At 41.5% G+C, this 144,179-nt stretch overlaps 1 protein-coding gene across 1 annotated transcript; it reads left to right on the top strand.

Moving 5' to 3' along the window:
* Positions 1-30,028: 30,028 nt before the first annotated feature.
* LOC113253922 (collagen alpha-4(VI) chain-like) lies at positions 30,029-143,601 on the top strand. Its single transcript, XM_057316023.1, has 38 exons — positions 30,029-30,121; positions 40,929-41,017; positions 50,859-51,461; positions 53,858-54,445; positions 55,143-55,748; positions 59,489-60,118; positions 65,738-66,283; positions 66,629-67,183; positions 70,785-71,119; positions 72,086-72,164; positions 73,695-73,840; positions 73,996-74,088; positions 75,904-75,957; positions 83,909-83,980; positions 85,043-85,069; positions 86,658-86,702; positions 88,517-88,570; positions 90,991-91,053; positions 91,385-91,450; positions 97,418-97,471; positions 97,589-97,624; positions 108,383-108,445; positions 110,206-110,268; positions 111,330-111,392; positions 111,935-111,997; positions 114,462-114,512; positions 118,882-118,917; positions 119,022-119,084; positions 120,328-120,390; positions 121,575-121,610; positions 122,590-122,626; positions 125,099-125,110; positions 125,200-125,693; positions 133,194-133,284; positions 134,596-135,279; positions 136,583-136,679; positions 137,178-137,407; positions 142,927-143,601. Exons 2-38 carry the CDS (start codon positions 40,942-40,944, stop codon positions 143,100-143,102), a joined length of 7,050 nt encoding a protein of 2,349 aa, XP_057172006.1. The 5' UTR covers positions 30,029-30,121; positions 40,929-40,941; the 3' UTR covers positions 143,103-143,601.
* The last annotated feature ends 578 nt before the right edge of the window (positions 143,602-144,179 follow it).

The following is a 144,179-nucleotide window of genomic DNA, read 5'->3' as shown; positions in this document are numbered from 1 at the left end:
ATTTGACACAGAGAGAGAGACAACCAGAGACAGAGGGAACACAAGCAGGGGGAGTGGGAGAGGAGGAAACAGGCTCCCAACAGAGCAGGGAGCCCGATGCGGGGCTCAATCCCAGGACCCTGGGATCATGACCTGAGCCGAAGGCAGACGCTTAACGACTGAGCCACCCAGGCGCCCCAACAATTCCCTCTTTATGTGTCAGTCTCCACTACTCAGAAAACTCTTTGAAAGGCACACAGTCATGTTTGCCAGTGCCTCATAGATGCTTGCCACATAATAGTACTACAGTACTTATTGAATGAGAGCAGAAACTTAATTGTAAGATTTTTATAATTTATTTATAGTATTTATAGTTTATTACTAACATAATTAGGGTTAAAATCCAGCTCATCACCAGAGAATGAAAAGAAAAGCCACACACTGGGAGAAAATATTTGCAAAAGACACATCTGATAAAGGACTGTTATCCAAATACACAAAGAGCACTTAAAACCCAATAAGGAGAAAACAAACAACCTGATTAAAAAGTGGACAAAAGATCTGAACAGAAACCTCACCAAAGAAGAGGTACAGATACCAAATAAGCATATGGAAAGATGGTCAACATCATGTCATTAGGGAATGGCAAAATAAACAACAGAGAGACCGCACTACACCTATTAGAATGGCAAAGGCCCAGAACACCAACGACACCAAATGCTGGCTATACGGGTACAGAGCAACAAGAACTCTCCGCATTCATCACTGGTGGGAATGGAAAATGGGTACAGCCACTTTGGAAGACAGTGTGGAAGTTTGTTATAAAACTAGACGTACTATCACCTATGATCCAGCAATCATGATCCTTGGTATTGACCCAAGTGATCTAAAAACTTAAATCTTCACAAAAATCTGCATATAGATGTTTATAGCAGCTTTATTGACAATTGCCAAAACTTGGGAGCAACCAATGCCCTTCAGCAGGTGAATGGATAAATTGGGCTACATCCAGGCAATGGAATATTATTCAGCACTGCAAATAAATGAGCTATCAAGCCAGAAATGACACGGGGAAACTGAATTGCATATTACTAAGCGAAAAAAACCTATCTGAAAAGACTTCATACTACACGACCCAACTGTGTCACATTCTGGAAAAGGCAAAACTATGGAGTCAGTAAAAAGATCAGTGGTTGCCAGGGGTTAGGGGGAAGAAGAGATGAACAGGTAGAGCATAGAGGATTTTTAGGACAAACTACTCTGCATGACACTATAATGGTGGATACGTGTCTATTGTGCATTTTTCCAAACCTGTAGAATATACAACACCAAGCCTGACCCCTAATTAAACTTTGGAATTTGGGTGGTAATGGTGTGTCAATGTCGATTCATAGATTGTAACAAATGTACCGCTTTGGGATATTGACAATGGGGAAGGCTGTGCAGATGGAAGCAGAAGACATACAGAAACTCTGTATTTTCTTGTTTAATTTTGCTGTGAACCTAAAACAGCTCTAAAAAATAAAGTTTCTTTGAAAATCCAGTTCATCTGACTCCAGTGCTTTTACTATGAGACTCCCATCCTTTCCTTCCCAACTCCAAGAAGGTATACAAACACATGGCAGGTATGTGTTTAGCCAGGTGGTAACTGTTGTGAGATTTTAATTAGCCAAAAAAATTTTGGTCTGGAATAACCGGAAATGCTGACATTAGCTGGTGTGTAGATTTTGCGGAGATAGATATGAGACATGTGGACTATTTTCTGTAGCTGAAGGGAACCGATTAGACCTGGGCTAGAGCAATCTTGCTCAATGACCTACAGGAGTGTAGTAACGGTGGCATAGAGGTGATGATGATGGTGATGGTGGTATGAGGGGTGGCATGGATGAGGATGACGGTGATATTCATGGTGGATGTGGAAGTGCTACAGGTGACAGTGGGAGTGATGGTGATGGTGATGACCATGGTCTTGGTGCTGCTTATAGTGAAGGTATATGGTCTGGGGTGTGGAGGTGATAACGGTGGGAGTGGTGGTGGTGAGGCATGTGATGCTGGTAGTGACGGCCCAGTTTGAAGAAGAAATGGCCCCACCAAGAAGTTAGCAGGTAGCAGGGAGAGCCCCCAGGAAATGGGGCTCTGTTATGGATCAGACATTGTAAAAGTGTTCTTCCTACAGGAATTCACTTACTTTTTACAATGTCCTTGTGAAGGTCTTGCATCTTGCAATAATCTCATACTGCAACTGAGAAAACCCAGGCCTGCAGAGGATAAATAAATCGCCTCAAGTTATCCTTTGTCTTAGTCTGAGTTCCCTGAGACAGCAGAATGTGAGGCCAGGCTTGTGTGCAGGCAGTTTATTTTGGCAAGTGATCTCAGGGAATATGAATGCAAGGAGGAGACACTAATACAAGGGTGGATGGTCTTGACTGGGTCATCACTCTGGGCCACGGGGGGTCCCGACTGCTTTCTCAGGGAACCTTCTGAGAGGCTGGGTAGAAGGTACTCAGAATTGTCTGCATGAGCAAGAAAAGTGAAGACTTTGTCATGGGCTCTGGGTCCCACTGGTTAAGGTTGTTACAGGGGTGGCGCCTCTGTGTAAAGGACTGAGAGGCTCCCACAGTTGTCTCAAGCATCCTCTGCCTTAGAGAAGCCTTGGGCAAGACCCAAGGAGATAATCAGTGCAGACAAGGCAAGCTGCCATCACTTTACCCCTGCACGAAGCTGGTGAGCCAACATGTGAAGTCAGGCACAAAATGTAGACATGGCTTCTAGGTGACGAGGCAGGGATTTAAACCAAGTCTGTCAAATTCGGGAGTCCATGTTCTTTCTATTCTCTCAAGCGGTCAAGGAAGGACACATGTAAATTCTCACAGTTATTTACGACTAAAAAGTCAAACTCAAATCATTGGCCATTCCCAAGTTCAGTTTCTTATTTGCTGCGGTCACTACGACCGTCACACTGTGACATCCGCAGGAGGACGCGATGCTCATAGTGACCTTTAGGTGGCGCTAGCACATCTGAGCTGCCCTGAGGTGGGGAAGGTGTGTGGGCTGTTAGACAAGCCAGAGTGGAGGATGTGACTTGGCAACAGCAAGATCTTTATTAATAGAGCAAGTAACATTTATGAACCTTCAATAAATAGAATTTTAAAATAACCTTTAGAATATCATGCTAAAATAAATAGCAGGTTTTTATTTCCACTGCTGCCTTTCTATAAAGATATTCTTTGATGTTCCCTCAATTAAATAACCTACAGCCACCAGCTTTTGCAGACAGGGTAGATTTGGGAGTTTGCAAGTCGTTCATGTGGACTAAGGGCCACCTATGTGAGAATGATTTGGGGTGTTAGTTGAAACACAGATTCCCAGGAGTCTTTCCAGACCTGCTATGCCAGGGTCATGAGGGAAATGTGTGTGTTTACCGCACACTGGGGGGTTTTTATGCAGCCCAATTTCTGAGTCTAGATTCTATTTCTCATCTTGCTCTGAAGGGCCAGCTTGTCAGGAATCTGTCCTGAGTTGTCTCCCTTAACTAATTGGTATGAAACCCACCTGAAATGAATTACACGTTCTAAAATTTACAAGGCTGCGGTTTGACCTCCGCTCCTCTTCTATTCAGCATCTTTGCTAAGAACCGGCTGTGAGTCAGGGTTGGTCACCAGCATGGCCTTCTCGTTCTTGTGCTTCGAACCTCTCTGAGCTGGAGCAAGGAGGCTCGTCTTCAGGAGATTCTGCCTCCTGGCCACACTGCCTGGTGATGTGGTGGGTTTGTATGGGGTCAACTCGTCTAAGTCGGAACTACATTTTCCAGAGTTTTCTTTTCTGCCTCGTGTAGACTGCATGAGACACTTGGTGTGTAACTTGGAAGTCAGAAATGAATCAGTGGCTATATTGTCTTTAATGCTCGGAAGGTTGGGTTGGGATGCCCGTTGCGGGGGCAGCTGGTGCTCCGGGCTGGGGCAGCAGCCCTGCCCACCGCCCCTCGGCTTCTGCCAAGTCTCCTTTACGGCTTCTCCAAGTCTCCTTTACGGCTTTTTCAACTCCTGTGCCAGTGCGTGTTTAGCTCTCTGACAAAGGGCGCCAACCTGGCCTGCAGGTCCCTTGCATCACCGAAGACCGAGGTTGGGAGGCCATGAGAGACCCACCCGGTTCCGTCCATCTGTGTGCTCTCCTGCTCTGCCTGAATATTCCAGCTTGTCCTGTTTTCTCCCACTTCACATCCATCTTTACTTTTGCCGACCGGCCCTGCTGATTAAGGCCCCAGGACCAGATGTGGACGCCACAGCCCTGTGTAAACTGTTTAACCGGCTCTCATGATTGCGTAAGTCCACAGTCCTTTAAAAAAGCCATTATTATTTATGTTTCTCCTAGCAGTTCTCTGAGTCAGCCCTGACACAGGTATGGAAAAAAAATAACGCTATCAGGCAAAGATGAAGCCTATCTGCGTACTGGTTTCTTATGACTAATAGTTTCTTGAGTTTATCACAGCCATCATATAGCAGCAGTGTCATAACAGATTAAAAAAACTGTCAACAGATAACAGGATTGCCCAGGATTCTGCAAGCTTGGGGCTTTTCGGATATCCTTGCCAACAAAGGTAGTCAGAGCTGGTCTTGTCATTATAAATTATTCCCGAAGCTTCAAATTCTGCTCTTTTTGTTTTTTCTAATGAAGAACCAAGAGAAGACAATTTGGGACAAACTCTAGGATATTCTGCTTTTTGTCACGGTTACTAGAATTTACAGTAAAGTGCAAGCTTAGCTATTTAATTGAAATTTGAATGAATCACAGGTGTTTAGCTTTGAGAGGGGTCCGATAAACATGGGAAATGTTATTCTCAATTGCCCTTCCTGGATAAAGATTTATATCAGTGGATGAGTAAAATTGGTGTAGCTCCTTTTCAGGCCCTGGCAAGGGATGTGGCAGCCGTGCCAATAAGCCTGCCACCCAGAGCTTTGTTAAGGCACAGCCTGGCTGCTGCCTTTGTCATATAGGTAATCCCCAGGAAGTTTGTCTTTTTTCTGCTAGAAATAATAGCTTCCCTGTATTGAGCTCTTTCTATGCACTAGGACTGTACTAAACATTTAAAATATATTATTTCAGTTCTTTCCATAGTTTTTTGAAGTGATACCGTAGATGAAAAACATCTCCGACATTTGCCCAGGTTCAAGTAGCTAGCAAGCCACGTGCTCTTTCCCTCCATCAGTAACTCCCATAGTTCCCAGAGCAGCGGTGGCAGCAGAACCTGGGAACTTGTTAGAAATGCACATTCTTGGGCCCCATCCATAACCTACTGAATTAGAAACCCTGGCAGTGGAGCCCAGCAATCTGTGTAAAACTTCCAGGTGACTCTTATGCACACCAACAATTGGGGACCACTGAATTAAAAGAGTTTACAAGGTCATAGACAATCAACTAATAAGTTGAATTCCAAAGGTCCTAAATACTATAGGCCACTGGCCAAAGGAGAGGTATAATGGGTTAGGGTACTACAAGATGGTTCTTGGGGAGTAGATTTGGTTTCTGTAGAATTATCAGAGCCTGGACTTAGTATAGCAGAAAGGGAGAAAGTTGGGAAAGAGTGAGTTATGTTTCATACATTTTTTACAATCCTTTTTTCAGATTTTAAAAATTAACGTATGATTAACATACAATGTTATATTAGTTTCAGGTGTGAAACATATTGATTCAACAATTCTATATATTACTCAGTGCTCACCATGATAAGTATAGTTACCATACAATGTTATTACAATATTATTGTTTATATTCCCTATGTTGTACTTTTTATCCCTGTGACTTATTTATTTTATAATTGGAAGTTCATACTTCTTAATCCCCTTTATCTGTTTTGCCCATCTTCCCAGCCACTACTCTGGCGACTCCAAGTTTGTTCTCTCTGTATTTAAGAGTCTGTTTGGGAGCACCTGGGTGGCTCAGTGGGTTGGGTGTCTGACTCTTAATTTTGGTTCAGGTCATGATCTTGGGGTTGTGAGGTTGAGCCCCACATGGGGCTCTGTGCTGGGCATAGAGCCTGCTTGGGATTCTCTCTCTCCCTCTTCCTCTCCTCTCCTCTAAAAACAAAGAGTCTGGATTTTTTTGGTTTGTTTATTTGCTAGATTCTACATATAAGTGAAATCATATGGTATTTATCTTTCTCTGACTTATTTCACTTAGCATGATATCCTCTAGTTCCATCCATGTTGGTGCATATAGCAAGATACTCTTTTTTATGGCTGAGTAATATGTATCTATTTCATATATCCTTTATCTATTCATCTATGGATGGGCACTTGAGTTGCTTCCATATCTTGGCTATTGTAAACAATGTTGCAATAAATGTAAGGATATATATTTTTTGAATTAGTGTTTCATTTTCTTCAGGTAAATACCCAGTAGTAGAACAACTGAATCATATGGTAATTTTATTTTTAATTTTTTGAGGAACCTCCATACTATTTTCCACAATGGTTGCACTAATTTACAGTCCCACCAATACTACATGAAGATTCACTTTTCTCCACATCCTTGCCAACTTATTATATCTTGTCTTTTTGATATGAGTCATTCTGACCGGTGGAGGTGATATCTCATTGTGCTTTTGATTTTCATTTCCCTGATGATTAGTGACATTGAGTATCTTTTCATGTGTCTGTCGGCCATCTGTATGTTTTCTTTGGCAAAATATCTTTCAGGTCCTTTGGCTATTTTTTAATTGGATTGTTTGGGTTTTTTTGTTTTTGGTGTTGAGTTGTACAAATTCTTTATATTTTTTGGATATTAACCCTTTATCAGGTATATCATTTGCAAATATCTTCTCCTAGTCAGTAGGTCACCTTTTTGTTTTGTTGATGGTTTCCTTCGCTGTGCAAAGGCTTTTTATTTTGGTGTAGTCCCAATGGTTTATTTTTGCTTCCCCCACCTTTTTTTTTTTAATAGGACAAAACTAAATTTAATTATATGTATACAGAAGCCCATAAGAACATGAGACCCAAGGACAATTTGGGTAATTGAGGTTGATATGCCATCCTGAGCTAAGGAATGGGATAGGGTCTTGGGGCTTCAAAGTGTAGGAGGGTAATTCACAGGACAATAAGAAGAACAGTTGTTTGGTATTAGATGTTTGTCTTGACATACATATAGGTCATTCAGAAAAGAAGTTATCTCTGGTAGTAGATTTCTTTTTGGGCCAGGCACCTTATCTAAATTCATTTAGGCAGTTAAGGAAGAGGTAAAAGGTTTTGAGTCTATATGGTCTTTTTCTTTCTTTTTTTTAAAGCTCTCATTTATTTATCTGAGAGAGAGAAGGAGCACACAAGCAAGGGGTAGGGGCAGAGACAGAGGGAGAAGCAGACTCCCGAGCAGGGAGCTGAACAGGGAGCCCGATGTGGGGCTTGATCCCAGGACCCCGAGACTATGACCTCAGCCAAAGGCAGACACTTAACTGAGCCACCCCAGTGCCCCACATCTGCCGGGTCTTGACTGCCCTCAGCTCAAAGTAACCCACATGCCAAAGTGGCCTATTTTGGGTGAGATATTTTGCTCTTCCTCAGTCATACCTTTGAAACATCCCCAAGCAGTTTCAGTCCATAAATTGAGTTGGTAGATTGCTTCATCTTATTGAACCGGTCTCAGTCCTGAGAACAGGTCAGTTCAGTTAAACAGGGTATCTCATTTCAGGAGGTGGTTATGCAGATGTGTTTCCAGAGTAGACTAAGTTTCTAAATTCTGGAGGGATCGGATCAGGTTGTTTCATCTTTGTTCACAAAGATATATCTAGCAAGTTGTTGAGAGCTTAAGAGAAAAGAGATTTCCTTGAATCCAGCCCAGTTTCATAATCTTGAAGTTATCAGAAACCTGAACTTGTCAAAAGGCCTTTCCTTGAATCTCCTTGAAGGTGAAGTACTTTTGCAGGAACACTTTCACAAAGCACCAGTGTAAAGCAATAACTGTATCCGTTTAATTTATCTGGTCTTAACAATCATACCTATGCTCTGAAAGATTTTGTTACAGGATTTCTTTTCCTTTAGTGTCTTCAGTTCTTGGTCATGCTGCTTTGAAGAATGAAGAGGTAGACCAGACCAAGAGTAGTGGGCAGCAAAGCAAAGTTTATTGACTGATAGTACAAAGCTCCCAAAGAGAGAGGGGACCTGAGAGGGTTGCCCTGCTTTTTCCTTTTGTCTGAAGAGACATATCCATCAATATGTTGCTATAGGTGATGACCAAGAGATTACTGCCGATGTTTTCTTCTAGGAGTTTTATGGTTTCAGGTCTGACATTTAGGTCTTTAATCCATTTTGAGTTTATTTTTGTGTATGGTGTAAGAAAGTGGTCCAGTTTCATTCTTTTGCATGTAGCTATTCAGTTTTTCCAAGACCATTTATTGGAAAGACTGTGTTTTCCCCATTGTGTATTCTAGCCTCTTTTGTTGTAGATTAATTGACCATATAGGTGTGGATTCATTTCTGGGCTCTCTGTTCTATTCCATTGATCCATGTGTCTATTTTTGTGCCAGTACCTTACTATTTTGATTATTGTGCCTTGATAGTATACTTTGAAATCTGTGATTGTGATACCTACAGCTTTGTTCTCCTTTCTCAAGATTGCTTTGGCTACTTAAGGTATTTTGTGGTTCCATACTAATTTTAGGATTATTTGTTCTAGTTCTGTGAAAAATGCTATTGCTATTCTGAGAGGAATTGCATTGAATCTTCAGATTGTTTTGGGAAGTATGGACATTTTAACAATATTAGTTCTTCCAATCCCTGAGCATGGTATATCTTTCCATTTGATGGTATCATCTTCAATTTCTTTCACTGATGTCTTACAGTTTTCATAGTATAGGTCTTTCACCTCCTTGGTTAAATTCATTCCTACGTAGTTTATTCTTTTTAGTGCAATTGTAAGTGGAATTGTTTTCTTAATTTCTTTTCCTTCTACTCTGTTATTAGTGTATAAAATGCAACAGGTTTCTGTATATTAATTTTGTGTACTGCAACTGTACTGAATTCATTTATCAGTTGTAATAGTTATTTGGTGGAGTCTTTAGGGTTTTCTATATATAGTATCATGTCCTCTGCGAATAGTGACAGTTTTATATCTTCCTTATTACTTTGGATGCCTTTTATTTCTTTCTCTTATCTGATTGCTACAGCTAGGACTTCCAGTACTATGTTTAATAAAAGTGGTGAGAGTGGAGATGCTTATCTTGTTCCTAATCTTAGAGGAAAAGCTTTCAGTTTTTCCCCATCGAGTATGATGTTGCTGAGGGATTTTCATATATGAACTTTAATATTTTGAGGTATGTTCCCTCTAAACCCACTTTGTTGAGAGTTTTTATCATGACTGGATGTTGTATTTTGTCAAGTGCTTTTTTCTGTATCTGTTCAGATTCTCATAAGGTTTTTATCCTCCCTTTTATTAATGTAATATGTCACATTGATTGATTTGTGATTGAACCACTGTTGCATCCCTGGAATAAATCTCATTTGATTGTGGTGACTAATTTTTTTCTTTTTAAAGATTTTATTTATTCATTTGACAGAGAGAGAGACAGCCAGCGAGAGAGGGAACACAAGCAGGGGGAGTGGGAGAGGAAGAAGCAGGCTCCCAGCCGAAGAGCCTGATGTGGGGCTCGATCCCAGAACTCTAGGATCACGCCCTGAGCCTAAGGCAGACGCTTAACGACTGCGCCACCCAGGCGCCCCTGTGGTGACTAATTTTTATAATGTATTGTTGAATTTGGCTTCCTAATATTTTGTTGAGGGTTTTTGCGTCTGTGTTTATTAGAGATATTGTCATGTAGCTCCGTTCTTCTCCTTCGTCTCCTTCTCCTTCTTCTGTAGTGTCTTTGTCTGGTCTTAGTATCAGAGTAATGCTGGCCTTGTAGGAGGACTTTAGAAGTTTTCCTTCCTTCTCTATTTTTTGGAATACAGTACTTTTTAAATTTGCTGATGAAAGGAGTGTGGATTTAATTGCAATGAGCAATATGGAACTGTTCTTTTTTTTTATTAAAGATTTTATTTATTTATTTGACAGAGAGACGGTGAGAGAGCGAACACAAGCAAGGGGAGTGGGAGAGGGAGAAGCAGGCTTCCCGCCAAACAGGAAGCCTGACGCGTGGCTTGATCCCAGGACCCCAGGATCATGACCCAAGCCGAAGGCAGACATTTAAGGGCTGAGCCACCCAGGCACCCCTATGGAGCTATTCTAAATGTCTGAGCAAGGGAGTGACCCACTTAGCTCAGAAAACTAGGAAAGTTTACTAAGTTGGAGAATTTTTTGTGCATTTATATTTCAGTGAAAAACAAGGGGAAATTTCAGGTGCAAAATGTGTAGATGTGTGCATTTGTGTATGTATATGAGTGTGTGTAAAATGCTGGGAGGAGGCAGCCCCTTCCCTGGACAGCTCCTTTCAGTGACCCTTGTGAGGAGTCGGGGAATGGTGAAGATGTTGGCCAACTTACTAAGGCAAAGCATTTTTGCTCATTGTCTGTGCCTGCTCTTTAGTTTGGGCAACAAACAGCCATTATTGATTCCCATTAACCTCTGTTCTTCTCAAATCTTCAGCTGTCCTCACACAATGTTGGCAAAAGTAGAGAAGAGAGAAAACTGTGCTAAGATTCAATTTCTGGGAATTTCTTAACAAGATATGCAAACTGACACTTTTTCTACTTGTATACTGCAATCATAATTTCCATTTCTAAGGAAAAATTTTTAGTACAAACATTAATCTCATAGTCTTTCTCCTTCAAAGAATTAGATGGAATTATCTTTATATGTTACTTCTGACAGCAAACAACTGTATTGAAATATTCTTATATTGTGTAGTGGTTTGGGAACACAAAAAGACTAGAGTCTCTCAAATGAAAGCATGTACTTTAAAGACTGAATTATGCTACTGTGAGCTGGAGATTGGGATATGGAACCAGGCAGAACTGGATCTGAATTTTACGTCCCTTGCTTAACCAGCTGTGTGGTCTTGGGCCAGTCACATTTTTCCAAACCTCCAGAGAAATAGAAATAATTAACCTTTGAGAGTTGTACAAAGGATTAGAAATAATGGATAGAAAGCAGGAAGCATGCTGGTCACATTGGAGGCCAAGTAATAATTAGGATTATCTAATATACTTAATAATGTTGTAGTTGCCTTAAATGGAGAAAATGCACCCAGATTTTTATTTTTTATAGTGGAAACCCTGGCCCTACATCTTTAATAATCCTGAAATACTGAAGATGACTTGTAGTGATTTGAGTTGGCCGCATCTGGAAAATAAATTCCCGGAAGTGTAATTGCTCAAAGAGCATATGCATTTGTAATTTCGATAAATATTTCCAAATTAGTTTTTATGGGACTTCTAGCGATTTGCTTTCCCACCAGCCAAGTATATGAGTTAGGTGGATGTTTTTTGCATGCCACCAGATGACATCTTTGTGGAAGTTTTACATGTCCGCACATTCTTTGATGCACCCTCCCATTCAGCAGTATCCCCTCCCTCTGAATCTGGAGAGGTTGTGATTGCTCCGTGATGGTATGTGATTTCCAAGGCGATGTCATAAAAGGCCACGTAGCTTCTACACAGTTCACTTGGGAGGCTCACATTATGGAAAGCAGCCATTGTGAAAGAAGTCTGACCACCCTGACCACCAGTCTGGACCCTGATGACTCACCCCTCAAGCGTGTGCCCCTGCACCTTCCCTCTCTCTAATGCAGGGCTTTCTCTGCTAAGGCGCGGGGGTGGGGGCATGGGGCCTTTTAGTGAGCTCGGTTGACGTTGACAGCCTTGGGCACAACCCCCAGCTGACAGGAAACAGAGGCATTCAGCGTGGTTTGCTTCCCAGGAGGCTGCAGCAGGAGCAAGCCCTCGCCTGGTTCAATAACACAGCCTCTGGTCTGCCTATCCTTCCTCCCTGCCTTCCTCTTTCCTGCTTCCTGGCCTCGCCTTCCAAATTAATCGCCTGCCTCCAAGTTGCTGTGTGAAAGGCTCTGCTTTAACTAAGATACTTACCTCTCTCCAGATTAGAAAAAAGGAAACCACTCAGGCAGAACACAGACCCCAGGTGCACGTCTCTGCCAGGAGTGTGTCTGGACCATTGTCCATGGGCTGTAAACGTGCCTGGCAGCCTGACTTCTGGTCTAAGCCCTGATCAGATAGATGGGGAAGCAGATTTTTCCTCTTTCCTCTGGCAGTCAACTCCTTCATTCCTGCTTTTAAATGAGCTTTGTGGAGTAACTGACATCTCTAGCATTGTGTTCAGAAGCTGGAGCCAGAGGCTAAATTTTGCTGAAGTTCAGCTTTTATCCTTTGGATTCAGAAAGACCTGACAAGAACATGCTGCCCGTGGCCTATGTCGTGTAGATCAGAGAGATGAGCTCAGCTGCTGGTGGTCACATGATCAACCCGTGTCTTCTATGCCCACTGAGCAGGAGTTCTTTTTCTTTCTCTGGGGAGCACCGAGCTCATCTCACACCACTTCCAAACACAAGAAGGAAAACAACCTTCAAAGGACAAAGCAAGGCACATTTTCCTTTTTAGAAAGGATCCCTGAGGTTATTTCTGAGCAATGGGTTGTGTTATAGATGATGTTTATTTTTTCTTTAGGCTTGTCTGTATTTTTTTTTTTTAAGATTTTATTTATTTGAGGGGGAGAGAAAGAGAGTACACAAGTGGGGGTGGGGGGAGACACAGAGGGAGAGGGAGAAGCAGGCTCCTGGCTGAGCAGGGAGCTCAATGCCAAGCCCAATGCCAACTCGGGGCTAGATCCCAGGACCCTGAGATCATGACCCGAGCCGAAGGCAGATGCTTAACCAACTGAGCCACCCAGGCACCCCAAGCTTGTCTGTTTTTCAGATTTTTAAAAAGATTTAATTAATTAATTCTTTTGAAAGAGAGAGGGAGTGGGGGTGGGGGGAGGGGAGAGTAACAGAGAGTGGGACAGACTCCACAGCTGAGCACAGAGCCCAATGCGGGGCTCCATCTCACAACCCTGTATGGGCCCTCATCTATTGGTGCTCAGTGGGCATGCGGGCCCAGGGTCTGTCCTGCGTGGGGACCCTAAACCCCACTCCAAGGGCCCAGTATCAAGGGCATTTCTCCCTCCTTTCTCAGCCCAAATAATGGCCTCTGTCATATCTTCCTGTAAACACCCATCTGAATCTTCTGTTGTGCTGAAACAAAGGATTTTTGATGAGTTTTCGAGGTTGCATGGAGGAGGGAGCAAAGAATCTTAGCGCAGATCTCTCCTACCAAGGTGGAAGGTGGGGAAGCACAGACTAACAGCCCGTATACATTTGTAAATCATTTATCCTCCTGCAAATCCCCATGAGCCAACAGGGGAAGTAAATGAATTAGCAGAGAAGCAGAGGTGGGAAGTGGAAAGGCGAGAGTCACTTGAGGATGATTGTTAAAAATACCTGAACTGCACTCCGAGTTAATGGGATCAGAAACCCCCAGAGGATTTTATAATTATTCAAGTTTGAAAGCCTTTGGGCTGCAGGGTCTGGAAACTTTTTGCTTCACCCATGAACTGGCATTCTACTGTTGATCAAGGAAAGGTGATATAAAAGGTCCATCAGGACAGCTAGAGCCAACCTCATGGCTCTGCCCCAGCTGTAATGGGTGCCAAGGTCATGGGCACGAGTGCAAGTGGGAGGGTGGGGGTTGCTTCTGGTAGTGCCCTCAGAGGGAGAACAGGCCACTTGTTGATCGACATTAAGGAAAAAGAATGTGTTCAGGAGAGTTATCCAAAACTTGGGAATAAAGTGAAAAAGGTGATTGCTTGACATTCTAATTGCCACACTAGAGCATTTTCTAAGCCTGCCTCAGGGTCTTCTGAATCTCAGGAAATATAACTTTGTTTGATTTGCTATTCACAAATTGACTAGATCCCATTTATTTTACAGTTTGGAAAAGTTAGAGATTAAGTTGCATTAAACTAGGAAGGGACTTTTTTTTCTTGTCCAGTAGAGAAGATAACTCAGACATTAAGGTTTTATCACCTCAGGGGGCATGAATCAGCATTGTATCTGACTCAGCACTCTTATTTTAGCATTGATTTTCTCTGCTGACTATATAAACAAAATTTCTCATACCTTCGTGGAACTGGCTTTGTCTTTCTGCTAGTTTGCACGTTAATGAATTGAATAAAACGCGGAGTGTGCTTGTTATCTATTCATGGGAGGATTATGATAACCTTCAAATTATGTTTTGGCAAAGCATACTGAGCGTTTTTAGTTCTGAGGAGTAAGCCGAGGCAGTAAATAGGAAATAAGTCGAAGGGCTAAGAGTTACATTTATCAGATGCCAAGTGGGAGGACGAGCCCTAGAAGAGCTGAGGTGAACAATTCAGGATGAAGGTCATGAACATGACAAGGCTCATGGTGTCATACTGTTTGGAGCATCACTCCAAACTGGGGACCAGGATTGTTTTGAGGCACCGTTCCAGACCAGTCACGCAACTCTTGCCCTGTTAGGAAGCTCAGTGCTAAGTCCTGTGCTCAATTGTTTTTCCTTTCTTCAGCCCAGAGTTTGTGGTTCATTTTCTTCCTTTCTTATTTTTTTGTACTTGGTCTCCTTCTGTTTGTTTTCTGTTTGTTATTTGAGATACCATCTTATTATAAGCTCTTTAAATTCCTGTTAGAGCTAAGCAGAGAAAAACCGATCAACAAAATAAAGGTAGATGCCTCAGTATTACAACTTGACTTGAGTGCACATGGTTGTTCACAATTATGAGGCCCTTTGTTTTTACTTTGTTTTAGTTTTTGGTTAATATCTGTAGTGTCCAATAGTTCGAAGCTGGAGCTGTAATTCTAGATACAGGTCTTTATATTAAGTCAGAAGAGAGCAAGTTTCAGGTTACATTTATCCAGTTAGACATTTATATTTAAGCAGAAACAAACAGGCAGAGTAGGGTTAGGATTAGAATTAGAATTACAGACCACCTGTTTGGCAGATCGAGAAAGTGCTGGTTCTTTCTTTTGCAGGAGCTCATGATAGCACCTCGCATGAAAGAAAGTCTCTCCAATGTGACAGTGTTCCAGGGGCACAGTTTGGCTCATCGTTTAGGTAAGCAAGGGAACCAAGAATCCTTTCAAATCAGGGGCTGGAGACCAGGACTTTTGAGAATCAAGTCTCAGGCAACATTTCCAAAAATATACTGGGCTTGTTAAATTCTTATATCCTGTTTGTATAATGATGGGGAGCATCCATAGTATAAGCGGACAATGTACGTATCTAGAACATCACTAATTTTACCAAAGAATCCATTTCCAGTGGTCATGCTAATTAACGAAATAGCTGGTGTTGGCTGGAGACAAGGATGGCTAAAGAGCTGATTGTAGCCATCTCCGGGGTGTGGCCTTTTGATTAAATGCTACTGACCATCCAGATTAGGGCAATCCACTTTTCTTAGGGCATTGATGAAAACCAAAATCTACGTGCCACATGGGGAAGCATTTTAAAGATTTACCAACCACATCACACTCAGGATATGGGAAAACTTACTGTGCTTTATCTGGCTTGTGTAGGAATTAAGCCAGAATATCTTTGAATCAGTATTTTTTTTTCCTTTTTTTTATTATGTTCAGTCATCCACTGTATAGTAGTACATCATTAGTTTTTGATGTAGTGATCGATTCATTAGTTGTGTATAACATCCAGTGCCCATCACAACATGTGCCTTCTTTAATACCCATCACCCTGTTTCCCCATTCCCCACCCCCTGCCCTCTGAAACCCTCAGTTTGTTTCCTGGGGTCCATAGTCTCTCATGGTTCATCTCTGTCTCTGATTTCTCCCCCATCAGAATTCCTTCCCTTCCCCTATGGTCCTCTGTGCTACTGCTTATGTTCCACGTATGAGTGAAACCATATGATAATTGCCTTTCTCTGCTTGACTTACTTGAATCAGTCTTGATTAAAATTAAGTTTGATAATTTCCATAGCAGTAAATTTGAAAGAATAGTAAGTGCTTTGAAAATGCAAAGCACTGCTTTACATAGATGATGAAGATTAGAGAAGATTTATACAGAAGTTGCAACAAAATGGGGTTCAACATGTTTTTAACCTGTATCATGTCATCATAAAGTTGATTTTCAGGCTAAGCCAGTTTTCTTGAGAGGGAGAGTTTCCTGTAATAGTCAAAAGTTTACTTAATATAAACCTTGGAAAGACCATTGATTAGTAACCTTGAGATCATTAGTTTGTGTTATGAGGAACTACATTTGTTAAAGTATTTATTATAGACAACAGTATTTATCCCTTAAAGTTGAAAGCTAGGTTTGTCATTGGAGATTGAATTTATGGCTAACTTTGGGATCATTGATCTTCTTACTATGATCTCTTGATCTTGTAATGAACTAGGCATAAGATGAAAATTGAACTTTTTTTTTTGAGGAAGTTCTTGCACAAGTTCTATCTAAATAAACATTAAATATATGACTTTAGCAGATAAAGACACAAAGGAAATTCTCTTTCTCCTACAGTGGGTTTGGGTCTCTTGTCCTGTAGCCTGATGAAATTGTGTAACAGAATTACTGAATATTCTGGATATAGTTTTAAAAATGATGATATTACATGAATGACCAAAAGTCCAGGCTTTGACTATACGAAGTTTGGTTATTTTTTTATGTTTGGTTTCTCAGTCCTTTCCTGTCTGCTCTTTGTTATGGGTGCAGAGATCTTATTTCTCCAAGGAACTTAGCTTTTGGGATTAGTTTGGATTCCAAGAAGCCAGTGAAGTGCTATCCCCACTGTGAATACTCAGCCAACATTTTGGTGATAATTGGGACTCTCCAGTTCTCTGGGAATCCAAAAATTCTGATGCCTTTCTCTATGGCCCAAAATGAAGAAGGCTTTTATGTCTCTGTTTGTAGGGAGTGGGTTTGGGGAACAAAACTGTGGTCCTGCCTATCCCTTCCAGCTTCCAGATGAAGAGGAATTTGAGGGGAACATGGGTGGCTCAGTCAGTTGTGTCTGTCTTCTGCTCAGGTCATGATCCCAGGGTCCTGGGATTGAGTCCTGCATTGGGCTCCCTGCTCAGTGGGGAGTCTGCTTCTCCCTATCCATCTACCCCACCCCTCCACTCATGCTCTCTCTCTCAAATAAATAAATAAATAAATAAATAAATAAATAAATAAATCTATCTTTAAAAAAATTTAAAAGAGGAATTTGAGAGGGAGACAAGTCTGATGTTACCAATGGAAGCTAATTTATACACCAATACATACATGTTCTTCTAAATAGGGTCTCATATTGGCTCACTGAGTTGACAATCATCCCCTCTTCTTGGTTGCTAACATCTTTCTTCTAAAGACTTCACAAAGGCATTATGAATCACAGATGACATTTCTTGAATAATTTCCCCTCTTGCTCTTTCTTACCCATGAAGGGCTTGTGAGGGGTGGCTTACATCTGAGATTCTGCCACAGGCTGGATGTTATACACTTCTTTTTTTTTTTAATTAGCATATAATGTATTATTTGTTTCAAGGGTACAGGTCTGTGATTCATCAGTCTTACACAATACACAGTGTTCCCTACAACACATACCCTCCCCAGTGTTCATCACCCAGCCACCCCAACCCTCCCACCCCCCTCCACTCCAGCAACCCTCAGTTTATTTCCTATGATTAAGAGATTCTTATGGTTTGTCTCCCTCTCTGGTTTCATCTTGCTTCATTTTTTCCTCTCTTCCTCTATGATCCTCTGCCTTGTTTCTCAAATTCCACATATCAGTAAGATCATATGATAATTATCTTTCTCTGATTGACTTATTTCCCTTAGCATAATGCCCTGTAGTTCCATCCACGTCATTGCAAATGGCAAGATTTCATTTTTCATTGATGGCTGCATAATATTCCATTGTATATATATACCACATCTTTTTTTTAAATAATAATTTTTTATTATGTTATGTTACTCACCATACAGTTTATCCTTAGTTTTTGATGTAGTGTTCCATGATTCATTATTTGCGTATAACACCCAGTGTACCATGCAATTTGTGCCCTCCTTAATACTCATCACCGGCCTATCCCAGTCCCCCTACCCCCTCCCCTCTGAAGCCCTCAGTTTGTTTCCCAGAGTCCATAGTCTCTCGTGGTTCATTCCCCCTTCTGTTTACCCCACCTTCATTCTTCCCTTCCTTCTCCTACCGATCTTCCTGCTATTTCTTATGTTCCATAAATGAGTGAAACCATATGATAATTGTCTTTCTCTGCTTGACTTACTTCACTTAGCATAATCTCCTCCAGTCCCATCCATGTTGCTACAAATGTTGAGAACTCGTTCTTTCTGATGGCTGAGTAATATTCCATTGTATATATGGACCACATCTTCTTAATCCAGTCATCTGTTGAAGGCCATCTCGGCTCCTTCCACAATTTAGCTATTGTGGGCAATGCTGCTATGAACATTGGGGTGCATATGGCCCTTCTCTTCACTACGTCTTATATACTACATCTTTATCCATTCATCTGTCAGTGGACATCTGGGCTCTTTCCATAGTTTGGCTATTGTGGACATTGCTGCTATAAACATTGGGGTACAGGTCCTCCTTTGGATTACTACATTTGTATCTTTGGGGTAAATACCCAGTAGTGCAATTGATGGGTCATAGGGTAGCTCTATTTTCAACTTTTTGAGGAACCTCCATACTGTTTTCCAGAGTGGCTGCACCAGCTTACATTCCCGCCAATAGTGTAGAAGGGTTCCCCTTTCTCTGAATCCTCACCAATATCTGTCATTTCCTGATTTGTTAATTTTAGCCATTCTGACTGGTGTGAGATGGTATCTCATTGTGGTTTTGATTTGTATTTCCCTCATGCCGAGTGATGTTGAGCACTTTTGCATGTGTCTGTTGGCCATTTGGATGTCTTCTTTGCAGAAATGTCTCTTCATGTCTTTTGCCCATTTCTTGACTGGATTATTTATTCCTTGGGTGTTGAGTTTGATAAATTCTTTATAGATTTTGGATACAAGCCCTTTATCTGATATGTCATTTGCAAATATCATCTCCCATTCTGTTGGTTGTCTTTTGGTTTTGTTGACTGTTTCCTTTGCTGTGCAAAACCTTTTTATCTTGATGAAGTCCCAATAGTTCATTTTTGCCCTTGTTTCCCTTGTCTTTGGCAATATATCTAGGAAGAAGTTGCTGTGGCTGAGGTCAAAGAGGTTGCAGCCTGTGTTCTCCTCAAGGATTTTGATGGATTCCTGTCTCACATTGAGGTCTTTCATTCATTTTGAGTCTATTTTTGTATATGGTGCAAGAAAATGGTCCAGTTTGATTCTTCTGCATGTGGCTGTCCAATTTTCCCAAAACCATTTATTGAAGAGACTGTCTTTTTTCCATTGGATATTCTTTCCTGCTTTGTTGAAGATTAGTTGATCATAACAGTTGAAAGTCCATTTCTGAGTTCTCTACTCTGTTCCAATGTTCTATGTGTGTTTTTGTGCCAGTACCATACTGTCTTGATGATTACAGCTTTGTAATAGAGCTTGAAGTCTAGAATTGTGATGCCACCAGTTTCGGTTTTGTTTTTCAACATTCCTTTGGCTATCCAGGGTCTTTTCTGGTTCAGTACAAATTTTAGGATTATTTGACCCATTTCTGTGAAAAAATATTGATGGTATTTTGATAGGGATTGCAGTGAATTATAGATTGCTCTAGGTAGCATAGACATTTTCACAATATTTGTTCTTCTAATCCATGAGCCTGGAATGTTTTTCCATTTCTTTGTGTCTTCCTCAATTTCTTTCATGAATGTTCTATAGTTTTCTGAGTACAGATGCTTTGCCTCCTTGCTTAGATTTATTCCTAGGTATCTTATGGTTTTTGGTGCAATTGTAAATGGGATCGACTCCTTAATTTCTCTATCTTCTGTCTCATTGTTGGTGTATAGAAATCCAACTGATTTCTGTGCATCGATTTTATATCCTGCCACTCTGCTGAATTCCTGTATAAGTTCTAGCAGTTTTGGGGTGAAGTCTTTTGGCTTTTCCACATAGAGTATCATGTCTGCAAAGAGTGAGAGTTTGGTTTCTTTGCCAACTCAGATGCCTTTTATTTCTTTTTGTCGTCTGATTGCTGAGGCTAGGACTTCTAGTACTATGTTGAACAGCAGTGGTGATGGTGGACATCCCTGCTGTGTTCCTGACCTTAGGGGGAAAGCTCTGTTTTTCCCCATTGAGAATGGTATTCACTGTGGGTTTTTCATAGATGGCTTTTATGATATTGAGGTATGTTCCCTGTATCCCTACACTGTGAAGAATTTTAATCAAGAAGGGATGCTGTACTTTGTCAAATGCTTTTTCTGCATCTATTGAGAGGATTATATGGTTCTTGTCCTTTGTTTTATTTATGTAGTGTATCACATTGATTGGTTTGTGGATCTTGACCCATCCTTGCAGCCCAGGAATAAATCTCACTTGGTTGTGGTGAATAATCCTTTTAATGTACTGTTGGATCCTATCAGCTCGTATTTTGGTGAGAATTTTAGCATCCATGTTCATCAGAGATATTGGTCTGTAATTCTCCTTTTTGGTGGGGTCTTTGTCTGGTTTGGGGATCAAGGTAATGCTGGCCTCATAGAAAGAGTTTGGAAGTTTTCCTTCCATTTCTAGTTTTTGAAACAGCTTCAGAAGAATAGGTATTAGTGCTTCTTTAAATGTTTGGTAGAATTCCCCTGGGAAGCCATCTGGCCCTGGGCTCTTGTTTGTTGGGAGATGTTTGATTACTGCTTCAGTTTCCTTGCTGGTTATGGGTCTGTTCAGGTTTTCTATTCTTCCTGTTTCAGTTTTGGTAATTTATACGTTTCTAGGAATGCATCCATCTCTACCAGGTTGTCTAATTTGTTGGCATATAGTTGCTCATAATATGTTCTTATACTTGTTTGTATTTCTTTGGTGTTGGTTGTGATCTCTCGTCTTTCATTCATGATTTTATTTATTTGGGTCCTTTCTTTTTTCTTTTGGATAAGTCTCTCCAGGGATTTATCGGTCTTATGAATTCTTTCAAAGAAACAGCTCCTAGTTTTGTTGATCTGTTCTACTGTTCTTTTGGTTTCTAACTCATTGATTTCTGTTCTAATCTTTATTATTTCTCTTCTCCTGCTGGGTTACGTTTTATTTGCTGTTCTTTTTCCAGCTCCTTCAGGTTTAAGGTTAAGTTTTGAGACCTTTATTGTTTCTTGAGAAAGGCTTGTAGTGGTATATACTTCCCTCTTAGGACCACTTTTGCTGCAACCCAAAGATTTTGAACCCAAAGATTTCATTTTCATTTGTTTCCATGAATTTTTAAAAATCTTCTTTAATTTCCTGGTTGACCCATTCATTCTTTGGTAGGATGCCCTTTAACCTCTATGTATATGAGTTCTTTCCAAATTTCGTCTTGTGATTGGGTTCAAGTTTCAAAGCATTGTGGTCCAAAAATATGCAGGGAATGATCCCAATCTTTTGGTACCGGTTGAGACCTGATTTGTGACCCAGGATGTGATCTATTCTGGAGAAAGTTCCATGTGCACTAGAGAAGAATGTGTATTCTGTTGCTCCGGGATGGAATGTTCTGAATATATCTGTGAAGTCCATCTGGTCCACTGTGTCATTAAAGTCCTTTATTCCTTGTTGATCTTTTGCTTAGATGATCTGTCCATTGCAGTGAGGGTGGTGTTAAAGTCCCCTAGTATTATTGTATTATTATTGGTGTGTTTCTTTGATTTTGTTATTAATTGGCTTATATAATTGGGTGCTCCCATGTTAGGGGCTTAAATATTTACAATTGTTAGATCTTCTTGTTGGATAAGCCCTTTAATTATGATAGAGTGTCCTTCTTCATGTCTTATTACAGTCTTTGGTTTAAAATCTAATTTGTCTGACATAAGGATTTCCACCCCAGCTTTCTTTTGATGTCCATTAGCATGATAAATGGTTTTCCACCCCCTCATTTTCAATCTGGAGGTGTCTTTGGGTCTAAAATGAGTCTCTTGCAGACAGCATATCTATGAGTCTTGCTTTTTTTATCCAATCTGATACCCTGTGTCTTTTGATTGGGGCATTTAGCCCATTTACATTCAGAGTGACGATTTAAAGGTATGAACTTAGTGCCATTGTCTTGCCTGTAAGGTGACTGTGACTGTATATTGTCTCTGTTTCTTTCTGGCCTATGTTACTTCTGGGCCTTAGAGGACCCCTTTCAATATTTCTTGTAGGGCTGGTTTGTTAATCACACATTCTTTTAGTTTCTGTTTGTCCTGGAAGCTTTTTATCTCTCCCTCTATTTTGAATGACATCCTAGCAGGATAAAGTATTCTTGGATGCATATTTTTCTTGTTTAGTACCCTGAATATTTTTTGCCAGTCCTTTCTGGCCTGCCAGGTCTCTGTGGATAGGTCTTCTGCCAATCTAATGTTTCTGCCATTGTAGCGTACAGACTTTTTGTCTCAAGCGGCTTTCAGGATTTTCTCTTTGTCTCTGAGATTTGTAAGTTTCACTATTATATGCCAGGGTGTTGACCTATTTTTATTGATTTTGAGGGGGGTTCTCCGAGCCTCCTGGATTTTGATGCCTGTTTCCTTCCCGAATTAGGGAAGTTCTCCACTATAATTTGCTCCAAATACCTTCTGGCCCCCTCTCTCTTTCTTCTTCTTCTGGGATCCCAATTCTAATATTGTTCTGCTTTATGGTATCACTTATCTCTCGGATTCTCCCCCTCGTGTTCCAGTAGTTGTTTATCTCTCTTTTTCTCAGCTTCCTTATTCTCCATCATTTGGTCTTCTATATCACTAATTCTCTCTTCTGCCTCATTTATCCTAGCACTTAGAGCCTCCAGTTTTTATTGCACCTCATTAATAGTCTTTTTGATTTTGACTTGGTTAGATTTTATTTCTCCAGAAAGGGAATCTCTAGTGTCTTCTATGCTTTTTTCAAGCCCAGCTAGTATCTTTATAATCATTATTCTGAACTGTAGTTCTGACATCTTACTATGTTCCGTATCGATTAGGTCCCTGGCAGTCAGTACTGCCTCTTGTTCTATTTTTTTGAGGTCATTTTTTCAATTTTGTTATTTTTTCGAGAGAAGAATGGATGAATGAGAGAACAAAATGCTGAACAGGTAACAATGACTGCAGAGAAATATACACTAAAGACATCAGAAGAGACCTGAAACCAAGAGGAAAAGAAAAAAAAAGAGAGAGAGAGAATATGATCAGGCTGGTGAATGGAACAGAGCTATCCACTAGATTTTGGGTGTATTTTGGTCTCTTAGAAGAAAATGCACCCCAAGATTTTAAAGAAGGAAAAACTTACATACATACAAAAATAAGGTTAAATACAATGAGGGGATGGAATATAACTGTAAAAATGAAAACTGAAGAAAGACTTTAAAAAAGGAATTGATGGGGCGCCTGGGTGGCACAGCGGTTAAGCATCTGCCTTCAGCTCAGGGCATGATCCCGGCATTATGGGATCGAGCCCCACGTCAGGCTCCTCCGCTATGAGCCTGCTACTTCCTCTCCCACTCCCCCTGCTTGTGTTCCCTCTCTCGTTGGCTGTCTCTATCTCTGTCAAATAAATAAATACAATCTTTAAAAAAAAATAAAATAAAAAAGGAATTGATAAGAATTTGGTTGAAAAATGAAAGAACAACAATTAAAAAAAAAAAAAAGAATGTGATCAGGTGGGTGAAATAGAACAGGTCCATACACTAGATTTTGGGTATATTTTGGTCTGTTAGAAGAAATTGCATCCCAAAATTTTAAAGAAAAAAAAACTTACATGTATATACACACACAAAAAATAAGGTTAAATACAATGAATGAATAGAATATGACTGTACAAAATGAAAAAAAATTTTTAAAGATTTTATTTATTTGACAGAGATAGAGACAGCCAGCGAGAGAGGGAACACAAGCAGGGGGAGTGGGAGAGGAAGAAGCAGGCTCATAGTGGAAGAGCCTGATGTGGGGCTCGATCCCACAACGCTGGGATCATGTCCTGAGCTGAAGGCAGACGCTTAACCGCTGTGCCACCCAGGCGCCCCACAAAATGAAAATTTAAAAAGATTTTAAAAATGGAATTGATAAGAAGTTGGTTGAAAAAGGAAAGAAGAATAGTTAAAAAAAAAAGAAAAAGAAAAAAATTAAAAAAATTAAAGTTGAAAGACTAAAGAACCATGGGGGAAAAGCCATGAATTCTATGTGTTGTATTCCCCTAGTACTGGAGTTTTGCTATTCTCATTGATTGGTAAACTTGGTCTTGGCTGGATGTTCTTGTTGATCTTCTGGGGGAGGGGCCTGTTGTAGTGATTCTCAATTGTCTTTGCCCCATGCAGAATTGCACCACTCTTGCCAAGGGCCAGGCTAAGTAATCTGCTCTGGTTTGCTCTCTGTGGCTCTCGTTCCTTGAAGGCCTTTCTGCACAGCTTTAGAGGATGAGAATGAAAATGGTGCCTCCCAGTATCTGGTACCACTCCTCAGTGTGCCCTTAGGGAAAAGATGTCAATCACTTCTGTCTCCCTGGTCTCTGTCTACACTCTGTGCTCACCTGGCCTGTGACCAGGGTTTCTATCTCTGGCACACAGCCCTGTTTGGAGTCTCTAAACCCAGCAGATTCCTGCAGCACGCTCCTGTGCCAGTCCTCCTGGGGGGGAGGAAGGGGAGTCTCCCTGGTTCTGCTGCTTGTTGGGACCCTGCTTGAAGAGCGGTGGCCCAACTGTGCTGCGGATCACAGTTTATGGCAACCCTGAGCTGAGCTCCCGCTCCTTGGCTCACTCTTTGCAGCTGGCTTCCCTGCTCAGATACCTGGGAGCTCTGCTGCACTCAGGCACCCCCAGTCTTTCTGTGACCCTGAGGGTCCTGAGACCACACTGTCCCAGCGAGGGTTCTACCTCCTGCTTAGCCACTGGAGCGACGTCCCTCACCGGAGCAGACATCTGAAAGTTCTGATTTTGTGCTCCGCTGCTCTATCAACTTGCTGATATCCGGCTGACGGAGGCTCCTTCCCCGCCCACAGTCTATCTTCCCGTATATCACCTCTGAGTCACTTCTCCACACCTCCTAACTTGCAGAAAGTGGATGCTTTTCTGTTCATAGAGTTGCTGCTGTTCTTTTCTTCGATCTCCAGTCGAGTTTGTAGGCATTCAGAATGGTTTGATAGCTATTAGCTGAATTCCTGGGACCAGGTGGAATTTAGGTCTCCTGCTCCTCCGCCGTCTTGGCCTCTGGTCTGCTGTATACTTCTAATGGAATACAATAAGTTACAAATTTGTGACTAGCATTGCATAATTCATTCCATTAGTTATGAGGAAATGTCTTTCAATTTTTAGAGCACTATAGCTGTAACCAGTTTTTTTTAAGGAATTCCTACGTATAGCACCAACCCTCAGTCTTCTCTTGACAGCCTTAAAACTCCCCTCCTTAGCCCCTCAATAGTCTCGTCCCTTTCTGGAATCACTGTGAACTCCATCTCTTGGGTAAATGTCCAGGTTTTGTCGAGTCTGAATAGTATTAATTCCTTGGTTAAATCCCATTATCTCTGCCCTTTTCCCTCCCTAATTTCTGAGAATCATCTCTTCATCCTCTGCCATTTGCCCTCCTATCAGTAAGGAGGAAAACGGAGATGCCTATTTAAGGCAGTTTTCAGATAAAAGAACAGAGAAAATCTAAAGACAGTAGAGTGAGTAGATGTGATCAGTTATGAAGAAAGTGGTTGTTAATTGCTTATGTGTCTCTTGGGCAAATTGTATCACTTTTTATGACCTCATGTTTTCTCTGAAAAATTATGATGTTTGACTAGCTGATCTGTAAGATCCCTTCCAGGGCTAAATTTTGTAAAATGTACAAACATTTGCTACTGCTGGTTATCATAATCAGCTCTAGGATTCCTGGTAGCAAAAGAAAATAGGAAGAGATATTGAATTATCCAGTGTTCATTGATGAAAAGAAGTGCAGGCTTGCATCTGTAGAGATGGAATAAAATGCCAGTAAGAAAGTATAATTTAGGACCCTCGCAAAAGTTTTAGATTGTGTTTATGTAAAAGTCATAATGATTCTCAGTTATAAATGAGAAAACAAAATTCAAAACAAAAACAAAAACAATCCCAAAACAAGAAAACAAACAAACAAACAAACAAACAAACAAAAACAGTGGAAGGGCAGGTACTTGAATGTCCTCAGAGTTTCATCTCTGCTTTCCTCTGTGTTTTGAGAGGCTGGCTGCCCCACAAAGCTGAAGCCATGGCAACAGACAAATTCAGCATTATATCTTTAAAGCTTCATAACCAGAAATGTTGGGGGAAAAAAATCTAAGGAAGGATTTTGATTGGCCAGGCTTGGGTCACATGCTGATTCCTGGACCAATCATAGTGTGGAGACTGCAGCTGTCACTGGAGCAGAGGGTGGAATGGAAGTTTCTTATAAAGAGGATATTATTCCAGGTAGGCAAAGAGTAAACGACTGTTTCATCTTGTCCTGGTTGTTTTCTGTATCCCTTTGACTCTAGGTTTGGGTCTACCATATTAATTTGCCCTTCTCCATAGTCCATTATACCATCAAAGCACCTAGATCTTAAAAAGAAAATATGTCTTAGTTCCTGACCGAAGTTTGCCTGCCCAGTCTTCTCAGTGTCTATCTCTAAGTACTTTTGATGGTAAGGACTAGTAACCTTGATGTATTTGTCTGTGCTACAAACAAATTGGCCAGAGGTGGTAAAGTCCATCTGATAAAAGCCACCAAGGAGACACTTCCCATCCAATAAGGTTAATTTGCTGAGTAAGGGGACCACACACCAAAGGGGCACCTCACCAAAGGAAGACTCAGGCTTGTTGTAGTGTTTAGGGGAGTGGTGGGGTTTAAGTAAAATTGCAACAAAGCAGTGTTATGCTCTTTCAAAGTGAAGCAGGGTGGGGGGTGTATAAAGGAGTTGACATCATGCCTGGGCTGAGATGAGAACTCAGGGTCCTGTTTCCTTGGGAACTACGAAGTTAAGATAAATGTGGAATGTTGTGTTCAAAACCCTTATCTGAAGCTCTGCACCTGGGTTGGAAATTGAGGCTGTTTTTCTGTGTTAAAATGATTTAGATCCTCTAGGCAAAAAAGGGGTGTTTCATTCTTACTAAATGTGATTTCAAACATCAGTTTCTGACAGTCTATAATTTTAGAGAACAAGTTTTCTCATGTCCTTTTGTTAATTAACAAAAACATTTTTCCCCCAAAGCTTTGCAGAAGAGATTCTCTTCCATTCATCAGATATACACTTGATCAGGGTCTCTCTTGAAATAACAACATGGTTTTTGTAATCAAACATCAAGGAGTGAGTTAAGGTGAAAATGTCATATCAGTCAAAAGGAAAAGTTGAAGGTCCTTTGAAGTTTACATATATTATTGAGGCAATTATTTGCCATTTATTCACTCTGCAAATATTTGTGGAGCTCCTACTATGTGCTAAGCTTTGCAAAGGCATAGAATTTCTATCCTTGAGCAGCTCACAATTTGGTAATGGAAACATTGCAGAAGGAAACAAGCCCAGTACGCAGGGATGAAGACAACAATGGACTTTGGCATAGACGTTTTTGAGAGCAAAGAAGTTGTGAACTCTGAGCTTAGGAATTTGGTCCAACTCATGGGGAGAATAGTCAGGGGGAGGCAGAATCTGAAGTTTTGAGGTGAGGAAACCTCAAGTTGAAGAAGTTGGCACGTGTAGCAGATGCTGTTGATGCCACGCCCCACATCCACTCAGTGCATCTCTGAGCTCTCCTGCAGCTGTAGACAGTTTCTTAACATATATATAGCTTCCCACTGTAGACTTCCACTTGAGAATTTTCTCAATTGCCAAGAGAGCTTGCTTACTCAGCTTGTTCACAGGGCAGCTTGAAAGTGACAAGGATTTCACATCTGCCCCCTTTCAGTTCTCAACTGCTGAGGGCTGGCATTCAGTGACTAAATACCAACTCTATCTCCCTGGGATGGTTCTGAGGGCCATTCTGAGTTTCTCGGAGGGTTCCCAGCAAGACTAAACCTCAGCTGCCTACCACAGTAACATACACATTAAGGCAAGCTTTTTGGCTTTTATTCTTTCAGGTCTAACTTCCCACATTCCCTGTCTTCCTTCCTTGGATGGCTTTCCAAATAAATTGCCTACACCCAAGTCCTTGTTTCAGGGTCTGCTTTTGGGGGAACCCAAATGAAGATGGCAAGCTTCTCTCCTATGGGAGAACAGCAGACAAGGAGAAGTAGGAATACTGCTTGAAGATCAAGGAGAGGATCCAGAACAGAACAGAATGGTGAATGCTCTGAAGTAACAGAAAAAATAAGGACCTTGCTATTTAACCAGGGTCTGTGTTAGAGAGTTTAAGATCTTGAGCCTAAAGTTATCTTGGAGTCTAAGCTACTGCTTTAGGGAATGAAAGGGGGACAGAAGAGGGGGATTCTGTAAGGTGAGTGAGTCGGAGGGGGAAAATATGACTTCCTGAGCAGGAGGGAACAAAAGACTGAAAGTGCTGGTTGGTATTGGATATCTGAACTTCACTGTTTTTACTGAAGAATTTTACATATGATGGCTTGATTATTTCCCTCAGGGAATCAAGAATATTTTGTGAGCACTTACAGCTTCTTAGCTATATATGAAATTATTCTATTTCCAGTAGAGCAAAGCTCTGCTCCTGTTATCCCCACATCAGGGATAATTAAGGGACAATTGATGAAGAGTGAACTAACATATCATTTCAGAAGTTATCCTCTGTGTAGGAGGCTCTCTAGGCTTTATGTCAAATTTAACAATTCTGGAAAAAATGCAGAGAAACCTGAATTCAACTCTGTTAATGATACACTGTCCTATTAACAATTTATTTTGGGAAACTGCACTTGACCCCATTTCCTTGAATACTTATGCCAGAAATGAAACAACACTCCATTCCAATTATGGGTCTTCAGATTTTGAGTAATGGTGAACCATGTGTACACAAAATGTGATGGAGATGGTAGCTCCCCCTCCTCCACCTCCGTTCTCCCTCTCCTTTTATGGTAACAGAGTTGAGCAGGGCACATGGTTGCTTGGTGGGAATTCAACCCTCAAGTGCACCTGCTGCTGGATGTGGCAGTGTCACTAAGCTCCGACCAGTGGAATGTGAGTGGAAGGAATGTGAGCAGCCTCTGCCTTACTCTTTTAGGAGGAAGTCTGTAGGGTTGGCTCTTTCACCCTTCCCACTGGCTACTGTGGGGATACTTGCAGAAACCTCAGATGCCACATGTTGAATATTAGCCTGGATCCCTGAATGACCGTGTGGAGGAAAGCTGCTTGCTAACCTGGAATACCCACCTTGGACTGAACTATGTGAGAAGGAAATGACCTTTGTTGTAAGGTATCATGTTATAGCTGCTTAATTCTTAGTTTAACTTATGTATATACACATATAAATACTTATGTATTTCCTTTGGCTCCATCCGGATCTCCAATCTGGTTGGTGTGGCTGGTTTAGAACATCCGAGATAAGTACAGACACTTGAGCTTTATCCTGCTTGGTAACTGTTATCAACGCGGAGAGTGTTGGTCATCGTCCAGGTCATTAAGTTATCCACCCATCCACACACCTATCCATCTGTCCCTTATACCTACTATTTTGAGACCTAGTATATACAAGACCCTTGGCTGGGGGATATCCAGGGGACATGAGTGACCCCAAGATGAATTATACCCAGTTCCTGCTTTCAAGGGCTTACAGTCTAGAGACTTTAGGTGGAGACTAAATAATTAAAATAAGGATAATTAGGATTTATTTGTATTCTAGGAATTTTTAATTAAATTGGAAAAAGGCTAGTTTTATTTATTTTATTATATTATTATTATTACTACTATTTTTTTGTAAGTTTTTGTATGCATTTTTGAGACCATTGTTTACAGAAGGACCCTTTTTATTTAATGGCTCTAAAGCACGCATGAGAAAAAACAACGCATCAGTCACCATAAACACCGTTTTTTGCTCCTCCCCTCACCCCCCTTCCTTTCCCACAGGAGAGGATTAAATACTGGAAAAGCTGATGTGTCATTGTACCCTTGAGCCTTCCTGAACTCTAGGGAATTCCCAAGGCTCAACAGCTTCTTAAGGGATGAAGGCCAGAAGGAGGAATTAGAAGAACAAGTCCGAAAGGTTTTGCCAGGTAGGAGGAAATGTCTTTTCCCAGGGAGAGTTTGGTAGGTGGGAACTCTAGTTTGTTTCCATGTGTTTTTGCAAATGCCCTGCTTCTCTTTCACTCCCAGGCAGAGAGAGACAGGGACACATAGACAGGCCAACAGAAGAGAAAGTGATAGAGAGAGACCTCGCATAGCAAAGAGGTGGAGAGGAAATGAGACAGGGATGAAGATGTGGAGGAAAAGCCCCGGAGTATCTCTGTTAGATTTACAGAGGAAGAGTCACCTTTAAGACTTAAAGTGTGATGAAGGGAGATCTGTAACTCTGAACTTTTGTGGAGCAGGAAGATGTGAAGTATTTTAAGACTGGGCCCAGAATTTACCATCTGTGTGGAGAGGGGAAACCAATTTATGGGGACTCATGCATGTCTCATGAATTATTTCACTGATGCAGATCTTTGGGAGAGTTTAAACATGGAGATTAGTGTTAGAATTAAGGCCAAAGGAAGAAAGAAAACACTAAAGACTCAGGGAATAAACAAGGCTTTAGTACAGATATAAAACTCAAGTAAAAATGACTCTCTCACAACAATCCCAGGGACAATTTTGAGTTAGAAATAGAGTTTTCTTCCAACCAGTTTGCCAGGATTCATATAATTAAACTCTCATTTTCCTTTCCATTTGACTACCATACACAATTTTAAGAAATAAGTTAGGTGATTATTTAAAATTTTAATGAAAAATTTCAAACATACAGCAAAAGTTACAGAATTCACAGGGAATAAACGTATACTTACCACTTAGATTCACCATGAACATTTTAATATAGTTGTTTTTTCACATATCCATCCCTCTAACCATCTGTTAATCCATCTTATTTTTAAATGCATTTTAAAGTAAATTATAAACATCAGTAAATTCCCTAAATACATCAGCATGCATATCATTTACTAGAGCTCAAGAAAATGGTGATTTTTATAAAGAACTTCAAGAAAAGTTAATGTAAAATTGATCAGGTTCAGATTAAATGGGCAATTTTTTGATGACTGGGGTTGATACTTATACATTTAAATTCGCTGGACAAACATAGGAATGGTGACAGCTATTAAGGATGACTGCAGTGAGATGAAAGGATCAAATATTGACGGAATTATTCCACAGGACTACAGGAGAAAATTCTAGCACCTTTTTGTTCTCTTTTGTATTGATCTACAGAAGCTAAGAACTATTTCTTAGGGCATCGCAACTGCAGAAGGGTCCGTTTTATTTTAGCCCCTGAGTGTGTATGCCACAGGCCTTTGAAAGTAGTCTGCCATCACATATATTCTGTCTGGTAGTTTCTGACTCATAGGAATGGGCTGTGAAAAGTCTGTGGATGCATTTATTCCATCACTGACCAAGAGTAATGAAGCTTCATCTACATTTTTGCAGAAATAGCAAATACGGTACGTTAGAGTCACTGGGAAGTGAAGTAATGAATGTTCTCTATATGATATTTTGGCTGGAAATAAAAGCACCAGGAGTCTTTTTTAAAAAGATCATATAAGAAATTGTTTTGCCCAAACATTCCAACCTAATCTTATGTCTTATGTTTGAGCAACTCACTGGGTAAGTGAATTTTTATGGCTGTGAGTTTTAAAAGATTCACCTCTGGCTGCATTTCTCCCCTGCCTCCTTGGGCGTGGGTGTAGTCGTAGACTGGCCCCATTTCAGGTTTCTCAGAGTCCTTAAACCAGGTCCCTTCTAATGCTATGCCTGTGATCTGGTTTGACTTATTCTACAAATTTGCCAAATATTTAGTTTTATGCTGTTTGTTCTGATTATATTTTTTAATACACATGAATTAAAAATAAAACTAAAATATAAAAGTGAACCCAGTTGACTCTGAGTCCTCCATTTACCAAAAAATAATGGCCTAGGGGGCACCAGTCTTCCCAAGAATGTCTCTAACTGTTTGTATAGAACATCCTGTCTTAAGAGCAGGAAATCTTTTTTTTTTTTTCCTGAACAAATGAATTTATGCGACAAGTCTTTTCTGAGCACCTACTGTGTGTCAGGCACTGGGGATATATCACGGAAAACAAGATTCCTTGTAGCACTTGTAGTTGAAGGTGGGGCATGACAACAGGTCATTCATAAAAACCATGATGAATATTACATAGCATGTTAGAAGGTGATAAGAAAAGAAGGAGGGTAAGTGGGGTAAATGGGGTTGGGTGTCCTGGGAGTACAATGGTGGGTAGCAATTTTAAGTAGAATGGCTGGGGTGGACCTTACTGAGATGACATTTGAGCAAAGACTTGAGGGAAGCGAGGGAATCAGCCATGTGGATATGGAGATATATATGATATATGGGACCATATAGGGATGTGTGTGGATATATGGAGACATAGACGGACATATAGGATATATGTGGATATTTGTGGATTTACGTAGATATATGTGGATTTGTGTAGAGGTGTGTGGCTATATAGGGATATATGTGAGTATATGGTGATATATGGAGAAGAGCATTTCAGATGAAGGAAACAGTAAGTACAAAGACCCTAAACAGGGAGTATAACTGGCTTATTTGAAGAATAGCCAGTAGGCCAAAGCGATCAAGGTCTAATGTGCAAGGGTGAGAGGTGAGTTAGAGAAAACTGGGGCCCAGATTACATAGGACCTTGTAGCCTATTTTGTTTTTTCACTCTGAATGAAACAGGGAGCCACTGAAGGGCTTTGAGCAGAAGTGACTTAGGTATTAAAAGGATTTCACTGGATATATGTTGAGAATAGACTTCAGAGAGAAAGGTTCAAAGCAGGGAAAGCCATGGAGATTGTTGTAATAATCAAGCAAGAGAGATGATGGTGGCTCGAACCAGCCTGTTTGCAGTAGAAATGATGAGAGGACCAGTTTCTGTGTAAACAGCTTTAAACGTTGATCCAGCATGATTTCCTGGCAGGTTGGATGTAGGGTGTGTGTGAGAGAAGAGTTCGTGGTAACTCCGTGGTTTTTTGGTCTGTGCTATGGGAAGGTTGCAGTTGTCAGGAACTGAGAGAAATGAACAGAGGGAGGGAAGAAGGAAGGGAAACAGGGAAAAAAAAAAAAAAGGAGAGCAGAGAAGGGAACTGTTCTAGGTGCTGAGCATATATTAATGGTAAAGACACAGTCTTAATAAATCCCAGTTATCCTTTGAAATAAATGTACAACTTTCAGAGGAAGAACAGAACAGGAGTGATTTGCCATCCGGCTTGGGTTAAGAAGGTGACATGTGAGCTGGGTTTTGAAAGGTGAATAGAGCCTATCAGGTGTGTGTATATGTGTGGGTGTGTGCACGTGTGCGTGTGTACTGGGGCCAAGGAGTAGTATGCAGCCTTCTAAGTAGAGGGAAGGAATAAGTGACATGTTCTGAATCATCAAAGTCTGAGTAGACTTGGCAAACCACACTGACTTATAATTCTATAAACGCCAGAAAGATTTTTTTAGCCTGGTCAACGCATCTTGTAATCTGTAAAGAAATATCATTACCTTTCCGAGGCCTAATAGGTTTGTGTTGCTGAATTTAGTGGGTATTTTTTCAGTTTGTCTTTAAAAATTTTATTGTACACTATTAAGATATGCAAAAAAGATACAAAGAACAGTTCAATGGCACTTGAGTTATTTTTAAGCTGAGGCCCTGCAGACAAAAGTGAAAGATTCATTCCAAAGAACATAGACAGCTAAGATTTCATAACATAAGATTTCAAAGAGCTTATCTCATCCAGGTTACCGCCAGCTTGCTGTCACACCTGGTACCCCGCTTCTCTGATTTAGGGAATTTTCTCTCACTGCTGTAAAATGTCCGTTCCTACACAAAATCTCACTTTCATTATAGTGTGATTATTTCCTAGACAGAAGCAGAAATGTAGCCAAAGCTCTTTGATTTAAGCAATGCATTTTTTTCTCTTGGAATAAAAAAAAATTTTGAGGTTTGGTTCTATCAGTGAGAAAGGATTAAATTTGTCGGAATCATGTTTTGTAGACGATTTGCTTGACAAAGGTAATGGTAACCTCTCAAGTTTTATAGCTTTCTGCAAAGTCTTTCCTACCCCATCAGCATATGCTGTCTTTACAGTAACCCTGCCATGTAGAGATGGCACAGTATCATTACCTCTATTTTATGCTGACGGAGCTGAGGTTTAGTGAATTCAAGAGACTTCCAAGAAGCTACATAACAAGAATGTGGCAAGGTTGACACTTGAACCAGAAAATTCAAAGTCAAGTTCTCCACAATTTTTACTGCTCCACACTACATTTTCTTTCCAGATTCTGGAGCAACTTTCTTAAAGGACATAAAAGAAATAACGGACAGGGTGTATTATGCCCTAGACAATTGCAGGGGCCATCTTGCCCTTATTTACTACCATGACTTGCTCTTTCTATGCTTCTTGGCGATAGGAAGTAGGGAGTGACAGAGTGTCCTGACCTGCCCCAGGTCTTTAGAGGGGCCTGATCTATTTAGTGGATTGTAGGCATTCTTCCTGAATGAAACACTTGAGAAAGATAGGGTAGTTATTCCCATCTGTGGCAAAACCAAGCTCATGAAAGCTGGGGTGATGGAGTTTATAAGCTACACATAACTTGAAAGAGTTTGAGTATTCTTTTTCCCTTGGATTAAATCACACAGCAGTTCAAACATTTATATATATAATGATCACAAAAGGGAAAGATTTATTAGTTTCTTTTTTTTTTTTTAAAGATTTTATTTATTTATTTGACAGAGAGAGAGACAGCCAGTGAGAGAGGGAACAGAAGAAGGGGGAGTGGGAGAGGAAGAAGCAGACTCCCAAAGAAGTAGGGAGCCTGATGTGGGGCTCGATCTCAGGACCCCGGGATCACGCCCTGAGCCGAAGGCAGATGCTTGATGACTGAGTCACCCAGGTGCCTCAGATTTATTAGTTTCAACAACGTATGCAGCACTGCAAAGATTTTTCGGATCATGGCTCCTCCCTCTGTGTGTTCAGAGCCCAGTAAGGTAGATAAATGATTAAGCAATGTCAATGCAATAAGGCAAAGGGAGTAGGTGACTTATGAACCAGGCACAGTGGGAAACTAGGTGAATCAGGATATGAAGAGGGTCTAGGATAGTTAAAAACTGCCCAAGAGCTGAGATTCTATTCAGTTCCAAAATTGTCAACACCTCACAAATTGTGTGCTAGTCTTCATATGACCACAGCCGATGGGAGCGTCATGGCCATCAGCACCCATTTCCTGCTTCGCACACTGCCCTGATGAACTCTGGCATTGCAATCCTTATCCCTCCCTGGAGGAATGCTCCAGGATTCTGCATCTTGTTATTTTTTTTCTGAGGCTCATGACACATTAATTGTCATTGAAATGTTTGACACAGCCTCCCTCAAATATGTTACAACAAAGTTGTGTATATATCCAAGCAGTCATATAATTTGTGAATGGGCACAGAAAGCAAATGCTAATGTTTATGCAATAGGTCGAGGCTAACCTTCGTTTTTCTTAACTGTTAAACATGCCGTGTGTATTCTAACGTGATGTGTATGGAAGAATCCGTTTATGTCCCCCAACTGTTTGCCTTCCAGAGCTTCCTGTGGCCCAGATATGGTAGACTCCAAGCCTGTCTTGTAAGAAAGCCAAATAATACAGTGCTTCAAATAATCATGTTTAAGTGACCAGAAAAAAAATTGGAAAAAAAAGAGAGAGAGAGAACATAGCTCTTTATTATTTCAGGGAATAGAATATAATTAGAAAGCAAATTGAAAAAAATGTGTTTAAGTTAATTTTGCACATTTGCATTGGGTTTTTCATCTAAATACTTTGAAGCTTCTGCTTACCTCTCAGTCAGGTATGTATAAAGAAAACATTTTTAATTGATTGCCTCTTCCCTTTCTCCACTTAATTGATAATAGACACTTGCTTTTCTCCACGTGGAGCTGAAGATACTGTTGAAAGTAAGTGGAGCAGACATCTGTCTGGTTGGGAACCACTACATGTTAAATGCATAGAAGAGTGGTTTTCAAAGTGTGGTCCCTTGGATCTGCTCCACATGCAAGTTCTCACCAATCAGAAACTCTGGAGATGGGGGTGCAGGAAACTGGGTTTTAACAGGTCCTCTTGGTGATTCTGATACAATGTTCAATCTAAGAACCACTGGCATAGAGTATCAGAAATGGCATCTTCTTATTTTATTTTTGAGGGGTCAATGGAGGGAGAACAGGAAACTTGGAGACTGTTATATAAAGCACAGCTGGTTTAATTAAATGAGGTGAAGGTCGTTAATGGTTGAAGACTGAGAAACTCTACTCAGGTCCCCTCTTCTATCCCACCTTCTGAGTTCATGCATGTCAGAAAACCAAAGGTCTCCATTAGATGTATGCCCTCAGAGCTTATGCAGTACAGGTGTGTGAGCTCCCAGAAGGCTTACCCAGGGTCCCTGCACTCCAAAACCTTAGCTCCCAAGGCCTTGGATGAGCTCTATTTGGCGTGGTCCAATACCTCTTCTGAGTCCTTGCACGCACTGTTCCGTACCTGGAATTGCCTTTCTCCACTTGCTCGCTTGTAAATCTTTATTCCTCCTTTAAATCTCAACTCCAGCGTCATCTGCTCTTTGAAGCCTTCACCAAGTGAAGAGAAATGCTCACCCACTGTGTTCCTCAGAACCTTGTACAGATTTCTATATTATTTTGCTCATCCCACAATATTACAATTTATCCATCTCTTTCTCTCCACTAGAGTTCCAAGTCTTCTCAAGAGAAGAACTATTTCTTTAATCTTATTTCTAGTGTCTGACATATTATCTGGGCAACAGTAAACACTCAATAAAAAAGTTGCAAGAGTATTGCAATACTTTTTCCTTCTCTCTATGAATTATTATAATTCTGATGAACCTTTGAGAGTAAGTGGGTGACCTCAAGACCCTCTGCCTCATATTATGTATATTTCTTAAGAACAAGGACATTCTCTTCCATGACTATAACATAATGATCAAACTCAGGAAATGTAACATGGATGCAGAATTATTATATAACATTCAGTCCATATTAAATTTTTATGTATTGTCTCCCTTTACGTCCTTTATAGCCATTTTTTTTTCCAACCCAAGATCATTCGTTGCCTTTAGTTTCCACTTCTCCTTAGACTGTCTTAACTTCAGTTGGTTCCTCACCTTTGCTTTGTTTTTCATGACACTGGTATTTTTGAGGAGCCCAGGTCAGTTGTTTTTAGACTGTCTCTGAGTTTTGGTTTGTATGATTGTTTCCTCATTATTAGATTTAAGTCATGGGATTGGAGGAGGACTACCATATAATTGATGTAGTTTTCTCACGCATCACATCAGGAAGTAATGTGATATTGGTGTACCCTACCATTTTTGGTTGCATCGTGTCCACCGTGTTTCTCCCTTGTAAAGGTAATTTTTTGCCCTTTGTAACTTATAAGTAATTTGTTAGGAGATACTTTGAGATTGTGGTAAAACCTTGTTCTGCAACATGCTTCTGCCCAATGGTTTTAGCTTCATTTGATGATTCTTCCCTGAATCAATTATTACTATGGTGGTAGCTTGCAAGGTAATTTTTTTTTTTTAAGATTTTATTTATTATCTGACAGAGAGAGAGACAGCCAGCGAGAGAGGGAACACAAGCAGGGGGAGTGGGAGAGGAAGAAGCAGGCTCATAGCGGAGGAGCCTGATGTGGGGCTCGATCCCATAACGCCAGGATCACGCCCTGAGCTGAAGGCAGATGCCTAACCGCTGTGCCACCCAGGCGCCCCATGGTAATTTTTTAAATTGAATGAATCAGTCTTAAAAAATAGATTGTCCTAGTTGACTATTGAACTATTTGATTTCTCTCAGCATACTTTGAGAGAAGTGTCTTTCTACCCTACACCCATTAGAATTATTTCCAGAAAGAATCAGTATTCCATGTTAGCCCTAGCTAATTGCACTTCATTTAATGGCTTCATTTTTTTTTTCTTTTTGCCTGTACAATGAATCCTACATGTTTAAATGCAAAACCTCTTCAGCAGCTTATATTAGATATAAACATCCTCATGAACAGCATATACAATATACGTATTAAGTCCTTAATCTATAGACATTTTCCTTTTCATTAATGTAAATACCCATATGCACAGCTGTAAAATGTTTATAAACTTTTGGCTTTCCCACTGATTTCCATAAACAGCTCTGGTACTTTATTTATAACTAACTAAAAATACTTCTCATTTCTTGTGATTAGTTGTATTAGTACTAATAATTAGGACATAACAGAATATGAAAATGTAGATACCCTACTTGAAGGTTTTCTATTTCATCTAACTTTATTAATCCAAAGTTAAAAAGTCGCATTATAGTATTTTATTGAAACAATACTAATAATAATCATAATAATAACACCTGAATTTGTTTTGGATCATTCTTCCTGGCACTTTCAAACTCTCAAGATCTTTACTCTCATACTGTCCTTAATCCATTAAAATAGTCTATTTTTTATGATCATGCATTCATTTATTTGCCATTAGATGAAAATTTATTGGGAAATAGGATATTTACAGTCTTAAAGTATCTTCCCTCAAATTACTTATATGCCTCTTTGAGGAGGTATTACCGGCAGGTTGGTGTAGAAACTGAGGAGCAGAGAAATCCAATTATATGACATCTATTTATTGGAAAATTTTTGGACCAATACCCTGGAGAATGTTTGTAATATAGTGGGCAATGTAGTAGGTGTCCCAAATCAGTTCCAAGCCCTTGAAAGTCATCACATAGACCTTAAAAGGTGAACTGGCTAGCTCAAGTCCACAAAGCAAATGGTCAAGCTGACACCAGAATTAAGGCCCACGGGCTTCTTTTGAGGTCAAGTCTTCTCCCAGTATTTTCTGTTACCATAAAATAGTAAAATGGTTATCTCACATCCTTGAGTCATTTCTAAGTAGTAAATTAAGCATGTACAGTAGAAATGTGTCCTTGGGGAAACAGGATGGTTCTACTTCCACTTTCTGGAAAGAGGGCCTCCACTGTTGGATAGCTGGGATTTCTGGGCGTTGTGATATGATTTCCATACAACGTTCCCTTTAAAGGGCCCAAGACAGCAAAATGATGTAGACACGATGAGATACTCGCCTAAACTCTTTGATACATTTAAAGGATGCATTTAAAGTTTCCTGAATTTCTTAGTGTTTCTGGTATGTAAAGTTTCTCCCCCCAAATAGATTGTTCAGTTCTCTAAATGTAAAAGCAAGGTTTGTAATTCCATTCTCTGGAGTACCCAATACAGCGTTTTGTACATAAAACTGTGCTCTTTGAAGACAAATTGGTGGATACAGGAACTAAGGGCTTGAGTTCACATTTTCACCCCATGGTAAATTGCTCACAGATCTTCATTTTACATGAGTTGGGGTCTGGAGAGTTGAGTGACAATCTGGACTTGGGGGTTTTCATTGAAGTGGTAGAGTTCCTGTCATGCGCTGTAGGAGTCGGGTTCCATGGGACAGAGACTGGCAGTCCATGGCCCTGTAGCTGTGGTATGCTACTTAACCTTTTGCGGCCCGATTTCTTCATTTCCATCAACAAGATGAGCGAGTAAGGTCTGCTCTGCTGGCCTTTCCCAGGTTTGAGGTGAGGAACATGGAGATACCAGCATAGTAACTTACAAAGTAGCAATCAACTGAGAGTAAAAATTAAGTGAATTAAATAAAAAATATAAATATTAGTATTAGTGTTAGTGTATTAGTATTAGTGTTCCTCTACCTCTACGGATTCTGAGTTTCAAATTAGAGGCAATGCTTCTTTACTTCATTGTGGGTATCCAAGAAAACTTATTTTATTTAACAAGCACTTTAAGAGTGATTTCTATGTACCAGGCATAGGTGAAGAGTTTTACGGTAATGAGCTCACTTAATCCTGACTGCAAGACTATGAGGTAGATCCCATTCTTGTTCCAGTTTTATAAATGGAGAAACTGAGGCACAGGGCAGTTAAGCAACTTGCCCAAGATCAACTATTAAATAGTGGGTCTGGGATCCAAACTCAAGCAGTCTACTAAGAATCCTTATTTTTAACCCCCTGAGGATGCTGAGGACGGCTGGCTACAAAGGTAAAGATGAGGTGCCCCCTGTTCCAGTTGAGACCTCATGCAATGTGAAGGCTGTGGTTTTCTTATTTTTAAACACATGGACTTCTTTACAGTCAAGAAACAGAAATGCAATTGGGACTGGATAATTTTCATGGAGGCCTTCAGAAATGAATCCAAGTTTAGGGGAGGGAAGTCTGATATTTGGCTTCTTCTGGGAGCACATAAAATATTTTCAGGCTATCCTGATTTTATCAGGCAGATGTGCTCCTGAGATATTTGAATATTTCAGCATGCCACAAATATTTATAAGGTCATCCGATGCTTGTATAAAAATACAAGCAAAATCATCCAGAAATGTTTATGTTCCACCAAACGAATTCAGTGTGTGAAACAGAAATTCTCCCCATGCCCCATATGCTTTATCCTTTCATGGTCATATCTGGACAACTTTAAACAGTGAAGTCTGAGGTATGCACTCTGGGTGTTTACAAAACTCTTCCTGAGTTGGGTCAGCAAGACCATCTTCCTTGCATAATTGAAACAATGTAGCAACAAGCCCTTTATTTTATTTTATTTTATTTTATTTTATTTTATTTTATTTTATTTTATTTTATTTTTTATCAAGTTTCTGTTGGTCTGGGAAAAGACATGGGTCTAAATATATTTCTAAAAATCAACTTTTTGAGATATAATTAACAAATGATGTGATGATCTCATTTTAAACGTATGAAGACAGAATTTTAATTATGAGGTTTCTTTTTTTCCCCTAGGTCCATATCCAGAATGGAGACTTGGAAGGTGTTTTGGGAGTTCATCTTTCTGTCAGCTAGTTTTGGCTTCATCAAGTCACAGAGAATTGGTAATGCATAGGATTCTCTAAGCCAAAAATGATGACCTTGCCATGGACCTATGGTAGTGACAATCTTAAAAGAAAATAGTACAGAAGCTTCATAATTAACGGAAGGGAAATTCTTCTTTTCAGGAGAGCTTAGAATCTAGAGGCTTTTAGTGAACAGAGTGCACTTGATTTTTTTCAAAGCTTAACCTCAAATGCCAAAAAAATAGCTATTAAAAAATGCTATACTTCCGAATGTGTTACCAGGCTCTCAAATGCTTTTGTAAACACGGTCTATTCTCTTGACTCTGCATTTCGCTTGGTCTCCTTTGGCAGAGCCGTTCTGAGAGGTAATTATTGTCACAAGATGGATAGCGTCACTAAATGCCAGTGACATCTCTGCAATTTTTTTGTAGTCGTTTTAACAGATTGTTGTGACTTTTCTCGATGAAAGTCTCATGAAGAGAAGATTGAGTAGCCTGAACCCCCACTGAGGCAATATTGAGGTTTAAATATTTATATATAATTACACAGACTGTTATTTGTTGGAGAAAAACCCCCACGAAGCTCTCTAAATTTTCCCTCCAGCTCTGACTCCCCGCTCTTGTGAACAGAAGCTGTGACAGTCAGTCTTTTCATGTTTCAAACACCTAAAATGACAAAGGGCTGGTGGAGGGGTTAAGAAAAATAACAATGTATGAAAATGTAATACATCGCTCAAGGTGCACATCATGGAACCCATACTTATTTGCCTGAAAACCTGTTCCACAGAACTGTGAGTTTTCTCCTGATCGGAAAGATCAGGGAAACACTTTCATGTCTGTGTGGTCTCTAAAAAGAGATGTTAAGGGGACAAACCAGTCAGCCATTCCTGGAGCACTCACTGAATTCTCTCAACAGGATTGCATTCTGGAGTGCCAAAGGGAAACAGAGCTTAAAGGTCCATGAACTCATTTATGATCTGTCTTTTCTAAAATCATGATTCCACTTGGCTTTATGACCGAGATTAGGCAAACTCTGAGAAGTGGGACTCTGGAATCTAGACGTGATTTAGTGTCCCTGGAGCACACTACCCTTCGTCAGCCCTTCTCTGCCTAAACTCCTACAAGGACTTTGCCTTTCTATAATAAGGACTTTTTTTTTTTAATTTTATTTTTTTTAATTTTATTTTTTAATGATTTTTTATTATATTATGTTAGTCACCATACAGTACATCCCCGGTTTCCGATGTAAGGCTCGATGATTCATTAGTTGCATATAACACCCAGTGCACCATGCGATACGTGCCCTCCTTACTACCCATCACCGGCCTATCCCATTCCCCCACCCCCCTCCCCTCTGAAGCCCTCAGTTTGTTTCTCAGAGTCCATAGTTTCTCATGCTTCATTCCCCCTTCTGATTACCCCCCCTTTCTTTTTCCCTTTCTTCCCCTGCCATTCTTCCTAGTTCTCATGTTCCATAGATGAAAGAATACATATGATAATTGTCTTTCTCTGCTTGACTTATTTCACTTAGCATTATCTCCTCCAGTGCCATCCATGTTGCAGCAAATGTTGACAACTCGTTCTTTCTGATAGCTGAGTAATATTCCATTGTATATATGGACCACAACTTTTTTTTTTTTTTTAAAGATTTTATTTATTTATTCGACAGAGATAGAGACAGCCAGCGAGAGAGGGAACACAAGCAGGGGGAGTGGGAGAGGAAGAAGCAGGCTCATAACGGAGGAGCCTGATGTGGGACTCGATCCCATAACGCCGGGATCACGCCCTGAGCCGTAGGCAGACGCTTAACCGCTGTGCCACCCAGGCGCCCCAAATGGACCACAACTTCTTAATCCAGTCATCTGTTGAAGGGCATCTCGGTTCCTTCCATGATTTAGCTATTGTGGACAATGTTGCTATGAACATTGGGGTGCATATGGCCCTTCTCTTTACTACGTCTGTATCTTTGGGGTAAATACCCAGTAGTGCAATGGTGGGGTCATAGGGTACCTCAATTTTTAACTTTTTAAGGGACCTCCACACTGTTTTCCAGAGTGGCTGTACCAACTTGCTTTCCCACCAACAATGTAGGAGGGATCCCCTTTCTCCACATCCTCTCCAACAATTGTTGTTTCTTACTTGTCAATTTTTGCCATTCTAACTGGCATGAAGTGGTATCTCAGTGTGGTTTTGATTTGAATTTCCCTGATGGCTAATGATTTTGAACATTTTTTCATGTGTCTGTTAGCCATTCGTATGTCATCATTGGAAAAGTGTTCATATCTTCTGCCCATTTTATGATTTGTTTATTTGTTTCTCGTGAATTGAGTTTGAGAAGTTCTTTGTAGATCTTGGATACCAGTCTTTTATCTGTAGTATCATTTGCAAATATCTTCTCCCATTCCGTGGGCTTCCTCTTAGTTTTTTTGACTGTTTCCTTGGCTGTGCAGAAGCTTTTTATCTTGATGAAGTCCCACAAATTCATTTTATCTTTTGTTTCTCTTGCCTTTGGAGATGTGTCATGAAAAAGGTTGCTTTGGCCGATGTTGTAGAGGTTGCTGCCTATGTTTTCCTCTATGATTTTGATGGATTCCTGTCTCACATCGAGGTCTTTCATCCATTTGGAGTTTATCTTTGTGTATGGTGTGAGAGAGTGGTCAAGTTTCATTCTTTTGCATGTAGCTGTCCAATTTTCCCAGCAGCATTTATTGAAGAGACTGTTTTCCACCGGATGTTTTTTCCTGCTTTATCAAATATTAGTTGCCCAAAGAGCCGAGGGTCCATTTCTGGGTTCTCTATTCTGTTCCATTGGTCTATGCGTCTGTTTTTGTGCCAGTACCATGTTGTCTTTGTGATCACAGCTCTGTAGTACAGCTCGAAATCTGGCATTGTGATGCCCCCAGCTTTGTTTTTCCTTTTCAACAGTTCCTTGGTGATTCGGGGCCTTTTCTGGTTCCATACAAATTTGAGGACTATTTGTTCTAGTTCTTTGAAAAATGTCATCGGTATTTTGATCGGGATAGCATTGAAAGTGTAGATTGCTCTGGGTAGCATGGACATTTTAACTATGTTAATTCTTCCAATCCATGAGCATGGAATATTTTTCCATCTTTTTGTGTCTTCTTCAATGTCTTTCAAGAGTGATTTATAGTTTCTAGAATATAGGTCCTTTATGTCTCTGGTTAATTCCAAGGTAACGTATGGTTTTTGGTGCTATTGTAAATGGGATGGATTCCCTAATTTCTCTTTCTTCAGTGTCATTATTCGTGTATAGAAATGCAACTGATTTCTGAGCATTGATTTTGTATCCCGCCACATTACTGAATTGCTCTATACCTTCTAATAGTTTGGGAGTGGATTCTTTTGGGTTTTCCATATAGAGTATCATGTCATCTGCGGAGAGAGACAGTTTGACTTCTTCTTTGCCGATTTGGATACCTTTTATCCCTTTTTGTTGTCTGATTGCTGTTGCAAGGACTTCTAGTACTATGTTGAATAATAGTGGCGAGAGTGGGCATCCTTGTCGTGCTCCTGATCTTAAGGGAAAGGCTTCCAGCTTTTCCCCATTGAGAATGATATTTGCTGTAGGCTTTTCATAAATGGTTTTTATGAGATTGAGGAATGTACCCTCTATCCCTACACTCTGAAGGGTTTTAATCAGGAAAGGATGCTGTATTTTGTCAAATGCTTTTTCTGCATCAATTGAGAGAATCATATGATTATTGAATTTTTTTTTCTGGATAAAATCTATGACACTGATTGATTTGCGAATGTTGAACCACCCTTGCATCCCAGGGATGAATCCCACTTGGTCATGTTGGATAATCCTTTTAATGTACTGTTGGATTCTATTAGCCAGGATCTCGTTGAGGATTTTAGCATCCATATTCACTAGGGAAATTGGTCTGTAATTCTCCTTTTTGATGGGGTCTTTGCCTGGTTTGGGGATCAAGGTAATATTGGCCTCATAGAATGAGTTTGGTAGCTTTCCTTCTGTTTCTTTTTTTTTTTTTTTTAAGATTTTATTAATTATTCAACAGAGATAGAGACAGCCAGCGAGAGAGGGAACACAAGCAGGGGGAGTGGGAGAGGAAGAAGCAGGCTCATAGCGGAGGAGCCTGATGTGGGGCTCGATCCCATAACGCCAGGATCACGCCCTGAGCTGAAGGCAGACGCTTAACCGCTGTGCCACCCAGGCGCCCCTGTTTCTATTTTTTGACATAGCTTTAGGAGAATAGGTATTATTTCTTCTTTGAATGTTTGGTAGAATTCCCCAGGAAAACCGTCCGGGCCTGGAGTTTTGTTTTTTGGAAGGTTGTTTATCACTGATTCAGTCTCTTTATAATTAATTGGCCTGTTTAAAAAATCAATTTCTTCCTGTTTCAGTCTTGGTAGTTTATAGGTTTCCAGGAAGTCCTCCATCTCTTCCAGATTGCTTAATTTATTGGCATAAAGCTGTTGATAAAAGCTTCTAATAATCCTTCCAATTTCATTGGTGTTGGTTGTGACCTCTCCTTTTTCAATCATAATTTTATTAATTTGGGTCCTTTCTCTATTCTTTCGGATAAGTCTTGCCAGTGGTCTGTCAATTTTATTAATTCATTCAAAGAACCAGCTTCTAGTTCTGTTGATCTGCTCTACTGTACTCCTGGTTTCTAATGTATTGATTTCTGCTCTAATCTTGGTCAACTGCTTCCTTGTGCATGGATTAGGCCTGTCCCTCTGTTGCTGTTCCAGCTTCTTGAGGTGAGAATATAAAAACTGCATTTTAGATTTTTCTGTTCTTTTGAGTGAGGGTTGGATGGCTATGTATTTTCCCCTTAGGACTGCTTTTACAGTATCTCATAGGTTTTGGACCATTGTGTTTTCATTCTGATTGGTCTCCATAAATTGTTTAAATTTATTTTTGATTTCCTGGTTTATCAAATCATTCCTGAGCAGAATGGTTCTTAGTCTCCAAGTGTTTGAGTTTATTCCAAATTTTTCCTTGTGGTTGAGTTCCAATTTCAAAGTGTTGTGGTCTGAGAACATGCAGGGAATAATTTCAGTCTTCTGGTATCAGTTGAGACCTGTTTTGTGACCCAGAACATGGTCTATTTTTGAGAATGTTCCATGGGCTTTAGAATAGAATGAGTATTCTTTGGTTTTGGGGTGTAGTGTTTTATATATATCTATGAGGTCCAACTCATCGAGTATGGCATTCAAAGCTCTTGTTTCTCTGTTGATTTCTTGCTTAGGTGATCTGTCTATTGCTGATAGTGGAGTGTTGAGGTCCCCTACTATTTATGTATTTTTATCTATATGTCTCTTTATTCTGGTTAAGAGTTGGCTTGTGTATCTTGCTGCTCCCCTGGTGGGGGCATATATATTTATAATTGTCATATCCACTTGTTGGATACATCCTTTAAGAATAATATAGTGCCCTTCTGTGTCTCTAACTATAGTCTTTAGTTTAAAATCCAATCTGTCTGATATGAGAATTGCTACCCCAGCTTTCTTTTGAGGTCCATTGGCATGAAAGATGGAACTCCATCCCTTTACTTTCAGTCTGAATGTATCTTTAGGTTCAAAATGAGTTTCTTGTAGACAGCAAATGGATGGGTCATGTCTTTTTATTCAATCTGCAACCCTGTGGCATTTTATGGGAGCATTTAGGCCATTTACATTGAGACTGATTATTGAGAGATATGATTTTAATGATGCCATGTTGCCAGTAAAGTCTTTGTTTCTATAGATTATGACTTTCTGTTCTGTATCACTCTTGGGGCCTTTTTACTTTTATAGAACCCCCCATAATATCTCCTGTAGAGCTGGTTTCGTGGTTATGAAATTGGTCAATGACTGGTGATTCTGGAAGGTCTTTATTTCTCCATCAATTCTGAATGACAGCCTTGCTGGATAAAGGATCGTTGGCTGCATGTTTTTCTCTGAAAGAGCTTTAAAAATGCCCCCCCCAACCCTTTCTCTCATTCCAGGTCTGTGTAGACAGGTCTGACGTAATTCTGATACCTTTGCCTTGGTACGTGAGAAATTTCTTTGCCCTGGCTGCTTTCAATACTGTATCCTTGGATCTAATATTTGCGAATTGCACTATGATGTGACGTGGCGTAGGTTTGTCATGGTTGAGCTTGGGAGGGGTCCTCTCTGCCTCTTGGACACGAATGTTTGTTTCCCTTGATAGATTAGGGAAGTTTTCAGCTACAATTTGTTCAAATATCTCTTCTAGACCTCTGTTTTTCTCCACCCCCTCGGGGATGCCGATGATTCTGACATTGGAACGTTTCATTGAGTCAGTAATCTCCCGTAACCTACATTCTTGAGATTGGATTTTTTTTAGCCCAGATTCTATTTTAGCTTTCTCTTCTACTAACCCATCCTCCAATTCACTGATACGTTCTTCTGCCTCATTCACCCTGGCCATCAGAGCCTCTAGTTTTGACTGCATTTGGCTCATAGAATTTTTAATTTCTGCCAGATTCGCTCTCATTTCCGCCCTTAGAGATTCTATATTCTCATTAACATTTTCGTTAATACTTTTTTCAAGTCTACACATCATGTTGACCATTGTTACTCTGAATTCCATTTCTGATAATTTGGTTATATCCATATCCATTAGTTCTGTGGCAGAGGCCACAGACTCATTGTCTTTTCTTTGCTGGGGGGGATTTCTCCTTCTCGTCATTCTGATGAGGAGAGGTTGCGGGGTTGTCCAGAGCCCAAATTATTGACCGGGACCCAGGCAGTGTGCACTTGTTTTATAGGGATCTTAAGGATGTGGGCTTCTTGATTTTTCAGCCTGCCTTCTGGGGGAGGGGCCTGCCGCACCGATACTCAGGCAATCCTGTTTGGGTAGAGTCTCTGTGTCCCTTGCCAGGGGGGATGGGCATGGGCACACTGTGAGCCGGTCTTTCCCGGCTTTTGTTCTCTGGCGGCTTTCCCTGGTGGTTTGCTGTGCCTCTTCTGAGAGTCAGAGCAGCAGTGGCCCAATCTCAGCCTCTGTCTCAGAACAGAGGGATTGCGGACCGTTCTCCACTGATGTTCTGGCCACTTTAACTCTGTTTCTGTTGGTGCTGCTCAACCCTGCAGCATCCTGGGATGTGCGCCCCACACCTGACGTCCCAGCCCTCACTTCCAGGGCCGTCGCATCTCTGTCCTTTGTGTTTCTAACACCGCCAGCTGCCCCCGCGCGTTCCGGAGCTCCCGGTCTCAGTTTGGTTCCAGTGAGCGCACTGGAGCTCCGTTTCAGTCTGGTGGCACGCGCTCCCGGCTCACGGTCTCAGTCTGCTCTCTCGGGGGTGCCGTCCCCAAGTCTGCCTTCTCCCCCGTGCAGGTGGCTACCACTTCCCGGTGCCTGAACAGGGCGGCTCCCTCCCCCTTCCGTTTATCTTCCGATATCTGTGCCCGGTTTCATGGCTCCCTGCTTCGTACCCCAATATTCAGAGCTGGAGATGTTCATTTGTAGAGATCCAGATGTATCTTCCTGCGTCTCAGGCTGATTCCATGGATGTTCAGGCTGGTCTGGTACCCAACCAACTCGACTCAGGGGACTGGCTGAAAAAGGGGTCCCCTACTCCTCCGCCATTTTAACTCCTCTCTATAATAAGGACTTTTAATTTAATCTTCTTTATGGCAGTCCAGAGTATGAACCGGATTTCAGGAGACCTGGTTTCTAATACTGGCTGTTTGAACTGATTCATGTGAGTTACTTTGCCTTTCTAGGTGTTCTTTCCCTTATCTGTGAGATGGACAAATTGGGTTCATTCTTCTATACTTGCATTTTTCAATACAGTGGCCACCAGTCACATGTGACTATTTAAATTAAATTAAAATTCAGTAAAATGTTAAATTTATTTTCTCATTTGTGCTAGTTACATTCCAAGTGCTCAATCACTTGGAATGAAGATGTGTTATATTTTCATACATTGCTACTTTTCTTAACCCCCCCACCAGCCCTTTGTCATGTACCTAATGACTATAGTATTGTATTACATAATACCATAGGATTCTTTCTAGCTCTAAAATGTTCTGATTCCCTTATTTGGTTTCATTAATTTTCAGTATTTCCATTCTTTTTAATGATATCTTCTCCCTTTGTCACTCCCTCTCTCCTTCTCTCTTTCCCAAATATTTCCTTCCTTAAATATTTGTTTGGGTGACTATTCTATCCTAGACACCTGAGTGATGGACAAACAAACAAAAGATATGATATCGGTTTGCATGGAAACCACTGTCTAGTTGAGGAGATCGCCATTAGTTGAATAAGCACATTGATGAATGTTACATTACACACCAAGATGAAAGAACATGATTCTATGGGAATTAATCAGAAAAAAAAGAAAGAGAGAAAGGGAAAGAAACTTGGTGCCATGTAGGCGCCACATGGCAGCTGTGAGAACTCAGACGAAGGAGCCTGGACCGCAGAGAGTAAAGTGGAGAGGGGAGAGTGAGTGCAGGGCCAGCCCCAGCCAGTATTTTAACCTTTCTGGCACAAGACCAAATGCAAGATGTATTTAACCAGCGTGGGATAATCATGCCCTGGTTTTGAGCCACTTGAAACTAACATCCTCTTCAGCTGGTTTCTGCTTTTTTTTCTTCTCTCTCTCATCACTGATTCATGGGCTCTCCTACCATAAGCACAGACAATCAAATTGGGAAGTGTGGGGGAAAAGTCATGCCGGTTACTGACGAACAGAGAGATCATAATCACCTCTTCCCTTTTTTGGTCTACACAAGCACAATGTTTAATCTGTGTATTTACTTCTTGTCACAGAAATGCAGTGTTTGGGTTGGAAGAGACCAGGTCATCTGGTCAAACCCTTATTGTAGAGAGATGCAATCTGAGAAGCAGAAAGACGGGCTCTTGGCTCAAATCCCGCAGCCACCTGGCATCTGATCCCTTCCATGCTGGAGACCAGGGTGGGCCCAGCTGGAGCCCCCTTCGCTCTGGCCACTGTTGGGGTTGTGGTTTCCGGGACTGGAATTGGGTTTGGGAGAAATAGTTGTGCAGTGCAGGCTTGAGTTCAGGGAGCCAAAGGAAAATGGGAGCCACACTTATGGTAATGCCATGAGATAAAACTAACAGGGGCTGGTGGTAGCGAGGGAGTGCCAGAGGTCAAACCTAGAAAGCAGATGTCTTAGGTCAGGTTCTCGAGATGCAGAGCCTGGGACAGGAATTTGGTGAACGTGTCATTGTGAAGGAGTACTCTTCAGGACAGACTTGTAAGGGAAAAAGAGAAGTGAGATAGGCTGGGGGTGAAGAAGCCAAGCAAGGATGTAGCCTCAGGTAACACCCAACATTGACCTGAGCCATGGAAGATGCTGGAACATAAATGGCACCATGAGTTGTTTCAGTGAAGGCAAGGGGGCCAGGTGTTTGTAACCCCAGATGATCGACCATTGGCCACCCAGGTGGTGTCACTTTCCAGGTGTCTCCAGATGTGACTACTCTGCTCCCTTCAGCTACGGATAGGTCCCTAGACAAAGTGTCAGAGGGGAGCAGTTAGCTGTAGCACTTGAAGCAGCTGGGGCACAGGTGTGCCAGCCCAGAAAGATCTAGGTGGGGCACCAACAGCATCCTCTACTGGTTGAAAGTATTTTATTAAGTTTAAGGGACGGGTGGAGGGCCATGGTCGGGAATCTCACTGAGGGGGTCAGATGTCTGTTCGAATGAAACAGAGAGTGGCAGGTGAACAAGGATAGATGGTGGCCATGAGGAAGCAAAGGAAGATGACGATATGCTCAGGCCGTGCATATTAGCTCTTGTCCCAGAGCTGTGCAGGCCAGTCCGCGGGCTGTGAAGGCAACAAATGGGGGGAGATAGAGTCACAGGCAGTAGCTGTCAGTTTTGTGCTGTTTTGTCTTGAATTGACTCTCTTCCCCAGTCTGCAGGGAGGCTTCTGTGGGAGATGTCGTGTTTCTAGTGGACGCCAACGTCAACCCCCAACACACCCGCAGCGTGCGGAACTTCTTGCACATCATGGTAAACAGCTTCAATGTCAGCAAAGACGCCATCCGCGTGGGGCTGGCTCAGTACGGCGACACGCCCCATTCCAAGTTCCTACTTTCCACCTACCCCCGCAAAGGCGATGTGTTGGAACACATTCAAAGGATTCAGTTTAGGCCTGGGGGCCGCAGGTTGGGCCTGGCCCTGCAGTTCCTTCTAGATGAGCACTTCCAGGCAACAGCGGGGAGTCGGGCGGGCCAGGGCGTGCCTCAGGTGGCCGTGGTGATCAGCAGCAGCCCCGCGGAGGACCGCGCGCAGGACGCCGCCGAGGCCCTGAAGAGGGCGGGCGTCCGACTCTACACCGTTGGTGTCAAAGACGCAGTTTTGGCGGAGCTCAAGGAGATTGCGAGCAGCCCGGAGGAGAAGTTCGCCTCTTTTGTTCCCAACTTCTCCGATCTGGGCAGTCATGCTCAGAAGCTGCGGAAACAGCTCTGTGACACTTTGGCAAAGGCGACTCAACCTGTTGACAACGTCTTTCCAGGTACACTTTCCCCTTCCTGTTTCTGATCTAGAAGTCACAGGGCTCCAGGCTTTATCTCTTATCTTCATCTCTCCCACTGTCCTTATTTTCCATACGTGTGTATGTTGAATTTTAATATCACAATCTCATTAAACTCTCTGTACTCTGTGCGCCTCTCCAATCATTGACCAGAGGCTTACAACTTTTAAAATACAACTCGTGGGCCATATGCGGGTTCTATATGCAGATGTAACGTGAGTCCATTTTTGGAGGAAGAATATTTGTTCCTAGAGTGATGTTATTCCTAGATGAACTTATCCATGTTGCCTGGGTGAAGGGCAGAGGAGGAGAGAGGGGACAGTGGATCCTCCAGGAAGCTTGCTTATTTTCTTGCCAGTGTGTTGGTATAAAGTACTGGTTATGAGGATGAATTTAAGGAAAAGTAAGGTCTGGGTTCAATTCCACTTCTTCACTTTTGAACTGTGTCAATTTGAACAAGTTACTTTATCTCTTTGAATCTAAATTTTCTTCCTAGGATGGTAGTACCTGCCTCAGAGTTTTGTTGAAATCATTAAATAAAATTATGCAAGTCAGGGGCGCCTGGGTGGCTCAGTCGTTAAGCATCTGCCTTCAGCTCAGGTCATGATCCCAGCATTCTGGGATCGAACGCCACATCCGGCTCCCTGCTCGACAGGAAGCCTCATTCTCCCTCTCCCACCCCCCCTGCTTCTGTTCCCTCTCTTGCTGCCTCTCTGTCTGTCAAATAAATAAACAAAATCTTTAAAAAAAGATAAATTATGCAAGTCAGGTGCTTATCACAGTGCTCAGCCCATAAGAGGTTATAGCATTATGGTCATTATCTGTGATGTTGTAATTGTCATTAGCTTTGTACTTCTGTTGGTGGTGATGGGGCAGAGACTTGCAGAAATCCTTTATGAGGTAATTACTTAATTCTATGAGAAAGCAAAGAAGTTTGAGCAGAGGAAGAGAAGCTTGCTAGTGGTTTTCATCAAAATGCATAAGAGGATAGAGCCTTTATCACTTACTCATTATTTTGGCATTTCTACATGAGGCATAAGGTAGGTAAATTGGAAGGACTGCTAAAACTTTTCACCCATTTGATGCTGCAGGTGTATGGTGGTAGTAGTGCATTTGTACAACCAAATTATATACCTTGCTTTTGTGTATCACTTCAGCATTTCCAAAAGGTTTTATATACTTAATAATACTAACTACCATTTTCTTGGTACTATATAGTTTGCCAAACTTGTTTACGTTGCCCATCTGACTGATAAATACATACACAAGGCGATTCTTTGTTAGACCCATAGGGATGTGTATGATACATAGGGAAATTAGTATTTACTTTTACATAGGTATGTAAGGCAACTGGTATTATTATTTGCATTTTTCAAGTGAGGAACCTGAAGCTAAAGGTAACATAACTGGGTGGTAGAGCTAGGATTTGATCCCAGGTTAAGACCAGATCCATTCTAAGAGGACAAGTGTCATAGATTGTGTTCCCCAGAAGCAGAGCTTGAAGCAAGGATTTGGATATACATTATTTTTTTATGGAAGAGCTCCCAAAGGTTTGGTAAGGATGTTGGGGGTGCAGGACAGAGAGATAGAGGAAAGAAAGGAAGAATGTAATCTCAGGCCAAAGTTCCAGAGGGTAGTTTTAACTTGATCCTACAGGAGAACTCAGGAATACAAATTATGCTTCAGCTAGGCTTTCGTATATTGTAGGCGAAGCAGTTCCAGGAGCTGAAGGGAAGTCCTCCAAAGAACAGTGTACAGAAATGGTAAAAAGGAATTCAAAAGGACCTGGGCAGAGCACAAATAATGTCTGCTACAGTAGAGTATCTTATTTTATCCTCAAAACAACTCTGTGAGAGTGGGTGGGCTGGTATAAAGGTTTCAGTGATGCAGAGAAGAAAACCGAGTCTCAGAAAGGTGGGTGATAAATAGGTCATAGGGCTCCTAAGTGGTGGAGCTACAATGATGTGTCTAATGGAATACAGGACATATTCTAGCTTTCTGACCTCTTGGTACCGGCACACTTGTAGAGATGAAGTTTGTTACCATTGGAAAGAGGACAGCCCCTTTCTCAGCATGCTGCTACATTTATAGAAGGGGTTTTCTTCTTTACGAGATTCAAGGGATTGTCCAAATGGGTTCCAAGACTGGACATATCAGTAGAACAGGACAGAAGCCTCAGAAGATAATGGAGGTGAGGGAATGAAAAGCATAGGGAATATTGTCACTTCTCTGAGCACTGTCATTTAGGATGTCTGAGGACCACAGAGTCTAGTCTAACTGGCCCTGCTCTCCTTTCTGTACACCATTCAGCCCCATTGGTTCTAAGCATTTTGAGTGAAGATCCACAGACCCCATGGCTTTTGTTCTCTTTCTTCCAGCTTGCAGAGAGGCAGTCCTGGCAGACATTGTCTTCCTAGTAGACAGCTCAACCAGCATTGGACCCCAGAACTTCCAGAAAGTGAAGAACTTCCTTTACTCTGTCGTCTTGGGGCTTGACATCAGCAGTGACCAGGTCCGAGTGGGACTTGCTCAGTATAATGACAATATCTACCCAGCCTTTCAGCTGAACCAGTACCCTCTGAAGAGTGTCGTCCTGGAGCAGATCCAGAATCTTCCCTACCGTACAGGAGACACAAACACAGGGAGTGCCCTGGAGTTTATCAGGATGCACTACTTGACTGAGGCAGCAGGCAGCCGGGCCAAGAACAGGGTTCCTCAGATAGTTATCCTGCTGACAGATGGGGAGTCAAATGATGAAGTCCAGGAGGCAGCTAACAAGTTAAAAGAAGATGGAGTGGTTGTTTATGTGGTAGGGGTCAATGTCCAGGACATCCAGGAATTGCAAAAAATAGCCAGTGAGCCATTTGAGAAGTATCTCTTCAACATTGAAAACTTCAACACCCTTCAGGATTTCTCAGGAGGCATTCTTCAGACTCTGTGCTCAGCAGTGGAGGGTAAGATAAAAGGTAAGAAGCTGTGTCAAAACCTAACATTCCAACCAGGACACCTAATTACAGAATGAGCCAGGATGCACTGAGTATAGTAGGAGGGCAGGAGAAGGAGCTGGCTGCCATCACTGGAGAACCTGGGGGAACTTCCTAGATGAAGGAACATCAGAGCTGGGGGTTGAAGAATGAATGCAGTTCTCATGGGTAGAAAAGAACACCCTGCCATGTTGTTCAGAGGAAGTCCAGAAGACCTATGTTCTTGGCCCTGCCTGTGCCACTTTCTAGTTAGGTGAGTGTGGACAAGCAGCTTTACTTCCTCACTTCAATGTTTTCGTCTGTACAGTGAAGATAATAACACTTGCCTAGTAGGATGGTTTGTGGGGATTAAATCAAATAATGTGTATAAAAATTGCTAGCACAAAATAACTGCTCTATGTTCATTTCCTTTGTCTCTTCCATTGGTGGAAGATGAATAGGCGAAGAGGTGCTGTAGTCTAATAAAGCAGACAACAAAGGCAGCAGGGTGTAAGAGGGAGAGAGCCCTGTGATAGGCTCGCACAAAGGAGGTGGAAGTATAATAGGTACATTGTTTCATAAATATAGTACCTCTCCCTCTTCTATTCCCTGCATCCTTGTATTCAGTTTTCATGAGATCTTGATTTGATTTCCTTTCTTCTCTATGTCTTTTCCTTCTTCCTCCTCTCTTCAATTCCAGAATTCACCCAGGCTTATGCAGATGTGGTCTTTCTTGCTGACACCTCCCAGGGCACATCACCGGCCAGTTTCCAGTGGATGCAGAATTTCATCTCCAGGGTGGTTGGCCTGCTGGATGTTGGCAGGAACAAGTACCAGATTGGGCTGGCTCAGTACGGTGGTCAAGGTCACACGGAATTTTTGCTCAATACCTACCAGACCCGGGATGAGATGATTGTTCACATCCGTGACCACTTTTTGCTCCGGGGTGGCTCCAGGAGAACGGGCAAAGCTCTGCGATACCTTCATCAGACCTTCTTCCAGGAGGCAGCGGGAAGCCGGTTTCTCCAGGGTGTTCCCCAATATGCAGTGGTCATGACCTCAGGCAAATCCGAGGATGAGTTCTGGGATGCCGCACAGACATTGAGGGAGCGAGGCGTGAAAGTCATGTCTGTGGGTGTACAGGACTTTGACAGACAAGAACTGGAGGGGATGGCAACTCCACCCCTTGTATATGAGATGCAAGGACAAGATGGAGTCAGACAGTTGATGCAGGATGTGGGTGTGGTGATCCAAGGGACTGGGCAGCCCCGGTTTGGGATTGCGTCTGAGAAAGAACCTGTAGTAGGTAAGGTTTGGTCCCTACATGTGTGAGCCACTGGGAGGTCTCAGAAACTCTGGGGAAAGAGCAGAGAAGGGGGGCATTCCGGATTCCTCAATACAGGGAGACCAGCACCAGTGCATGGGGAAGAGGAGGCGGCATGGGGCCTCCTCAGGCACACACCTTATATTAGTTAACTATGGTCACAGTGAGGCTGCATAAGAAGCCATCCAAAACGTCAGTGACTGAAAAGAATCATTTATTTTCACTGATCTGCTGGGGATCAGCTGATCTTTGTTGGGCTCAACTGAATGGCTTTGCTGATCTTGCCTAGGCTTGTTCACAGATTTGAGATTTAGCTGAGGGTTGGTTGATTTACATTTGGCTCTGCTCCATAGCTCTCATGTTCCTTCTGGGATTATTAGGCTAGTCTGGGCATATTATTCCCATGGTAATTGCAGAGATGCAAGAGAGAAAACCCAATTACACAAGCACTTTTTAGACCTCTGCTTCATTATCTGCTAACATGCCATTGGCCAAGCAAGTCATATAGTTATGCTATCATCAATGGAGTAAGAAAGTATATTCCTCCCATGGAAGTGAGGTGTAGGAGTGAATATCTCTGAACAACAATTCAAGTTACCATATGCTTTTTCTAGGAGAAGGAACATTCAGGCTTCTCCCCAGAGAAGTTGGTGTTCAAAATGCTCAAGAGAGGTGCTAGTAACATTTTGAATGAGACACTCATAGTGTAGGATTGTACTGTGAATTGTCAGAGGTCTAACATTTCTGGTCCCTGCCAGTAGCATCCCCAATGACAATTCAAAACACAGCCATATATTTCAAAATATCCCCTGGGGAGGAGAACCATTGAACCTTATCTCCTGCTAAGTCCCTTTATACATTCTAACCATTAGCCAAGCTGAACCACTCACCATTTGCTATGTATATGTTATACTTTCCCACCACTGTCTGCCCTTGAATCCACTGTTCCACCAGCCGGGATGCCCACAGGCAAAACCTTATCCTTCAGTTGTTAAGTTAGCCTCTTGGGAGAGCTTCTGGTTGATCCTCACAACAGAAGTGATACGTTCCTCCTTTCCCTGAACTATCATGGCTCTGCCCAGACCTCTCAACATGTAGAGCTTGAAAGCCCTTGGAATTTTAAAGTCAGAAGAGCCAAGCACATGTGAGACAAGATGAGGAAAATCCACGAAGGGATAATAAGGAACTAAGAAGCACCTTACAGACACTACACTAAGTAGAAGTAGAATAGGAGGTAATGGAGAATCTGGCCTGGGAGGAATTGTGTCGGTCCCTGCATAATGGGTATGGTCTTAATATAGAGGGAGAAGGGAAGAGCCTACTCTTGGTAAGGGGAAGAGCATCGGTAAGGGTGTGGAAGTGGGAATGGGCTGGATAAATGTGGAAGAAAGTGAAAAAACGGAGCCGATTGGAGGAGAGGGGAGGGTTTGGAGGTAGTGAGAGTTGAGATTAATGAGGTAGGATGGGCCCCAAGGGTCCCAAAGCCCCTGAGAAGTAACTGTAGGCTTTTAAGCAGGAAAAACGACATGACTGAAGTGGTCTTTAAGGAAGGCTTCAGGAGGCAGGCTGAATTCCACATGACACTTCAGACTCAGAAAGCCTGGAAGGCTGAGCTGTCATCTGTCCACATAGGGAGGAGCCACTTGGGTCTAGACCAACGGTGGCTCTGATAATGAGAAAAGGGAATGAACCTTGAAGACAACTTGAAAGAAGTTGTTCAAGTCAATCCTTGAACAACTCAGGGGTTAGAGGCCCTTACCCCACTCCCAGGGCTAAAAATCTCCATATACATTTTGACTTTCCCAAAACTCAACTACTAACAGCCTGCTGTTGACCAGAAATCTTACAGGGAGCCTAAACAGCAGATTAACACATTTTGTGTGTTATATGAATCATATACTGTGTTCTTCAATAAAGTAAGCCAGAGCAGAGAAAATGTTATTAAGAAAATCATAAAGATGAAAAAATACATTTATAGTACTGCACATTCACTTATTGAAGCAAATCTGCACACAGGCAGGCTGAGCTAGGGCTGCACTGGGCAGGCGTGGCGTGCGGATGGCGATGTTCTACAGCTTGGTGGTTTCGAGGGGTAGAGCCAGCTGCCGGGCGGGACCATGGCTGATGGCAGTGAACTTGAGGTGTAGCACTAGCCTGTGGCCATGGGCAGCTGTGGCCCCCATGAATGCACTAGCTTCTGGAAGGTGGAGGGGCAGGGGCACCACCATGGAAAGGGGTCTGTCTGAGACCCCGGCGAGTGAAGCACCAAGTGGGAGGGTACGGGTTTATCAGGGGCTTGGGTCTTCCTGCACAGTGCCATCCCTGCCCTCTGTGCATGTTCCCCTGCTTCAGCCCAGCCTCCTGCCCCAGCCCTGGCACTTTACCCCACCACCCCATGGACACACAGGGCAACCCACAGCCCTGCCCAGTCCCAGGGCCCCGGGGGCTGCTGACGGCCTCCGAGGGCCTCCCTCGTACTCAGAGGCTAGTAGATACCTTTGATTGTGTCTGTAGAGACTTGGGTGGGCAGTTGTACATAAATGCCTTGTGGCTTTTGGTGCCAGCTCTTAAAAAGAAAACCCACACGTGTAAGACGACCAGCACAGGGCAAACCCTGTTGATCAAGGGTCATCTGTAATAGCACTTGGTACCAACAGGTGAGGGAAGGAAGATGTCAAAGATGCTTGGAGTTTCTATAGGAAGTGTTTTAGACATGGCAAAATCAGGGGCAACACTCTTCTTAAACCTAGGATTGTTTTTGGTTCTTTATTAAAAAAGGGAAATTACAGGACCTCGAGAGGCCAAAGATAAGTCAGAAGGTGATTCTGTTGCCTCTCTAAACTTTTTAACAGGATTCTGTTGTCTATACCTTGGCTTCAGCCTTCTGCATGTGTGATTTTGGCTCTATGCTAGGGAGAGTTCTGTTTTCACATTGTCAAAACAGACTTGGACTTTTTGGTATGTGGACACAGTGGGTTTCTCTGCATTAGGCACTGTCTTCAATTTGGAGGGAGGAGTCTGCACTCCTCATGGAAGGGGGTTTCGGCAGGTACAGCTCCATTCTTCCATCTGAGGCAGGTTCAAGTGAAGCTTCACAGAGTGAAAAAGCCAGTTAGCCCAATTTGTGGACAAAGATTTTTCATAGGCATTTGCAACATTTCATGTTGCCTCTGTTGAAGTGACATGAGATTTATCAGAGAAAGATGCACAAGTTAATAGTCACAGTTTCTTATTTGCGTCTGTACCAAGAGGAAAAAATTATTAAATTAAGGGGGTTTTAGGCCTATAGAGAATTTGACTCAGTGTTTCCTGAAACTAGAAAAATGAAGGAAAAAACCTAATTAAGCCAGGCTCAGATGCTTCTAGTGGACTTTGACGAATTGAAAAAATGATCTTAAAGCACTTTCTTGTGGATATTCATATATTTACATATTTTACAAGTGTGAATACTCTTCCCAGTGTAAAATTCTGTGATAAGTACAAAACCTGTGATGTTCTTTGACCATCATGCCAAATACTGGTCATAAAGTCTTCCAATAAATTCTAAAACTCATTAATATAAGTTAGTATGATGTATTTGTTAGAGTTTGTAATAGTGAATATATTATTACAGTATGTAAAAATGTAGCATAATACAACATAAATATATAGCATAATACCAAATGAGTATTGTCTTTATTACTCTCTTCTCATGCTAAGGCCCTTTCTGTTTTTGTTTATAGTATGTCCGATGGCTATCCCAACTGATTTGGTCTTTCTCATTGAAGAATTCAGCTGGGATAGGCAATCAAATTTCCAACAAGTTGTCAACTTCTTAAAGACCACTGTCAGCTCTCTAAACGTACATCCAGATGGTGTGAGAATTGGCTTGGTCTTTTACAGTGAGGAACCACGACTGGAGTTTTCCCTGGATGCATTTCAGAACCCAGCCAATATCTTGGAGTATTTGGACAGATTAACCTTCCGGAGAAGAAGTGGAAGGACCAAGACTGGAGCTGCTTTGGATTTCCTAAGGAATGAGGTTTTCATTGAGGAGAGGGGCAGCCGGTCCAAGCATGGTGTGCAGCAGATGGCCGTGGTCATCACGGAAGGCTTCTCCCAAGACCAGTTGTCCAAGTCAGCTTCCCTCCTCCGCAGGGCAGGGGTTACCATCTATGCGGTGGGCACCCACCTTGCCTCAGAGAGTAAGGACCTGGAGAATATAGCATCATATCCTCCTTGGAAGCATGTCATCTCACTGGAATCCTTTCTGCAACTCTTTGTTGTGGGAAACAAGATTAAGAACCAACTCTGCCCTGAGACCTTGGACAGAAGTATTTCCATTTCTGGGATGGACCAGGCTCCACTAGAAGGTAGAAGAACGTTTTTCAAATTTGATCTTTTTTTTTTTTTTTAATCTTTACTCTGTCTGTTCCATTTACCTGCCTCCTCTACTCCTCATCCAAGGAAAGATTTTGGAGTCAGTTTATTAAAAAACAAGAACGCAAAACTTATGCAATCTTTATTTTGTTTTGATTCCAAACAGTGCAAAAGAATATGAAGTAAAAAGTGAACATTCCTTCCTCTTCCTATCTTAGCCTTCATCCCTTTTATTGGTATTTAAAATTTATTTTTATTTTTTATTTTAAAAAGGATTTTATTTATTCATCGGACACAGAGAGAGAGCACAAGCAGGGGGAGGGCAAAGGGAGAGGGAGAAGCAGACTCTCCACTGAGCAGGGAGCCTGATGTGGGGCTCCATCCCAGGACCCCGGTCTCATGACCTGAGTCAAAGGCAGACGCTTAATCCACTGAGCCACCCAGGCACCCCTTTTTATCAGTTTGATGAAAATATATGTAATTTACAGTAGAAGCCTTAGGGGATCTTGTATGGATTTACTAAATCTTAAGCTCCTTGAAGTAGAAAATTATTTCTAAAAAGACATGAACCTTCTTGAAATTAAAAAATTTTAACTTAAAATATAAATGAACACTAATTTGCCAGTCTTCTGTGTAGAGCCAAGGCTTCTTTGAATATGCTGATTGGATTGTTCTGTATGTTTTCTTCATCAAACATCCACTAGTATAGTTTCTATAATTTCTAGTTTCAGTTTCTTTAAAGTGGGAAAAATACTTAGCCACGTTTGAAACAATCTGAGTATAGAATCCTGATTTTTATGGTCTTAAAAATTCAATTTTTGTAGCGTTATCTGGTACACCAACAGTTTCCTTTCAAACAATTTGCTTTTATTGGGTCTTTTCTAAGCAGTTAACCTGGTTTTCATAGACATAATAAACCTCTTTTATTCACACTCATATACTATTGATTTGCACAATATTTGATTTGTTGTGTAATTGTAGTACCGAACTGCCGTAAATAGGCTGAGCACAGACTCACATTACCCTCGGTAGGCTTATTCTTTGTTGACCTTACAAATAAGCTAGTCAGTCATTTTACCAGTAAAAATGGGTTTATTTGGGAATAGCAGAGAACTGCAATTCAGGAAAGGAAAGCTACAGCAAAAACAGGAGGCGAGTCCAACAAACAAAGGAGAGGAATATTATTTTATTGAGAAGGAAGAATTTGGGAGGGATTGTTTTGAATGAAAGGCCATTGGAAAAATACAAGAGTTCAGAGTGATGGCAGTTTCTCATTGGCTAGGTTGCTGGGGTAGTTGATTTCTTGTAGGAGATGCATTATTCATTCTTTTCCTGTTGGAGTTATAATTGATTCTTTCCTGCTGAGGATTCTTCTGTTGGGGCCCGAAATGGACAAGCGGTAGGTCATGAGAGTTCCCCTTTCTGCTCTCCTGCCTCCATTTCAGAGAGGTTTCCCTTTATTAAGTTTCACATCTTTCACTGAGTGAAGCAGAACTGTGTTGTGCTACTCTTGGGGGCTCCCGGGGGGGGGGGAGACACTCAGCGTATTGTGGGAGCATCACTCATGTGTTACTGATGTGACGGGAGGAAGTCAATTATCTGGTGAGCCGCTTAAGAGGAAGTTGGTTAGGAGAGCTCCTACTGTGTATGCAGTTTCAAAAACACACCAGAGAAAACAGAGCAGTTAAGTATATGCACCTTGGAGTCAAACTGTCTGAATTTTAAATCCCTAATTTTCCATTTACTGGCTATCCTAAGTATCTTTGTGTCTGTCTGTTCGTTTGTCTATTTTTGTCCACCCATGCTAATATTTCGAAGATTCAAATCAGAATAATAGAAAGAAGTTGACTACTTGAAATGTAGATAATTAACTTAAAATTCAAGGCTGTGATTATATCTTCAGGGGAAAATCACTGAGCCTTTTTAAAAAACAATCATTAAATAATCTTGTAATTTCTTCATTCCTTGTGCGGAGGTCTAGAGATTCAAAATATCTAAATAAATTCCTGTCTTTTGCTTTGGCCTGTATTTTTTGTCCCTTTCTCTGTTCTGGGAATGAGAAACAAAATCATTAAATGTGAATTTCATTTCCTTGTGCACCCCCTCCCTATAATCTGTAGAGAAGAAGGAGAGAAGCCTCCTTTTCTCTTCTTCTAATTCACAGACAGTATAAGGGCTGAGAGTTGATTTCGTTCCCAGACTGCATAGCAGCTAAAATGAAACCTGGAATCAGGAAAATTCAGTCTAAAATCTGGAGTGGTTAGAGGTAAATGGAAGTTGGGGCAATGTTACCAGAATTCTGTCCTGGATGACCATAAGATCATAATATCTACCGTTTGTTACTCATCAGCTATGTGCCAGATAGTCTGGTAAGCACTCGTGTATGTAATAGATACGGATCCATAGTGGCATCCAGACTGTAAAAATTATAGAGTTTCTCTTTCTCTCTTCCCTCCTGCCTCAAATTTCCATCTGCCAAGACTGGCATGAATGTGCAAAGCCAGACAGTCTTCGGGGCTCTGGGATCCTTTGGACCGTGCAAAGGCCCTGGGCTTCAGTGGAGCCGCTTTGGACCACTGGCTCCAGAGATGCATGGGGCTGGCTCCAGAGATGCCTCTTCCTGCCCTGTGGTCTTTTTCTCAAACTTGGGCCTGCCCTCTGCCTGTCATCAGTGGGTGATGGCTTCCGGTAAGGTCTGAATTTCTGCCTTCTTTTTTCTATAACTTGCCCTCGAGACTCCAGGCATTCAACAAACACTTTACCAGAGAGGTGGGTAACTATTTTCCACACCCTTCCAAGTCACACCCCCTTCCAGTGCCTGCCCCGCTGGAGGAGGATTGCCAGATATGATGCGGGACGCCCGGTAACAATTGAACTTCATTCAGATAAACAATAAATACTTTTTAAAATCATAAGTGTGTCCCATGTATCATGCAGACCAAGGTCCTCCCAAGTGAAAGGCCTGACCAAGGGAGCCCATCTGCCGCCTCAGACCACTTCCCTTTCAGTCAGGAAACATGAAAAGTCTCTTGATTCATCCCTTGGACAAGGGGGTCTAGAAATTAAAAACACAAGGCTGGACCACATTTTCTGAGAGGTGCAAGGAGAAAATCATGTGTCATTTTTTTTTTTTTTTTGAGGAATCTGCTATGTGACAATGGGTGATCTTAATCATTAATTTTTAGTACTCAGCTCTGCTGTTTTCTGTGATCTTATTTAGTCCTTACTATAATCTTACTGAGTAGGTGTTAAGATTGCCATTTGACAGGTTAGGGAACTGAGATGCAAAGGGGCAAGACTGGACATTAAGGGGTTGAGAAAGGATCCATACGTAGAGCCATTTTGCCCTATGGAGTCTAAGCCTTAATACACAGTGATTGACTTAAGTAAGCCTCATTTAAAACAGGAAGTTTTATATTAAATGAATTAAGTTTCAGAAAGTGTACTCTTTTGCCCATATTTTAAGAAGTCAAAGCTGGGGGCATCACAATGCTGGATTTCAAGCTGTACTGCAAAGCTGTGATCACAAAGGCAGCATGGTACTGGCACAAAAACAGACACATAGACCAGTGGAACAGAATAGAGAACCCAGAAATGGACCCTTGGCTGTTTGGGCAACTAATCTTTGATAAAGCAGGAAAAAACATCCGGTGGAAAACAGTCTCTTCAATAAATGCTGCTGGGAAAATTGGACAGCTACATGCAAAAGAATGAAACTTGACCACTCTCTCACACCATACACAAAGATAAACTCCAAATGGATGAAAGACCTTGATGTGAGACAGGAATCCATCAAAATCATAGAGGAAAACATAGGCAGCAACCTCTACAACATTGACCAAAGCAACCTTTTTCATGACACATCTCCAAAGGCAAGAGAAACAAAAGATAAAATGAACTTGTGGGACTTCATCAAGATAAAAAGCTTCTGCACAGCCAAGGAAACAGTCAAAAAAACTAAGAGGCAGCCCATGGAATGGGAGAATATATTTGCAAATGATACTACAGATAAAAGACTAGTATCCAAGATCTACAAAGAACTTCTCAAACTCAATATATGAGAAACAAATAAACAAATCATGAAATGGGCAGAAGATATGAACAGACACTTTTCCAACGATGACATACAAATGGCTAACAGACACACGAAAAAAATGTTCAAAATCATTAGCCATCAGGGAAATTCAAATCAAAACCACACTGAGATACCACCTTATGCCAGTTAGAATGGCAAAAATTGACAAGTAAGAAACAACAATTGCTGGAGAGGATGTGGAGAAAGGGGATCCCTCCTACATTGTTGGTGGGAAAGCAAGTTGGTACAGCCACTCTGGAAAACAGTGTGGAGGTCCCTTAAAAAGTTAAAAATAGAGGTACCCTATGACCCCACCATTGCACTACTGGGTATTTACCCCAAAGATACAGACATAGTGAAGAGAAGGGCCATATGCACCCCAATGTTCATAGCAGCATTGTCCACAATAGCTAAATCGTGGAAGGAACCAAGATGCCCTTCAACAGATGACTGGATTAAGAAGTTGTTGTCCATATATACAATGGAATATTAGTCAGCTATCAGAAAGAACGAGTTGTCAACATTTGCTGCAACATGGACGGCACTGGAGGAGATAATGCTAAGTGAAATAAGTCAAGCAGAGAAAGACAATTATCATATGATTTCTCTCATCTATGGAACATAAGAACTAGGAAGAACGGCAGGGGAAGAAAGGGAAAAAGAAAGGGGGGGTAATAAGAAGGGGGAATGAAGCATGAGAGACTATGGACTCTGAGAAACAAACTGAGGGCTTCAGAGGGGAGGGGAGTGGGGGAATGGGATAGGCCGGTGATGGGTAGTAAGGAGGGCACGTATTGCATGGTGCACTGGGTGTTATACGTAACTAATGAATCATCGAACTTTACATCAAAAACCAGGGATGTACTGTATGGAAAAAAAAAAAAGTCTGACTTGCATGGGAAACAGAAATATTGGGTACTCAGACAATTCCTAGCTTCAAATATGTCCTGATATTTTACTTTAGCTTGTCCTCAACTTGCTCATTTGAGAAATGTCAAGTACTACTTACTTCATGTCTGATGTGCGGTTCACCAGAAACAGACTCTGAGACAAGGATATGGAAGCAAGTGATTTATCTGGGAGGTGCCCCCTGGGGATACAGTAAGGGGCGTGGAGATTTGAGAAAGGAAAGGAAGTCTCCAGCAGAGGCTGAATTAGTGAGCAGGTAATTGCTGTGGGCAGCTGGGGCTCAGTTCTGCTGGGGACCCAGGGAACTTGTGTAGAGTCCACGTCAGAGTTGCCCCACCCAAAGGACAAGGGAGCTGGCTATGTACCCACTACTCCCCTCTCAGTCGTTGGTTGGTGGCTGCTTCCAAACTCACTCCCAGGCATTGCGGCCTGCCTGCTGCGTGGCTGAGCATGCTTCTGGCCAAATGATATCCCAGGCAGAGCCACAGGTGCTTTCATAGAAAGCTGTTGGCTCTCAAGGGAACAATGAGAGCTGAGGGCGTCTGGGTGGGGATCAGGATGAGTAGCTTTGGCTATGTGCTATCTCACATACTGTTCTAATGGTTTGCTCCTTCTTCTTATCGCCTAGACTGTGTGCACATTGAGAAGGCCGATATTTACTTCCTTGTCGATGGGTCTAGCAGCATCAACCATGACAATTTTCTCGAAATGAAGGTGTTCATGAATGAGGCGATAAAGAGGTTCCAAATTGGGCCTGACAGAGTACGGTTTGGAGTCGTTCAATACTCGGATGGAACTGATATTCACTTTATCCTCAGCCAGTATTCCAGTGTGGCAGGGCTGAAGGCAGCCATTGATGACATCCAGCAGAGGAAAGGTGGCACCATGACCGGTGAGGCCTTGAGCAGCATGGTTCAGGTCTTTGTGAACACCACTCGCAGGGATGTGCCTTGGTATCTCATAATCATCACTGACGGTAAATCTGAGGACCCGGTGGCTGAGCCTGCAGAGGCACTGAGGAGAGAAGGAGTCATCATTTATGCTATTGGAGTAAAAAATGCTAATGTTATGGAGCTCAAGGAGATAGCTAAAGACAGGACGTTTTTCACGCCTGAGTTTGATTCCTTGAAGGCCATCCAACGAGATGTGGTACAGGACATCTGCTCCTCAGAGAGTAAGAGTTGTTTCTTTAGTCTCTCTTTCCCTCCAAGTGTATGTATTGAATCTAATGAAATAGGCTTCATTCTCAAAGTGTGGACTCACTGGGGTCCAAAAGTGAATGTTGGACAGAGTGACCATGACCTGGAATGAAGCAAGCTGGTTAGATTTCTGTCTTTATCATACAGCTGTGTCTCCTTTGTGCTGGGTCACAGAAAATTTTTCTCATTGACTTCCTCTTCCACCCCCTTTAAAAATATTTTCATTTTTGTATATATGCCACCCTGGACTGTCCCTGGGGACTTGTAATTAATTGGTTTCAGACTCTGAGTGAATGTTCTGTTCTCCTTGTTGTCCCCAGCCTGTAAGAATAGGCAAGCTGATATCATCTTCCTCATAGACGGTTCAGAATCCATCTCCCCAGAAGACTTTGAAAAGATGAAGGGATTCGTGAAGAGGATGGTGAACCAAGTTGATATTAGTGCTGATGAGATTCAGATTGGCCTTTTGCAGTTCAGCTCAACCCCCCAGGAAGAATTCAGACTTGACCAATACTCCTCAAAGGTGGACATCCACAAAGCCATCACAAATGTTCAGCAGATGAATGATGGCACCCGCACTGGGAAAGCCCTGAATTTCACTCGGCATTTTTTTGACAGTTCAAGAGGAGGGAGACCCAATGTTCAACAGTATTTGATTGTGATCACTGATGGGGTTGCCCAGGATGATGTAGTCATGCCAGCCAAGGCTCTCAGGGATAGGAACATCGTTATTTTTGCCATTGGGGTGGGAGAAGCCAAAAATGCTCAGCTTTTGCAGATTACTGATGACCCGCAGAAAGTGTACTATGAAGAGAATTTTGAGTCCCTGCAGAACTTGGAGAAGAAAATTCTTCTTAAGGTCTGCATTCCACAAGGTGAGTGATGGAGGATTTGCTATTTGATCCATAAGCACATCGTAAGTGTCAGGGATGCTGTTGTCTCTCTTAGTAAAATGAAACTGATCCTTCTAGCTGGAGGAGAGAGGGAAGTTCACCCTGAGGGGAGGATAGCAGGCCTGAACCCTGGGTGCTGTGGTTTACCTTCCCCTGGGGATTCTTTCCGTTGTTCTCATGGCTGTCACCACTCTGGACTCCAGTGACCTGAACCTTCTCAGAACTCTGTCTCTAGAAAGTCCTTACAACTCTTAGGTTTACTCCTCGTAGATAGAAAAACCAGACTGGAATATGTAAACACAATTTACTGAAGATTTGGGCATACCAGAAGGGAGATAGGAACAGAGGATAATATCAGGTACACTGGTGCTCTTATGAGCTAGAGCACAGTGTTTTTCTACGTGGCTTTGTAGAGAGGCCTCTCTACTTTGTTGCCAGGAAGGTTTCATATGGCTGAGGTCATCCTTAACCCCATTTTATCTCAAGTTTTTATCCTAAACAGTAAGGTCCAGAAACAGGTGTTCTTCCGCCCAACAGTCTGGGTCTGCTCTTCCCCCAAGACTTGCCTTACAATGTGCAATTGACCGGGAGAATATCTTCACGGACAGTGCTCCCTCCTATCCACAGGGAGTGAGATTCTCCATCACAATCACATTCTAATCAGAATGGCTAACCTTTGGGTGGTCCTTTTTTGTGCTTGGGGCTATTCCAAGGACTTCCAATATTAAAACATTTAATCTTCACATAACCCTATTAATTGGATACAATTTTTTTTTTTTTAAGATTTTATTTGTTTATTAGACCGAGAGAGACACAGCGAGAGAGGGAACACCAGCAGGGGGAGTGGGAGAGGGAGAAGCGGGCTTCCCGCCAAGCAGGGAGCCTGATGCGGGGCTCTATCCCCGAACTTCGGGATTGCGCCCTGGGCCGAAGGGAGACGCCCAATGACTGAGCCACCCAGGCGCCCCTAAACAGATACTGTTTTACAGCTGGGGAAACTAAAGCACACCCAAATCAGGTTATTTGGCCCAAGTAAATAGCACCGCTGAGATTTAAACCTGAGGCAATCTGGTTGCAGAGTTTGTGTGCTAGATACTGTTCCACATTGTTTTTTGGTATAGCACGGTAGAGCATAAGAGGGCCTCTCGAACTTTAATATGCATTTGAATCACCCGGAGCTCTTATTGAAAAGCAGATTCTGATTCAGTAGGTCAGAGCGGGGTTCTGCAATTCTCACAAGCTCCCAGGTGATGCTGATCCTGCTGGTACTCAAATGTACGCTTTGAGTAGGAGGGTAGTGTAGTATAGTGTGTAGTACACTGTAGTGTGGTATTGTATAGTATGATCTTGTAGGGCATAACAAGGTAGTACAGTACAGAAGAGTTTGATATAGTATGATACAGTACAGAATGTCATAGGACGGTATACAGTGGCGTAATATGGTATAGTAATACATGGTAAAGTATAGTATAATAAAGCATAGTATAGTATGAAATCGTATAAAGGAGTGTAAAATGAAACCCGTAAGGCCCAACATTCCTACATCAACACTATGTGAAGCAGATACTATTACTATGATACCTAATTCCCAGATGAGAAAAGCAAGAAAGAGGTAAGAAACGAAGATGGGAAATAACGTGAGTCAGGGTTTGAACTTTCCAGAAGTTTGGTGTTGAAAACTAGAGCCAATTTTCTAGAGTATTAAATTAATATTTTTGTTTATACTGAGTAAAGGATATCACTTTGCCGTGTCCTTGGTAAATTCAGAAATCAATCGGATAGAGTGGATGTGTGAAATTATTTTTTAAATAAGCATGGATTTTGGGTTGTCCTACATTAAGCTGTTCAGAGTTTTCAGGAGTTAAAGTCCATTTTTGTTTGTTTATATGTACCTGGGTATTATTCCGGGCAGAAGAAGAGATACAGGATTCCAGCTTCTCTTTTCAGATTATTTTGTACCACATAGTGAATTAGGATTTACATTCATCTTCAGCTTTGTCTTTTGACTTTTTGATAAAATTAGCTGGGTACCTCAATGATGGCTGGAACCTAATTAATTCTGGAATTCTAGAATCATAAAGCTGAATCATAAAGACCTTAGAGATTACCTGGCAAGGTTCAACCCTCTACATTAACAGGGAAAAAAATGCTTGCATATTCTTACATTTACAGAATAAAGCCAGCTGAAAATGTTCCTGGGGGAAAATGTAAATTAGAAATGTTGGAATAATATACCATACTGCAGAAAGGAAATTCCTTTTTTTCTGAAATGAGATCTGATGTAGAAATGGGATTTACATCTGTGAAAACTCCTTTTGGTGAATTTCAATTAGAGATTTAAAAGTCAAAACAAAACCAAGATATTTTATATGAAAGGAGGGGAGGAAGGCATTTGCTGTCTTGGCAATTCTGGAAGCATATCTGGCCAGCTAGCACTGAGTGTGTTATTTAGGGGATGAAAAACTCATGGCTCAGTCCTGGATCTCAGATCCCTGAGAAACTTTAAGACATTGTTTATGACCATTTTCACTGGTAAAGGGTCCAGTATTTATTTATTTTCTTCAGATTTGTCCCCTAAAATCTGCAGTTTTGTTTTTATTGATTCTGAGCCAAATACTCCAGTGTGTGCTTGTCTAAGGAGAAATGTCCACATGTCTTGGATTGCACTGGATAATTGCAAGTTATGCTTGTTGTCCAGAAGTAGTTGATAATAGTGACCCTTTTATCATTGTTAAGTTACACTTTAAGTCATTTGTCCAGATTCTAATTCAGGTGCATTTGTGACCAGCATTTCCTCCCCATTGGAATTTTGTGTACGGTCTTATTATTCACCAGTGAGTGGGTGGGTATAGCCTGAAAGATCAGTGCGTTTTCAGATTCTCACAATACTCTTCCAGGAAGGCTTAACAATTTTCAGGTAGAAGAAACAGAAAATTGAGAGTGATTGTCAGTCTTGGTCTTTTCTGATATGCTTCCCTGAAATAAGGTATATGCAGAGGTGGTGAATGAGAAAAGAAACTTTTGAGGGAGAAGAAAATAGTACAGCATGTGCTGGAAGAGACTCAAGGCTCATTTATATTCCCTTCTTTATTCATTTATCAAACACTTCATGAGCATCTATCTATATTAGGCATTGGGAAAGTAAGATGATGTAATCCCTGCTATGAAGGAATCTTTGTTTAATGGGAGAGAAGCTCAAGTAAAGTAGCATGGACATACAGGGACATTTAATAAGGCAACTTGAGGACCTGGGGACATGAGTCAGAGAGGGGTTTGAGGGGGAGGTCTCTGGAGCTGAAACTTGAAGGACATGTATGGGTTAACCAGATTGGGGTGGAGGAGATGGGAAAGGACACTTCAGGTAGAGGGAATAGGAGCTGCAGAGGAACAGATGTATGAAACACTGTATGTTGTATCAGTTAGCTTTGCTGTGTAACAGACCATCCCCCAGATTAAACATTGTTTAGCTTATATTTCTGTGGATTGGCTGCAGATTCTTCTTTCAGGGTTGGCTGATGTCTTCTGGGCTTGGTCATGCGTCTATAGATGACTAATTTGATTTTCTTCTCTTCCACCTTCAAAGGATGCAACATAGATTTGTCTGTAGGACTTGATATTTCCACTCCCAGAAGTCCAGTTCAGCAGAAGCTTCAACAGTTACTGCCAGAGGTGATGCAACAGTTGGCCTTGCTTTCCAACATCAGCTGTAGTGCTGGTGGTGGCCTCAACTTGATGTTCCGCTTCTTGGTCCCTGGCTCAAATGGCCAGCTTATCTTTGACTCGGGCTTTAAAAAGTATAGTGATGATATTATTCAGACATTCTTAATTCATCAGACTGCCACGAGCAACTATATGGATGCGGAATTTTTGAAGTCCCTGGGAGATCGTGCTATCCAACTGTCTTCTGCTAATGTGAAGGTAATAAATGCTGAGAAACCATGATACAGTGCCAATCGCCAGGGTTGGCAGGATAAGGCTTTTGTGACTGAGGCTAATAAACTGTTCTTCACTGGAGATTCTATATAGAGGAAAACCATAATCTTCAGTTAAGACCAACAAGGGATATGTTTTCATTCAATCAACAAATATTTACTAAGCCCTAGAGGTTCTGTGCTAAATAATGCCAGTAGAGATAAAAAGATAAATCTCTGCCCTCAAGTTACTCACAGTTTAGAGATCCAGATTCTTCCATGGTGCAAATTCATTCCAAAGACAACTTGGAAGATATTAACTCCTTATGGTCACTGATTGTCATGTAGAGTAGGGCCCATTATTTTTCTAGTCAGCACTCTGAACTATTTTTAATAACTAGCTAATGGCTTGTTAGTGGTCCTCCCTTCCTGTTGCCCAAGACTATTAACCCACTAAAGCCTACAGAGATGAAAAGATTTTATGTGATGTTTATTTGGAAATGACATCCCCAAACTTTGCAAGTTACATTTCGTTCTTCCTTCAATAATGCATCCAGTGGATTTATTTCTTAAAATATGGAATTTACTTTTAAATTAAAGATTTTTCTTTGAGTAAAGGTAACACAGTTTAATGACAAAAACGCATTAAAATATTGGTATTTTTGCACTGATAAAGGTGAATATTGTAAGACCATTTTTGGAAGGTATTTTTAAGGGAATACATTAAGCTGGTTCAAATTCTTTTTTTGGCAGGGGCCTTGGGGATGTAGAAGTAAAAGTGAATGTGTAATAAAGTAACAACTAAACAAAGGGGTGAAATGAAACAGGGTGAAAGGCTGGATACAACCAGAAAAGCTAAGCTTATCCTTGCATTTTTACAAAATGTGCAACTTCCAGCATTTATCTTTCTCCTTTCCCCTTCCTCCCCTCTATCCTTGTTCCCCTCCACCCTCCTCTCTCTCATAAACAACAGGTCCTTTTAGTGTTTACAGATGGACTGGATGATAATTTCCAGAGACTGAAGTTAACATCTGAGCTTCTCCGCAGCAAAGGTAAGTGCTCGTAGTTGCCCTGGGTGGGCTGTTCCTCCCACAGGGACCGAGATCCTCTTTCAGATTTCCAGATGGCACTGGCTTCCATTAAGCCTTCCATAGACTAACCTTGGTGGTTGGAGCTCAGTGCCCACAGGCTGATGCTCTGTATGAATCAGGGCTGAGAGAACCCAGAGTCCCATATCCCTGACACTGACCAAGGGTCATTGTGACTGAGACAGGACTGACGAGTAACCAGCCTGGCATCTGCTTTTGAGGGTTGAATGGGCAACTCCTACTTCATTTTGAATGGGTGCCATTTGCTCTTGCAGGCTACCAAGGGATCCATATGTCTCTTTTTCCTGAACTCTGGAATCACTGGGCTTTGCTTTTCCACTGCCCTTCCTTCCTCCTTTGCTCACCAATTCTTCTTCTCTCTCCATTCCCCAAGGGCTGCTACTAGTCTATATGGCATCTTTGTGAAATTAGAACAAGATGCCAATGCTCTGGGTGTATGCGACCCTGTGCCTGGGTACCTGGCTTCAAGAGTAGTAAGCTGGCTGGATTTCAGGGGCCCCCAGCTCCCTCAGCGGGGCAGTACCACCTGTACAGCTGTGCGCCTTTGCTCTCCTGTTCCCATTTCATGTCACATAAAAGCTCTAAGGCAAACTCAAGATGAACAAGCAGCATCTCAAGCTCCCTGTACTCCTCTCCCTTCTCCGTAGAGTATGTTCGGTATATTCCTCTTGAGATGATGCTTTCCGTTGGTTAACAATGTGCTGGAATATTTGCTGTGACAACTTGCTCCCAACTGGATTTACCACATAGGAAGTTTAAAATGTTGCGAATCTTCTGGAAGGGAATTTGAAGTATTTGACAAAAGACGGCCAACTTTGCCTACATGCTAGATCAGCATTCCATTTCTAGAAATTTATTTTAAGGAATAATTAAGAACATGTAAACAACTTTTAATCACAAGATTGTTAAGTAGCTTGTTTACAATAGCAAAAAGCTGATGTGTGTACATATGTGTGTGTGAATTTAGTGTTCAAAATATTCACAAATATTTATTCTGAAATTCTATGAATGGTGATTTCCAGACAATTTGAAAAGTGTCCTTGGCCATTTGTTCTCTTTTATGTGGGCAAATCCACATGATTTTTTCATGCCTTCATCAGTAGGGTGGGCTCAGGCTGCAATAATTAACAACCTTCAAATCCCAGTGGCTTAAACGAGCAAGAATATATTTATCTTATGCCTTATGACCATTCATTTGTGTCTCATTCTTATCACTTAAGGACCCAGGCTGAAAGAGGGTCTGTTCCTGTGGCAGGAGACAGGAAATGGGGCAAATTATGTACTGTTCTGAAAATTTCTCCCAGGGAGTGACACATGTCACTTCTGGTCTCGTTTCATTGGTCAGAAATGCAGTTTGAGACAAGACAGGTAAAGGATATAGGAAAGGTGCGATGATGCATGAATATCTAGGGCCAGGACAAAGACCGTTCAAAAGACATGCAAGTAAATCTCCAACCTGCTGGTATTTTGAAGGATTATCTGGGCTCCTCTTTGTTGGCCTGGAAGGTGTGCATAAATTAGAAGAGCTCCAGGAGCTAGAATTTGGTAGAGGATTCATATATAATCAACCTCTGAGCACCACACTGCAATCCCTCCCAAGCATCTTACTGAAGCAACTTGTAAGTATTTTTTTCCTTTTTCACACCATCCTTCACTAGGTCTAGTCATTCTAATAATTTTAAAAACCCAGAGGGAATTTTGTCTCTTTAGTGTGTAATGTGACATAGGTTAGCACAGACGAAAGAAATCATGTCACATGAATTCTGTTTTTCAGGACACAATTGTGGAGAGAAGATGCTGCAATATATATATGAAGTGTTTTGGAAAAGATGGGTACCAGGGTGATGGTGGGAACCCTGGGAGCAAGGTGAGAATTTGTTGGATGAGATGGTGCCGGGGGAGAGAAGATCTTTTAGCACCCACTGCTCACCAAGCCCTGTGTTCTGTCCTTACCACACCTTTGCTAATTCTACCCTCTAACAAACCTTTGAGGCAAATGTTACTTCACAGGTGTGGGGGAACATTACTTTCCCAAAGCCCCTGTGTCTACCTGACTCAAGGCTCATGTTCTTTCCACTATATGATGCTGTCTCCTTACATTTATTTGACAAGTAATTTCACGGACAAATTTCACATACTCTACTATAGCACAGAGGTTTTCACTTGTCCACAAGATGTTCCCTTGTGTACCAGCTGCTTTCTTTACGGTGGCCTTTTCCCCTCCGAGCTGACGTTCTCTTCTATAGCTTTAAACTCTGAGGAAAGATACAATCTACTGGTTCCCAAGTGGTCCCTTTGCAACTCTCTGTTAAGTCCATGGTGAAGCGATAGCAAAATTACCATGTTCCACTTTAAAGGGACAATGAATCTCATTAAAAATGGACCTCGGTTATGCAGGGACATGAGGTACCCTTCACACACGAACTACAGCTTCACGATGGTGGGATCATCACAGATCCTCATGTAAGGTTGAATCAAACCCATTGGCTTTGCCCATCCTTTCCCATTCTCTCCTTGTAAGGTTTCCTGTGAGGTTGTGGGAATGAGCTCTGACTGACTTTGCAGATCAATCTTGATTTAGAACAGTATGAAGTATATAATGACTTTTTGAGAAAAATTGTAGTTATGCCTTACCACTAGATTTTTCCTTCTTGCGTTGTTCTTAAGTATCAGACTGGAGAATCAGGAAATCAAGCTTGGGAAACTCTTGACATGTTTTTTTGCAACTCAAGGACTCTGCCTCAGAGGCTGAAGATGGGAATGTTTTGAATAATTAACTTCTCTGTCTTAATGTCTGTAAGAATCCAGTGGTGAGTTGCATTAATGTTCATGTCTTTGTTGATCCCAAAGAGAATATGGCTCCCATATCTTATTGAACATTTTTAAATTAAATAAACACATCTGGCTATAAATGGCAAGCCAAACTTCCCTGAGAGGAAATGGTTTGTGTGTTTAGTTATCTAAGAAGAAGCAAAAAAGAGAAAGAGAAAGAGATTGGAAGAGACTAAACAGCTGAGTCATACAGAAATAAACAACCGTTTCTCATAAGTAGCCTGGACCGTAACACCTTTGCTTACTGACGTTTTGAAAAACAAGGTCAAAGTCCTCTTTAAGAGGAACAGTGTTCCTTAAACATTTAACTAGAAACTAGTTTTGGTTTGGATTTTCAGAATAGAACGGCTTAAAACGGTATTTTAGGAAAATAAAAAGAGGCTAACGTGCCAACTACTAAGACAAACAGGTATTCAAGTTTTCACTTTAAGACAGGCCAAAAATACTTGTTTCTGCATGTCCCTACACATTGTGCTCCACGTTTAGTTGATTCTCACTAAAATGTCAACTCAGTGAGACAAAGGTATCTATTAGTAAAGTTTTTAAAAATTTTTGTGTTTATTATCATCATTGTCGTCATCATCATCATCATCATCATCATCATTTTTAGAGAGAAAGCACGAGTGGGGAGGGGCAGAGGGAGAGAGAGAGAATCTCAGGCCTTACTGAATGCAGACCCTGATGTGGGGCTCGATCTTGTGACGGTGAGATTATAACCTGAGCTGGAATCAAGAGTTGGATGTTTAACGTACTGAGCCCCAGGCCCCTATTAATAACAATTTTATTTCATGTAGATTGAAGAAAAGAACTTAGAATCCAAGTTATTTCTTTTGATTTCTTTTTTTCTCAGGGAAAGCCTGGTGCTGATGGATTACCTGGTCATCCTGGTGAAGAAGGTGGATATGTAAGTACTGAATCTTATTTTTTTTTCTTGATTTGAAGGAATATGGTAAAATGGGTCAAGTATTAGAAATACTCAACTGCACTTAAGTCATGAAAATTTTTCTCATCTATGCCACTTAAAATGGGTTTAAAATATCTATATAAAAATAGCCATTTGTTATAACAAATGTTAGGAGGACAAATTCTGTAAAGTTATAATCTCTAAAAGGTGTTTAATGATGAAGGGTGGTCATTTTAATCTGAATTTGAGATAACTGAAACTGTGGTCTATGTCTAATGAGTATGTATGTAATAGTAATTATTAATTGTGAGCTGAATTGCAGGTCATTTGTTAGTATTAACGAGGTAGCTATGTTTGTAAGTAATTTAACAAAATAAATTGAAGAGAACCAAGGCCATTCTTGTAACAAGATCCCTCAGATGCCTTCCTGAGTGGCCAAAAAGGTGATAGAGTTATAGTTACTCACCAAAAGTTTGCTTACAACCCTGGATATATCCCTGGGCATGGGAAAGTTAGCCATTGTGTGATTGGCTGTGGGGAAAAATGTATATTATAGAGAGAACTGGAATGCGGTAGGGCCCATCTTTATTACAACATATAATATCAAAAGGATTTTTAAATGCCTTAGTTTTCAGTTAGTTTTAAGTTGCGGAAAACCACTTTACCATAGGTGTCTATTTTAAAGTTGATATGTATACACCCCTGGTTCTCAAACTTTTGGTCTCAGGATACCTTTACACTCTCTAAGATTATTGAGGACCTCAAAGAGCTTCTGTTGATGTAGTTTCTTTTTTTTTTTTTTTTAAAGATTTTATTTTATTTATTCAACAGAGATAGAGACAGCCAGCGAGAGAGGGAACACAAGCAGGGGGAGTGGGAGAGGAAGAAGCAGGCTTATAACGGAGGAGCCTGATGTGGGGCTCGATCCCACAATGCTGGGATCACGCCCTGAGCCGAAGGCAGACACTTAACCGCTGTGCCACCCAGGCGCCCCTATGTAGTTTCTATCTATTGATATTTACCATGTTAGGAACTCAAAAGGAAAGAATTTTATTTTATTTTATTTTATTTTTGAGAGAGAGAGAGAGGCATGGGAGAGGGGAGGGGCAGAGAGAGAGAGAGAGAATCCCAAGCAGGCTCCATGCCCAGTGCAGAGGCTAACACCATGCTCGATCTTGCAACCCTGAGATCATAACCTGAGCCAAAATCAAGTCAGTCACTCTACCAACTGAGCCAACCAGGAGCCCCAGAATGAAAAGAATTTTAAAAATATTTATTTATTTTACTCCCAAATAACAAAAACAAGCCCTTAATATAAAGGACACATTCCTTTATGAAAAATAACTGTATTTTCCAAAATGAAATAGATGAGTGAGAAGAGTGGCATTGTTTTACATGTTTTCAATATCTGGCTTATTAGAAGATAGCTGGATTCATATGTCTGCTTCTGTGCTCAGTCTTGTGATATCACTTGCTTTGGGGTTTCTTAAAACCTCTGCTGTAAACTTGGGAGAGTAAGAGTAAGAAAAGATAATGTATCTATGTATGATTGGGGAAGTAGTTTTAATTTTCTGAGCACCCCCCTCCCAAAGAGTCTTGGGGAGCTGTGTGGTCCTTGGACCTTTGAAAAGTGTTTTTCAAACTGCTGGGCTATCCAAGCTTTAATGTTCTCATCACCCCCTTGGAGTTGCATTGTTTTACTGTTCTGAATATTTAGGTTGCTGGAAATTGGAAAACCAGCAGAAATGAGAAAAAAAAATGCAGCTGTTTGGAGCTATATAAGCCAATTCATTTCTTTGATTATATTTGTGGGAGAATCGCTCAACTTTTCTCTCTTTATTTTGCCTCAGCAATTATAGTCTTAGATGTTAGAAATACATTCAGAAATGTGGGCTATGGATTTTTGCTGTTTTGTTCAGGTATGGTGAAAATATTCCTTTCCATTTTTATGATGTTTTAAAATGTCCTGTAAGTGTTATTTTATTTCTGTCTGCTTGACCTATGGTTCAATGAGCCTGGCCAAATTTAAGAGAATAATCAGAGTCTGACCAACCTATTAGGATTATCGACACCAATTCCAGGCAAATAATATAAACAAGCCCTTGTCTGTCTACAGTAAGAGACAATTTTGTCCCCCGTCTTCACTGTCTTAACATCCTAAAACCAAGATGGTTTATAAAGCCTCTCTAGTACAGAGCTAGGAATATGATGTGAGTGATATATATACCTTTATATAATTCAAAATTTCATAGTAGTCATCTTAAAGACAATAAAAAGAAATAGGTAAACGTAATTTTAATGATTTATTTAACCCAGTCTATCCAAAATACAATTATTTCAACATGTAACTAATATAAATATAAAAAATATACTGTCTTTGAAATCCAGTGTGTATCTTACACGTATAGCTCATCTCAGTTTGGATTAGACACATTGCAAGTGCATAGTACCCATGTGTGTGTGTATGGCTCTAGCAGATGTCATTTTCTTTTTACTGCATTTCTCACAAGAGAAGGTGACTGCAAAATACGTTGTCCCCTAAATGACTTTTAATGTTATTTCCCCCAAAGCAGGTCAGATTGGTCTGCCCAATGGCTGAGATCTCTCTGCAGATGGCAGGCTTTAGAATGGGGCTATAATTTGTAGGTTCAAATTGAAAGCATATAACAACAAAGAACTAATTCATTGTTCCAGTTATGTATTACTCCTCTTCCCCAGACTCCCCACCCCAGCCCCTGCAAGACCCCAGTGGTGCAAAACAGCAATCAATTTATTATATCCATGGACTCTGGGATGGGGAAACTAAGAAAGGAAGAGCGGGTGGCTCTCTGCTAGGTGTCTGAGGTCTCAGCTGGGCTGACTAGGCAGCTGGAGGACCCACTGCGGAGATGACTTCCTCTCTCATGCTCTGGAGCTTGGCTGGGATGGCAGAAGGACGGGCCCTCACAGGGCAAGGACAGGAATGGCGGCTGGGTTTGAGAGGGAGCACCCACCAGGGAGGGTCCATCCTGAGAGGGAGCATTCCAGGAGACCGAGGCTGAAGCTCAAAGCTTCTGAGGGAGCCTCAGAAGTCACATGGTAACTTGTCTGCCACATTCTATTGGGTACAGACAAGTCACTAACTCCAGACCAGATTCAAGGCGGGTGGGGGTGGGGATTAGACCCTTCTCGATGGGGGTGTGGCAAGGTCATATCCAGAAGAGCCCTGAGAGTTTGTTGTGGCCATCTTTGGAAAAGACAATCTGCCAGACTCAGGAATTCTGTATATTTTAAAAATGTACCTATATATCTCTATATTTTTAAAATGGTGGTTTAAATTTGCATTGGTTACCTATCAAAGCCTTACATACCAAATTAGATTATCTAGGGTCCCCAAAAACAGTTATGTAACTTCAGTAGTAATAAAACTAGCTAACATTTGTTGAGAACTTTCTATGTGCTGGATGCATGGCTAAACATTTGGTATACATTTCCTCATTTCATTTACAAAATATTACTGTTACTATTCTCATTTCTCAAAAATAACTTGAACCAGCCTAACATTTCAACAGCTTTTGATCATGTTATTCTTTCCATAGAATCATGGCTATAATTGATAGCTTTAAGCCACTAGTGTGGACAAATGGGAGGCCAATTTTTAGACAGGATAGAGCTTAGTATCTGAATGAGAAACGCAGTAGCTCAAATTTTGTTTCAAAACAATTTGACATAGGTTCCCATTATAATGTGTTTCCTGTTTTTTCATGAGCACATCCTAAAAATGCTTTTGCCCAATTAGAATAAACTTTGAGGGATATAGGTGACAAATGTCTACTTAAAATATTTAACTTAGTTACAAACAAACATTTTAAAGTCTTTCATTGTGTAAAACAGTAGAATAAGAAATTCTGCTTTTTTCTCTTTCTCGTATTTTATCAAATAATTTTATTAAAAATTCTTTCCATGGAGTTTCTATATCAGTTTTCCCAGCATTACTGGAACCTCTGTTTTGGAAACACCTTACCTGATTTTCTAGAGTATATTGTGTTCACTTCTGTCTAAGTTGTTTCAGATAAACCGCTTTTGTGGGTGTGTATGTGATAGAGAGAGCAAGAGAGAGCAGGGGGAAGGGCAGAGGGAGAGGGAGAGAGAGAAACTTAAGTTGGCTCCATGCTCAGGATGGAGCCTGACGCAGAACTCGATCTCATGACCCTGAGATCATGACCTGAGCCAAAATCAAGAGTCAGAGGCTTAAACAACTGAGCCACCCAGGCATCTCTAAGATAAATTGCTTCTTAAGTCTGTTTATGAAGTCTGTCATTGAAAATTTATTTTCAGCTTCAAAAACTCATTGCCTCATTTTTCTTATGAGAATATTTTTATGGTCTTCCTAGTGTAATCATGAATTCTATTGTTTTGAAAAGTGATTTTTAAAAATCTTATTTGTATGGCATCTAACATTTGAAATTGTGAGGTCTCACCATCAAATATGATAAATAAATTATCTCTGTTAGATTTCTTTACCTCCTTTTTTTCTTCTTTTTTAACTGATCTGGTAGGTGACATCCATAAGGATCCCCTAAATAATTCCATATTAACATTGACTGGGTGTCAACACTATGCTGCTTAAAGTTAAGCAATGGAGAGAGTACTCTGAAATATGAGAATCTTTGTGAGGACTTTGTGAAAACTCAAGTTTAAGAATATCCTTTTCTTCCAAGGAGTAATTTTCGGAAAACATACCTAATTATGTATGTATAGCAACTGAAACTTCAGAAACTGGGAATAGAAGTCAAAAGAGTAGGGTTTTTTCTTTTTCTTCACAATTTTCTTTTGAATTTTTAGTTGTGGCAAACTACAAATAACGTAAAATTTACCATCTTAACCATTTCCAGGTGTACAGTTCAGTGGTATGAAGCACATTAATGTTGTTGCCAACCACCTCCACCACCCATCTCCAGAATACTTTTCATCTTGCAAAACTGAAACCCTGTATCCATTATCACTAACTCCCGATGACCCTATCTCCATGGCCTCTGTCAACCACCATTCTACTTTCTGTCTCTACGAATTTGACCATTCTAGGTCCTTATTAAGTAGGACCATACAGTATTTGTATTTTTGGCTTATTTCATTTAGCATAGTGTCCTTAAGATTCATTCATCCATATTGTACCGTATCAGAATCACTTTCCTTTTTAAGGCTGAATAGTATTCTATGGTATGTATAAGGACACTTTTTCTTTATCGGTTTATCTGTTAATGGACACTTGGCTTGCTTTCACTTTATGACTGTTGTCATTAATGCTGCTATGAATATGTGTGTGCAAATATCTCTTTGAGACCTAGCTTCCAATTCTTTGGGGTGTATACCCAGGAGTGGAATTGGTAGATCATACGGTAATTCTATTTTTAGGTTTTTTTTGGAGGGAGGGACCTACCATATGTTTTCCACAGCAGCTGGACTCTTATATTTTCACGAAAAGTGCATAAATGTTCCAATTTCTTCACATCCTCATCCACACTGGTTTCTTTTTGGTTTTGTTTTTGACAATAGCCATCCTAAAGGTGTTTTGTTTTGTTAAAAAAAAACTTCAAGAATTTTCCCTTTGTGTCCCTTTTTTAGGGACTTTTTTTTGTATATAGCAACTATTTCCTCATGAAGGCAACAACCAATTATTCATGATTAATAGCACTGCATAGTACAAAATACTAAAGAGATAATCTTAAAAATTAAATTTTCCGGATGAAACTTAAACACCACACATTGAACCTAAAAATGCAGATGGATGAGGAAGAGGGGGAAATAGACATTTACTTGGCATCTACTGTGTGTGGGGCTTTGCATTCAGCATTTTGTACCTGTTATGACATTTCATCTTCGTGACAATCCTACTGATATGCGCTAATACTTTCATTTTATAGATGTGGAGTTCAAAACTCAGAGAGAGTGACTTATAAGATCAGATAGAGAAGGTTGGAGTTGCGCCAAAACCCCTGTCAGCTGATGCTGGAACCTGTGCTTTTCTCATTATCTATTGCTGTTTAAGTACAAGACACCTCATTTGTCCAATCTGTATGATTTGAGAAGTACTTACATTCTTTTTAAAAAGATTTTATTTATTTGAGAGAGAGAGAAAATGCACGAGCAAGTGTGAGCGGTGGGGAGGGGAGCAGACGAAGAGGGAAAGTCCAAGCAGACTCCCATGCTGAGCACAGAGCCTGACGCAGGGCTCGATCCCATGACCCTGAGATCAGACCTGAGCTGAAACCAATAGTCAGACGCTTAGCCAGCTGAGTCACCCAGGTGCCCGTGAAGTACTTTCAGTACAGATTCTCATGCATTCAATACAATGATCCTATGAATGGTTAGCATCAGTATTACCAAGATCCACGTTTTATAAATGGAGGAAATTGTAATTCATAAAGTCATGATGTGCTTATCCAAGCTCACAAAGCAAGTGGGAGGCAGAACTAGGACTTGAACCCAGGTCCTTTCATTTTTGATCTGAAGTGCTTCTCACTTTACTGTGTTCTCTTTTACTGTCCCAGGAAGCTTATGTAGTGAAGTCATCCAACCTCATTAAATCAAAGTGAGATTACATTTGTAGACCCTCTTGATGAAAACTTATGGGATATACAGTACTTTCTAATTTACATTCAATCAATTTGGCAAAGGCGCAATATCTACCATTCTCTTCCCTATCCAATACCTAGATCCAGAGGTTATATTTACTAATGTAATTTAGGAAGTCATTCTTCACATCCTGATTGGATGCCTGCTGTGTGCCAGACACTATACTTCGGGCTGGAAACCCAGAGATAAATAAAAGAGACATTGTCCTTGTCTCCTAGAAGTTCTTAAAATAGCAGGAAGCAATTTAACACAGAAACAGGTAATAACACACAATGTAACAGAAAAAGCTTCTCAGAGGAGGAGGTGACATATGATCTATACTTTAGGAATGGTCAGGATTTCACCTAGAAGAGAAAGAGTTACTGGGTATTTACCCCAAAGATACAGACGTAGTGAAGAGAAGGGCCATATGCACCCCAATGTTCATAGCAGCATTGTCCACAATAGCTAAATCGTGGAAGGAGCCGAGATGCCCTTCAACAGATGACTGGATTAAGAAGATGTGGTCCATATATACAATGGAATATTACTCAGCTATCAAAAAGAACGATTTCTCAACATTTGCTGCATCATGGATGGCACTGGAGGAGAAAATGCTAAGTGAAATAAGTCAAGCAGAGAAAGAAAATTATCATATGGTTTCTCTCATCTATGAAACATAAGAACTAGGAAGATTGGTAGGAGAAGAAAGGGATAAAGAAGGGGGGATAATCAGAAGGGGGAATGAAGCATGAGAGACTATGGACTCTGAGAAACAAACTGAGGGCTTCAGAGGGGAAGGGCGTGGGGGAATGGGATAGGCTGGTGATGGGTAGTAAGGAGGGCACGTGTCGCATGGTGCACTGGGTGTTATACGCAACTGATGAATCATCGAACTTTACATAAAAAACCAGGGATGTACTGTATGGTGACTAACATAATATAATAAAAAAACATTATTATAAAAAAAAAGAAGACAAAGAGTTAAATAATGATTGATTCTTTGCAGAATCACAAGGAAACCTTCATCCAGTTTTAGCCGCCAGAAGGAACTGTTCAGACACACGTTCTGTTTTGTTTGAATACTGAAGTTTTGACCAGGTGGCTTGAATGAATTGATCAGAAATATAGATAATTCGGATTTGTATGATTTAGGGGTTATCATTATGGACAGTTGATGGATGAACATTCTGATTGTCTTGTAGGTGGTCTGATCAGGTCTGTGAGGATATAGAAGTAATTGTAAGGACAGCGTCATATTTTAGTCACTGTGATGGTCATTATTGCTGGTTTGAATCGGTTGGGTGATGATGGAGATAGTTGTTTGACTGTCTCTGTGTGCGTCTTTATTCCATAGGGAGAAAGAGGCCCCCAAGGCCCTCCTGGACCCCGAGGTGAGGAAGGATGTCCAGGTGTGAGAGGACCTAAGGTGAGTGTAGACCTCAAGCTGTGGAATTCTTTCCCTGTCCCTGTTTTATCCCTTGAGTTTGAGGAACATCTTACTTCTTCAACATAGCATCTCAGCTCTTTCTCAGACTGAGGGTTTCCCAGAAGTAGAGCCTGAGAAAAGGAATCAAGTGCAAATAGTTTATTGGGAGGGGATGTCAGTAAATACTAGCAAGACAAGGGAGAACAGGAAGGAAGGTGACCTAGAAAAGATATGGTATCAATTAGATTACCACTGTGGGTAGATGGAGCCTAATTCTGCTGAGGAACTGTGTGAGCCAGCGTTGAACACGCACCTCAACATTGTCCCACCCAACGGGGGAGAGAGCTGGGGCATTTATACACCAAACCCTATCAGGCATGATTTGCAAGCTGCTCTCAGTGGGTATTAATTCCCCAGCACTTCTGAGCTACATTGCATGTGGACAGGCTCTGGTACCAGAACAAGCCCTCAGGAAAAGTCATAGTGCTGACAGTTGGAAGGGGGTTTGAAAATACTGAAATTTTAAAGCCTAGAGAAATAATGGATGGGTCTCCTTTTTCAGTGGTTTCATAAATGTCTCTTAACCTTCCAGGATTAGAAAAGCTCCTTCAATAAGGCCAGAAAATTACCTCTACAATCTCCGAGTCCTATAGAGAGTTTTTCTGACCATAGCTACCCTATTCTGTACATTCTATCAAGTTACGCTTTCAGTTAATTTGTCCTATTGTTCCTGGAAGCCTTCTTATGCTTCCTAGTCAGTGTATTCTCACTTTTGTTTGAAAATATATGATTGAGCTATTAATAAGTGGCAGATCATTGCCATTTCCTGCTCACCCCTACTACGTGAGGAGTTACCGATATGAATTTCTCCAAGTCACAGGCAAAGGGGAGCAGTAGTAATCAGAGTGCTGTGATGCCCACTATAGTCACCGGAGAAGAAATCTTCATTTTGTTCTATAGATTGCATTTTCTTGGAATTTGGAAATATATGGTATCTTAAGTGAAACAAAGGTTTAAAAATCTTATTCAAGCTCAATTCTTTTTATTTCTTCCTAACTTTAGGGAGCAAGAGGATTTTCAGGAGAAAAGGTAGGTGACCTTCCTTCCTCTTGCTTAAACTGGAGAGCAATTTCTTTGGGAAACAGTACTGACTCCACTTGCTTTTCCTTTGCTCGAGTGAGGTGGGACTTAAAACTTTTTGACAAGGGAATATGTCAGATGATATTAATAGTCAAACTGTGATGCTAATGAATGGTTTAAATGAAAATGTATAATTATCTATAATAATTGAGCCACCATATTTGTCACATGATGCTCTGGAAGAGTTGGTCCTGAATTCCAGGTGTGGTCATCAAGGTGAGTATGAAATGGGAGATGGATGCCAGGACAGGGCTGGTAGGAAAGGAGCTGGCACAGTAAGAGAATGACTTTTCTTTCATTCAAAGGCAAAGTACTCACTCACTATTCATGCACTCAAAAAATATATTTGTAGGTACCCACTCTGTTTCCCACATTATCCCTGGGAGTGGCTACAAAGTGATGAACAAAACAAACAAGGGCTGATAGAGCTTCTTTACTCATGTCTCCTGGTACCACTGATTTACCCTTATGGCCTGTGGCAAATACATTACGTAACTGTAGTCTGAGAGTCTGGTGTGCATATTTTCATGCACTAACTCAGCTATCCTTTGGTTTTAAAAAAGTGCCTGGAACTTGATTTCCTCGTACTGATAGTGGGAGCAAATCAACTATTCCACACACGTAATATGCATTTTATTTGGCTTGCAAAACTCTGGACCTTTTTTTTTCCCCCGAAAGATGCTTTATAATAAATGTGGTTTTTAAAAAACGATTTTTATTTTTATTTATTTGAGAGAGAGCTAGAAGGAGAGAGGGAGAACACGAGCAGGGGGAGGGACAGAGGAAGAAGCAGACTCCCCGCTGAGCAGGACCCTGGGATCATGACCCTCCTTGAAGGCAGATGCTTCACCGACTAAGCCACCCAGGTGCCCCTATAATAAATATAACTGCCATTCTGAGATAGTTGGCGAAACGAAGGGCCCATGAGTTCGAAGTGATGGAATATTTGATGAGATGTCACTCTGTAGCTGCCAATTTTTACACTTATCCAGTTAGCTTCAGGTTTTCCATTCTTAAGGAGTTTTCTTATGGTAAGTCTCCCCAAATACATACGTATGGATACACTCCCATTTAATTCCTCCTTAATCTGAGATCTTCTGAGTTTCCATTTGTAAATTAATTCAGACATATTTGCCAGTCTTTTTAAATTAAAAAAAGCCAATGGCAAAAGGACCATCTTTAACAGGCAGACAACCAGTGGGAAATGTTTCATTTAGTCTTGTGAAAGACTTAACTACTTGTTCCCCGTGCGGAAGTTGAAAAAGAAGTCTTCCTATCCCTTAGAAATTTGGGTTTCTTTTTTTCTTATCTTTTTCTTTGGAAACTAAAACAGCGTATAAGGCTAGTGACTATTTTGGGAATGAAAATGATCATTGTTTTTTAATTTATGAATGCAGTATATGAATGTCACTTTGGAAGTTCTAGATTCTTCTCCCAACAACACCAAAAATATTAGCAAGGAAATTAACATCAAAGCCATATGCACGTACACCTGGTCCTCTTTTCTGTAACAGTTTTATCTTCCTTTGCTCCACAGGGAAGCCCTGGTGATGAAGGTGTTGATGGCTTGGTTGGGGAACAGGTATAGAAAGTTTCTCATTTCTGTTTATCCTCTACTAGTTTGGTATTTATGCTCTCTATTTATACTTTCCAGGACACAGTCTAGAAATGTTAGCATGCATACTCAACAGTGTCTAAAGTTAATCTATTATTTGACCATATCTTCAAAATATAAGGACCCTAGAAAAGTAGCTCTAATCAACTGCCTCCCATAATAACATGTTATTGTCCAGTATTTTATTCCCATTTATTTTTGTTAAATTCTATCAATTAGATATTGTTATGATTATTGTTTTGCTTAGTCATTGCTTATCCAGCTTTGCCCTCATATTTGTTACTTTCACTGATGCCTTCAAAGGAACATGAAAGATCTTGTTTCTTTTGCCTAAGGTACAACTTTTAGAATTTCCTTTAATGGAATTTACAAACTCCTTTAGTTTTTGTTTCTCTGAAAATCTTTATTTTACCATTTTTTCTTCAAAGATTGTTCTCGGGGAAATAATGATTTTCTTTCAGCACTTAGAAAATGGAATTTCATAGTCTTCTGGCTTCTATTGTCTTCTGTCTCTCATTAGTGCTGTTAAGAAGTTATCCATCAAACTCATTTTGTTACTTTTGTCAGCAATCTTAAAAAAATGTATCATGCTGCTTTAAAAATTTCCCTTTCTTTCTGGTGTTCTGCAGTTTCAATATGATGTGTCCAGGTGTGGGTTTCTTTTTATTTAACCTGTTTGGAGCTTGTTAGGCTTTTGAATCTGAGCATTTGTGCTCTCTGTCAGTTCTGGAAACTCCTTAGCAAATTCTCATTTTGAAATGTTTATCCTTCCCATTTTCTCTATTGTCTCTTTATGGAAGTCTAATTGGAAATTTGTGAGACCTTATGCTATCCTCAATGTCTCTTAACTTCTTGTTCATATTTTCTGTTTGTCTTTCTGTACTGAATTCAGAGTACTTTCTCCAGTTTCAAGTTCACTAATCCTTATGTCACTTGTGTTTAACCTGTCAAATGGATTTTTAATTTCAATTTCTCTGATTTTCACTTTAAGAAGTTCTATTTGATTTTTTCTCAATTCTGCTTGGTCTCTTTTTTTTAACAGTTGCTTATTATTTTACTCATTCTTTTTTTTTAAAACCTATTTAAATGTATGAAATATACTTATTTTATATTGTGCATATGATAATTCCAATAGCTGTAGTCATTACAAGTCTGATTTTGCTGCCTGTTGTTTCTGCTGGCTTCTCCCTCATGGTATCTCCCTCACATGTGTTGTGACTTTTGATTGATTGATTTTATTTTATTTTTTCTCTTTTTTTTGTTTCTTTTTCTTTTTTCTTCTTTTCTCTCTTTTTTCCTTTTTTATGATGACTTTTGATTTAAACGCATTTTTAAATGAACTTCATCTGTGAGAAGTCAGTAAGGCCTGCATTGAGGTTGCTTGCTTCTGCCACGTCCTTGGTGGCACATCCTCCTGAGATCCCTTTAAAATAAATGATGAGATCTGTTTTTTCACACGGTCCTCACGGAGTGATCAGAAGTCCCGAGGACAGCCAATGGCTATTGCTTCTCTGGATCTCTGCATTCTCTTTACTCTGAGCTCTAAGGATTTCTCTTGTTCTTTATCAGCTCATGAACGTGTGGAGCATCTCACACTTTGCCGTCTGGAATTTTATATTGTTTTTCAAAGGAAGTATTGTTCAGAGCCTCTACTCTGTCACATACAAGTTGGATGGTAAAGAAATTTCTGCTCTTGGCTAGAATGTGAAACTACATGGAAAAACTTTCTGGTGTGACTTGATATACAAAGCTTCTTTGTATATTTATTTTTCCTTTTCTAGGGTAATCATGGAGCCCCGGGGTCATCTGGAGAAAAAGGAAATAGGGGAAATCGGGTAAAGTGTGAGGCTGTTCTTCTCTCATATTTCTACTGTATCAACTGACCTTGACAGTTTATTTTTAAGTTCTGGGAAAGAATTCTCTAGTGGTTTAAGTTCTAGATTGGGAGTTAAAGGGCAATAAATACTAGCAATTTGGAATCTTTAGTGAAGACCCTTCCATGCTGCTAGTGATATGAGTGATGGAAACCGGCTTCCTGAGCCTTTGGCACAGTAATCGCCATGCCCTATCTCACGAGCTTTGCAAGGCTCCCTGTCGCCAGTGATTCAGTCTCACACCCCAGACCTCTCAGCCACATCCTTCACTACTGTCAGTCCAAAAGTGTCCTTTCCAGTCAGATTGTACTACTTATTGTCCCCTGAGGATTCCTTGTGCATGCCCACCTCTGTGTCTTAGCTCATGCTAGGTACCCCATCCTCGGGTGGCTTTTTCCCTGCTTCCATCTCCAGTGTTTATTTGAATATCACTTTCTTTCCAATTTCCAGCTCCCCTCTTTCCCCCTCATAGCAGTCTGTAGTGCTCTCTCCCTTCTCTACATCCTTCCCGCATTATATTTCTTTTCTTTTCTTTTTTTTTAAGATTTTATTTATTTATGTGACAGCCAGTGAGAGAGGGAACACAGCAGGGGAGTGGGAGAGGAAGAAGCAGGCTCCCAGCAGAGGAGCCCGATGTGGGACTCGATTCCGGAACAGCGGGATCATGCCCTGAGCCGAAGGCAGACGCTTAACGACTGCGCCACCCAGGCTCCCCAGCCGCATTATATTTCTATGTAAGGGAAGGCAGATGCCTGGTGTATGTACCACAGCCCTGCCTTCCCATGCCCATGGCAGATATTACTAAGCAATTATGGAATCCAGCCAGAGGGATCCATCTCAGAACTGTTATAATCAGCTTCTGTTGATTGACTGGATTAGATAAAGGGTGTGATTATGTTTTTGTGTACCCCTCATGGAATTAGAGTAATGCTTTTACCCCAAGGTGTGGATTGATTTCCTGATAAATAAAACAAGGAGTCACAAGAAATGGTTCTTTATTGGGGGAGGTTTAATTGATAAGCTGCAATTTGGGGATTAGATTTTGGAGAAGGTGGGAGACACCACACTTCTTTCAAGATCAGAGAGCCTTTGGTTTCCATCTAATTTAGTTAAATTCAATAAACACATGTTAAGAGCTTCTTACTTGTAGAGCATATCTAGCAAAACACTTTTTTAAAAAAAGATTTTATTTATTTATTTGTCAGAGACAGCGAGAGAGGGAACACAAAGGGAGTGTGAGAGGGAGAAGCAGGTTTCCCGCCGAGCAGGGAGCCCGATGCAGGGCTCAATCCCAGGGCCCTGGGATCATGACCTGAGCTGAAGGCAGACGCTTACTGGCTGAGCCACCCAGGCACCCCTAGCAAAACACTTGGAAAGTTGGGCACATCATAATAAGAACCAAATGCCAGGCTCTGTACTCAACATTTTAATTTATTATTCCATTTAATTTCCATAACAGCCTGATAAAATGGGTATATCTGTTTCACAAATGAGAAAATTGAATCTTAGAGAAGTCAAAGAAATTTGCCTAGCTAGTAAATTGGATAGCAGGATTGGAATTTAGAATTAAGTAACTCCTTTTATCTTTATACCAGGTGAGGAAAGATAAAGCAGAGTTATAAGTAACAATAAGAAGTGGCATTTTTTTAGAGCCTAGAGAACATTCTGTTCCCAGTGAGTCTAAGAACCAGATCTCAGAGATGGGTCCCACTTCATTATGCTCAGAGTGTGGCATATACCCTCTAGAACCAGGCATATAACACAATTTGAGGAAGGTTCCTGGGGTCGGGGCTCTCCCCGACTCTGCAGGAACCACTGCACAGTGGGGGTACCATTAACAGCAGGTTTTAAGAGAGGTAACCATTTGCTTTTCATGTCGTAGTCTTATGGCAAGTTGCTTCACCTTGCTGGTTCCCTTTCTATAGTAGGAGCTCCAGAAACATTTTTCTCTCTTTTTGCCCCCTTTTCATGAGATCTTACTGTGCCAGTGCTGCCCATGTCTGTGGTAGAGAAAGCCTTCTTCTTATGTGTGTTTCTGTGTAGGAGTATCAGGGAGAAGTGGAAAGATCAGGGACTTGGTGGTAGGGAGAACTGGGTCCAACTTCCCTGAGCCTTAGGTTCCTTGCATGTAATATGCAATTCCTGAGCTGTAAGGGTTCAGTGAGGTAATGCACACCTAGGGCCACATATATCACAGGCCTCCAATAAAAGTATGCTCTTTTCTGCATCGCAACCTCACCTATTTAGCAGCAAATTCTTTAAAGTTCAAGTACTAAATTGCTCTTTTAATGTGATGCTCGTTTTCCCTCTTAATGTTCTCTTTCCTTTAGGTGATAGATGATCTTTTAAAATGACACTTTTTTTCCCCTCTGTGATTTAAGGGCTTGCCGGGACCACCTGGACCTCCTGGAGAACACGGAGAGCCTGGGTTAAGGGGAGACCCTGTAAGTGCTGGTGGAAGGATTTCAGCTGCTTTAATCCAGGGACTTATAAACAGTTTGCTTAGACACAAAGACAGCAATTAATTACTCATCAACGAGGCATCCATTCAGCCTGTCTTAGCCTTGCAACAAATAAGAGATTTGTGAGAAGATCCATCTTATAGAACACTTAAAGAGTTTGCAACTTTAATTGCATTGGGTATTTGGGATTTCTGAGCAGGCCCGGACAATTAAAAAGGTCTACTTTGGAGCCTTTTAAAAAAATCATATTTCCTGTAATTTCTTTTCCTATCTTTCCCATCCATTTGAGGTAAGCAATCTTTTCTTTTCTCAGGGGGATCCTGGAGCAGATAGTTACATCCAAGGCCCTAAGGGAGAAAAAGGAAGGCCTGGACATCAGGTAAGATGGTCTCTATTTGTTTGGGGATACTGGTACATGTGGGAAAGATGCTAGCTGGTGAAGAAGTCTTGAATGTTCTGGTTGGATCAGCATAGAGAGCAAACCTGTGGGACTCCACTGCCCATGGAGACAGGAGCTCTGAATGCTAATCTCCATTTATAGCCTTGTCTTCGCATCCTTGTCTTGTGGTTCCTTTTTTTCCTGAAAAAGAAAATCTCATTTCCCACAACACCAGTAACACAAGTTACTTAATCTCCTTTGTCCTTGGTTTCTTCATCTTCAAAATGAAAGCATCAGGCTCAGTGACACCTAAGATCTTTTCAGTATAAAAATTCCCCAGTTTCCTAATGATGTCTTGATTTAAAAGCAGTTGGGCCATTACACCTCTGACTTGCTTCCCACCACTGCCCATGTTGATTGATGTGACTCGAGTACTAGCCATTTTTAAAGATAAGATCCTTGTCTAGCTTGGAAGATTGGAAGTGTCATGACATAAGACCTCACCAAAGGTAGAAGACTTGTTAACTTTGCAGATGCTGCTAACTGGTTGGAAGCCATATTTAGATGTTTTATGTTCTAGTCATTAAAATGCACGACTGAAAAATGACTGAGGTAACCCAAGTGTCTCAGTCCTCACATCTCATCATTCCCAATTTCCAGAAACAGGGTCTGCACAGCAACATGTTTACAACTGGAAAGCAACCTCTATTTGCTTTGGACTCCAATTTGCCTCCTTTGACATAACTTTAGGATGTTGATTCTCTTCCCTGAATTGTGGCGCATTCATACCCATTTTATATACGTCCAGGTCCCGAGTAAAATCTGGTTTGTAACAGGATCAGCATTCTGTAGCTATGCCAGAAAACTGTCACTCCTTACTGCAAGAATTTCTTATCTTGTTGTTAATTACAATTATTTTGGACAAACTCCATTGAGAGGGTTCTCTTGGGTGAGTTGAGATCAGAGAGCCCGCTGAATAGCTACTCAATCAGTTATGGGATTGAGCTAAGAGAACAGCCAGGCAGCATCCCTTAACCCACCTGGGCCCTGGTTTCCTCATCTGCAAGGTGGGAAGGTTAGAGAAACCATTTTGAAGTTTCCACGAGTTAGTGGTTGTCATGGGAAGGAAGATGTATGAATTGAGCTTTGTTTCCATGGATTGCTTGTGGTTTTACAGCTGGGGAGGAACTGCGGCCCCTAGACCAACTTTTCAGTACTGTGTGCATCCCAGCGCCGCAGCCATGGGGAGAACTCCTTCTGGCCGTTTTCAGAGGTCTCCACTGCTGACTTCATAGCTCAGGGCTAACTCGGAACGTCAGATCCCTGAATTGTGTGTGCAAACCAAAATTGTGACCCTCTGAACTGGCTCGTGTCATACTGCACTTGTGTTCCACGTGGTTTCTACTCCCATGCTGAGCTCAAAGAAGGGTGCTAAGTATTCTCTGAATAGATTTGGGTAATAAAAGTCACTCTCACCAATTACATAAGCCTGCTGCTGCAATGTTGAAATTCTAACCAGCTGCGTGCCATTAGAAGATAGACCTCTAGAGGGCAGTCTTTCCTCGTATAGGTTTACTCGGCTATCCCAAGGCAGAAGAGCGTTCCTATGAAAACCAATCGTAAACGGAAATGGAGTAAGCAAAGAAGCAATTACCATTAATTTCTACGGAAATATTTTAAAGTGTTCCCAGATTCCAAAAATAACCTCCCCTAGGCTTCTCTGATACCTTAGGACACATCTTGCTAAGGGATGCGCAAAATAAATTGAGACGCACGAACGCTCACAGAGTTCAAAGCTATGGCGTCTGAATGCTGAGATGATGCTGAGTGTGGTCTCGGGGAAAGAGTTTGGCTGCGCGGGGCCTCTCACTGCTTGGGGTGCGCGCTGCCTCTGTAAAGGCTCGCTGCGTAAAACACATGCTGAGCGCGGTTTCCACTTTGCCCCCTTTGCCGTAAAAGTGAAAATCCTCCTTGAATTTCTTTTGGTTAGCGAAACCTGGTACTAATGTAGATCTTTCATAAACGTGAAGTGGCTGAACACACACTTTTAAAAAGGGAGGATACCTGGATTTGTTTCTGAGTTGAACCAAAGAGCAGATTCTATGTTGCAATTTGGAAGGAGACAGTCCCCAGTATGAAGCTGGCTTTTAAAGGAAACAAAGTTATTTTAACATCCAGTATGGGGAGAAGGGATGGAAAACCCGTCATGCTTTTCCACTTCTGAGAAGGAAAACCAATACAACCCTTTTGGAAGGCAATCTGACAACATACATCAGCTAGGACTGCTGTTTGTTGCTTATATATTTTAATATACACAGGTTTATATATTTTAATATACAAGTTTATATATTTTAATATACAAGTGACAAATATACAAGTGACAAAGTCTGACTGGCAGTGTTTAGCTAATAAACATGTTTTTGATAATCCAGGGAAAGGTGATTCCTGGTTTGGTACACTAGCTCAATGATGTCATCAAAAGCCAGGGATGTCATCAGGGACTCAGCCCCTTTCTTCCATGGTGCCCTCCTCAGTGTGGTGCCTGGGCTTAGCTGCCCAAGCATTTAGTCTTCACTTTTACATAAAATGCCAGACGGAAAGGTGCTTTCCTATCATCAGGGCACTGCCAGCAATATTCTTTTTGGCTCATTGGCTGGCTCCTGTGCTCCCCACTTGCGCTTGCCCCATTTTAAGAGACCCAGAGAAAGCAGGTTTCTGGCAGATGAAATGAGATTTCCATAACTGGTTCAGACCCGTCATAACTCATCCTTTGGAGCTGGGCGTGTTGTCCCAAATGAAACAGATTTTCTTAGCAAGAAAGAAAGGGGCAAGAGTGTTGTGTAGCCCCCAACTGTGTCTGCCACAGATTTAGATGTATATATATCCTTTGATCCAGTCTTTCCAGTTCTGGAAATTTATCTAGAAGCTAATCATGGACCAACACAAAAATTTAGCTCCAAGGATAGAGATAAGATTATTAAGTTTTAAATCACTACACTGCTTGAATGTCTGATGATAAGGGGTTGTTTATATAAACAATGGCACATGATCAAATATTACTAAGCTACGAAAAATAGTTTAGAAGACTGTTTCATAACAAGGGAAACATTCATGATGCAATATTAAGTGAAAAGACCAGATTACAAAACTCTGTATTCAGCAAGAGTCCAAATTGGTAGAATGTAGCTATATCTATCTATTCTGGAAGGATAAACACCCAGAAATTGTGCATTTTTTTTTCTTAACCTTATTCTCTGAATTGTTGAAATATTCTATGATGAACTTGTATTATTTCTTACCCCGACTTTTCATTTTGAAAAATTTTAAATCTACAGAAAAAGTTGTAGTTGCAAGAACAGCATAGTGAACACCAACTGTTATTATTTAGCCTTATTTACTTTATGTCTCTCTATACAAATACATAGGTAACCTTTGATATATTTTGTTGAGCCATTTGATTAGTTAATTATTTAATTAATTAAGGATTAACTGAAGGTCTTATAAGATTTCTCTTCCAAATATTCAACAAGTATCTTTCAAGAACAAGTACTTTCTCTTATATAAACATAATACAGTCATCATACTCAAAAAATTTAATATGGCATAAAATTATTTTCTAATATGCAGTCTGTGTTCACATTTCCACACTTACCCCAATGATACCCTCCATGGGTATGTTTACTGTTATTGTTCTGAGATCCAATCAAGGACTTCGTGGCATATTTAGTTGTTTTGACTCAGTTGTATCCTTCAATCACAGCTGTTGTCTAGTTATTTGTTTCCATGACATTGACATTTCTGACCAGTTATTTTGCTAAACATCCCTCAATTAGGATTTTTCCGATTCTTTCCTCATGACTAGATTCAGGTTAAGCATTTTTGGCAGATTAAGTAAGGTGGTACCCTTCTTTTTAAAAAATTTTTAAAAGATTTTATTTATTTATTTGCCAGAGAGCAAGAGCACGAGTAAGAGCAAGAGAGAGAGCGAGAGAGAGGGAGAGAGAGAGAGTACAAGCAGGGGGGTTAGCAGGCAGAGGGAGAAGCAGACTCTCTGCAGAGCAGAGAGCCCAACGTGGGACTCAATCCCAAGATCCAGGGATCATGACCCAAGCCAAAGGCAGACGCTTAACTGACTGAGCCACCCAGGCGTCCCTAGGCGGTACCCTTCTGTCACCAGGAGGGACACTGTGTCTGGCTGTCTCGTTACTGGTGCATTAATTTGGTCACTTGATGAAGATGGGGTTCACTAGACTTATCCATTGTAAACATATTTTTCCCTCCTTGTAATGATCAGGTAATCTGGCAATGATATTCTGAGACTGTAAATTTCTTGGTTCCCTGTCTTTCACCTAATGATTCCAGCATCTGCCCAAATGATTCCTTTGCTATGCTGGCTGCAAAAAACTGTCTACTATTGAAATGAAAAAATGATAAACATTTTACGAAGGAGAATCTTTTTTATATCTAGACCATGGGAGCACCTTGTTTGAAGCCTACTTTCTCATACAGCCTACTATATTAAAAAAAAAAATTCCCATTCTAAAAGTACACTACTGGGGCACCTGGGTGGCGCGGTCCATTAAGCGACTGACTCTTGATTTCAGCACAGGTCACGATCTCGGGGTCCTGGGATCCAGCCCTAAAGGCTCTGCACCCAGCAGGGAGTCTGCTTCAGGATTCTCTCTCTCCCTCTCCCTCTCATTTCTCTCTCTCAAATAAATAAATAAATAGATCTTTAAAAAAGAAAAAGTAACACTACAGATATTTGGGAATACAGAAAAATAAAATGTAGAGAAAAAAATTAATAGTTCCAGTAGCCAAGAAAAACATCAGTTTACGGAACTTTCCCAGCTTGGTGATGGCAAAGCTATTCTCCCTGTGAAAATCAGATAAGAATCCCATGGGCTTATTAAAAAATGTTCTAGTACAGTATAAAGAAATGAAGAAACATCATTTTATCTTTCTCCATATTTGGGATAAATTATTCTTTCAGAGAATTTAACATACTTGAAAAGAATGTTATGACACATTTTTTCTCCTTCATAAGCTTTTGAGAAACATAATTTTTAATGGTTGCATACTATTTCAGTAAGTGTTTCTACCATAATTTTATCAACATTTCCCTCATATTGTGGGATATGTAATTGTTTCAGAATTTAATCTATTATAAATAACAGCTGGAAGAACAGCTTTGCACAAATGTTTTTATTTCGGTATCTCACATTCTTTCCCTATTTATGAGTTCTTACTGAGTTAGCATGTGACTTTACTGAGTATCTAAAATATCCCTACTTGGGATTCAGGTGGTTTCCATTTCTCCTAAAAGATGGACTCATTTTCTCTGGACACCACTCATCTCATTTCTGACCTTAAAGAAGTGAGAGCACTGAGGGTTTCCTCATCCTGGATGTGTATAACCTCTCCCTCCATCATCATTGGTCTATACTGATCACTCTGCACGTGCAGAGACTCGCTCTTCTGCCTTCTGCTTGTCTGCCAGTCTGTACCCTATATGATGGGCAGAAAGGGAAGTACTGGTATTTTCAAATATTAAGCACTGGTTATTGGGGAATATGTCTGACTACTGTCCCAGCATGATGAACCCAGAGGAGTTGTCACATGAACAATCTTTGGAGAAAGGTGCCTACAATGTGGCTATTTTAAAACACCAGAATTAATCCATTTGCTTCTAGAGAAGTTCTGACCAATAGAACTTTCTGAGATCTAATATCCTATATCTGTGTTGTCTAATATGGTAGCCACTAGCCACATGTAGTTATTGGACACTTGACATTTGTATAGTATAACTGAGAAACTGCATTTTTAATTTAATTTAATTTTAATGAATTTAAAATTGATAGCTACCTGTGGCTAGTGGCCTCTGTATTGGAGAGCCCATGTCTGAAGAATAAATCCAGAAGGGTGTAGGCATCTAAACTTACATTCCCTTTATTTCTTCCTTTTCAGGGACGTTCTAGTTTTGATGGACCTCAGGGAGAACCTGGAAATGTTGGCCCTCAGGTAAGTACAACCACTCATGGGTCGTATTTCACCTGCTTTTGTGGAGGAGAGAGGTCGTCTGGGGTGGAAATGGGCTTGTTTCCTTCTCTAAGGTCTCTGCTTCTCTTCTACTTGTAGGGGTCAAGAGGAAGACGAGGTGTGCCAGGGCTGAAGGTCAGTGTTTTCTGAAAAATTTTGCTTCTCATTCCACAGATATGGCTACTTTAAAGTTCTCTCTGAGGTCAAGGGGAATTCTGGTTGGGCTGTCTGAGGTTGCCGGAGGATCACTGAGAAGTTTTCATCGAGACCTTTTCCATGAAGAAGAAAAAGTTAATATGGTTCTCTGCTTCTCCTCCAACCTGGTATAATATTTCATTTAGGTTGAAAGGAAGCTAATACCTTAGTGATTCTAAAGGAAGCTAATACCTCCAAAATAATGATTTTTCCATTTAAAGAAGTGGGACTTTCTGTGGGTGCTCAAGGGGATCTCATAGTCCCTAAACAATGAAAAAAGATTGAGCTTTTACCTTTTATCCAAATGGGAAGGATGTGATTTGCGGGTAGGATAGGGGCTATCTCTGCAGGGGAACTGTATTTTACTAAGCAATTATCTAGCACCGGTCATTGCCCTACACCATTATTTCTAACACCTCAAGTAAAACTTTCTACAACCCCAGGAGTTATGAGCACCATTGGTTACCTTTTACAGATAAGAGAGAAGATACAGATTTAGCAAAACTTATCAGAGGTCACATGGCTAATAATCAGTGGAGACAGGATTCAAATCCAAAGATTAGGATGCTCTCAGAAATTTTTTTAACAAAATAAATTTATTATGTAGATTTCTCTCTAACACAGTGTGGTCATGCTCTGCTGGTATTTTTTTCTGGCATTCTCATGATTTAGAGATGGACGAAAAGTCAGAGATCAATTTATGTCAACTCTAAGCCCGTGTGTGTGTGTGTGGGGGGGGGGCAATGACTTCTGACCTCCTAGGTACAAAAGAAGATGGAACCTCTAGTCTTCAGACCAAACAGGTTAGAAAAGCATGGATATTGAGAAATTCCAATTCTCAAAAATCCAAAGAAGTTTTGTTGACACTAGTAAAATATTATTTCTCACAAAATGTTTAGGATTTGAAATAAATTCTTTTTTTAAAAAAGAAGTTTTATTTATTTATTTAAGAGACAGAGAGTGAGAGAGAGAGAGAGAGAACACAGAGGGAGAGGGAGAAGCAGACTCCCCACTGAGCAGAGAGCCCGATGTGAGACTCGATCCCAGGACCCTGAGATCATGACCTGAACTGAAGGCAGATGCTTAACCGACTGAGCCATCTAGGTGCCCTTAAATAGATTTTTTCTGGTACTTTTAATTTGGTTTTAATACTTGTGAAATAAATAATGTCTTGAACTATCATTTTATCCCCACAGTATTATACTGTTTTTATCCCCACAAGGCAGAAAGAAATAGGCTACGTTTTGGAGAAATTAAGTGGCTCTCGGCAATGGAAGGAATTTCCTGCTCTTGAATTATTTAATTCTTTTGTGATGCTATGTGTAGTTTATCTAAATATCCGTTCAGTTCACCATGGGTTCTCTGCTCAGTTGGGTCACGGTCATTTTTGTTTCCCTATGTCACCCCATCTCCTGTGTTATTCTTTTTAAAATTTAATCTAAATCAGAGTGAAACCTGTGCATACATACATTGAAAGTCAAATTGCATTCGTAAGCTTATCATGAAAAATATCTCCCTGTCCATTCTTTCCAGCTTTTCGGGAGCACTCACTTTCATCTCTGTGGGCTATTCCTTCTGGTATTATTGCTGGTTTTCTAAACAGCATGTCTACTTTGGTGTTCTTTGTTTTTCAGTTTGGGATGTTTTTCTCTCAATTTCTGACTATGGGGGATAAAGATTTTTCTTAACTTGTCCGTTTCCTTCTCCGTACACTTGCCTCCAGCTCATCCTTGCAATACACTTAGTTTCTTCACTTGTGGTCAAGTCAGTTCATTGCTCACATGACGACTAGGCAAGTATTATTTGCAGCTATGTAACTTTTGTTTTCCTTGACGCACCCCCCTCCCTATTTGCTTTGTGTTCTATGTGCCTATTACCAGTTAATTACAAAGCTCTTTGAGAAAACTGATCACCTCCCAATATATTCAAACACGTGGGGTTTATTTCTCTTGAATTTCTCTAATTCAGCTCTAATTCAGACCGATTGCGGTCTGGGCCTCTGCACTGTTGTCTTTTTATCGGGACAAATTGTGGAACAGCGACCTCTCATTTTGGGAGCAGAGAAAAATGGGTGCAAACTGCTGCCTTTCATAGGAAGCCTCTCCATTCAGCACATTGGAATCTTGATGAATCCCTGTCACGGTTTGCTCTTTTTCCTATTCGAGCTTTGATTTTTTTAAAACAAGAGATAAAATTGTAACTATTTGCAGACTTGAGGGTGAAGTGGGCTTATCCAACATGTCAATAGTTTGCTAGTTAACCCAGTGTTGGAACCTGGGTCATAAGATTTTTTTTGGAAAATATTGTATTATGGCAAACAAATCAATACAGAATTTATTTTGACAATAAAGGAAAACTTTAACTTGTTAATTATAATACAGCTGAGAATATCATTCATTTTTTTTTTTTTTTTAAATGATTTTTTATTATATTATGTTAGTCACCATACAGTACATCCCCAGTTTCCGATGTAAGGCTCGATGATTCATTAGTTGTGTATAACACCCAGTGCACCATGCAATACGTGCCCTCCTTACTACCCATCACCGGTCTATCCCATTCCCCCACCCCCCTCCCCTCTGAAGTCCTCAGTTTGTTTCTCATAGTCCATAGTCTCTCATGTTTCATTCCCCCTTCTGATTACCCCCCCTTTCTTTATCCCTTTCTTCCCCTACCGATCATCCTAGTTCTTATGTTCCATAGATGAGAGAAATCATATGATAGTTGTCTTTCTCTGCTTGACTTATTTCACTTAGCATTATCTCCTCCAGTGCTGTCCATGTTGTAGCAAATGTGGAGAACTCGTTCTTTCTGATAGCTGAGTAATATTCCATTGTATATATGGACCACAACTTCTTAATCCAGTCATCTGTTGAAGGGCATCTCGGCTCCTTCCACAATTTAGCTATTGTGGACATTGCTGCTATGAACATTGGGGTGCATATGGCCCTTCTCTTCACTACGTCTGTATCTTTGGGGTAAATACCCAGTAGTGCAATGGCTGGATCATAGGGTAGCTCAATTTTTAACTTTTTAAGGGACCTCCACACGGTTTTCCAGAGTGGCTGTACCAACTTGCATTCCCACCAACAATGTAGGAGGGATCCCCTTTCTCCACATCCTCTCCAACAATTGTTGTTTCTTGCCTTGTCTATTTTTGCCATTCTAACTGGCGTAAGGTGGTATCTCAGTGTGGTTTTGATTTGAATTTCCTTGATGGCTAATGATTTTGAACATTTTTTCATGTGTCTGTTAGCCATTTGTATGTCTTCATTGGAAAAGTGTCTGTTCATATCTTCTGCCCATTTTTTGATTTGTTTATTTGTTTCTCGTGTATTGAGTTTGAGAAGTTCTTTGTAGATCTTGGATACCAGTCCTTTATCTGTAGTGTCATTTGCAAATATATTCTCCCATTCCGTGGGCTGCCTCTTAGTTTTTCTGACTGTTTCCTTGGATGTGCAGAAACTTTTAATCTTGATGAAGTCCCATAAATTCATTTTATCTTTTGTTTCTCTTGCCTTTGGGGATGTGTCATGAAAAAGGTTGCTTTGGCCGATGTCGTAGAGGTTGTTGCCTATGTTCTCCTCTAGAATTTTGATGGATTCCTGTCTCACATCGAGGTCTTTCATCCATTTGGAGTTTATTTTTGTGTATGGTGTGAGATAGTGGTCAAGTTTCATTCTCTTGCATGTAGCTGTCCAATTTTCCCAGCACCATTTATTGAAGAGACTGTCTTTTTCCCACCGGATGTTTTTTCCTGCTTTATCAAATATTAGTTGCCCAAAGAGCCGAGGGTCCATTTCTGGGCTCTCTATTCTGTTCCATTGGTCTATGTGTCTGTTTTTGTGCCAGTACCATGCTGTCTTTGTGATCACAGCTTCGTAGTACAGCTCGAAATCTGGCATTGTGATGCCCCCAGCTTTGTTTTTCCTTTTCAACAGTTCCTTGGAGATTCGGGGCCTTTTCTGTTTCCATACAAATTTAAGGACTGTTTGTTCCAGTTCTTTGAAAAATGTCCTTGGTATTTTGATTGGGATAGCATTGAAAGTGTAGATTGCTCTGGGTAGCATGGACATTTTAACTATGTTAATTCTTCCGATCCATGAGCATGGAATATCTTTCCATCTTTTTATGTCTTCCTCAATGTCTTTTAAGAGTGATTTATAGTTTCTAGAATATAGGTCCTTTACGTCTCTGGTTAAGTTAATTCCAAGGTAACGTATGGTTTTTGGTGCTATTGTAAATGGGATGGATTCCCTAATTTCTCTTTCTTCGGTCTCGTTATTCGTGTATAGAAATGCAACTGATTTCTGAGCATTTATTTTGTATCCTGCCACGTTACTGAATTGCTCTATAACTTCTAATAGTTTGGGAGTGGCTTCTTTTGGGTTTTCCATATAGAGTATCATGTCATCTGCAAAGAGAGACATTTTGACTTCTTCTTTGCCAATTTGAATACCTTTGATCCCTTTTTGTCGTCTGATTGCTGTTGCAAGGACTTCTAGTACTATGTTGAATAATAGTGGCGAGAGTGGGCATCCTTGTCGAGTTCCTGATCTTAAGGGAAAGGCTTCCAGCTTTTCCCCATTGAGAATAATATTTGCAGTAGGCTTTTCATAGATGGCTTTTATGAGATTGAGAAATGTACCTTCTATTCCTACACTCTGAAGGGTTTTAATCAGGAAAGGATGCTGTATTTTGTCAAATGCTTTTTCGGCATCGATTGAGAGGATCATATGGTTCCTGAGTCTTTTCTTGTTGATATGATGTATCACGCTGATTGATTTGCGAATATTGAACCACGCTTGCATCCCAGGTATGAATCCCACTTGATCGTGATGGATAATCCTTTTAATGTACTGTTGGATTCTATTAGCAAGTATCTTGTTGAGGATTTTGGCGTCCATATTCATTAGGGAAATCGGTCTGTAATTCTCCTTTTTGATGGGATCTTTGCCTGGTTTGGGGATCAAGGTAATATTGGCCTCATAAAATGAGTTTGGTAGCTTTCCTTCTGTTTCTATTTTTTGAAATAGCTTTAGGAGAATAGGTATTATTTCTTCTTTGAATGTTTGGTAGAATTCCCCAGGAAAACCATCCGGGCCTGGAGTTTTGTTATTTGGAAGGTTGTTTATCACTGACTCAATTTCTTCATAATTAATTGGCCTGTTTAAGGAATCAATTTCTTCCGGTTTCAATCTTGGTAGTTTATAGGTTTCCAGGAAGGATTCCATCTCTTCCAGATTGCTTAGTTTATTGGCATATAGCTGTTGATAAAAATTTCTAATAATCCTTCCAATTTCAATGGTGCTCGTCGTGACCTCTCCTTTTTCGTTCATAATTTTAATAATCTGGGTCCTTTCTCTTTTCTTTTGGATAAGTCTTGCCAGGGGTCTGTCAATTTTATTGATTCTCTCAAAGAACCAGCTCCTAGTCCTGTTGATCTGCTCTACTGTACTTCTGGTTTCTGCTTGATTGATTTCAGCTCTAATTTTGGTCAACTGCTTCCTCGTGCGTGGATTAGGCCTGTCCCTCTGTTGCTGTTCCAGCTTCTTGAGGTGAGAATATAAAAACTGCATTTTAGATTTTTCTATTCTTTTGAGTGAGGCTTGGATGGCTATGTATTTCCCCCTTAGGACTGCCTTTGCAGTATCCCATAGGTTTTGGACTGTTGTATTTTCATTCTCATTGGTCTCCATAAATTGTTTAATTTGATTTTTGATTTCCTGGTTTATCGAGTCATTCCTGAGCAGTATGGTTCTTAGTCTCCAAGTGTTTGAGTTTCTTCCAAATTTTTCCTTGTGGTTGAGTTCCAATTTCAGAGCGTTGTGGTCTGAGAATATGCAGGGGATAATTTCAATCTTTTGGTATCGGTTGAGACCTGTTTTGTGTCCCAGAACATGGTCTATTCTTGAGAATGTTCCATGGGCATTAGAATAGAATGAGTATTCTTTGGTTCTGGGGTGTAGTGTTCTATATATATCTATGAGGTCCAACTCGTCGAGTATGGCATTCAAAGCCTTTGATTCTTTGCTTAGTTTTTGCCAGGGTGTTCTGTCTATTTCTGATAGTGGAGTGTTGAGGTCCCCTACTATTAGTGTATTTTTATTTATATGTCTCTTTATTCTGGTTAAGAGTTGGCTTGTGTATCTTGCTGCTCCCCTGTTGGGGGCATATATATTTATAATTGTCACATCCACTTGTTGAATACTTCCCTTAAGAATAATATAGTGCCCTTCTGCATCTCTAACTATAGTCTGTAGTTTAAAATCCAATTTATCTGATATGAGAATTGCTACCCCAGCTTTCTTTTGAGGTCCATTTGCGTGAAAGATGGTACTCCATCCCCTTACTCTCAGTCTGAATGCATCTTTGGGTTTGAAATGAGTCTCTTGTAGACAGCAAATGGATGGGTCATTTCTTTTTATCCAATCTGCAACCCTGTGGCGTTTTATGGGATCGTTCAAACCATTTACATTAAGACTGATTACTGAGAGATATGATTTTAATGTTGCCATGTTGCCAGTAAAGTCTTTGTTTGTATTGGCTGTGACTTTCTGTTCTGTATCACTCTTGGGGCCTTTTTACTTTTATAGAACCCCCCGTAATATCTCCTGTAGGGCTGGTTTCGTGGTTACGAAATTGGTTAGTGACTGGCGATTCTGAAATGTCTTTATTTCTCCATCAATTCTGAATGACAGCCTTGCTGGATAAAGGATCCTTGGCTGCATGTTTTTCTCTGAAAGAGCTTTAAATATGCTCCCCCAACCCTTTCTCTCATTCCAGGTCTGTGTAGACAGGTCTGACGTAATTCTGATGCTTTTGCCTTGGTACGTGAGAAATTTCTTTGCCCTGGACGCTTTCAATACTGTATCCTTGCATCTAATATTTGCGAATTTCACTATGACATGACGTGGCGTAGGTTTGTCATGGTTGAGCTTGGGAGGGGTCCTCTCTGCCTCTTGGACACGAATGTTTGTTTCCCTTGCTAGATTAGGGAAGTTTTCAGCTACAATTTGTTCAAATATCTCTTCTAGACCTCTGTTTTTCTCCACCCCCTCGGGGATGCCGATGATTCTAACATTGGATCGTTTCATTGAGTCAGTAATCTCCCGTAACCTACATTCGTGGGCGTGGATTTTTTTAAGACCATCTTCTATTTTCATTTTTTCCTCTATTAACCCATCCTCCAATTCACTAACCCGTTCCTCTGCTTCTGCGACCCTGGCCGTCAGAGCCTCTAGTTTTGCCTGCATTTGGCTCATAGAATTTTTAATTTCTGTTAGATTCGCTCTCATTTCTGTCCTTAGGGATTCTATATTCTCAGTAACCTTTTCGTTAATAGTTTTTTCAATTCTACTCATCATTTTGACCATCGTTACTCTGAATTCCATTTCTGATAATTTGGTTACATCCATATCCATTATTTCTGTGGCAGAGGCCACAGAATCACTGTCTTTTCTTTGCTGGGGGGGGCTTCTCCTTCTTGTCATTCTGATGAAGAGAGGTTGCGGGGTTTCCAGAGCCCAACTTATTGACTGGGTCCCAGGCCGTGCCCCTTGTTTTATAGGGATCTTAGGGATGTGGGCTTCTTCTTTAAAGATTTTATTTATTTATTTATGTGGCAGCCAACCAGCGAGAGAGGGAACAGAAGCAGGGGAGTGGGAGAGGAAGAAGCAGGCTCCCAGCGGAGGAGCCCGATGAGGGACTCCTTTCCGGAACGCCGGGATCACGCCCTAAGCCGAAGGCAGGCGCTCAATGACTGCGCCACCCAGGCGTCCGGGTTGTGGGCTTCTTGATTTTTCAGCCTGCCTTCTGTGTTCTGGGGGAGGGGCCTGCCGCGCCGATACTCAGGCAGCCATGTTTGGGTAGAGTCTTGGCGTCCCCTGCGAGGGGGGATGGGGATGGGCGCTCCCTGAGCCGGTATTTCCAGGCTTTTGTTCTCTGGCGGCTTTCCCTGGCGGTTTGCTGTGCCTCTTCTGAGAGTCAGAGCAGCAGCGGCCGAATTTCAGCCTCTGTCACAGAACAGAGGGATTGCGGCCCGTTCTCTACTAATGTTCTGGCCACTTTAACTCCGTTACTGTTGGTGCTGCTCAACCCTGCAGCGTCCCGGGATGTGCGCCCCACACCCGGCGTCCCAGCCCTCACTTCCAGGGCCGGCGCGTCTCTGTCCTTTGTGTTTCTAATGCCGCCAGCCGCCAGCTGCCCCGCGCGCGCTCCCGGATCTCCCGGTCTCAGTCTGGATCCAGTGAGCGCACCGGGATTCCGGTGTTCCGCGAGATGCCTGGTGGCGCGCGCACCCGGCTCACGGTCTCAGTCTGCTGTTTTGCGGGTGCCGACCACGAGCCCGCCCGCTCTCCCGTGCAAGTGGCTACCGCTTCCCGGCGCCCAAACGCGGTGGCTCCCTCCCCCTTCCGTTTATCTTCCGATATCTGTGCACAGTTTCATGGCTCCCCGCTTCGTACCTCAATACTCAGCGCTGGAGATGTTCATTTGTAGAGATCCAGATGCGTCTTCCTGCATCTCAGGCTGGTTCCGTGGTTGTTTAGGCTGGTCTGGTACCTATCCAGCTCGACTCGGGGGACCGGCTGAAAACGGTGTCTCCTACTCCTCCGCCATCTTAACTCCCTATCATTCATTTTTTTAATGTGTCCGTAAACCCACTAGCCTCCAGCAATTATTTTCACATTCGTGTGTTTCCTGTACAAGATAGATAATAGAGAGTTATTATAATGGGTATACTATTTTATAGTCTGCTTTTCTGTTTCCAAATCTTCATATTATCATTTTAATATATTACAGCATACTCTGTAGAAGAACTCTGATTTGCTAAACAATTCTTACGTTGAGCATTTGGGTAATTTCTGCTATGTTGGATATCATGGTCAGTGATGGAAAGAAAAACTGTATTATAGGGTTTTTGTTTTGTTCCTGCTTTTGATTTGCTGAAAGGATTTCCTTAATATAAATGTACAGACATGGAGGTACAATAAAAGAGTCTGAACTTTGCTTCATAGAGCCAAATTGTTTTCAGAATGTTGCACAGTGAATGTCAGTAATGCGATGTGCAAACATTTCACAACCTATTTCAAAATTTCTAGCTACATGCCTTTTAAAACACAAACTGAAGGTTGCTGGAGGGGAGGTGGGTGGGGCGATGGGGTAACTGGATGACGGGCATTAAGGAGGGCACCTGATGTGATGAGCACTGGATGTTATACGCAACTGATGAATTTTTTTTTTTAAAGATTTTATTTATTTATTTGACAGAGATAGAGACAGCCAGCGAGAGAGGGAACACAAGCAGGGGGAGTGGGAGAGGAAGAAGCAGGCTCCCAGCGGAGGAGCCTGATGTGGGGCTCGATCCGGTAATGCCAGGATCACGCCCTGAGCCGAAGGCAGACGCTTTAACCGCTGTGCCACCCAGGCGCTCCATCAACTGATGAATTTTTGAACTCTACGTCTGAAACCAATGATGTGCTATATGTTGGCTAATTGAATTTAAATTAAAAAATAAGAAAAACTTGGTCATGTTTATGAATCTAGAAATCAACTGTTAAAGAGCAGAATAATACAGCAATAATAATCAAGAGAAGCGCTTCCCATTTACCGGAATAGTTTTAAAAACTTAAGAAGCACGAGGAATTGATCCATGTAGTGCATTAATTCTGAGTTCAAGATTTTTTCTCTTTGCAAATCTTTGAATAAATAGTAACCTTCCCAACACAGGAACAACATGAAAAAGAAGGCAGAATAATTCACAAAATGGGTATTATGCTCAACCTTAGAAAATGTATCTTCTCTGTAGAAGTGAAAGTATTAATTTGAGGGAGAATTTAAAACAGTTATTTAGAACAGAACCTGCAGGGTTTTGTTTTGTTTTTAAGATATTATTTATTTATTATTTGAGAGAGAGAGCACACGAGCAGGGTGAGGGGCAAGGGGGGAAACAGGCTCTCCACTGAGCAGGGAACCTGATGCTGGCTCTTTCCCAGGACTGAGCCGCCCAGGCACCCCGAATATGTAGGATTTTAAAGCCAGTTTTCTGGGAGCACCTGGGTGGCTCAGTCAGTTGAGCGTCTACCTTTGGCTCAGGTCATGATCCCGGAGTCCCAAGATCCAGCCCCACATCAGGGTCTCTGCTCAGTGGGGAGTCTGCTTCTCCCTCTTCTTCTGCCCTTCCCCCTGCTCCTTATCTCTCTCTCTCAAATAAATAAAATCTTTTTTTAAAAAAGCCAGTTTTGTGCCATTTCTTTATGTGCTTTATGTGCTTTGAATGTCCCAAAATATCACGCTTGTCGCTGTATTCAACATTCTGAGTTTCTTCACGGTCCTTAACACCAGTGAGCATTTAGCCCCTGTCCCTTAAAAGGAATGGATGGGCTTTTAGGGACTTGTTATTAAGTTAAATGGGAGCTTGGGTTGCTTAATCAAAGTATTTTTGCTTCTATTACCAGCTAAGATATTGGAAGGAGACGTGAAAAGACTGGGAAAGACAGTAAGAATTTGGTTTTGTAGAATAAGTGGAACCCCCTCTCCCCATATCCTCTCCAATCCCAAGTGAACTGAACGCAGACAATCAAAGTTTTTTTTGTCTTTCTCTTGTGGCTTTCAAGTGCCATCTTGCAGGAAAGGCGACCTTCAGTAAGAACACTAATGGCGCCTGGTGAACTCACTAAGTTTTGCTCATTTTGACAGGGTGCGCGTGGAGAATCCGGTGAACAGGGTTACCAAGGAGAGCTTGGATACCCAGGCTCACAGGTTGTATCAGTCAATTTGTTTTTTTAGTGCTAAAGGATATTTGTTTGAAATTATCACTTAGATTCTTGGATAGGGATTTAATGTATATCAGAATGGCCTTGGATATCTCTTTTCTAGGGCCTTCCAAAGCAAATTGTATAGTCTCTCTCCTGGGCAGTTTAAACTCCAATAGCTAATATTTACTGAGTTCTTGTTATGTCTTAAATATGGCCCGAAGCACTTGTATTAACCCATTTAATCCTTCAACGGAGGGTTGTTATCCCTATTTTACAGAGAGAAATGGAAGGGGGGGGGGATGGAGAAGTTAGGTAAATTGGCCAAACTCACACAATTAGTGAATGATAAAGATGGGATTCAAACTCAGGCAGGCTAGTTAAAAAATCTATGTTCTTAATTACTGCCTCTGAAAGCTGTGTATTCAAAGTACTCAAATTTGGCATGAGAAATCAGCAAAGTGTTTATTGAGAATCTGATATACATAGGGCACTTTGCTAATAGGCGTGGGATGTTCAGAACATTAAGGCAAGGAAGGGTCTTGCCCTCAAGTGGGGTGTTGTAAACTATTCAGTGATAACTGGAAATTTGAACTTCCAACCAGTTCTTTTGGAATCTTCTAAGCGTAACCCAAATCTATCACTCTGTAAATCCTTCTGGAACATGTCCTACATCTTTCTTTTAAAGGTCAGATTGTTTCCAAGTATCAAGTGGAAGAACTTTAAAACAACAACTCTTACTAACACATTGAATCATTCTCCATAACTTCAAAAATTCTATGCGCGTCAAGCGATAATTTTGAAAGGTTTCTGTTGTTTTTTGACTTGACAAAGGTACGAAAGAACGAAATGGGTGATCAAAGTGTAATTAGAGATTGTATTTTTTTTATGATAGAAAATAGTGTCTGAACATGGGGGGAAACAACCGAGAGATGAATTTTTGCCTTTTTTTTGATCACTGGCTTAATTCAAATTTGGACCCCCTGCCACTGTGGCGTTGTGGCTTTCTCTTTTATATTCATTTTATCATACCGCTGAGTGCAAGAGGAACGAGTTGTGTTGTGAACCATGAGCAAGATAATCGACAGAACCTCTCCTTAATTTCACCTCCCACTGGGATGTGGGCATGACGCTCTATTTAAATAGGTGATTACAATACCTCATGCAGGAGTATAGAAGCCACGATCCGTGCTTCTAATAGGAAAGCATTTCTCAGAAAAGCTGGAGGAAAATTAGTGTTGGAATCAGTAAAGTGAAATAGATTGGGGAGAAAATGAGTACCTCCCCAGCAATGTGCCCAGTGCGATTAGGCTCTTGTGCTATAGAGAACAGGCAAGTGTACTATTGGTTCTTGATAAAATCAAAATGCACTCTCTGGTCCTCAGCCCTTGTATGTCTAAAGAAAAGGTTGAATTTTCAAAGGAGATCAGTATCCTAGCAGCTCCTCTCATTCGCCTTTTAGGATTTGAAGTTAGTTGGGCGTATTAAAATATAAAAGCAGTGTTCTGAAGTTTTCGGGCTCATCAGGTCCTACCGCAGAGGTGGTTACAGACACAGGTGCTGAAGGCTCACGTCCGGTGCTTCGGTGGTGCGAGCCTGGGGTGCTCGCGTGCAGATGCTGCTCAGCAGAGTATGGGAAACACGATAGCGATGGGTCAGGGCACCCCGATTTGTGCTCCCATCAGGGACCAAGGTGACTTTGTGGTCACATGGGGAATGAATAGCTCCATAAACACTGGTTGAACTTTAATTTCATCTTTGGACCAGGGACTGAGAGGAAGGCAAGGACCACCAGGAAATTCTGGACAAAGAGGCTTACCGGGTGTTGAGGTAGGTTTGAAAAACTAAAAGCTACAGCAGAGCTGCTCATTAACAACGGCCAGTTCAGACAGCTGAGTGTTCCGGACTGATAACATAGAGCTACGCTGTTTGCTCTGGGATTGGTGGGTATCAGGGGTTTCTAGAAATAGCTAATTTGATCCCTGGGTGTACCCCCTTCTACTCTAGGTGCATTGTGGGAATACAGTGATCGGTAAGATTGGGTCGGAGCTCCAGGGTTGTTTAACACAAGCTCATAGTGACTTACCTATAGTGCAAGAAAAAATACAACTGTGAAAGGGGTATAAATGACTTATTGCTCATAAACATGAAAAGGAAGCATCGCCGTCCCAATTTTATAGATGAGGAGACCGAGGCTCAAAGGGATTAAAAATGATTTGTCATCTGGGTAGGAAGTGGCCAAACTGGCTCCCAGCTTAGTTCCTTCTGGGGCCCCTTCTCCTCCTGACCCAGGATCCCAGTGCTTCCTAGAAGGGTCAGACCTCATTGAGAGAGCTGATCAGGAGAGGCTTCCTAATGACGGGAGCATCTGACATAGCTTAACCCCGAGCAGCGTGATCTAAGGTAGGGATAAGCACCTTGATCTGGAGATTCAAAACAGCAGCTCCAGGGCGGCCTGTGTCCTAGTTCTGTTCTTACTCTCGCGATCAGGAAGAGTCTAGCCCTGTAAACCGCTTGTATGGTTTTCATTTTCATTTGATAATATTTTCTGTTTGGAGCGGGTGAAAGTCCAGGTGTTTGTCTTCCCGATCTCCTAATCAAATGGTGTTTTTCCCTCTAGTAGCCAGATCATTGCTCCAGTGCTCAGCACTTGGTAGATGTGGCCTCTTGCACAGAACGCCTCCCTCCTCCTGCCCCACCCCACCCCCCAGCCCAGAGGTTAAATGTGCATAGGAAGCATTCTGTCTGTTGAAGGATACAATTAATTGTATAAAACATCGAAGGTGATTTGTGAATATATTACCAGTTCCAGACCATTTCAATAATAGCAAGAGAGTCAGATAGATAACTTTGTGGCCCTCGAGGTGATTTTAGTCCTGATCTTATTACAGGGGATTGCTGGGCTTCCCGGACCAATTGGTTCCAAAGGAAAAGCTGGACCAACAGGAATGAAGGTAAATGTCAGAGAACACATCTTTTTTGATTGCAACTTGGGTTTTCTTATGCAAAAGAAAGCTTACGTGATCATTTCAAGCAGGAGTTTCTGATATAGTTGGTGGTGGTATTGCCTGGCCATTACTTCATAGATGGACAGATGGATACAGAAAGGGAAGACATATAGACCGACATATAGAAGGATGGATGGATAGATGGCCACCTATATCAGTAGGCAAAGACATATCAACAGAAAGATAAATATATGGATTCACTGCAAATATAGATTCTCACATTCACACCTATAAAAGCCAGAATAATATAAAATTCTGTTCCTGGTGCTTCATACCTGGTTTTGCTAATTTTTAGTGCCAAAATCTCTACTATTTACTAGTTATTATCTGTATGTAACAAAATCTAGAGGAAGATACTTACTTTGGACTATATGGTGATGCCACTAAGACCTGAAAAGGATGACTGTAGAATCTCTAAGAAAAATGACATATGATTGCATGAACTCACAGGAGAAAATTAACTTCGTGTTTACCTTTTATTGCAAAAGGGGGATGTTGGTGATGTAGGAGCCACAGGCCCGCGGGGTCCACAAGGACTAAGAGGGCAACCTGTAAGTCCACTTTCTCTGTTTTGGACTCTTGATTCAATTTCTTGTTTGTTATTTGCTCTTGCTTCACACCAAATTCTAATATCCTTGATGAATATTTGGGACACAAATATGATTTGATCCCCAGAGCTGTTGTGAATTTAAAGAGTCAAAGATTCTCAAATTCTTCCTATAAATCAAGAACCTGCAGACATCTCGGGATGTGCTTTGCCTTCTCCCACGCTGTTGCAGAGGGACGTGCCAGTGAGCCTTTTCTGTGTGACAAAGCTGTTTTATAAGCATGTGAGACTTTTTGGAATACAGATGTGTTCTATGAAACATTTTTTCCAGGGAAACAAATAAGACAGGCGATCAGAATCACAAACTTTTAAGTGCATGGGCTCAATTACCCACAGCATAGAAATAACCTTTGGAGGCCAAGCATTGTCAGAGGTTTACTTCAATAGATAACTCTACCAGAGACAGGGCTACACAGTTATACCTTCCTTAGTCATCCCTCTAAACATGAGAGCAAGTTAGTTATTTTGTGACTATTTTCAATTCACCTTTTTATTGGAATGAGCTTTATGATATGGAAAAGCGTTGTCTGTCCTGCACCTATTTATTTCTGAGAATTCTTTCATCAACAGTGGGCAAGACCTGCTGTTGTTTTGCACTCAGCACTGAAATCACATTTGTTAGCCAGGGGAGGAGAGAAAAGCAGGCTGAAAAGCTTAAACGTAAACGTGGAAGGGAAAGAACAGAACAGGATTGTTGTCCAGTAGCGTTCTGCCTCCACACTCGAGCCAGCTGATGAAGTTAACACTGTTCAACTTTGGGAAAATGCCCTGATTTAAAATGATGCAAAGATTGTTCCTACTGATCTCTCCCTGGGGCAGACCAAGCTGGGGAGCAATGCCTTTCTGGAAGGTGTCATTTCAGGAACGTCAGAGGCAGATTTCTCCAAAATAGACAGTTTGGGTCTCTGGGGTTGTAGATGCCTGAGGCTCTGTGTGTCCGTCAGTGGAGAGAAGATGGAATAACAGCAAATGAACCTCATGTGCACCCTTTTTGTCTTCTAATAATTCATCTTTGGCAATCTTCTTTATCTTATTCTTTTTTATTTTCTAACATTTCAAACTTTCCTCCTTAGGCCATAAAAATGATCTTTGTGGCTTAAAATTTAAAATTGTCCTTTTTAGTTGACTATTTGGTTTAGGTGCAGTTTTTGTCCATTCAGCAAAAAACACCTAAAAGGTTCCGAATTCAGTCCTTAATATAGGAAGCACACTGTGTATATGTACAGATGCTAGGATCCCAGTAGCATCATCAACATATTCATAACGGTTAGCATCACCATCACCTCCACCTCGACCATCACTGCCTCCACCATCACCTCCACCACTGCTACCAACCACCACCCCTGCCATCACTGCCTCTACTATCACCTCCACCTCCACCACTGCCACCACCATCACCTCCATCACCATCACCTCCACCACTGCTACCACCACCCCTGCCATCACTGCCTCCACTACTACCTCCACCACCACCACCGCCACCACCATCACCTCAACCACCATCATTTCCACCACCACCATCTCCACCACTGCTACTACCACCCCTGCCATCACCGCCTCCACTACCACCTCCACCACCATCATCTCCACCACCATCACCTCTACTGCTGCTACCACCACCTCCACCACCACCGCTATTACCACCACCATCGCCGCCGCCACCATCACCTCCACCTCCACCACGATTACTGCACCTTTGCCAATATTATCACTATTACACCATCAGCAGCAGAATAATGACCACTTTCTCAATTACTTTCTCTGAGCTGGCATCATGCAAAGTGCTTTCCATGCATAATCTCACTCAATCTTCCCAGCCACCATGCTATGTACACGACGTTTTACCCCATTTAATGGATGAGGAAGCTGAAACTTAAGTTGAATAATTTGCCTAAGGCCCCTCATATAACCAATTGGGAAATGGAATGAAAATTCAGGTCTGTCTGGGTTTACATCCTATGTACTGATTTACTTAACTACATTGCCTCTATTCCGATCTTTCCCCCTAAAGTCTGTCTTTATCTCTAGAGATTTATGAAGTTCTAGAGCTTCTGCCATTGTTACTTTATCCTGCAGGAAAAACCCAAGGGGGATTTTGTATGATGATTTGTCTTCCTACAACTGTGGTATCATCTTGCCAAAGTACAGAAACTTGCTGAAGAACAAGTTAAAAACAAACAAACAAAAAGTAGTTATACCATGGTTTTTTAAAAAATTTTAAACACTTATCCTCTTCTTACCTATAAAGGTAGCTTAGTGTTTATCCTATAAGATAGAATAAGGCTTAACCAAGCCCCTCTGCTTTCACCACTTCCTTGCACTGCTGATGAATCCAAGGATTCAGATAATATAATCAACCAAGTACTGATATGGATAATTCTATCATTCATCTTGTGTCATTTTCTTAGGGTCTTTTAGGTACAGATGGATATGGACTTCCAGGAAGAAAAGGAAAAAAGGTGAGGCTTGCCCTTCAGAGTATTTTAAAGTAAGGACTATAGTTTTAATTTTATTTTACTAGAATAAGACTTATTATCCAAGTGGTATGCCAGAAATGGTTTCTGAATGCTGTTTATGACATGTTGTAGCTGCCAGAATCCCCTCCTTAAAAAACAAGAGCTGCCTTATTTAAAAATCAAACTCCTTTCCTCATCTTCCACCTGTGCCAGATAGTCCCATCCCAGCCAGGAACTTCCCAACCCCTTGCCTTTGCAAATAATCTTGCCTCTATTTGGGATGTCCTTACCCATCTCCCTCCTTTGGACAGTTTTTACTCATTTCCTCCGACCAACTCAAATATCAGCTTCTCCTTGTGGAAGCCTTCCTGGACTTCCACGAACAGATTTGGTTGTCCTGTACTCTGTGCTTCTAGCGTGTGTTGGTCATATTTCTATAGTAGCCCCTTGCCGTTGAGGTTCTATTAGAATTTATCCCTACATGTTTGTCTCCCTTCTAGCTTGTGAATTTGAGAGTAGATTGCACCTTATTTGTATTGCTGGAATGAGTCTGGCACAGGGTATTCAACAGGTGTGTTTGAATATTTCTACTCCCATAAGATGGTATTTTAGCATGTTGTAGTTAATAGGTTACTGACAGAAGTTTTGAAGAATGGAAGTCACTTGAAGCTTTTGAACACATCAAATGTCAATAGCTACAGTTATTCTGAGTGCTTCAGTCTGCAAGTTACCATTTATTGCTTCACAACATAAGAAATCACCAGGATGTTTAGTGATGCCCAGCTACTTAACTCTGGGCTGGTTTCTCTGTGATTCTCTTATTTCCCTTGGTGGCACTGCTGCCATTTTACCACCCAGGAAAACGCTCGGAGTATAATTAATGGGCATAAATTCCAAAGCATAGTAAGCTCTTGGTAGATATCTGTGCACTGACGAACAAGGGAACCTCAGTGATCATCTAGTTCAGCCTTTCTGATTTACAGATGAGAGCACTGGGATGCAGAGAAGTGATGTAATGTGCCGATGGTCACACAGCTGGTCACACGTGATGGTCGCACATGGTTAGAGACAGATCTGAGTGCAGAAGCTAGCCCATGAGAACCCATCCTGGCAAATTAAGTCTTTCTTCTCTGGTGGGGAGTTTGCATAGGAGGGGAATTCTGGGTAGAATTCAGATGTCCATGTTTTAAGCCACATACCAGCCCTGCACTAAATCCAAGGGCAGCCTATGCTTACTGTGGTGTGACTGACACTGTGGAACACACGGATTCAGTCCATGTTTCATGGGTTTTTCCTGGCAAGGCCTCACCTTAAACAGCCCTTATTGCTGCTTGGCTGGCTGGCTACCTTCCCCTCGCCTGTTCACTCTCTTGTCTGAGTCAGCTGTTTCATACCTTCTCCCCTTCCCTCAAACTTCCAAGACCTGCTTTCCCTTCCACATTTCAGCAGACAATTGTGCCTCTTGTTTCATTAATTAAATAGAAGAAATGAGCAGAGAACCTCTACGTACTTCCACCACTACATAGGCCAACCAACTTGCCTCTGTACCCTGCCTTCCTCCTACTGCTGTGGATGAGTCCATGCCTTCATCTAAGACTGATAGTGTCTCTCATGGGCTGGATTCCATTCCCCTTTTGCTTCCTTAAAGTCCTGGCTCCTTTCTCTTCTTCATTGTCAAATTTTCAGATCATTCTTGTCAGTATACAAAGAGGGGGGAATATAGCCCATCTGAAAACCAAACAACAAAAAACCCTCACTTAACTACATAGTCCCATTATTCCCTTTCCCTCTGGCAAAATTCTTTGATGGATTAGATCTGTATCTGTGGTGATTTTACCCTCCAGACGTTTACCCTCCAACTGAGGGAGGGGGTGCAAATGGCACCTAGTGAATAGAGACCAGAGATTCTTTTTTTCATCCTTTAATACACAGGACAGCCTCTTACAACAAAGAAGAATCGTCAGGTCCAAAATAATAGTAGTGCCGAGGTTGAGAAACTCCACTTTCTTTCCTCTGGTTCTCTCTAACTGATGACAATTGTATCTTTGCCCCTTGGCCCTGCCCACTCAATGATATCTGCTTTAGTCAAGGTAAAACCCATGGTGCTAAATCCAGCGGTCAGTTCTCTGCCGGTATCATACAGTCCAAGTCTCAGCAGCATTTGACAAAGGTGATCATGGGCCTGTTCTTGAAACCTTTCCTCTCTCATCTTCCAGAACACCCCCACTTCCCTGGTTTTTGCTGGTTCTTCGTTCTCAGTTTCTTTTCAATGTTCTTGACCTCTATATATTAGAAGACTCAGACTTCTATCCTTATACTTCTCTTATTCCCCTCTTTACTTACTTCTCAGGTGACCTTATCCAGTTCCATGACATCAAGTATCATCTATCCTGTGATCTCTGGTGTACTTCTCCAGCTTGGACCAATCTCTTAAACTCTAAACATGTTTCCACCTTAAAATTGGCATGTCACAAAACAACCTTCTTCTCCTCTTCCTCCTCCCCCTCCTCCTCCTTCTTTTCCTCCTCTACCTCCTTCTCTTTCTCCTTCTTCTCCTTCTCCTCTTTCCCTCCTCCTCCTCCTTCCTTTATTCTTCTTCTTTTGTTTGTTAACCTTTGATTATGGAAAAATTCAACATATTCACAAGTGGAGAGACTAATATAATGACACCTCTCCCCATGTACCCATCACCTAGTTCAAACAATGAAAAACCCTTGGCCAATTTTATTTTATTTTATATGTACTCCACCACACATGTATCCTTCTCCCAATTATTTTGAAGCAAATCCCAGATATCATATATTCCATGAATAGGTATTTCAAGTTGCATCTCTAAAAGATTCTTTATAAGTATAACCACAATACCATTATCAACCTAAGAATTAACAATAATCCTTTAATATCATCAAATATCTGGTCAGTCAAAACTGATTCCCCTGACAACCCGCCCCTCTTCTAGCCTTCCCCCATCTCAGGGAGTGGAGCCTCCCATCTGCCAGTTGCTCAAGGCAGACACTTACTCCATCTTTATTAAATGTCTGTCTCTCACCTCCTATATTTACCCCATCAACAAATACTGTGAGTCTACATTCCAAATACATCCGGCGTTTCATCACTTCTCACCCCCCACTACTGCCACCCTCTGGGCCAAGCCACCTAACTGGCATCCTTGCTTCCACTTTAGACTCATCTAGTTAGTCCTCTGAGCAGCAGCCAGAGCCCTATTTTATTTTATTTTATTTTATTTTTATATTTTTAATTTTTTTAAAAGATTTTATTTTCAAGTAATCTCTACACCCAACTTGGGGCTCGAACTTGCAACCCTGAGAACAAGAGTCATGTGCTCTACTGACCGAGCCAGTCAGGCACCCCCAGACCCATTTTTAAATGAATAATCAGATCATGTCATTCCTTTAGTCAAGGCCCAGCTTCAGCTCCCGATGTCATTCAGAATTAACCCCACTGTTAACATGGCCTACAAGACTCTGTACAATCTGGCCCCTCTCTGAACTCCCTGACATCATCTCCTCCTCCTCTCCTCCTGCCATTCTGCTCCAGGGTTCCTCAAACACAGCACACATTCATATTCTTGCCTCAGGGTTCTTCACACACTCATCCTTCTGCTTGAAATGATCTCTCCCAGATACCTGTTTGGCTGCCTTCCTCAAGTTATGCTGGTCTTTGCCCAAATGCTGCCATTACCAAAAGGCTTTGTCTGACCACCTTATATAAAATAGTTACCATCGTCCCAAACCTATCCATGTCATTCTTTATCCCTTAATCCCCTTTCCAGAGTAGCATTTCTCTCTCTCTCTGACATACATTTCTTCTTTGCTAGCAGGTAAGTTCCATGATAGCAGGGTCTTTGTTCTGTTTACTGCTCAATTCCCAGTGCCTAGAAAAGGGCCTGGCATGTAGTAGGTGCTAACTAAATATTTGTTGAATGAACAGTTGCTTTGTAGTGTGCCTTTGATCTGACAATGAGCACCTGCTTCCCAGCAGTCAATTTGGTACCCCTTCCTTTGGTTTCCATTGGATCAGACCTCTGGTTATTCAGACCTCTAGATAAAAATGCTTATGAAGAAAGTTCCATTACACAATATGTACATAGTCCCATTGTTCCCTTTCTCTCTGGCAAAGAAGGAAGAATTGGTAAAAATCATTTGCAAGTTGTTGCACATGACTTATAGAAATAAAATATGGCCACTTGGGAGTAGCTCGAGATAACAACTGTTGCTATAGTTGTTTTTCCTGGCACCTGTTTTGAGTCTGTTTTCTCAAAACGATAGTTCCTTCTTTTTCCCTGAGGAATGTCAAAGAAAGTCTAAATCACATGATATTAAACAAAACCTTATCTCATTTCTGACTCTAGGGTGAACTTGGATTTCCTGGCTCCCCTGGTGCACAAGTAAGAAGCTATCTTTCTGGGTCTGGCAACTGGTGTGCAGCACGTGTCATTTGTTTGTAGTTATTTTTCTTAAAACTCAAGGATTTCCTTTTGATTCTATTAAGGGAGAAGATGGTGACCGGGGCCACCGAGGAGAGAAGGGGGCAAAGGGAATCAGAGGGCGGAGGGTAAGAACCAAAGCGATTTCTCAAGCTCTCTAGAGGCGCACACATGACAACACTCACAGGAGCGTTTCTGTTGGGTTAAGGGACTTCTCAGCAGGAAGCCCTTGTCCTTCTGTCAGTAAACATTCCACACTTTTCTCAGGCCACCCCGCCCCCCACTTAACTCCACTCCCATTGCTCTTGTGCGTGCAAATGCAGCTCGTCAAAGCCTAATAACAGAAACTCCAAGCTGGAGTTTCAGTTACACAGCACCAACATCTATCGTAAGTCTGGATATCATTTGGAAGGATATTGTTTTAGCTGCAGAGCAAACATTGCTACTTCTGTAAGATTCTTCCAAGCCTTAACTTTCTCTTAGCTAATTTAGGACTGGACTCTCAGATTGTGTCTGCCATCCTGGTGGACTTTGAGCGGTGCTTTCACTGTGTTTTGTGGAGTCCACCATTAGAAATCCATTCCCTCAGGTTCCAAGATTCAGTCTCGAAAAGCTGCAATCGCTGGCAGCTCTTTTCGGAAAGAGCCCGTGGATATCTAAAATCTTGATAGTTTTTAGCTGATAGACGTTAGAGAGCAAGGCCTTGTGGGAAAAAGACATGGACTAGTGTCCGGTGCAGAAAAGAGGTAAGAGAATATTTATTATCTAGGCACTCAATAATTGGTATTTTCGTACATTGGCAAGGACATAAAGAAAAAAATTGATCTATGCCTAACTTGGTTTGCTGCTGGCTAATATTGCCCTGCTCAGCTAAACGTATGTCTCTGGTTTCAAATAAAAAAAGACAAAGCATCAGTTACATGCAGATAATGCTGTGTCAGTTCGAATACCTGTAAGACGAGCAGTGAGCCGTGGTCAGCATAGACCTGTTTTCAGCCTCTAAAGACCAGAAGGTGGTGAGAGAAATTTTCCTTTCTCAGGCCCCAATGTATATTTCCTATATTCTTTTCATTATCTGACCTGGAGTCTAAACCGAGTATTGAGTAATCCTTTAAGGCCGGGTTTGGAAATGTGTGTCTGTGGCTGGGATTAGGTCTGTAGGCAGCAATGTAGATGGCTCCCAAAGGAGACTGCCTCCCTTTCCACGCTTGGTGTCTTGCTCCATTGATACGTTCATAAACTAACTGGGCCATAGCAGACTCATTGGATCTTAGAAATAATGACGACTTGGTATTTCAAAGCGGGTCTGGTGGTTTTAATCGAGTTGTATTCAAGAGGAGAAGCTTATTCCTTTGCTTTGGCTATTTTTAGGGTAATGCTGGCTTTCCTGGACTTACTGGAACTCCAGGTGACCAAGGCCCTCCAGGACCAGTGGTAACATGGACTCTTCTTTCTTTTATTTTCAAACTTCGTGTACAAGTGAAGAAGGATTTGCTAAGAGCCATCTGAATGAAGAAATGAACATTTGGGAGGCACTAGAGGATGTGTATAGGGAATGGGCCAAATTTGCTCTTGAGGGCATGGGCTTCAAGTCCTTACATAGTATATTTATTCAATATATATCGTTGACTTGAATATGGGGAAGATATTAGAGTGGCCTGAGATTTATAAACCTGTCTAAATACATAATACATAAAACTCACTGGAGAATGAGTTTATCAATATAAACAAGGTGAGCAACAACATTTATGCAAACACTAGAAGGAAATCCTAACAAAATGTGACATTTATATAATCTGAACTAAGCTGACAATGTTGCAAGTCCACAAATATGTTTAAAATTCCCTGGGAGGTCATATGGTATGGAAGGAAAGACTTTGAGGCTATTGTCATTTTGTACCTCCCCTCGTCGTATGAGGCTAGGCTGCCGTTCTATGACACGGTACAGTGAGTGAGCCAGGGGCTGAACCTGGTGGTTTCACTGCACTTAGGGTTTACTGTAGAGGAGCGACAAGGTCATAGAATCAAAAATCTTAGAAGTAGAAGGACGCACATGCCCGTTTTACAGATGAGAAAACAAAGGCTGAGAAGATTATAGTGACCTGTGTGAGGTGACAAATCACTACCTTGAAGAATCTAAAAACAAAGCTCTCTGGACTCCCAGAGGAGCTCAGTCAGGCCTATCTGTTCTGAAGGGTTCCAGGGATGACTTGTTTAAGACTAGGGCAGAGATAGGATGGTGGTGGGTAGCCTGAGGAGGGGGGGGAGGCAACGGCTGGGGTCTACTTTAGAACTGTCTGTGAATGGCCCTGAGATCTTGAAAGGACTTTTCCTGACTTGGATCCTAAACTGTGGCTTGCTCTCAAGGTGACCTGATCTTCTAAGGGTCTTTATGTACCACAGTCCTGGATATCCTGGCCTCTGAGATCTGGGACATACCTCCTAGCCACTCCGACTTTCTTCCTTAAGGGATCAGCCAGAATTCCAGGGCCAGGAGTGAAGGGGAAGAAGGTGGTTTATGTACTATGATAAGTTTCTGTGAATGTTTTGCCAACTCTGGAGAATAATGTATTGGACTTCAGAATCTTACATTGTAAACTCATTTCTATTCTTCCCAGGGCATCAAGGGCCCCAAAGGTTTGGCAGATATGACGGTAGGTGAACATTTTAATTCTAAACCTTATTCTTTTCAGCACATGAGGCTTTCCACTTCCACAAACTAGAAATCTATAAAGATTCTTTTGTTTCTCCTCTTACACATTTTTTCAGTTCTTTAAATTTATAGACTTTCCTCTGAAATGTTATAATCACATCAGTGAAAAGAGTAGAATATTATTTTAAATCACGGAGGCAACCTGGATATTTTTGAGTACTACTACTGGTTGACAGGAAGGGAAAGACTTTGAGGCCATGACTCCTACACAATATGCCTTTTTGTAAAGTTCAGAAGTTGTTTACAAAGTAGTTGTAAGCCAACATATAGTAGAGTGCATATTCATGTCTCATGACACACCTGAAAACAATCTCAAAAGTTATGATGGTTTTTCATCTCACAAGCACAAAAATACTACTGGGCAGGGGAAGGAAGTGGGGGCCAGTGGGAACCAAGAAGTAATGGGGTCAAGGGATAGACAGAACAGAGAGGAAGAGATCAAAGGAACAAAGCAGAATTCTAAGGGATGTGTGAGGGGTCTGTGTCTTGGCAGTTGTTCCAAAGAAACGTTCCAGGAATTGCTGACTCAGAGATCCAGGAATTGAAGACATTTCTTTGCCTGTTATGCCAAGACTTCTGGATTGAAACTCCCTCAAAATCAAATTTGATTCCATTGCTTTGTGAGGCAGATAAAAAAATAAAAAATATTTTCCCTTATTAACCTGTCTCTAATAATATGAGCACTCTGTGGTATATAAAATATATTTTAAGTGTTTTAAAATATCCATTGTATCTAGAAATATAACTTCTGGATCATTTCATCTGCTGTAACAATTTTTTGCGTTTTCTGTTGTAGCTTAAAAAGCTTCAGGAAGAAACTGATAATACCCAGATGACATTTCTAAGTCATTAGAGTGAGACGGAATATGCTTCAAATTAATTACTTTTCCCTTTTCCCTCTTTCTCCATCTTTCTAACAGCCTTGTGAAATCATTGCTGTCATACAAGAAAACTGCCGTAAGTTGTTTGGGAAAGGCTCTAATGGGGGCCAGTGGTGTGAAGTGGGGATCGGTCATGGTCATGGACTGGGGACATAAATCACCTGTGCATTTGACTGAGGTTTGGGAGGTGCCATTGTCTATCATGAAAGGCTCTTTTTTTTTTTTTTTTTAAGATTTTATTTGTTCATTTGAGAGAGAGAGCACAAGCAGGCGGAGGGGCAGAGAGAGAGGGAGAAGCAGACTCCCCACTGAGCAGGGAGCCCGATGCGGGGCTCAATCCCAGGACCCTGAGATCATAACCTGGGCCGAAGGCAGATGCTTAACTGACCGAGCCACCCAGGTGCCCCATCATGAAAGGCTCTTAGAAATTAATATTAATATATTTAGCTCAGTCTCCCTTTGATTAAGTAATCTTCACCAGTGTGGTCTCAGAAAGTGGCTGACAGCCATGCTGTCTCAACGGCGAAGAGAAATTCCACCATAATATGGCACATCATGAAGGGCGATGCCAATTGCATACCTGCATGTCTGCATCTTGGTGCTTCTTATCCCAAAACAAATAAAGAAAAGCTTTTTATTTGTATCCCATCCATTTAAACAAGAGGGATCACCAGGGAGCCTTCAATAATAAATGTGTCCTTTTTTATTTGCATTTATGTTTTTAAATGGAATTACAAATCATGAGATCTTAATATTTCGTCACATCCCCAGATTGGAATTTACTTAGTGTCTTCAGTGTATTCCTGGATATTTGCATCCTGTAATATGTACATTTCTCCACTTGCTAGCAATAGAGGGGGAACAATGATTTGGCAGAGTATTTAATTTGGGTGCTTGGGTTTTCTCCACAAACACCCCGCTCTGCTTATTCAAACGCCATGTTCTGCCCATTCCCATTCAGTTGCTTTCTAGGAGATTCTGGAGTCCTTTTTCCTAGAAGTCACAAAAAAATAATACCATAGTTTTGACCACAAAGGGAGAATGTCAGAGTTGACCACGTCAAAAGTTAAAACCCCTTTATATTGAAGAGCACTGTGAAGTTGAAAGCAAGCAGGAAAATGGGGAAAAATATATACAATATAAGCAACGGACCCAAGCAAGGACCTAATTTTGTTAAATCTGTCACGTCAAAATGTATACAGTTGCTCCTACTCAATCATTTTTATCTGCAAGCACAGATATTTCATATTTGTTGAACCTAATATAAAAAACTCTTAGATTGAAAATGGGCAAAAGACATGAATGGAAGCTTCAGAGAAGAAAAAATACAAATGACCAATAAACCTGTAAAAACGTTTGACCTCACAGGAGGTCAAAGAATACAAATGAAAATGAGATACTCTTTTCATCTCTCAAATTAGAAATATTTTTAAGATGAGAAAAAATTCTCTATCTCAATTTGGGGAATGTGTTTGGGAGTGTCAGTTGGTACAACCTTTCTGAAGAGCGGTTGGGTATCATAAAGCGTATCAAGAGCCATCATTATAGAGGCTTATAGAGGACGAGAGTTGGACAGAGAGGCACAGATACACGTACAAGCGTGCGCATCCCAAAGGGATGTTGCTGGGAGTATCATGAGACCTCTGTAGTGGACTAGGCGATACTGCTCTAAATTTATTGATGACAAGAACACATGTTCATCACATACTAAGTGAAAAAAGATTCAGAACAGGACATACACGAAGGTCCAAGTTTTATAAAATAAAACAACAAATTAAATATATACATACACATACATAGACATTATGAATTAAGGATAATTGTAATTTTTTATTTTGTTATTTTCCATAAAAATGTATTACACGTGCACACACACTTATACATAATATATAGTATATGATATATATCGCATATTATATACAGTTTTAGATGCGTGTGTATATGTGTAGGTGTATGTGGGGGTGTATAGATTCAGAATAGCTCAGTGTATTAGTTAGGTGACCTCGGTGCTCAATAGCAACGACACAAAGGTATTTCTCAGATCAAAGCCAGGAAGTGGCCAGTCTGGGGTTGATATGGAGCTCCACAGTGTTCGGGGACATGGGCTCTTTATACTTTTGTGCTCTGCATTGCAGGGAGGGGGTTCTGTTTTCTGAATTACCTCAAGGTCCAAGATGTTGATCAAGCTTCAGCGAGCAGGAAGAGAAAGGGAAAGGGGAAGGATATCTTCTCGAAGTTGTTTCTACCATTTCTCTTGTTCTATTATTCAGAGCGTGGTAGGATAGCTCCCCCACTGGGAATGGAGTCTCTTTTCCAGGCAGCCATGTGCCAGAGACTGAGGATCTACTACTATAGAAAAAGGGGAAAATGGATATCGGGGAGCAAATCGAGGTCTTTGCCAAACTCAGGCAGGAGTCAGAGAAGGTCACTGCTTGAATTTCTCAGAGGAGAAGGTTTTTCATATTGAAGCACTGGCCTGGAAAGTGTACCACTGTCTACATAAACTAACGACGTCTTGTTTTTTTCTCCAAAACAATTTCCCTTCCAGCTTGTTCAACAGGTAAGTAATATATCTTCTTAGTCACTCAAACATCACCTGTTCAGAGGCATTACAGGAAATCTTAACATCTGTGTGTCCATTGTGTTAAGGTGTTTCCAAATGCCCAGCGGTCCCTAGCGAAGTGGTCTTTGCCTTGGACATGTCAAATGACGTCTCCCAGGCGGATTTCGAGAGAATGAGAAACATTCTATTATCTCTGTTGAAGAGGATGGACATAAGTGAGAGTAACTGCCCAACAGGTGCCAGAGTGGCCGTCGTTTCGTACAGTGCCAAAACAGACTACCTGATTCGCTTCTCAGACCACAAGTGGAAGCCTGCGCTTCTGCAGGCGGTCAGGACAATCCCACTGCAAGGGTCGTCTGGCAGCAGGAACCTCGGGGAGGCCATGAGGTTTGTGGCAAGACATGTATTCAAACGTGTGCGCTCTGGCCTGCTCGTGAGGAAAGTGGCTGTGTTCTTCCAGGCGGGCTGGGCTGGCGGTCCGGATGCCTTCAGCACCGCCACTCTGGAGCTCAGCGCGCTGGACATCACCTCTGCGATCGTCACCTTCACAGAGGACCACAACCTCCCGAACGCCCTGCTGGTAAGCGGGGGAGCCGCTGGGGGGTGGGGGCTTAGCACCTGCTTCTTACCCACCCCCCATCAAGGACCACATTGATGTGTGTGCACGGGGGGTGGTGCTCATTATGGACTCTGCTACCAGTGTAACTACTAGTACCAACTGGCTGCTCTTTAGGGCTTATTCTGTGCTATGTGCCTCACAAGCATTAACTTATTTAATATCCCAAGACTCTACGAGGTGGGTATTACTGTACACCTCCGTTTCAGACATAAGAAAACTGAGGCTTAAAGAGGTAAGTACACCATCAAAAGTCAAGTATCTAGTTAGTAGCAGATTGATATTATCTGCCTTCAGAGCCTATGCTTAACCACTATGCTAAATAGTATCATGAGGGTCTGTAGAATGTAACTCTCCTGTCCTTTCCTTTCCTTTCCTTTCCTTTCCTTTCCTTTCCTCTCCTTTTCTTTCTTCTCCTCTTCTTTTCTTTCTTTCTTTCTTTCTTTCTTTCTTTCTTTCTTTCTTTCTTTCTTTCTTTCTTTCTCTTTCTTTCTTTCTTTCTTCCTTTCTTTCTTCTTCCTTCCTTTCTTCCTTCCTTCCTTCCTTCCTTCCTTCCTTCCTTCCTTCCTTCCTTCCTTCCTTCCTTCCTTCCTTCCTTCTTATTCCAGGTAAAAGGATATAAATGGTATGTGAAAAGAATCTGCCAGCTTGGACCTCAACTCTGTCATTTCTGTCTGCTCTCCTTTCTGTTTCTTGGATATATTCTTGCCCCGGGATGCTTGAAACCAATTCTATTTCCTAAATGAAACAATGTAGAAATGTTACATGGTGCTAAATGGTGCTTGCCAGCTCCAGTGTAATGGATGACCTTGTTTCTGTTGACACCGGCAAGGAGAGAAACCATAAAAATGACAACTCCCTTCTCAGGGCCTGTCAGAAAAATCCTCATTTCTTCATAACTGGGCTTATCACAGCCCTCAGCCTCCCCCCTACTCTGTGCATTATCCTTAGGGGGATCCTGTTAGGAGAGTAGGAATATCCTATAATTTGTCTTCGGAATTATCTGCCTGAGGCATCTCTTTGACGTTCTGTGAGGCTTTTGTCTTTCACCTCTATGTTATTTTATTTCACAGAACAATGCCCACTTGCTGCTTCTGGAAACATGATGGTTGTTCAATTTGAAATGATTATATAAACAGATGCCCAAACTTCTCAGTCCATTTAAATGTTTTTGGAGGCTATGGGGCATATTGAAAAGATTTTTTTAAGCCATCCATTGAGTCAGTCCTAAAAAAAACCAGTTTTGCACATTGAACTATTTGCGCTTAGATCCAATTGCCTGTATGTATCTCAAAATATTTGCCCCCCTTTATTTAAAGTTAAAAAGCAGAAGATTGCAGGGAAAATGCAATTTGAGTGCCAGGTTTCAAATTTCATTTTTCTTTATGAAAAGTCTAGTACACTTTCCCTTGAAACAGTACCTAGGAAAATAGCTCACGTTTATGGACTCAGACACTGTGCTAAGATCTTTCCACTTATTGATTCATTTAATCCTTATAACAACCCAGTGAGGTAGTTATTATGGACCCATTTCTCAGATGATGAAACTGAGACACAGAGAAGTTAAATAACTTGTTCAAGGTCTGGAATTCTCATCAGCAATGAGATTTTGAGTTCAGAAGTCAAGAACAGGAAGAGAGTTTAGGAGTTCTAAATTCTTCCCATGTATTAATTCATTTTATCTTTACAACACTATGAGATAAATCTATGAATTACCCGTCTTTTTATTTCTGCATATTAAAAAAGAAGAACCCAAACAATAGAATGCTGGCTATTAAGGAGATAAGAACAAAAATCAGCTTTAAAGGATAGAAACATTAAGAGGAAGGTCAAAAAAATGAAGGGGGGTGATTTTAAGTTTTGGTGTAATTTCAGGATTCAGAAAAATTATGGGAGGACTTTTTTTTCTTTCTTTTTTTTTTTTAAGAAAATGTTGGTTTGCTGGAGAGGCTCTTTCAGAGGCCATGGGTAACCTACTGCTGAGGCCTTGTGTGTTGCTGTTTTCCATTAGACTGTTACTGCTCTAAGGCCAGGATCAGCAACCAAGGGAAGGAATTAGGCAATGAGACTTCACACTCTGTTTCACTCTGTTTTTTGTCCCATATGTTATCCGGACATGTTTTCTTGACACTGGGCCTCAACTTATTCACCTATAAAATGGGGATAAACTCACAGATTTGTTGTAAGAGTTCTAAGAGGTAGTGCCTACAGGGACATCAGACTGACACTTCCTATGTGTATACTGTGGATAGCCATAATTATTACCATTTCTTCAAGGACCTTAAGAGTGCCTCTTCGCCCAGTAACTATTTATTAAATTAAACAGCTTCTATTTAGGAAGCATCTATGAAGTTCCAACCACCATGCTTCGTGATTTTCATGTCTTGTCACCTTAACCCATCACTACTCAAAATGTGGTCCCGGGACCAGTGGCACGAGCATTGCCCAGGTCCATGAGAAATGCCAAATCTCAGACTCTATCCCCAGTCTAATTAATTAGGCTCTGCATTTTTTTAAAAAGATTTTTTAAATTTTATTTATTTATTTAGAAAGAGAATGAGCTCAAGCAGGGGGAGGGGCAGGAGGAGAAGGAGAAGGAGAATCTTAAGCAGACTCCGCGCTGAGTGTGGAGTGGAGCCTGACAGGAGCAGCATCCAGGCTCTGCATTTTTAACAAGACCCCCAGATGGTTTGCATGAGTGTTAAAGTTTGAGGAGTGTTGGTCTAATTCTCATAGCTATCCCACAATAATGATAATCTACATTTCCCAGATGAGGTAAGGGAAGGCCAGATATAAAACGACTTGTTTTAAACTGCGTAGTCCTGGAATTTGTACTCCAATCTGTCAGGTTTCCAAGTCCCACTGCCACCTGCCACCTCGATCCAATGCCAACCCCTAATGTCAGCTGGGAAGTCCAGGAGGCGGCAGCTGTTTCATGGCAGCCTTGGTGGGATGGGACCATGCCAACTGCAAGTCACTGGGGCTGGACTCAAGCTCCTGGGGTCAGTCACAGGTTGCGTGACTACTTTCTCCATCTGCCTCCAGCCCTACTTTGCCCATTTCCCCTTGTTCCACAAGTTCCACAACTGGAAGCCAGATGGTCTTTAAGTCTCCCTCCTTAAGGCCCAGTTAGCTCTCCCTCTGTCCAAGGCAAATCTTCCTCCCCAGCACTTGCTTTCTTCCCTTCTATTCTTATCCGTCCAAGCCAAGAGCCTCCCCCAGCTCAGTCCCAGGAATGAACATTGTCCCATGACCCTGGCAGCTTCATGCAGCAGCTGAAACATTGGACTGAACCCTGTGGGTCTCTCCAGCTCAGGGCTCATGGGGACTTCTTTAAAAATTGGGCGCCAGGGTTTGAGGGTTATCTGAATCCTTTGAAAAAATGTCTTTCTGTCTGTGAAATAAAAGAGGATATGAATGCAAATCCATGTACCACGTCTTCTCCCCTACATACACTCCTGTCTGTAGCACACAGCTAGTCCCAACAGACCACAGCTGGGCATTCAGGAATGAAGTCGGTTGAGAGAATTGCCAAAGGCGTTGATTCAAACTACCATAAAGCTTTGCATCTCAAGCAGATCACTTAGTCTGTGTTTAAGGTACTCTGTTTTTGAAATTTCCTTCTCTGGTGCTGATGGGAATTTGCAGTAAGACTCATAGAGCCAATTTCCTCCTCTCCTCATACTGGATTCCCTCCCACACTGTCTGTCTGCTTGAGTTTTCCCAGGAATTATCTTGTTTACCATATCATGACTAGGCCCATGCTGACAAGTCCAAATTCAAAGTAATTAGAGGTTCATTAATGACAGTTAGGTATGGATGAATCTATACTGAATCATAGTTCCTTATGCACTTCCATTGTGTTTCTGTATACTTGTTCCCACAGCTTTATTTTTGCAAGGAAAGTAAAAATTTTAAGCGTGATCACAAAATTATTTTTCCTAAGAAAAGTTTTAAAAAAGATGTAAGCTTTGTAACTATTCCAATTCAGTTGAATTTGGTAATTTTCCAATAAACAGACAACAGATGGAAGAGTTATATCCTCCGAGTTGCTCGGAGTAGAAAAGGTAACACAGTGTCCTGAACATGAGACAAATACAGAAGACTAGAACTGAGGACCAGGCTGTGTTGAAACAGGAAGAAAACTTGTGGCATCCATTCCGACCCTCAAAACTCTATTGCTGAGGAATCTGAGGCTCCAGAGCCTTGTCCAAGGTCATGCAGCCAAACTTGGCAGATCAAGGACTAGGACCTGGGATCCTGACACCAAATCTGTTAGTGCTGCATTGGACTCTTCCCATGGACCAAACTTGGGGGGATGTTTGAATTTCTTTTACGTCTTTCATACCACTTTAAAGATTCACACAATCTCTGCATTTTATAGCACACTTCACCTATGTTTCCTGGATTGAAAAATAACGTACACGAACTCAGCATTTCCCTTCACCTCTTGGAATAAAATGGGTGCTCCTCGGGTTATTCCAGTCTTCCCATAGCTCCTGGAACACTGCCGTGGGTCCTGGTTTCAGCAGCTTTTTTCTTTTCTTTTCTTTTCTTTTCTTTTCTTTTCTTTTCTTTTCTTTTCTTTTCTTTTTCTTTCTTTCTTTTTTTTTTTTTAAAGATTTTATTTATTTATTTGACACAGAGAGAGAGACAGCCAGCGAGAGAGGGAACACAAGCAGGGGGAGTGGGAGAGGAAGAAGCAGGCTCATAGCGGAGGAGCCTGATGTGGGGCTCAATCCCATAACGCCGGGATCACACCCTGAGCTGAAGGCAGGCGCCCAACCGCTGTGCCACCCAGGCGCCCCTCAGAAGCTTTTCAAACTGCCTCATGTGATTTCCAGTAAAGCTATCGATGTGCCTCCACTGTTCTCTCTAATCCCTGGTGATTTTTAGGTCCATTTGGTTTGATGACCATGTGGAATAGATCCGAATGTTGAATTTTGGCAACTCTGCCCTTCTTCTTCATGCCAGCTTCTGCCACCTGGCAGGGGGTTCCAGGATTTCAGATGTGCTGTGTAGCTGCACATTGGAGGTGGTGTTCTCTAATCTCTGGGTAGTGGAAACACTAAGGAGACTTCTATAGACAACCACCATCTACCCCTGGGCCTTTGTACATGCTGTTCCTCTGCAGTATAATTATTCACCTGCTTCTTTGCTAAGTAAGTATCCTACTCATTCTTCCCAAAGTGCCAGATATCACTATCTTTATCAGACTCCTTCTATCCCCCACACTTCAAATGAACCTCCTCTTCCTGTGTTCCTAAAACATATTATTGGACCTCTTTCTTTCTGGAAAATTGTTTGTCCTTCCTGCTAGGTTTTATGCTCTTTGAAGGTGTGACTGTCATTTTTGTATCTCTGCAGGGCTTGTTAAGACTTCTATTTAGCAGCTGTTTAATCAGTCTTGGTTGATTTGAATTGAGTCAGGAAAAAGCATAACCAGGTGAGGAACAAGAGAGGACGCATTTTGCCTTTCTTCTCAAGAGTCCTGGGAAAGTTCCCATGTTTTTTTTTTTTTAAAGATTTTATTTATTTATTTGATAGAGACAGCCAGCGAGAGAGGGAACACAAGCAGGGGGAGTGGGAGAGGAAGAAGCAGGTTCTTAGTGGAGGAGCCTGATGTGGGGCTCGAACCCAGAACGCTGGGATCACGCTCTGAGCCGAAGGCAGTTGCTTAACCACTGTGCTACCCAGGCGCCCCAGTTCCCATGTTGTTTTTGTGTTACATTTGCATAAACAAAAGTTCAACTCTTTATATTTCTTTCTCCACACGGGTTTTTCTTTCACGTACACTCACTCTGAGAGCTAAAGTTGAGGATATGCTGCAGTCCCAAACAGAAAGACTGAATACTCTGTCAGGAGGGCATGTAACAGAAGATTCTTTTCCAGAGTAACCTTTGCCTGTCTTCTCTCCCTGAGGGCTAGCGTGACAGCTTCATGTCCCTAGCACCTTGATTCCAGAGACTGGTCCAGAGCCTACCTGGTCCTGGCCTCAGGGGTGAGGGAGGAGGAGCTGCCCCACAGTGGAGCCCTGTCCTTCACGTTTTGACAGAAAGCAGACAATGCGATGGACACAACTAATCTTAGATATCTACCTCACATCCAGAGAGAAATAATCTGACAGCATTCCGAATTTCATCATGAGGTGGAAGTCCTGCAAATAATCAGCATCTGTCAGGGAAGGTTAACTGAGGAAACATTCACGTCCAAGTCTCAGTGGCTTAACATAATAAAGTATTCTTTCTGCTGTCACAAGTGAATGTGGGTCCCTGGGTGAGGGTGTGGAGGTGAGGAGTGTTTTGCTCTCAGCAGCCACTTCAGGACCTGGGCTCCTATCCATGGCCCCATCCTGCAGAAAGTCCTCCTTTTTCTGAGTCATCTACATTTGGCTGGCAGACTGTGCACGCACAGTATCACGCATACGCTAGAAATGGCCTCCACCCACCCACCCACATGGCATTGGCTAGGGACCTACCACCTACTTGTGGTCCCAGTTAACTACAAGGGACAGTGGGAAATGTCATCTAGTTGTGGCTCTAGCAAGAAGAGGGAATGAGGTTTTTTTTTTTTTTTTTTTTTTTTAAAGATTTTATTTATTTATTTGACAGAGAGACAGCCAGCGAGAGAGGGAACACAGGCAGGGGGAGTGGGAGAGGAAGAAGCAGGCTCCCAGCGGAGGAGCCTGATGTGGGGCTCGATCCCAGAACGCCTGGGATCATGCCCTGAGCCAAAGGCAGACGCTTAACGACTGAGCCACCCAGGCACCCCAGGGAATGGGTTTGTTGATTAACTAGTTGTCACATGAACTTGTTGGATTTATTGTTGCTATTATTAATAGTTTGCTTTTAAGCTTTAATGTCAGTTATTCCGTTAATTATAATTGGAAAGGTTGAAGGAAGGAGATAAATAAATTTGCCATCCTTACAAAGCCTTCCCTGACTCCTCCTCAACTCTTGCCTTCTGGCTTTGGTATCTACCAGCCCTGAACACCAGGAATATGCTAGAAAGGCCTCCCTTATGGTATCTACCTCTTTCCATTGTAATGGTGTATGACCACCTCCTCGAAGAGTCTTCCTGTTCGTGTTCAGAACTCTCACCGCACTGCATCGTGCATACTGTAGACAATCACTAAACATTTATGGAATTTATAAATGATTGAATCTCCAACTCCCTGACCTTCATTCCAACACAACACAACACTGGCTGAGTTTGACACACATTGGGAATCTGAAGACCGGCATGTCCCCACAGCAATGATAGTCTACCGTCCAGGTTAGAACTAGAGAACTAAATGGCAATAAATAACCGTAGTAGGTAATACCAGACTATCTGTATATAATTACATATATTCTGTAAAACTATCGTATGAATGTCTTTCTCACCTGAGCTAGAAAAAGCATAAAAAATGTGACTTGCAATTTAATTCCACTACTGATAAACTTGTCTATGTGTTTGGCTTAGATGGATGGAACCAACGGATTTCACCTGTTCGTCTGGGAGACCGAGAGGCAGCAGGATCTGGAGCACATGGCCCACTGCACTCTCTGCTACGGTGAGCCCAGACAGTGTTTCTGATGGGACTGGTGTCTTTAGGACAGGATGGATTGACTGGTGGTCACAGGCCAGATCTGCTCTGCAGATCATATTCACCTGAATACGTGCAGAGTCTTAGAATCTGGGAATTCCTGTGACGTTCGGGTTCCCAGTTTTTCTTAGGAATCGTCTTGAGAATCACAGACACTGTATTCCTTTGTGGCCACAGTCAGCCTGACCTGAGTTGTGCCTGACCTCTTTTGATGGGGCAAGTGTCTTTGAGTGCCCGCAGTCCCTTCCATCCCTATTGTCTTGCCCCTGGTCCTCTCTGCTTATTTACCTGTCCAGCCAGGCTCCTGTGGATGGCTGGGTTTGTGTTCCTTACTTAGGGGGCCCTTAGTGTGCCAGGCAGACCTCTGAACTGAGAGTCAAGAATCCTGGGTTCTCAGCCTGGAACTGCCATTGACCACCAGTGGGATACCGGCAAGTCATTCAGCGTCTCTGTGTCTCTGGCTCCATCCCTAAACCTGCACTCCATATTAATCTGTGCCAGAGGGAACTTCGTGCCGAAGCCCACGCATGCCCAAGTGCGAAGAGCTCCCATCCACGCACCTGGGGCCAGAGTGAGTCCTATAGGTGAAATTGCAAGGGGATTTAATTGTTCCCTCTACTTGTTCCACACTTAGACCTAACACTGCTGTGAGAGATTTGGCCCTGAGAACTTGGTCATGTCAAATACAGTGACTGCTGTTTGTAGGGTACGTGACAGTTCATGAGCTGCTTTCATGCCCATCACATCATTTGACACATGGTTTCTCTGGGTTGTGGTTCCTTTTCCTGTAGAAGCATAAGCCTAGCTGGTGTTTATTGAGCTTGAGCTCCTACCACACACTGGGCATTGTTCTGAGCACTTACATATAGTAACTCAGTTTTTATTGAAACTTCACAAACAACCTCATAAGGTACATACTGTTGTTATTATCATTATCTCCATCTGACAGATGAGAAACAAGCATGGGGAAGGCTGAATAATTTGCCCAAGGTCGCACACCCAACAAGAGAGCCAGGACTGAACCAGGCAGGTGTCTGTGAACCTGGAGATTAGAAAGCCATGGCCTAGTGGTTAAAAACATTAAACGTAGGATTAGATTGTCTGAACTCATTCTTCTGAGAAATGGGCATGATCACTTACATTGCCCATCAGCTCGCCTTGTTAACATAACGCAAGTAGCGCTCAGCAGCATCTATTCTTACTGAGAGTCTGGAAATGTGTTTGCGTGGGAAGGAAAGGGATGCGTGGTAACCCCCTCTCCTGGCGCTTCCTCCCCAGACAAGTGCAGACCAGACCCAGAGTGCGAGCAGAGCGCGCCCGGACCCCTGGCAGGGGACATGGACGTGGCATTCGTGGTGGACATCTCCCACAGCGTTAGTGCTGACGTGTACCGCACCGCCCTGAGTCTAGTGGATGCTGCGCTGGACGACCTGGAGGTGGCTGCGCAGCCGAGCGTGTCCCCCCGTGGGGCGCGCGCTGCGCTGGTGATGCATACAACTCCAGACTTCCGGCCAGGTGCGGGGCGCTCCCCTGTGCTGGAGGGCTTCCACCTGACCTCCTACGGCCAAAAGATACAGATGCGGAGGTTCCTCCGCGAGGCTTCCAGCCGTCCTCTGCGGGGAGCTCCGGCCCTGGGACACGCCCTGGAGTGGACGCTGGAGAAGGTGCTCCTGGCAGCCCCTCTGCCCCGGCCGGTGCGGGTCCTCTTCGCCATCGTTGCCAGTGAGACCAGCAGCTGGGACCAGGAGAAGCTGAGGGCCCTGTCCCTGGAGGCCAAGTGCAAGGGCATCACTCTGTTTGTGCTGGCCTTGGGCCCCGGTGTGGGTACCCACGAGCTGGCCGAGCTGGAGGGTGTGGCCAGCCTCCCCACTGCGCAGCACCTGCTGCATCTGGAGGGAATCTCAGGCCAGGAAGTAGCCTATGCCCAGGGATTCACACGGGCCTTCCTGAACCTTCTAAAAAGTAAGCACCAGGGATGCCCTGGGTGGGGTGGGGAGAGGAACTTTCTAGAGCCTGGTATTTGTGTGAGTAGGTAAGTGCCCGGTGCACCTTCACCCTTGCTGAGTGTGTCCCCTGGGGAGTCCTCAGAGAGCACCCCCACCCTCTTTCCTGAAATCCCTGAGCTATCATTGCCCTGACACTGTGCCAAGCCTAGTGCTGGTTTCTTATCTGGACCCTCTTGTTTGGTGGCTGGGAGGCCTCAGGTTTCTACTTAACCTCTTGATTTTCTCTTTTACCAAAATGATAATTACAGTCTCTTCCTTATCTGTGAAACCTGCATTCAAATGTTCGTGTGGACGGACTTTGAAAGCACCAGTGTTGTACAAATATAGGGAATGGTTATTGTTATTCTTATATCCAGGACTATGGATTACTAAATCCAGTGGCATATAACAGTGCTTCTCAAATTTTAATGTGCACATGTATCTTTCAGGGATCTTGTTAAAATGTGGATTCTGATTCCTTATCTTTGTAGGAGGTGGAGGAGAGAATTCTTTTTTTTATTATTATAATATTTTTTATTATATTATGTTAGTCACCATATAGTACATCCCTGGTTTTTGATGTAAAGTTTGATGATTCATTAGTTGCGTATAACACCCAGTGCACCATGCAATACGTGCCCTCCTTACTACCCATCACCGGCCTATCCCATTCCCCCACCCCCCTCCCCTCTGAAGCCCTCAGTTTGTTTCTCAGAGTCCATAGTTTCTCATGCTTCATTCCCCCTTCTGATTACTCCCCCTTCTTTATCCCTTTCTGGAGGAGAGAATTCTAATGGATGGCTGGTGGCTTAGTGACTCCGAGGGAGAAGCAGTCTTGGGGAATCACTTTTCTAGTCTGTTTCAATTTCATTTTACTTAATTTTTAAAGTATTGTGTTAGGTCTAATCTTATGTTTTGATATACACTTTTATGTTCTGATTTTATTTTATATTATTTATGTGATAGGATGACTTTCGTGTTTTTATTTTGTTTGGTTTTTATTTTATTTTCTTTGCTTTTATTTTGGTGTTTGTTTTATGCCTTATTTGAATTTATATTTTTTCATTTTATATCAGTGGATTTTTTTGGTCTTTATGTTTTGTTTGATTTTATTTTTATTTTTTTGTTTTTTATTTTATATTTGATTTTATTTTATGCTTTTTTTGTCTTTTAAATTTTATGTCTTAATGGATAATATTTTGTTTTTATGCTTTTATTTTTAAGTTTTACATTATTTTATGCTTGGTTTGACTTGATTTAATTTTTTATTTTATTTTTAGGTGGAATAAACCAGTACCCATCCCCCGAGCTCATTGAGAAATGTGGGGGTCCAAACCGAGGGGACACTCTGCTGCAATCATTTAGGCCTATCAGGAGGTAGGCTGAAGGCAGAGCTGAGGTTGTCCCACAGCTCTGTTCCCTGCAGGAGACTCTCTCCCTAAAGAAAGGTCACAGGTGATGCCAGGTCCTTGACCTGACCCAAACCACTGGCGCTGGGTTGCTCCTGTTTGACAACTCTGATATGTTTTTTTTTAATTATTATTTTTTAATGTTAAGAGTAATATAGGGCCAGTATAACAAATTTAAAGGGCACATCAGTATATAAAAGCAATGAAATAACAATTTCCCATTCTACTACATCCCCCCAGCCTTTAATCTCACGTCCCACAGGCAAAATAAATAATGCTAACCATATTATTCTGATGTCTGTGCAAACATCTCTGCAAACCTAAGAAACTAGCCAATTTGACACCAGAGTCATCAGGAAATGCTCGAGCCTGAAGTTTATTGAGCCCACCCGTATCAGTTGGGGACTGAACCTCCCAGTTCTTGTGGTTCAGTTTTGCAATTTGAGATGGAATTGTCTCTATGCAGGTTGCCCAAGCGCCAGTTTGGCCCATCTGGCTTTGCGGATGAGCTGGAAGCACTTGAAGTGACAGACGTTTCGCTAGAGGAGAAGAGAAAAGCCACAATGAAATCTGTAACTCAGCAAGAAGCCCTTGAAAATTATGAAAAGAATGGATATGGTGCTGGAGGAAATGGACAAGAAAGGCCTGCCAGACGAAAACAAACCGGAAAAGAAAGAAATTCAGGCACTGCCTATGGTAAAAACCAAACTATTTCTTGTTCCTTAGATTGCCTTCATTTAAAAAAAAAAAATTCCTGTGCACTGTGTTAGCAGCGAATTTTGGCTTTTTAGGCACTTTCCTTTCAAATGCACAAATTCATGTACATAACTAAAGACATTAATTTAAGAAAACATACAGAGGCTGACTTTCATCTGACTATAAAACTGGAAGTGAACAGCAGTTATTTCAGGGAGTATTATTATGGAGACAAACCCTGTGAAGGGTTTACTTCATTGCCCAGAAGCCATGATCTGTCGCAGAAGTGGCGAAAATACTCCTGACCTTGAAGGAAAGTAGAAGGTTCCTTCATCTCTGTATAAGTGGCTACATATAAAGTGACCAAGTTTAAGGAATATTCTGGATCCATCTAAAACAACCGTAGCATCAATTTTGATTATGGCAGGTGGTAATGCAAATGCCATGTTACCTCTTACATGGAATGAGCAAATTAAGCAAAACTAGTAAACACGTCAGAAAGAGATATGGGGGGGGATTTGACCCTGAAGTTTTGAAAAGGCAGGGAAAAGATAGCTGAAAGAGGTATCTAGTGAGTGGTAGGGGTCAGTCCTGCTTAGATTAAATGAGAAATGTTTGCCCAGAAGTTTTGAATGTGCCTAGGTCGTTCTCCAGGGGCTCAGTGTTCTGTGAAGTGGGGATTATGTGAATACCGACCTCATAAGATTATTTTAAGAATAAAACTGGATAATTCGTGTGTTTGCCACATAGAAGGATACGATACAAGTTAGCTGTTAAAATGCCAATGATATGTCCACCTCTTAGATTCCAAAGCAAACACATGTCCAAAGGGAAATAACAAAACCAGACAGACCCAGGAATTGACACTCCTGGCATGGACAGCTGAACATTAAGCATAGAAGATCTTGTCAGGTCTTGTATTTCCACTGTACAATATCCTTAGGTAATCTTACCAAGGCAGTGATTTTCAGTCTTGGCTGTAAATTAGAATTGCCTGAGAATCTAAAAATTCAATGCTTTGACCTCACCCCAGACCCATTCAGTTAGAATCTCTGCGTGTGGAACTTACCCAGTGAGTCCACTAAGCAACCAAGTGTGAGAACTACTACTCTAAGGCACGCTCGCCCACAAATTCAAGGTGGTGGAGGAGAGCTTACTGGTTATCTCATCCAGTTCTATTCACAGCCAAACACGGAAACCGCAAGGTCCCCCCAACTTCCCACAGTGTGTAACTTGGCTCTGGCCTGTTCCTCTTTGGTTGCATTCCAAGGGCACTCCAAACTTTGCCACCTCCTCGAGCTCCTTCCCCCATGTCTCTTTCTCTAGCAGATGCCCTTATTATTTATTTTATTTTATTTATTTTATGCTATTTTACTTTACTATTTTATTTTATTTTATGTTATTTTACTTTACTATTTTATATTATATTATTTTACTATTTTATTTTATTTTATTTTATTTTATTTTATTTTATTTTATTTTATTTTTATTTATTTTTATTATTTTTTGCTTTCAAAAGAAATAAAGGTGGCCGGTTGTAACCTCTTGCGACCTCCGAGGTGGCTGGCTGCACACCTTCACCTCCAGTCCTCCACTCAGGGAAAAGAGCCAGGCCTTGTCTTCAAGTGTGTTGTCAGCTGTCAAGAAAGACCAAAGGGCTCTTCCAGACCTGACTTGAGCTCCTTGGGACTTTAACCACTACCTTCCTCTTCAAACCCCCTCCTCTCTGGGCTTCAGAAACAGCGTTCTTATCTTGGTCTTCCACTTCTGACTGGCCCATTCTCGTGGGCTCCTCTTTCCAGGTCCATCCTCACAGGGGGATCCGGGTTTTATGGAATCTGATGTTGATACGATGCCTACATATAAGCCTCTCTTTAAGAAAAAGAAAACAAAGATATTAAAATTAAGGACAAAGTGAGTATTTCTTTCGAAGAGGCTTATGCAAGGAAGGGGTGCAGAAGCTTGGGCTTCATTAATTTCAGGGTGAACCACCATGATTTCCCCCAGGGCCTGCGGTCAGCCCCCGGGTGCTCTGCGCACACACACTGGAGCAAGCTTTCCTGCCAGGATTTCGGCTCCCCCCTTGGACTGATGACTCCAGATCCATATCTTCCACCCTCACTCTCTTGAGCTGCAGACCAATGTATTCACCTACCCTCCAGATTGCGCCGTGGCACACGCCCTCAGTCATCTCAAAGGAACTCAGTTAAATGAGCTCCACTTGTCTTTACCACGCTGGTCGTTCTCCTCTCCTCGCCTCCCCCTTCCAGCTGGTGACTAGACGTTGGTGTGACTTCCTCCTTCAGGTCCATCCCCCTTTCCCACATCTTTTTTCCAACACCTTGGCTTTCACTTCAAGGGTAACTCCGGAGCTCTGTCTGATCTCATTTCTTCCAGTGTGTCCTGTTTCCAATTCCTGTCTGAGCACCAAATTAATTTTTCTAGTTTGCCTTCCCATGGGGCCATGTCGTTTCTCTTCTTCTATAGTTCCCCGTTGTTTAGAAGACAGTGTCCCCGTGCCTGGGCAAGGCACTCAGGCCTCTGCAGTTGGACCCCTGCTGTGGTCTTCTGGGGCCTCACTGGCCTCCACTCCCTTGCAGATACCCTTTGCACTATTTGCCCCTTGCGCCCCATTATTTATTCCCTGTCGCCATGGAGGTGCTCGCCCTCACCTGCCCATCGGCATCCCCTCCACGGTGCCCGCCTGGACTATCTCTACTCACCTTTCACTACTCAAGTGTCACCTCTACTTAGAGCCCATTCTGACCCCGGGGAGTGTTAAATTTTCATGGCCTCCTTTGTGCCCCTGTATCTTCAGCCACATTCTGCCGTAACACTGGCAAACTTTCATTGTATTTACTTGTGAAGAATTAAGTGAGTGTCCTTTCTTTTCACAGAACCAGGATGATCTTGGTATATTTTCAATCCCAGTGTTTATAAAGAATACCTCAGAGATAAAGCATCAGGATTTACTCACCTATAGCTGCGCTGACCACACACTAGCCACATTGGCTATTTAAATTTAAATAATTTGAAATTAAATAAAACAAAAAATCAGTTTCTTTAGTTGCAATAGCCGTATTTCAAATGCTTAGTAGACACTGGGCATTTATTTTTTATTTTTTTAAAGACTTAAACCCCTTAAATTCAATTTAATTAACATATAGTGTATTATTAGTTTCAGAGGTAGAATTCAGTGGGTGGCATAGAGCACCCACTGCTCATTCCATCAAGTGACCTCCTTAATGCCCATCACCTAATTACCCCATCACCCTACCTACCTCCCCTCCCCTCCAGCAACCCTCAGTTTGTTTCCTATAGTTAAGAGTCTCTTATGGTTTTTCTCCCTCTCTGTTTCATCTTATTTTTCCTTCTCTTTCCCTATGTTCATCTGTTTTGTTTCTTAAATTCCACATATGAGTAAAATCATATGATATTTGTCTTTCTCTGACTGACTTATTTTGCTTAGCACAATACCCTCTAGTTCCATCCACATCATTGTGAATGGCCAGATCTCATTCTTTTTGGTGGCTGAGTAATATTCCATCATAGATTATCTATATATAATCCCATCATATATTCATATATAATAATAATATTACATATGTAGTGTATATAATATGTATATATAATTCCATTATATGTAGTCATATATATAATATATAATGTATATATAATTCCATTATATGTGTTCACATATTTTTGTATATATATTCTACATCTTCCTTATCTATTCATCTATCAATGTACATCTGGCTCTTTCCATAGTTTGGCTATTGTGGACATTGCTGCTATAAACATTGGGTGTATGTGCCCCTTTGAATGTTTGTATTCTTTGGATAAATACCTAAAAGTACAATTGCTGGATTGTAGGGTAGCTCTATTTTTAACTTTTTGAGGAACCTCCATACTGTTTTCCAGAGTGGCTACACCAGTTTGCATTCCCACCAACAGTGCAAGAGGGTTCCCCTTTCTCTGCATCCTCTCCAACATCTGTTGTTTCTGGTATTGTTAATTTTAACCATTCTGACAGGTGTGAGGTGCTATCTCATTGTGGTTTTGATTTGCATTTCCCTGGTGATGAGTGGTGTTGAGCATCTTTTCATGTGTCTGTTGGCCATCTGTATGTCTTCTTTGGAGAAATGTCTGTTCATGTCTTCTGTTCATTTTTTAACTGGATTATTTGTTTTTTTGGGTGTTGAGTTTGCTAAGTTCTTTATAGGTTTTGGACACTAACCCTTTATTAGATATGTCATTTTCAAATATCTTTTCCCATTCCATAGGTTGCCTTCTAGGTTTGCTGATTGTTTCCTTCACTGGGCAGAAGGTTTTTTATTTTGATGAAGTCCCAGTAGTTTATTTCTGCTTTGTGAATGATCTATTTAAACAAGTCCTTGGCTGTCAGTTTAAATTAGTTTGTAATGGTAGAGGGTGCCAGCTGATTGCTGAGCCCCACATCTACTCATTGAATCTACGGAATACAGCCAAAAGTTTACCTTTGGAGTATTTTCCTATTGACTCTGACAAGTTTTGGAGAAGCATTTTTTCTGGTTTCTTCTCCTGGACAATTTCCATGACCAACTCTTTAACTCACTAAGAATGTATCTCATTCCCTTGGGCCCAGCACATCTGGTCATTCCTTCAAGAAAACTGGTTTGAGCTGATTATACCAGTGGGAGGTGTCTTCCAAGGAACAGAAAATGAATTTTTGCCTCTTGCTTTCTGAAGACATTATCATCTTTATTTGGTGGTGCTTAGAAGGCCCAGGGGAAACTATCTGGAGGATAACATTATTCTATGCTTCATGGCTCTAACCTGAAACAAGCATATTTTTCTGTGACATCAAGTGTACCCAAGGAAATGTGTTCTCCTTGGAAGGCAGAAGTTCCATACATGGGGAAATTAACATCTGATATAAAATTCAGGGCATCTCAGATCTTGCTCTGTTGTAACTCGTTAATTATAAATATTGTTTTTCATTTTTCAGGAACAACATGTTTTTCTTATAATAGATAAATCTTAACTTCTTGGGCAAGTGTCAGGGTATACTACCTATTAAATAAGCTGGATTTTTTGCTAGGTCGTTAGAAGACTGGATGGGTTTGGGATTGGGCAAGGGATTGATATGGTTTGAAAAAGAGGGAAATGAGCATAATAGGCAAGGGAGGAGTTCTTGGTACTAGAAAACTTCATTCATGCATCCATTCACTCATTTACACATTATCTAGTGTATCTTCCATATTGTGGGTACCGTGCAAAATAATAGCCGTAACTGTATTGCACTTTTCATGTATGTTCTGTGCCACCTTATGGCAAACTTGTGATGTGGGTTTTTTCATTGCTATTATGGTTGAGGAAATTGAGGCTCAGAGAGGATAAGTTTGGGATAAACTCAGGCTCACACAGCCAGTTGGTGGTGAGGCTGGGATTCATTCCCAGTCTGTGTGTCCAAACCATCATTCCTTTGCTGTCATGCTCATGCAGGAAATTCAGCTCTCCCTGCATTTGTTTTGCTGCAGGTCCTTGTTCCATGGATCCCATGGCAGGGGATTGCCAGGATTACACCCTGAAATGGTACTATGACAAGGAGAAGCAGGCCTGCCGACAGTTCTGGTATGGCAGCTGCGGGGGCAACGCGAACCGGTTTGAAACCAAGGAAGAGTGTGAGGCGCGGTGTGTCCCAACACCCCTGTAGGGCAGAACCTCATTACGGCTGCTTCTGTTTCATAGCCGATGACAACGATTTTTACCTTTCCTGAGACAGTGCCGTACAGCTCATCAATTACGTAGCTCACTCTACAGTCTCATAGGTCGGATTCCTAACCCCCTGAGTTTTTTCCTCCCAGCAAGGACTTGGGCCAGATGATTTGTGGCTTGAGAAGGACTGCATTCTAGTAGCTAAAAGAGTAAATGAAACTTTGCTGCAGGTTTTTAAAGGACTTAGAACTGAATGAAAAAGAAACTTAACTTGAACTATAATGTTACTTAAAATTTTTTTTTCGGCTCTGAAGCCAAAGAAAACTCAATGTAAGCAGTGAGTGCAACTTAATTCGGAAATGAGTTGAAACTTGAATTTTTGTTTATCACTAGAGAATATGGAAGTCTTAGTCAAAGTGGGGGTCTGGAAATTTTTAATGTGATATTTAATCCTTGCCACTCAGCATAAAAATAAAGGTATTTTGGTTAAACCACCTGATGGGAAACCGTGTGTGATGCCTGCTTACTGCGTTATATTCTGTGTTACATTTGTGACACAGCCGTTGATGGAGAGGAAGCAGTGAGTTTGCCGTGGGACCGATCCTTTGTCATCAATTACAATGACTCTTGTCTTTTGAAACATGGTGACTCAACAATTCAAGCTGTTGTCTTCAATGCACATATGAAACGAAGGGTCTAGGTTCACCCTGGATGAAAATTTTTTCCATATAGATAGTGAGGAAACTGTGATTTTGTGAGACATTTCTCTGGCTTCATGGCTGTATTCCCCAGGCCTCTAACTTGGGCCCAGCCTCAGGGCAGACGTGGGCATTGCGTGGACTTCTAGAGCTGCTGGATATTGAGGGTGCCTGGTGTGGGGCCTCAGAGGGATCGTGTATTAATCCGCTTGGGCTGCTATAGCGAAATACCACAGGCTGGGTGGCTTAAACATCAGAAACTTATTTCTCACGGTTCTGGAAGTTGAGGATAGACTGAAGTCTAAGATAAAGGTGTGGCCAATTGGGTTCCTGGTGAGAGCTTCCTTCCTGGGTTGAAGACAGCTGCCCTCTTGCTC

The sequence above is a fragment of the Ursus arctos genome, unplaced genomic scaffold, assembly GCF_023065955.2.
Source record: "Ursus arctos isolate Adak ecotype North America unplaced genomic scaffold, UrsArc2.0 scaffold_20, whole genome shotgun sequence".
In the NCBI taxonomy this organism is placed as follows: Eukaryota; Metazoa; Chordata; class Mammalia; order Carnivora; family Ursidae; genus Ursus; species Ursus arctos.
Note: the sequence above shows the minus strand (reverse complement) of the source record. Positions and strands in the feature narration are given on the sequence as shown.

Excerpts from the sequence above, each read along its gene's own strand:
- LOC113253922 (XM_057316023.1), top strand. The coding sequence starts at position 40,942 with ATGGAGACTTGGAAGGTGTTTTGGGAGTTCATCTTTCTGTCAGCTAGT. Across the intron at positions 97,625-108,382 it reads GAGGTGTGCCAGGGCTGAAG|GGTGCGCGTGGAGAATCCGG; the intron begins GTCAGTGTTTTC and ends TCATTTTGACAG. Across the intron at positions 110,269-111,329 it reads GAGGCTTACCGGGTGTTGAG|GGGATTGCTGGGCTTCCCGG; the intron begins GTAGGTTTGAAA and ends ATCTTATTACAG.